The 121,896-nt window shown below is 45.4% G+C and overlaps 1 protein-coding gene across 4 annotated transcripts; it reads right to left on the bottom strand.

The window, feature by feature from the left end:
- Positions 1–49,959: 49,959 nt before the first annotated feature.
- LOC141052853 (serpin B4-like) lies at positions 49,960–108,120 on the bottom strand. 4 transcript variants are annotated; one of them, XM_073550158.1, is made up of 8 exons: positions 108,048–108,111; positions 98,429–98,606; positions 89,579–89,659; positions 89,323–89,442; positions 86,640–86,751; positions 59,823–59,965; positions 56,306–56,461; positions 49,960–50,744 (listed from the first exon to the last, which is right to left on the bottom strand). In XM_073550158.1, exons 2-8 carry the CDS (start codon positions 98,594–98,596, stop codon positions 50,343–50,345), a joined length of 1,182 nt encoding a protein of 393 aa, XP_073406259.1. In that variant the 5' UTR covers positions 98,597–98,606; positions 108,048–108,111; the 3' UTR covers positions 49,960–50,342. The 4 variants fall into 4 exon arrangements, with proteins under 4 accessions (XP_073406259.1, XP_073406260.1, XP_073406261.1 ...); XM_073550159.1 differs by lacking the exon at positions 98,429–98,606 and having other exon boundaries at positions 108,048–108,120; XM_073550160.1 differs by lacking the exon at positions 89,323–89,442.
- Positions 108,121–121,896: the final 13,776 nt, after the last annotated feature.

The following is a 121,896-nucleotide window of genomic DNA, read 5'->3' on the forward strand; positions in this document are numbered from 1 at the left end:
TACCTAGAGTCGGCTAAGCGCTTGAGCCCTAGACAGGCTAGGTGGGCCTTGTTTTTTACACGTTTTGATTTTGTGGTTTCTTTTCTTTCTGGAACTAAGAATATTAAGGCTGATGCCCTCTCTAGGAGCTTCTTTGCTGATTCTCCTGTGGTGACCAACCCTGCTACCATCTTAGGCGAAGGGGTAGTTCTTTCTGCCATCTCGCTCGATTTGAGACGTGCTCTGGAAGAATTCCAGGAGGACAAACCTGAGCGTTGTCCCAGTGGAAAGTTGTATGTTCCTGACCAGTGGAAGAAGAGAGTGATGTCTGAAGTTCATTGCTCTGCTTTGGCTGGTCATCCAGGTATTTTTGGTACTAGAGATCTGGTGAGTCGGTCTTTTTGGTGGCCCTCCTTGTCTCGTGATGTCAGGAATTTTGTGCAGTCCTGTGGGACGTGCTCCCGGTCTAAATCGTGTTCTCGCTCTAGTGGGTTGTTGATGCCTTTGCCTGTCCCCAAGAGGCCATGGACCCATATTTCAATGGATTTCATCTCTGATATGCCTGTCTCTCAAAGGATGACTGTTATTTGGGTGATTTGTGATAGGTTCTCTAAGATGGTTCATCTTGTACCACTCCCCAAGTTGCCGTCTTCCTCTGAATTGGTGCCCCTGTTTTTACAACAGGTGGTTCGCTTGCACGGGATTCCTGAGAACATTGTATCTGACAGAGGAGTCCAGTTTGTGTCTAGATTTTGGAGAACTTTCTATTCCAAGCTGGGAATTCAGTTGTCCTTCTCCTCTGCTTTTCACCCTCAGACCAATGGGCAGACAGAGAGAACAAACCAGACCTTGGAGTCATATTTGAGATGTTTTATTTCTGCTGATCAGGATGATTGGGTTTCATTTTTGCCCTTGGCCGAATTTGCTTTAAATAATAGAGCTAGTTCTGCCACTTTGATGTCTCCTTTTTTTTGTAACTTTGGGTTTCATCCTCGATTTTATTCAGGGCAGGTGGAGCCCTCTGCCTGCCCAGGGGTTGACACTGTGGTGGAGAGAATGCACCAGATCTGGGACCAAGTGGTGGATAAGTTATCTCTCTCCCAGGAAAAGGCCCAGCGGTTTTCCAACCGACATAGGACCATTGGTCCCCAATTTAAGGTTGGTGATATGGTGTGGTTATCATCAAAAAATATTGCTATGAAGGTGGCTTCTCCTAAGTTTAAGCCTAGATTTATTGGACCTTACAAGATTTTGGAGATTATTAATCCGGTCTCTTTTCGTTTGGCTCTTCCTGTCACATTTAAAATCCATAATGTGTTCCATAAATCTTTGTTGAAGAGGTTTGTTGAACCTGTTGTTCCGGGGGTTGCACCTCCAGACCCTGTATTGGTTGAAGGTAACATGGAATATGAGGTAGAGAAAGTACTGGATTCCCGTCTGGCTAGACGGAGACTCCAGTGTTTGGTTAAGTGGAAGGGTTATGGTCAGGAGGATAGTTCCTGGGTCTCTGCCTCTGATATTCATGCCAAAAGATTGGTGCGTGCCTTTCATCGGGCTCACCCTGATCGCCCTGGTGGTGTGGTTGAGGGTTCGGTGACCCCTCCTCAAGGGGGAGGTACTGTTGTGAGTTCATTTTCCCCTTCACTACTGAGGCCCGAGGAACTCCCTCTTCTGGTGAAGAAAGGTAGTGAGCCTGATTGTCAAACACCTGGGGCTGATGATGATGACTGGCTGAGTGGAGTTAATGACTGGATATAAGGCTGCCGACGCCCTTCTGGCCTGCGGGTGATTTCTCTGTGGACTTCTAGGAAACCAGTCTGATTCCTGCTCATCTAAAGCTAAGATTTCTGCTTTGCCTTTTTGCATTAGTGTTTTGTTTTCCTTGCTTTTCTGGATTCTGCCATTCCCTGCTGGGGATAGCTGAATCTCCTTTTGCCTGTTGCTCTGTCTTCAGAATATTCCTGAGTACTGACATAGCTTTTTTGAAGCCTAGCGTCTTCAGGGCCTTTTTTACTGTCAGTTTGTTGGCTCTTATTTTCATAGGGTTTTTCACGGATTGCAGACAGCAGCCTTCATGTCCTTTCCTATCTAAGCTAGCGTGGGCTCCATCTTTGCTCAGTCTATCTTTCTGTCTGTGTTTTGTTCTTTCTTCACCGTCATTATATGTGGGGGGCTGCCTTTTACTTTGGGGTCTGCTCTGGGGCAGTTTAGATTTCCCTTTCTGTCTTTAGGCTATGTAGTCCTCCGACTGTGATTGAGGGGCCTAGGGCATCGTAGGAGCCCCCCACGGCTACTGCTAGTTGTGTTGATAGGTTCAGGGGTCTGCAATCCGATAGCTGCCAACTTCTCTGGTTTTCTGGACTTAGCTAGCATTACTATTTTTGCCTCCTACGGTGACTCAATCATAACACACCACTGTATCTCATTGTGAGTTGACGTCTATAGGAAATGGAAGCAATTGATCATCTGAAGCAAGATCCCGGCCAGCGGGACAGGGCATATCTAAGTCTTAACCATCATCTTCTATCAGTTCATCAAATTTGTAGTGGCAGTCACAGTGAAGGATTTGACAGCCCAGACTACACAGCGGAGGAGCAGGGAGAGGTATACATTGCAAATGCTGGGGCCCTGCCCAAGCAAGGAGGGCCCACTCGTGGGCGTCGGTACTGGCACTGGGCCCCTCATAGTATGGCGGTGTGTCTGACGGCGGGTGTGCACCCCCACCATCAGAGACACTTGATTGCACTATGAGGGACCCTGTGCCAGTGCCCGCGCCCAAGACTCGGCACACCCACCTGTCCAGGGCAACGGCACTCACACGGTTGCGTGCGCTAGGTGGTGACCCCGGTCATGGGGGGAGGAGGCAGCCCAGTTAGGGAGGTTTACAAAATGGCATATGTTGATGTGGGACATTCACCTGCTGCTAAAGGCGAAATTGGTCAAGTCCCAGGAAGAGGCAGACCAAAGAAAGCCATTTTTCTGTCAACCTATGTGTCATCAGGGTAAGGTGTGACAAAATCCTTGGAAACCCATGCATGGTTCATTTTAATGAAGGTTAGATCATCCACATTTTGGATCGACAGACGGGTCCTTTTTTCTGTCAGGATTGATCCAGCAGCACTGAAGACTCTTTCCGATAGCACACTTGCAGCTGGGCAAGCGAGCTCCTGTAAGGCATATTGTGCCAATTCAGGCCAGGTGTCCAGTTTAGCTGCCCAATAGTCAAATGGGAATGACCTGTGAGGGAGAACATCGATATGGGAGGAAAAGTAGTTTGTAACCATAGTTGACAAGTGTGTCTCCTGTCACTCTCAATTGATGCAGTATTACCAGTCGTGTGAGCGGGACTTGAAAAATCAGTCCACAACATGGTCATGAAACCCCTGTCTCCAACACCACTTCTGATGTGTGCACCACCAACACCTCTTCCAAGTTGCCCCCGGCTCCTATGGCTCGTGTGAGAACCATCACCGCTGCTGTGTGCTGGGAATGCCTCAACCAACCGGTTTACCAGAGTTGCTTGTTTGTTAGCCAATATTAGGTCAAGGTTCTCCTGTGGCATGATGTTTTGGAATTTGCCTTTATAGCGTGGATCCAGGATGCTGGCCAACCAGTAGTCATCATCGTTCATCATTTTGGCAATGCGGGGGTCCCTTTTTAGGATCTGCAAGGCATAATCTGACATGTGGGCCAATGTTCCCGGTGTCAATGATGCACTGCGAGTGCTGGGTGGAGGAGGACTTTCAGGCAAATCCACATCCCTCCAGTCACGCACAAACCCTGTACCAGACCTTGCCACGCCAACATTTTCTCTTGCCCCACGAGAAGCATCCTCCTCCCCTAAATCATCATCCCCATCATCATCTTCCTCCTCCTCTTCCTCTTCTTCCTCCACCTCGTCCAGGACAGTTCCCTAACCAGACAATGGCTGACTGTCATCAAGGCTTCCCTCCTCCTCTTCCTCATCATCCTCGGCTGCAGACGCCTGCTCCTTGATGTGCGTCAAAGTTTGCATGAGCACACGCATAAGTGGGATGCTCATGCTTATGATGGTGTCGTCTGAGCTTACCAGCCGTGTGCATTCCTCAAAACACTGAAGGACTTTACAGAGGTCTTTCAGCTTCGACCACTGCACACCTGTCAACTCCATGTCAGCCCTCAAAATGCCTGCCCATGTATCCTCCCACAAATGCATTACGGCCTGCCCCTGTTCGCACAGCCGCTCAACCATGTGCAGGGTGGAGTACCACCTTGTTGCAACGTCGATAATTAAGTGGTGCTTGGGAAGGTGGAGCAATCGCTGCAGCTTCTGCATACGACTGGAGTGTACCGGCAACCGGTGGATGTGCGAGCACAGTCTTCGAACCTTATGGAGCAGGCCTGTTAACTCCGGATAATTAGTGAGGAAGCACTGAACCACCAGGCTCAAGGTGTGAGCCAAGCAAGGTATGTGTCTGAGTTTTGAAAGGGCTATGGCTGCCACAAAATTCCGGCCGTTGTCACTAACTACCTTGCCTGCCTCAAGATGTAGACTGCCCAGCCATGACTCAGTTTGTCGCTGAAAGTAGTCGGCCAGTACCTCCGCCGTGTGTCTGTCGCCCAAACACATCATCTGCAACACAGCCTGCTGACGTTTTCCACTAGCTGATCGATAGTGGGACACCTCGTGTGCAACACTGTCAGCTGCGGATGCAGTGCTCGTGCAACTGTGCTCTGTGGACGAGCTTTTTCTTCTGGAGGAGGAGGAGGGTCAAACGCCTACAGCCAACTGTTTCCTATACCATGGGCTAGGCAGCACTGTGCCACCACCGCTGTCCCCTGTGGACCCTGCATCCACCACATTAACCCAGTGTGCAGTGATGGACACGTAACGGCCCTGGCCATGCCTACTGGACCATGCATCAGTTGTGAGGTGCACCTTTCCACTCACTGATTGCTTGAGTGCATGGACAATGCGGTCTTTCACATGAAGGTGGAGGGCTGGGATGGCTTTGCAAGAAAAGTGGCGACTGGGTAGGTCATAGCGTGGAACTGCGTAGGCCATGAGTTCGCGGAAAGCTGCGCTTTCAACCAACCGGTAAGGCATCATCTCTAACGAGATTAGTTTGACAATGTGCGTGTTCAAACCCAGTGTACGCGGATGAGAGGATGAGTACTTTCTTGTCCTACTCATAGTCTCTGGTAGGGTGAGCTGGACTTGAGAGCTGCATATGGTGGAACTAGCAGTGGACATGGTGGACTGAGAGAGGGTTGATGGTGGTAATGGAGTTTGTGTTCTTTCTGATGGCCTAGATTCAGTCTTTTGTTGCAATAACAGTGTGATTCCCAGACTGATTTGCCTTTGCGACGACAACTCAACATTTGCTGCTGGTGGTGTGCTAACCGGTGGACTTACAGTGGGGGAAACAATGTAGCGTTGCTGGCTACCTTCTTTGGGAGCAGTAGCACATGTGGTACGTGAGTTTTGGTAGTCCGTCCACGGTTGCAAGTGCATGGTGGTTAAATGTCTTAGCATTCAACTGGTATTCAAATTTCTCAGATTTTTCCCTCGGCTAAAGTTCTTTGCGCACTTCTTACAGATAACCTTTGCCTGATCATTAGGATTTTGTTCAAAAAAGTGCCACACTGCACTCTTCCTACTATGGAACACATTTTGAGGCCTTGCACGCTGTGCTATTTTGACCGTCTGGCCAAGCTGTCCTGCAACTCTTTTGGTTTTTGTAACCCGTTTTTGGACTGCTCTGGGCCTGCCAGATAACAGCTGTTGCGATGTCGATGCCCGCTGCGGATGCTCCTCCTCCTCTTCTGAGCTATTGGCAGCGGCACCCTCTACCCCCAATGGATGCCAATCTGGGTCAACAACTGGGTCATCCATCACCTCCTCTTCAATGTCATGTGCACCTTCCTCTGTGTCACCGTGTATGGTGGTATAGTATGCGGGAAGGGGCACCTGAGTTTCATCTGGGTCAGATTCTGGCTCAGTACACTGCGAGGACAATGTAGTGCTCTGAGTGAATGTACCAGCAGAATCATCTATCAGTGGCTGTGCATCAGTGAACTCCATGTCAGATTCATCTTTGCCTGGGTAATTCACGATTTGACTTGATAACCCAGGCATGGTATGTGAAAACAGCTCCATGGAGTAATCTGTAGTGTGGCGTGCCGCATCTTTCAATTTTTGTTGGGGTGAAGGACACAAAGAAATGTGTGGTTCATGACCATGAGCCTCCAATGATGACTCAGTGCTTTTATTTTTTAAAACTTCAGAAGAGGAGGCGATAGAGCTGGAGGCTGAGTCACCAATGTAAGCCTAAACTTGTTCTTGAAGCTCCGGCTTTAAAAGCGGTTTACCTACTCCCAGATAAGGGAGCCTTTGAGCCAGACGATGACACAGGCTTAACACCTCCTGCATTAGGTGCTATTTTGCTTTTGCCACTACCAGCAGATCCACCACCAACACCATCATTACCAGCTGCCAACCCCGCCCACTTCCACGGACTCTTCCATCACACTTCCTTATTTTTGGGGAAAATGTACCCAAAAAACCACCAACTATATGGTACTGTAAAACAAGGTACAAGGTGTGTATAGTAGTGGGGAGAATTGGAATCTCCTTAGACTTCAGGACACAGTTGGATTCTGTCAGGCTGTTTATTTTACACCGCAATGTGACAGGCAGATTCTGGATGGTGTAATAAAGGTGGCTAGAGGACTGTGGAGAATTGGAATCTCTCTAGACTTCAGGACACAGTTGGATTCTGTCAGGCCCTGTTTATTTTACACCGCAATGTGACAGGCAGATTCTGGATGGTGTAAGAAAGGTGTATAGAGGACTGTGGAGAATTGGAATCTCTCTAGACTTCAGGACACAGTTGGATTCTGTCAGGCACTGTTTATTTTACACCGCAATGTGACAGGCAGATTCTGGATGGTGTAAGAAAGGTGTATAGAGGACTGTGGAGAATTGGAATCTCTCTAGACTTCAGGACACAGTTGGATTCTGTCAGGCACTGTTTATTTTACACCGCAATGTGACAGGCAGATTCTGGATGGTGTAAGAAAGGTGTATAGAGGACTGTGGAGAATTGGAATCTCTCTAGACTTCAGGACACAGTTGGATTCTGTCAGGCCCTGTTTATTTTACACCGCAATGTGACAGGCAGATTCTGGATGGTGTAATAAAGGTGGAGAGAGGACTGTGGAGAATTGGAATCTCTCTAAACTTCAGGACACAGTTGGATTCTGTCAGGCCCTGTTTATTTTACACCGCAATGTGACAGGCAGATTCTGGATGGTGTAAGAAAGGTGTATAGAGGACTGTGGAGATTTGGAATCTCTCTAGACTTCAGGACACAGTTGGATTCTGTCAGGCCCTGTTTATTTTACACCGCAATGTGACAGGCAGATTCTGGATGGTGTAAGAAAGGTGTAGAGAGGACTGTGGAGAATTGGAATCTCTCTAGACTTCTGGACACAGTTGGATTCTGTCAGGCTCTGTTTATTTTACACCGCAATGTGACAGGCAGATTTTGGATGGTGTAAGAAAGGTGTATAGATGACTGTGGAGAATTGGAATCTCTCTAGACTTCAGGACACACTTGGATTCTGTCAGGCCCTGTTTATTTTACACCACAATGTGACAGGCAGATTCTGGATGGTGTAAGAAAGGTGTATAGAGGACTGTGGAGAATTGGAATCTCTCTAGACTTCAGGACACAGTTGGATTCTGTAGGGCCCTGTTTATTTTACACCGCAATGTGACAGGCAGATTCTGGATGGTGTAAGAAAGGTGTATAGAGGACTGTGGAGAATTGGAATCTCTCTAGACTTCAGGACACAGTTGGATTCTGTCAGGCCCTGTTTATTTTACATGGCAATGTGACAGGCAGATTCTGGATGGTGTAAGAAGGGTGTATAGAGGACTGTGGAGAATTGGAATCTCTCTAGACTTCAGGACACAGTTGGATTCTGTCAGGCCCTGTTTATTTTACACCGCAATGTGACAAGCAGATTCTGGATGGTGTAAGAAAGGTGTATAGAGGACTGTGGAGAATTGGAATCTCTCTAGACTTCAGGACACAGTTGGATTCTGTCAGGCCCTGTTTATTTTACATGGCAATGTGACAGGCAGATTCTGGATGGTGTAAGAAAGGTGTATAGAGGACTGTGGAGAATTGGAATCTCTCTAGACTTCAGGACACAGTTGGATTCTGTAGGGCCCTGTTTATTTTACACCGCAATGTGACAGGCAGATTCTGGATGGTGTAAGAAAGGTGTATAGAGGACTGTGGAGAATTGGAATCTCTCTAGACTTCAGGACACAGTTGGATTCTGTCAGGCCCTGTTTATTTTACATGGCAATGTGACAGGCAGATTCTGGATGGTGTAAGAAGGGTGTATAGAGGACTGTGGAGAATTGGAATCTCTCTAGACTTCAGGACACAGTTGGATTCTGTCAGGCCCTGTTTATTTTACATGGCAATGTGACAGGCAGATTCTGGATGGTGTAAGAAGGGTGTATAGAGGACTGTGGAGAATTGGAATCTCTCTAGACTTCAGGACACAGTTGGATTCTGTCAGGCCCTGTTTATTTTACACCGCAATGTGACAGGCAGATTCTGGATGGTGTAAGAAAGGTGTATAGAGGACTGTGGAGAATTGGAATCTCTCTAGACTTCAGGACACAGTTGGATTCTGTCAGGCCCTGTTTATTTTACATGGCAATGTGACAGGCAGATTCTGGATGGTGTAAGAAGGGTGTATAGAGGACTGTGGAGAATTGGAATCTCTCTAGACTTCAGGACACAGTTGGATTCTGTCAGGCCCTGTTTATTTTACACCGCAATGTGACAGGCAGATTCTGGATAGTGTAAGAAAGGTGTATAGAGGACTGTGGAGAATTGGAATCTCTCTAGACTTCAGGACACAGTTGGATTCTGTCAGACCCTGTTTATTTTACACCGCAATGTGACAGGCAGATTCTGGATGGTGTAATAAAGGTGGATAGAGGACTGTGGAGAATTGGAATCTCTCTAGACTTCAGGACACAGTTGGATTCTGTCAGGCCCTGTTTATTTTACACCGCAATGTGACAGGCAGATTCTGGATGGTGTAATAAAGGTGGAGAGAGGACTGTGGAGAATTCGAATCTCTCTAGACTTCGGGACACACTTGGATTCTGTCAGGCCCTGTTTATTTTACACGGCAATGTGACAGGCAGATTCTGTATGGTGTAAGAAGGGTGTATAGAGGACTGTGGAGAATTGGAATCTCTCTAGACTTCAGGACACAGATGGATTCTGTCAGGCCCTGTTTATTTTACACCGCAATGTGACAAGCAGATTCTGGATGGTGTAACAAAAATGTAGAGAGGACTGTGGAGATGTTATGAACTCATTTTCTGCTCTACCAGTTGAGAGTTCTCCTTCCGTTCTCCCTCTGGTGGTGACTGGAGGTAGTCAGGTTGGTTTAAGTGGTAGTGATCTGCCACCTGATGAGGAGGATAACGATTGGATCTCTGGAGTATCAGACTGTTATAAGACAGCCGACGCCCTATCCTGGTGCTGGTGATTCAGTCTGCTTCTCAGGTCTTGGACTTCAGCTCTCTTCCAGTCTTCTCAAGTTAAGTTTGTTTTTGCTAATGTTCACTGTTATGAATGAGTCACCGTAGGAGGCAAAAACAGAAATACAGCTAAGTCCAGAAAACCAGAGAAGTTGGCAGCTATCGGATTGCAGACCCCTGAACCTAACAACAACAACTAGCAGTAGCCGTGGGGGGTTCCTACGGTGCCCTAGACCCCTCGATCACAGCCGGAGAACTACATAGCCTAAAGACAGAAAGGGAAATCTAAACTGCCCCAGAGCAGACCCCAAAGCAATAGGCAGCCCCCAACATATAATGACGGTGAAGCAAGATGAAAAAACACTCACACAGATAGAAAGATAGGCTGAGCAAATGATGGGGCCCAAGCTAACTAAATAGGACAGGATAGAAAAGCTGCTGTCTGCAATCCGCCAAAACCCTCTCAAAACAAGAGCCAACAGACTGATAGGGAAAAAGCCCTGAAGACGCTAGGCTTCAAAAAGACTATATCAGTACTCAGGTATTTTCTGAAGACAGAGCAAAAAGGAATTCAGCTCACCCAGCAGGGAAAGGCAGAAATCCAGAAAAACAAGGCAAAACAAAACCAAAACACAAATGCACAAAGCAGAGCAGAAAACTTAGCTTTTGAGGAGCAGGAATGAGACTGGTCTCCTAGAATCCCTCAGAGAAATCACCCGCAAGGCAGAAGGGCGTCGGCTGCCTTATATCCAGTCAGCAATTCCAGTCACCCAGTCATCATCATTCTGCTCAGGTGCTTTGTAATCAGCATCACTACCTTCCTTCACCTGAAGAGGGAGTTCATCAGACCTCAATGGTGAAGGGGAAAATGAACTCACAACAGTACCTCCCCCTTGAGGAGGGGTCACTGAACTCTCATCCACGCCACCAGGGAGATCAGGGTGAGCCTGATGAAAGGCACGCACCAATCTTTTGGCATGAATATCAGAGGCAGAGAAACAGGAATTATCCTCCTGACCATAACCCTTCCACTTAACCAAATACTGGAGTCTCCGTCTAGCCAGACGGGAATCCAGTATTTTCTCTACCTCATATTCCATGTTACCTTCAACCAATACAGGGTCCGGAGGTGCCACCCCAGGAACTACTGGTTCAACAAACCTCTTCAACAAGGACTTATGGAAAACATTATGGATTTTAAATGTGACAGGAAGAGCCAAACGAAAAGAGACCAGATTAATAATCTCCAAAATCTTGTAAGGTCCAATAAATCTAGGCTTAAACTTAGGAGAAGCCACCTTCATAGCAATATTTTTTGATGATAACCACACCATATCACCAATCTTAAACTGGGGACCAATGGTCCTATGTCGATTGGAAAACCGCTGGGCCTTTTCCTGGGAGAGAGATAACTTGTCCACCACTTGGTCCCAGATCTGGTGCATTCTCTCCACCACAGTGTCAACACCTGGGCAGGCAGAAGGCTCCACCTGCCCTGAAGAAAATCGAGGATGAAACCCAAAGTTACAAAAAAAAGGAGACATCAAAGTGGCAGAACTAGCTCTATTATTTAAAGCAAATTCGGCCAAGGGCAAAAATGAAACCCAATCATCCTGATCAGCGGAAATAAAACATCTCAAATACGACTCCAAGGTCTGGTTTGTTCTCTCTGTCTGCCCATTGGTCTGAGGGTGAAAAGCAGAGGAGAAGGACAACTGAATTCCCAGCTTGGAACAGAAAGTCCTCCAAAATCTAGACACAAACTGAACTCCTCTGTCAGATACAATGTTCTCAGGAATCCTGTGCAAGCGAACCATCTGTTGCAAAAACAGGGGCACCAACTCAGAGGAAGACGGCAACTTGGGGAGTGGTACAAGATGAACCATCTTAGAGAACCTATCACAAATCACCCAAATAACAGTCATTCTTTGAGAGACCGGCATATCAGAGATGAAATCCATTGAAATATGGGTCCATGGCCTCCTGGGGACCGGCAAAGGCATCAACAACCCACTAGAGCGAGAACAAGATTTAGACCGGGAGCAAGTCCCACAGGACTGCACAAAATTCCTGACATCATGAGACAAGGTGGGCCACCAAGAAGAGCGACTCACCAGATCTCTAGTACCAAAAATACCTGGATGACCAGCCAATGCAGAGCAATGAACTTCAGACATCATTCTCTTCTTCCACTGGTCAGGAACATACAACTTTCCACTGGGACAACGCTCAGGTTTGTCCTCCTGGAACTCTTGCAGAGCAAGTCTCAAATCGGGCGAGATGGCAGAAAGAACTACCCCTTCGCCTAAGATGGTAGCAGGCTTGGTCACCACAGGAGAATCAGCAAAGAAGCTCCTAGAGAGGGCGTCTGCCTTGACATTCTTAGTTTCAGGAAGAAAAGAGACCACAAAATCAAAACGTGTAAAAAACAAGGCCCACCTAGCCTGTCTAGAGTTCAAGCGTTTAGCCGACTCTAGGTAAATCAAATTCTTGTGGTCAGTGAGGACCACAACTTGATGTTTAGCTCCCTCCAACCAATGTCTCCACTCCTCAAATGCCCATTTCATGGCCAACAGTTCCCGATTCCCCACATCATAGTTACGTTCAGATGGAGAGAACTTTCGGGAAAAGAAAGCACAGGGATTCATTTTAGATGTTACAGGATCCTTTTGGGACAAAACAGCTCCTGCACCAATCTCAGAAGCACCCACCTCTACCTGGAACGGGAGTGAGACATCAGGTTGCCGCAAAACCGGGGCGGAGGTAAATCTTCGCTTCAGCTCCTGAAAGGAAGCAACAGCCTCCGGAGACCAATCCAACACATCAGCACCCTTCTTAGTCAGATCAGTCAATGGCTTGGCAATACTAGAAAATTTTGCTATAAATTTCCGATAAAAATTAGCAAAACCCAAAAACTTCTGGAGGGCCTTCAAAGAAGTGGGCTGAACCCAATCATAAATGGCCTGTACCTTGGCCTGGTCCATTTCAATAGTTGACGGAGACAAAATAAATCCCAAAAATGAAATCCTCTGTACTCCAAAAAGGCATTTCGATCCTTTGACATACAGGGAATTCTCCCTCAAGATCCGGAACACAGTCCGAATATGTTCCACATGAGAATCCCAATCCTTGGAGAAGATCAAAATATCATCCAGATAGATAATCAAAAATTAATCGACAAAGTCTCGGAAAATATCGTTCATGAAGCACTGGAAGACAGAAGGGGCATTAGTGAGCCCAAAAGGCATCACCAGGTACTCAAAATGTCCCTCCAGAGTATTAAACGCCGTCTTCCATGGATAAGATTATACGACCCCCTGAGGTCATGCTTGGTAAAACAGCAAGCACCTCTAACTCTGGAGAATAGATCTGACATCAGGGGTAACGGATACTGATATTTAATAGTAATTTTGTTGAGGGCACGATAATCAATACAAGGCCTTAAAGAACCATCCTTTTTGGCCACAAAAAAATCCCGGCACCTAAGGGTGAAGAGGATGGTCTAATATGACCCTTCTCCAATGCTTCCTTAATATAGGACCGCATAGCCTCGTGCTCGGGTACAGATAAATTGAAGAGCCGACCCTTGGGAAATTTACACCCCGGGCTCAGTTCAATTGCACAGTCATAACTCCTATGAGGAGGCAAGGACGCAGACTCATTCTCACTAAATACATCATAAAAGTCCGCCAAATAGTCAGGAACATCATGCGACTGAGGAGAGGTGGAAAAAAACGGAGCCTCACTAAAGGCACACCGACAACCCCAACTCACCACAGACACAGATTTCCAATCCAAAACTGGATTATGAATTTGCAACCAGGGAAACCCCAGAACAACGGCATCATGCAGACCATGCAACACCAAAAATCTGCAATTTTCTTGATGGTCTGGGGCAACCCCCATGACCACCTGGGTCCAAAACTGAGGTTTATTTTTCGCCAAAGGAGTAGCATCAATCCCCCTCAAAGGGATAGGCGTCTGCAGAGGTGTCATCGGAAATCCACAACGTTTAGCAAAATCCAAGTCCATTAGGTTTAGCGCTGCTCCCGAATCCACAAAAGCCTTGGCGGAAAATGTGGACAGGGAGCAGATCAGAGTAATTGCCAGAAGAAACTTAGGTTGAACACCACCAACAGAAAACGTGTGTGCAAAGCGTTTCTCTCGTTTAGGACAAACAGAAATAATATGCGAGGCATCTCCACAGAAAAAACACAGCTTATTACGCCTTCTGAACTCCTGACATTGCGCCTTAGACAAAACTCTATCACATTGCATAGGTTCAGACCTCTGTTCAACCGGTGGCAACACCTCTCGTGCAATCCTGCGTTCACGTAAACGCCGATCAACCAGAATGGCTAATGACATAGAATCGTCCAGACCAGAGGGAACAGGAAATCCCACCATAGTATCTTTTACGGCTTCTGACAAACCCTTCTGAAAGAGAGCAGCCAAGGCATTATCATTCCAGGTAGTAAGGACCGCCCACTTTCGGAACTTTTAACAGTACAAATCTGCAGAATCTCGACCCTGGTTCAATGCCAACAGGGTCTTTTCAGCCTGATCAATAGCATTAGGTTCGTCATACAACAACCCCAAGGCTTGAAAGAATGCGTTCACATTAGTCAGAATAGGATCATCTGGTTTCAAAGAAAACGCCCAATCCTGGGGATCGCCACGCAGCAAAGAGATGACAATTTTAACCTGCTGCGCGGAGCTCCCTGACGAGTTAGGCTTCAAGGCAAAAAATAATTTACAATTATTTTTGAAACTCAAAAATTTAGATCGATCCCCAAAAAATACATCAGGTGTAGGGATCTTTGGTTCAACAGCATGCGAACGAGCAAGGTAGGCGGAAATTCCCCGCACTTCTGCAGCGAGCTGCTCCACACGATCAGACAATTGCTTTATCTCCATTGAGAGAAAAAAAATTCCCCTTACGGCCTCAGAGATATAGAGGAAAGAATATACACACTCTTTTTTTTTTTTTTTAAACACAATTCTTTCCTGCTATTGAGTACCCTAGGATCTGCGGTATGGCAGGTGATTCTGTTATGATTGAGTCACCGTAGGAGGCAAAAACAGAAATGCTAGCTAAGTCCAGAAAACCAGAGAGGTTGGCAGCTATCGGATTGCAGACCCCTGAACCTATCAACACAACTATCAGTAGCCGTGGGGGGTTCCTACGATGCCCTAGACCCCTCGATCACAGCCGGAGGACTAAATAGCCTAAAGACAGAAAGGGAAATCTAAACTGCCCCAGAGTAGACCCCAAAGCAAAAGGCAGCCCCCCACATATAATGACGGTGAAGCAAGAAGAAAGAACACAACACAGACAGAAAGATAGACTGAGCAAAGACGGGGCCCAAGCTAACTAGATAGGAAAGGACAGGAAGGCTGCTGTCTGCAATCCGTGAAAAACCCTATGAAAATAAGAGCCAACAGACTGACAGTGAAAAAGGCCCTGAAGACGCTAGGCTTCAAAAAGACTATGTCAGTACTCAGGAATATTCTGAAGACAGAGCAACCGGCAAAAGGAGATTCAGCTCACACCAGCAGGGAATGGCAGAATCCAGAAAAGCAAGGCAAACAAAAACAAAATACAAATGCTAAAAGGCAAAGCAGAAAACTTAGCTTTAGAGGAGCAGGAATCAGACTGGTCTCCTAGAAGTCCACAGAGAAATCACCCGCAGGGCAGAAGGGCGTCGGCAGCCTTATATCCAGTCCGTGACTCCACTCAGCCAGTCATCATCATTAGGCTCAGGTGCCTGATAATCAGGCTCATTACCTTCCTTCACCAGAATAGGGAGTTCACCAGACCTCAGTGACGAAGGGGAAAATGAAGTCACAACAGCAGAAGGGCATCGGCTGCCTTATATCCAGTCAGCAATTCCAGTCACCCAGTCATCATCATTCTGCTCAGGTGCTTTGTAATCAGCCTCACTACCTTCCTTCACCAGAAGAGGGAGTTCATCAGACCTCAATGGTGAAGGGGAAAATGAACTCACAACAGTTCACACTTGCACTTGTTGGTCAATTCAGCTTCTTGTGTGGTCAGCCAGCCCCTGCTGGGGCTATGCTGAATTTCCACTTCTATTTAACTGTATTTGCCAATTTGCCTTTTTTGTCCCTTATGAGATTGGCCTATTTTTGCTCTGTCTCAGAATATTTCAGAGTGCTGATATAGTGGAAGAAGTCTAGTGACTTCATGGTTAATTTTGCTATCAGAAGTGTTGGACATTATTTTGGTAGGGTTTTTTGGCAGATTGCAGACAGTGTCTTTCCTTTCCTGTCCTTTCTAGTTAGTCGGGCCCCATCGTTTGCTCAGCCTTTTTTTCCTACCTTTGTTTGTGTTTTCATCTTGTTTCACCGTCAATACATGTGGGGGGCTGTCTTTCCTTTGGGGTCTGCTCTGGGGCAGTTAGTTTTCCTCTTTTCCTGCTTTAGGCTTATGTAGCTCTCCAGTTGTGACGAGGCATCTAGGATCATCGTAGGAACGCTCCACGACTGTTGCTAGTTGTGTGGTTATGATCAGGGATCTGCAATCTGCATAGTTACCAACCTCCCTGGTTTTCTGAGACTTAGCTTGCTGTTTTTTTCCTCCTCGGTGACCCATTCATAACAGGAGAATTGGAATCTCTCTAGACTTCAAGACACAGTTGGATTCTGTCAGACCTTGTTTATTTTACACCGCAATGTGACAGGTAGATTCTGGATGTTGTAAGAAAGGTGTATAGAGGACTGTGGAGAATTGGAATCTCTCTACACTTCAGGACACAGTTGGATTCTGTCAGGCCCTGTGTCTATAACACCGCAATGTGACCGGCAGAAATTGCCTAGTGTATGACAAACTACAAGGTGTATATAGAATTGGGCAGAAATGGAATCTCCCTAGAGTGTAGGTCTGTAAGAACGGACAAACTCCTCGGCTTTTCCTTACAGAGTCACACACTTAGATAGCTTCAATTTGGCTGTGATAACAGCCGTTACACAGTACTGAGAGAGGAGCGTGCACGTACAACGCTGTACGGTGTATGTAAAATTGCCAAGCTCTGTGTTTTTGTATACGGACTGACACATGCTGTCTCTCTCTATTTTTGAATGTAATCAAACAGTAAATATACTAAACTGTTTGAAAAACGGACAAAACTATAAGGTGTAGGTCTGTAAGAATGGACAAACTCCTCGACTCTTCCTTACAGAGTCACACACGTAGATAGCTTCAATTTGGCCGTGATAACAGCCGTTACACGGTACTGAGAGAGGAGTGTGCACGTACACCGCTGTATGGTGTATGTAAAATTGTCAAGCTCCGTGTTTTTGTATACGGACTGACACACACTGTCTCTCTCTCTAGTTTTGAATGTAATCAAACAGCAAATATACTAAACTGTTTGAAAAACGGACAAAACTATAAGGTGTAGGTCTGTAAAAAGCGACAAACTCCTTAACTTTTCCTTACAGAGTCACACACGTAGATAGCTTCAATTTGGCTGTGATAACAGCCGTTACACGGTACTGAGAGAGGAGCATGCACGTACACCGCTGTACGGTGTATGTAAAATTGTTAAGCTCCGTGTTTTTGTATACAGACTGACATACGTTGTCTCTCTCTAGTTTTGAATGTAATCAAACAGCAAATATACTAAACTGTTTGAAAAACGGACAAAACTATAAGGTGTAGGTCTGTAAGAACAGACAAACTCCTCGGCTTTTCCTTACAGAGTCACACACTTAGATAGCTTCAATTTGGCCGTGATAACATCCGTTACACATGTGAGGGGCGTACACCGCTGTACAGTGTGTGAAAAAATGAATGCTCACTACCTCACCAGGACAAAACAATACAATTTGGATTGCTTTTAAAAAAGCAGTTTGAACACCAGTGTGCACACAGCAACGCAGCTAGCCTTAAAAGGCAGGCTAATCACCACCAGCGCTGCTGCACAAAAGCAAAAATCTTCACCTTTCACTGCACAGTAACTACAGTGAAAAGCGCTAGCAGCAGAAGCAGTTTTTTTCCTTTTTGCCTTCCTAACGCTCTCCCTACAGAATCAGCAGCTGCAGCAGCTCTCCCTATTCTGAGATCAGCATGAGTAACATGGCGGTCGGCGTCCCTGCCCTTTTATACCCCCTGTGACGCCACACAAAGCAAGCCAATCACTTGCATGCCCTTCTCCAAGATGGTCGTGACCGCTGCCTATGTCATCACGTTGCCCACAGTGTCCGTTCTTCCTGATTGGCTGAAAAAGGGCGCTAAAGAATCTTTTGAAACGTGACTTTGGCGCTAAAGTTGCCGACCTTGTGGCTGACCTCACGCTAAGGTCGGGTTTCGTTTCATGAAACCCTACTTTGGCGAAAGTCGGCGACTTTTGAATTTTTTCGACCCGTTTCGCTCAACTCTACTGAAGACCCATTCTGAGAGACCGCTGGCTACCAAGCATGATAAAACCTCCGAGGCGTGAGAAACAAGTTCAGGCCACTCATCCATTTTTGACAACCAAAATGTGAAAGGGATCAAAACTTCCCTGATGGCATTGATATTCAGTTCTAGAAACTCCTGCAGTATTCTCTCCATTCGTTCTCCACGTGTCAGACTTGGACTCTGTTGTGCTGGTGCATAAGCTGGTCTAAACAAAGTGTCAAAGGACTCACAGAGCTTGCTTCTTCCACTTACACTACTGCTGCTGCTAATGATTGGCATTGACGAATTGATGTGCCATAGGTTGGAAGTCTACAGCTGCAATGCACACTGTGTGCTTCACTGCTATCTTGGGGAAAACCTCTCTTAAGTTTGTGTAAAAGCGTGTTTCGATACTCCAGCATTTGCGGGTCCCTTTCCAGGGCAGTAAGCATCTGGCAAAATTTGGTCTTATAACGTGAATCTAATAGAGTGGCAACCCAGTAGTCAACACTATTTCTAACTATAATCCTAACTATATAACGCCTAGAAAATGGATACAAAGTATCCAAACACACCACTCAATGAAAGTATATTAAAAGAGTAATTTTATTCAAGAAAATATATAATACACAAGATTAATACAACCTCATGAATAACAAATATTAGACATGTGAAGTATCAGTAAGAGGAAAGAGTTTACTCAAGTAAGATAAGAGTGATAATGTGGGAATAGTAACAGGCTATGGGTTCATAGGTAATAAGTCCATAATATGGACATATCCTGAGGTATAAGAAAAATGCTAGAACAATAAGGTGCATATAAGATTTTAGCCAATAAAGTGCTGGCAGTGCAGAATGTATAATACACAAGATGCCATATAATCAATTCAGTACGTACCCATAAGGCTATGTGCCCATGTAGTTTTTAGGTTGTGCGTATTTTGTTGAAACATCCGCAGGTAAATCCGCAGGACAAAAGTCCTGCGGTTTATCTGCAGATTAGCCTGCGGTTTCACACCTCATAATGATAAACTATGAAACCACAGTGGAAACTGCACAAACAATTGACAAGCTGCGGATTGTAACCCACAGCAAATCCGCGCTGAAAAATCCGCAGCATGTGCACTGCGTTTCTTTTTTTCCATAAGAAATGAAGGTACTGTACAACGTAGCAGAATCTGCTGCGGACCCGCAGGGCCAAATCCGCTGCGGATCCGCAGCAGAATCCGCAACGTGTGCACATACCCTATAGAAGTATACCACCCATCCACAATACCACAAAACACCCCGACTCAAGGGGAGTTTAAGTCCCATCCTACCTCATCCAGTCTTATATACGGTCAATTAAGGAATGGAGCGAATCCTGTGTTGCGTGTGCCACCGCCGCCCCCGGATCTAAGGTGCGTTGAATTCAGGCACTCAGCTCCGGCGTGTGTGGAGGAAATCCTCCGTAATGTGATAAACACAGGCTGATAGCTAAAAGAGGCCATCAATCAACGCAGGGGTCACGGGCACAGTGCGCACGCACATCGCTATTTTCCTGAAGCTAAAAGATCAGCAAATATCCTATAATCCGTGTACTGTGCATGCGCGGATAGAACGCCATTTTTAGAGGCCCATACACAGGCTGGTAATTGAAAACGGCCATCAGGCAATGCTAAGATCACAGGCGTAGTGCGCGCACACACCGCCATTTTCCTGTTCAAGTAACTTATAATAGGCGTATTGTGCGTGCGCAAATAAAGCACAATTTTTTTTAATAAGACCAGGCACCATAGCCATTTGTCAGCATGTAAGTATGAAACCTCAAAGAAGAGAAATAGATGAAATTGATAGTACACTCATCTACTGTTAGGCATCTGGTTTCTGCGTCTGCTCTGCAGGAATCCAGGGCCTTACATTCTGCAATCTCCTGCTGCCCATCTACTGCAGAGAAGATTACTTTGCAGCAGACCGCTCCAGAGACTAAGTTCCTCTGTGCTCCTACTGAGCATGCTCATGAGACGATCTCCCATTGGAGATCGGGAGTCATGTGCTCAGGTCCTGCTCCAGATCTCATTGGTCCATCTCGGAGATCTGAAAGCTTCCAGAAGGTCCTGGCTGCTATAAAAAGCGCTCATGGCCATTCCGCCAAGCGCTACTATAGACTATACTTGCTATGTGTGAATGGTGACAGATGTATGATTCTGGTGACTGACTCATTTGAAACCCCTTCCCTCTGATATTACGCATGGTGATAGGGAATTAGTTTAGCAGTGCCAGTCAGTGGCAAGCCTTAAGCCACTGTGCTCACCACACCGCTACGCTAGCGTCCGACATCGCGCTTGCTATCTGGCATTGTCATCGAGCGGCAGTGTCCTACGCCGCGCTGCAGTTGCAGCCCTTCTTGGCATTTGCAGCAGCGACGCCGCACACATGGTAGGTCTAGATGGACGCAGCTCCTCTGTCTTAGGTCCTGCTCCTGTGACCAGATACCGTGTGTGCATTTCCCTGTGGTCTGTGACACTAACAGGCTCAGTGTTTTTGTATGTTTATGTTGCGGCGCCTCTGTGTGTGAACAGAGCCCGCTCTGCGCACTTCGGGTGAAGTCTAACCCGTGCGCATTATACCGCCATATTGCTCCTCTGTCATTACCTAGCAGCGGTGTAACACCTACTGCACGGTGGACCCTGAGCGGCAAACGCACTTTATTATTTATTTTTATTTAGTGCGTTCCGCCGTTCCTAACATTATACTAGCGCCAGGGTCTGGCTAGGGATGGCAGATCAGCAGCAACTCCTTCAGTGCATTCGACAGCTAGAGGGCCGGTTGGCTACTCTTGAGAGTGTTACCGCAGCGGCGAAGTCTTCGGAGGCTGCTGCACAGGCGATTGCCGAGGCGGTTTCCCATATGTCCACGTCCTCCCACGCGCCGACAGTTACCCGCCTCCTGTTGCCCGATAAATTTTCTGGCGATGGCGCCTCATGTATGGTTTCGTCAGCCAGTGCTCTATCCAGCTGGAGTTACTGGCTGCGCGATTCCCTATGGAATGGGCCAAGGTGGGGTTTATTGTTTCCTTTCTGTCGGGCAGGGCGTTGGAGTGGGCCACGCCACTATGGGAGCGTGGTGACCTTGAGGTTCGGACCGCTGCTCAGTTCTTAACATCTATCAAGCAGGTCTTCCTGGGACCCCGGGTCACGCACGATACCTCTCTCCAGCTCCTTGCATTAACTCAGGGATCCCTCTCAGTCAGCCAGTATGCTGTTCGTTTTCGGACGCTGGCTTCTGAGCTGGAGTGGTCTGATAAAGCCCTTATCCCTGTGTTTTGGAGAGGTTTAGCTGAGCATGTTAAGGATGCTCTATATACCAGAGAGGTTCCTGTAAGTCTGGAGGAGCTGATTGCAATTGCCACCCGCATTGATCTCCGTTTTTCGGAGCATGGGCTGGAGCATGCTCAATCCAGATGGAAGGTTACTCTGGCTCCCAACCTCTTTGAACCTCTGGAATCACCCGAGGCAGAGTGTTCACTCCCAGAGCCCATGGAGATGTCTCGCCCCAGTCTCGAGGCGCGTCCGGCACTAAGCTTCACTTGCGGTTATCACAGTCAGCACTCTGTTCCCCAGGATAACGGGCCCCGCAATGGCCAAACTCTGTGCCGCCTGGCAAGACCTTTGTTCTGCCTCACCTTCGGCCAAAGGCTCTCGCATGGGCAGACGCGTCCAGGGCGGGTGGTCACTGTGGCAACACGCAGACCACAAAACTCCTGGCAGGGTCTTATTGGTGGCCGCACAGGGCTCGGGACATTAAAAAATATATTCAGGCATGCGCCTCATGTGCTCGGGTTAGCCTCCTTAAACAGAGAGTGGAGACGCCCACCGATACACCGCGGCGTTTCACTTCAACTTATGCTCCGGGAGGTTTTGCCACGCCTGTTGTCTCCCACGTGTCCCTTCTTAAACCTGGTGATCTTGCCGCCTCTGATACCTTCCACGTGTCCCGGTTTTCCGTGTCATCTACCAGGACATCAGACTTGCCTTCGGACGAGTCTGAGACCTAAGCCTCTGATGGGCACAAGGTGGTGGATTGGAAGGCTCAGAGGGGAGGGGGCCCTAGGAGGGGGGTTAATGTTAGGCATCTGGTTTCTGCGTCTGCTCTGCAGGAATCCAGGGCCTTACTGTTATGAATGAGTCAACGTAGGAGGCAAAAACAGAAATACTAGCTAAGTCCAGAAAACCAGAGAAGTTGGCAGCTATCAGATTGCAGACCCCTGAACCTAACAACAACAACTAGCAGTAGCTGTGGGGGGTTCCTACGGTGCCCTAGACCCCTCGATCACAGCCGGAGAACTACATAGCCTAAAGACAGAAAGGGAAATCTAAACTGCCCCAGAGCAGACCCCAAAGCAATAGGCAGCCCCCAACATATAATGACGGTGAAGCAAGATGAAAAAACATTCACACAGATAGAAAGATAGGCTGAGCAAATGATGGGGCCCAAGCTAACTAAATAGGACAGAATAGAAAAGCTGCTGTGTGCAATCCGCCAAAACCCTCTCAAAAACAAGAGCCAACAGACTGATAGGGAAAAAGGCCCTGAAGACGCTAGGCTTCATAAAGATTATATCAGTACTCAGGTATTATCTGAAGACTGAGCAAAAAGGAAATCAGCTCACCCAGCAGGGGAAGGCAGAAATCCAGAAAAACAAGGCAAAACAAAACCAAAACACAAATGGAAAAAGTAGAGCAGAAAACTTAGCTTTTGAGGAGCAGGAATCAGACTGGTCTCCAAGAATCTCTCAGAGTAATCACCCGCAAGGCAGAAGGGCGTCGGCTGCCTTATATCCAGTCAGCAATCCCAGTCACCCAGTCATCATCATTCTGCTCAGGTGCTTTGTAATCAGCCTCACTACCTTCCTTCACCAGAAGAGGGAGTTCATCAGACCTCAATGGTGAAGGGGAAAATGAACTCACAACACTTACATTCTGCGGTCTCCTGCTGCCCATCTACTGCAGAGAAGATAACCTTGCAGCAGACCACTCCAGAGACTAAGTTCCTCTGTGCTCCTACTGAGCATGCTCATGAGACGATCTCCCATTGGAGATCGGGAGTCATGTGCTCAGGTCCTGCTCCAGATCTCATTGGTCCATCTCTGAGATCTGAAAGCTTCCGGAAGGTCCCGGCTGCTATAAAAAGCGCGCATAGCCTTTCCGCCATGCGCTAGTATAGACTATACTTGCTATGTGTGAATGGTGACGGATGTATGGTTCTGGTGACTGACTCATTTGAAACCCCTTCCCTCTGATATTATGCATGGTGATAGGGAATTAGTTGTCAGCGCCAGTCAGTGGCAAGCCTTAAGCCACTGTGCTCACCGCACCGCTACGCTAGCGTCCGACATCGCGCTTGCTATCTGGCATTGTCATCGAGCGGCAGTGTCCTACGTCGTGCTGCAGTTGCAGCCCTTCCTGGCGCTCGCAGCAGTGATGCCGCACACACGGTAGGTCTAGATGGACGCAGCTCCTCTGTCTTAGGTCCTGCTCCAGTGACCAGATACCGTGTGTGCATTTCCCTGTGGTCTGTGACACTAACAGGCTCAGCGTTTTTGTATGTTTATGTTGCGGCGCCTCTGTGTGTGAACAGAGCACGCTCTGTGCACTTCGGGTGAAGTCTATCCCGTGTGCATTATACCGCCATATTGCTCCTCTGTCATTACCTAGCAGCGGTTTAACACCTACTGCATGGTGGACCCCGAGCGGCGAACGCACTTTATTATTTATTTTTATTTAGTGCGTTCCGCCGTTCCTAACATCTATAGCAGGGGACTTATAAATGATAATAGAAACACTTATATACAAAAAATTAATAAACAGAATAGTGCAAACAAATATATAACAATTGGTCATATGAGCTGAGTATACAAAAATCAATAATAATAAAGAAAACCATAATGATATGATGAATTATGCAAAAGTTAATATTAATAAAAAAGAAAAAAGGAGAAAAATTCCCATTTCTTGTTCAGGTGAAAGCCAAAAGGTCCCAGGACTTCAAAAAGTTGACCAAACCACACACAAAAGAGAGGATGAGTATGAGTAAATTACTAAAAGAAGAAAAAATAATACAACAAAAGTTATTGGACAAACATACAACAAAAAAATTAAAATATAAAACAAAGCAGAGACAATAAAAATGGAGCAAAGCTCAATTTCTCATTAAGTCCCATCGGGGACATAGTACCCAGGTCAACAATCCACTTAACTTCAGATTGTGCTAGGGTTTGTTTCAAATGACCCCCTCTGATGCCACCATAAACTCTGTCAATGCCTCTAATGTGAAGGCCCCGGGGATCAGAATTGTGATACTGTCTAAAATGTTATGGCAAAGTCTTCAGCAGCGAAGGATCTTCCACCTCTCTCACCGCAAGAATGTCACGAACATGTTCCCTTGTTTTGACACTCAACTCCCTTGATGTCAAGCCAATATAGAGCTTTGAACAAGGGGGCGTCCCCTGAGGAAGGAAGATCATTTCCGAAACATACGTCGGGGTCAGCTGAGCGTGGGATTCAGTGTCTCTCCCCTTTCCCTTCCTGGTATGTTTAGGGTACTGTTACACCTAGCGACTCACCAGCGATCCCGACCAGCGATATGACGCAGTCAGGATCGCTGGTGAATCGCTGGGTGGTCGCTAGTGAGCTGCCACTCAGGCAGATCTCACCAGCGACATCGCAGGGGACGGGGATCGCTACTTACCTGTCAGACGCGGCGATCCTGCGTCCTCCCGCCCGGCTCCACGCGTCGCTCGTCGTCACAGCAGGAAGCGCCGCAGGAAGTGGACGACGAGGAATGGTCCAGGAGCTTCTCGTGCTATCAGCGATAACCAGCGGGGGAGCCGGTCGGAGGTAAGTATCACATGCAGCGATATCGCTAGTAATATCGCTGTAACGTCACAAAATCTGTGACTTTACAGCGATATTGCTAGCGATATCGCAGTGTGTAACGGGGGCTTTACTCTGCTTTTGTGTCTTTGCTATTTTACCCCTGATTATATGGCCGTCCAGCTGGGGATTTTACCCCTTACTACTTTTCACTGGTCTTTCTGCTATATATTTGGTGTTTAAACTCGGACACTGATTCATTGTTATCACCAGGTGTTTACTCATGATAAGGGTCAGAGTGAGGTCTTTGACACTGTATATCCCTTTGCTCTGCTTCTGCTTGTGTCACCCTTTGTTTGTCATTGTTTGTGCTTTTTCACCTGTGCTATTTAATAAAGATTTGTTATTATATTATACCTTGGACATCTATGCACTGATTTCCTTTTGCTGTTTCATAATAAATGACGAAGGAAGTGGTATATGAAATATAATGAGTGATGGCAAATTCACGAGTTCCATCGCCCGAGAAAAAGGTCTTAGCCCATTGGATATTGTTATGGTTACAGGCCAAACATTTCCCACATGGATAGCAACCCCACCTCTGCTTTCTAGCCCCAAAGGGATTCTTTTGAGGGACCACATAGTGACTACTCACTAAGTGGTCTCTCAAATTTTTGCCCCTCCTTGCTGTCATGAGGGGCATCTCTGTGATCTCCCTTTTCAATATGTGGTCTGTTTTGAGGACTGGCCAGTGTCTATTTTAAATTTGACGAATTGTGTCCCATTCACAATTAAAAGTAGTGATAAATCTGGTTTGTGAATCTCCCTTCTTGGTATTAGATGAAGTGAGTAGCTTTTCTCGTGGAATATATTTGGTCCTATGATATCCCTTTTTAATGGTTCTCCGACTGTACCCCCTGTCCAAAAAACGATCTCTCAAATCCTTGGCTTGTGCTTCAAATTTATCCACTGTAGAGCATGTACGTTTGACCCTCAGAAAAAGGCCAGTGGGAATGGCTTTGATAGTCGAGTATGCGTGTGCAGAAGTGGAATGCAAAAGAGAATTGAGTGATGTCTCCTTGCGATGAATGTCAGTCTGGACAGACCTCCAGTCGTCAATTGAAAGCAATGTCCAAAAAAATCAATATTTTTGTCATGCCATTTATAAGTAAGTTTAACATTGTAAAGATTGTGATTTAAATTCAACATGAATGAATGAAGATCAGAAACAGATCCCTGCCAAATAATAAAAAGGTCATCAATATAATGAAGCCAGCACTGCACATGGTCTGCGGCGCATGCCCCATTGCCACAAAAAACCTCCTTCTCCCAAAAACCGAGCAAAAGATTTGAAAAAGCGGGGGCACAAATCACCTCCATGGCAGTGTCACGCCACTGCAGGTAAAATTGATCTTTAAAAGTAAAAAAATTATGATAAAGAACAAATCGTAATAGCTCAAGTATCAAATCAACCAGGGATCTGTCCAGACTGCTGATCTCCAAGAAGTATCGTGCTGCATGTAAACCATCATCGTGTTAAATGCACGTGTAGAGAGATTCAACGTCTGCAATGACAAAGAACATATCCGAATCCAGGGTTAAATCGTCGACTCTCACCAAGACGTCAATAGTCCCTGACATAGGAGGACAGCGTCTCAACCAAAGGTTTAAGATAATGATCAATGAACTTACAAACTGGGTCGCACAACCCCCCCCATGCCAGAAACTATCGGACGCCCCGGGGCTTCACTTTCAGGCCATGCTTACGTAACTGATTCAACACTTGTTCCAGCCATTGCAGGTGCTCCTCAAATGTTGCTGCGTAGACTATGATGTTATCCAAGTAGATGAGGGTAGCCTCGAAGTTTAGGTCCCCTAAACATCTCTCCATTAACCGCTGGAAGGTCCTGGGTGCATTGGTAAGGCCAAAAGACATCCGGTTGAACTCGAATAACGCCATGGGCAGTATGAAGGCTGTCTTCTCCCGGTCATGCTCGGACATGGACACTTGCCAATACCCACTGTCCAGGTCCAATGGCGAAAAGTACTTTGCGTTTCCCAGGGCAGACTGATTCCTCAATTCTCGGTAGTGGGTATGAGTCACGCACGGTGCAGGCGTTCAGTTTCCGATAGTCTATGCAGAAACGCAGGGTCCAGTACTTCTTTCATACTAGGACAATGGATGCAGCCCACGGACTTTGGCTCTCTCAGATAACTCCATTTTGCAACATATATGCCAGCATCTCCTTCGCCTCTTGATACATTTGTGGTGGGATTTGTCGATATCATTCCCTAATGGGTGCAGTGTGTCCTGATGGGATCTCGTGTGTGATAGCTGTGGCACACCTGAATTCATGGTCATGATGAGCAAAAACATCCTGGTATCGTTCTAGTATGGCTTCCACCTGTTGTTCCTGCTGTGATGAGAGTTCTGTTAATTCGGCCTGTATCTGCTCCAGAATTCGATGTCCTTCCTTTAAGTGGTTGGTTTCTGGTTTGGAGGACACTATTATGGCCACTGTCCTTGGATCCCCCTGTTTCACTGTCAATTGCACGGCTTTCGGTGGTATTAGCTCTTTCCACATGCCCATGATCTGTGCTATTTCACTCCTGGGTGGAACTGTGAGATCGCCCTCCCCGAGGGTGATACATCGCAGTAGTACATTTCCATCGTGAATAATGGCTAGCATCCTCGCAATGAGGAGCCCTGGAGGTAGCTACTCCACAGAAGCGAGCTCTATCTGGACTTCGATTCCTTCAAGGGGAGTACAGGCTTGGATAGGCAGAGTGAGCACATTTTGACCTTGTGGTATGGCAAGGTTGGTGGCGGCCGGGGTGATCACACTACCCAATGTTTTTCCTTCACTCTAGGTCTCTTGGGCCTGGGCAACCCAGATCAGCTGCTGGAACACTTTCCTCTGAGGGGTGCGAGGGCTCCACCGATTCAGAAACACATCGGCTGTCTCGCTGACCAGGATGTTTCTAAGTTCTTTCAACACGTTCATCCCTAAAGTCACAGCGGGATAGTAGCGATCAACTTGATCATGGGGCCCCATTTGGGTCGCATCATCTGGGGAAATGACTTCTGAAGTAGGTCTCAGGCATAGTGGTCACTTTATAACCGGTATCAACTAAACAGCGGATGGCCCATCCATCCATTTCAGCCCAAACAAGAGGACTCAGGGAAACTAAACTTGTGGGACTTCTTGCTCTCCTCCTTGACTGCTCAGGCTCCGGGTGGCGTCCCCCAGCCATGGAGCCTCCTAGTTTAACGGACGGCGGTGAAGTGGTCTTCTCCATCGTGCACATCCCAGAGTAAAATGGCCAGTGCCTCTGCAGTTGTAACATGTCGGCTGCTCCTCCATGTGAGGCATTCTCATTTCCTGATGAGGCTCATGGTCAGTTCTGCTTCCAGAGGGGCTCAGGAGTGTCGAAGGTTTCTTCTTCAAATCAGACCATTCTTCTCGCATATCCTGGATCTCTTTACGAAGCTCTCTTGCCCAACTTGGTTCAGTGGCTGGTGAAACGGACACCTCCCCACTCAGTACCTACCCTGTCAGGACTGTCACCCCCTGCTCTTGCTCATGTGCGTGCGCTTCGGCCCCAACTTCTAAAAACGGCATGCACAGATTAACGCGCAAGTGCTCTCGCAAAGCCTGCTACTAACTGGTCTCACAGCACTATATCATGGACTCCCCCACCCTTTGGACATGGCTGTGGGGTCTCTGTGCATTTCCTTTAAGATTTGTAACATTTTGTTGAAGGTGTCTCGCTCATGGGGGAGAACATGACAGAGCTTCTCTCCTTTCCTTCTAGGGCCATTATGGCAATCTCTGCCTCCATTGCGGGGTCTTGGGGTGCATCCTCAACATACGGCTGACCTGTTCAGTCCAGTTCTATAATAGGGTGTTGTTCCCTGTAAATTTTGGGAGGTAACTCAGCATTGTCTCCAGTAAGATGCTGGCACTTGGGGCACCCCCAACTGGTTGGTCTGTCTCTTGGGTGCCTGTGGACTGCATCCTACTGACTACGCTAAGTGAGAAAGTGAGAGTAGGTTGCGGGATGCAGTGACAGACAAGAGACAGAGCAAGGGTTAACTATTTTACTTAACACAGAGATACTCCATGCAGAGAGGTAAACAGTTAAAGGGAGAAAGTAAGCAGTTCAGTTGTGAAGGATATAGTGGTTGAAAGAATCACAAACACAGCGGAAATAAAAATTCAGGTAGAATTGACTTATCCGGTCAGTTGATTCTCAGGCTGTGGAGCTGCAAGGGCAAACGATGGCGCCAACAATAGCTGGCATGGGGTTCGGTCAGATGAAGTCCTGCAGGTAACAATGATCCCACTCCTGGTGGCAGCAGTTAGTCTCTGATATCTTCCGCTGGGCTCCTGGTCCAAATATGGATGCGGTAGAGAGGGTGCGAATCACAGCACTGCTTGAGCCCAACGTGACTCGGCAAATAAAGAGTGGAAGGTCAGCGTGCAGATAATAGTCGCACACCCGGTCGTTCTGAGGCAGCACATGCATGGTACTCACAGGCCCAAAGTATTCTGCTTTTTGCTCTATGAAGGCCAGCGGGCACGATGCACGTTTCTGGGCACAGCCTCTGCGGGTGGTAACGGGGATGCTCATGCGTGGGCCTGTGCTGCTGTAGTGCTTGAGTGCTGGAGCACTCACTTTCCTCTGCTGCGCGTTGTCTGTTCCCGCCAAGTCTGACTGCTTCCGCGTGCGCTGTGGCTTTTTTTAGCTTAGCCACACCCCCTGCTCCCGGATGCAAGTCTAGGTCCAGTCCCCTAAGATTTCCCATAGACAATAGAGGAGACAGCCCCGACAGTTCCGGACCTGGCGCAAAGTAGGTACCCACGGTCTGGTCCTTCCTCTTACACTAGTTCTGTCATGAACTTCTTAGCAGAAGAACCACAAGTCCCAGTATTATCACCTCAACAGCAGTTCTCTTATAGACTCCTTAGTAATAGAGCCAGAAGTGTTAGAAGGATGTACTAACTCCTTGATGCAGGAACTCTATGGTCACACTGGTATCCAGATTGTGGCTGCAGCATTCAAATACCTGGGAATAAATGGAGTGAGGGCAGAATCCTTCTTTGTGGTAGAGCAGGTAGTGGTGGACACTTCCTGGTAACCTGGATGGTCTGAAGACCTGTCACACTGTGCTGAAGGGTTGTCAGCACGCCCTCTGTGCTAATGTCCTGGACCCCTGAGGGTGAAGCTATAGTCTCTCAACAATGGATGATAACCCCTCACATTTTTTCTCCAGGTAGCTTTTTTGTGCTCACCATTACCATAGTAATCCCCAACCCAAGCAGTTAATATTCTGTCTGGCCCATCAGTTAAAATTTGGTCTAGGAGTGCTCTCCTTTCTCTTATTGAGTCCTGCACCAGTTGTGAAAGAGAATTGTCTTTTATTATTGTCAATAATTTGCTGGACCTGAAGAACTCTGCTCCCAAATTTATACGAGTGTAGTTGAAGTCCCCCATAATTATTACTTCTCTCTGATTTTCTGACTCATCTGTTTGCTTTATAAGGATATTGTCTGCTGCTTCCATAACACTTGGAGACTTATAACAAACCTCTGTCTGTATTTTGTTATTCTTTCTTCCTCTTCTTATCTCCACCAACACTACATTTTCATTGGACTCACCTTTATTATCATGTTGATATATTTTAGCATCAATTTTACATATAAACAAACCCCACTTCTCGCTTATTTGTACAATCATTCCTGAACAGACTAACATAGTTTTCTTTCAATAATATTAAATTTAATTTATCCATCTTGTTGGTGAGGCTTCTGGTAATAGTGTGCGCACACTTTATGTATTTCTCTTTATCTCTATTCTTTCTTAGAGTATTGACTCGTCAAACCCCTCCCCCAATGACAACCCTACTTTCATAGCTAAGGCGTAGGTCACTATCTCCCCTCTCTTGTACAATAATTGCTCTCTCCTTGTCTTTATTTTAAATAGTCCTTCAACCCTTTACCCATTCTTTCCCTCAGCACTTCTCAGCCCCTTTTTGCGCTCCAGCAGGCCTGCGGGAGCAGGTTGCCTTCAGAAGGGCATCAGCCTTACTGAAGAGAGTCGCCTGAGGCCTTGTCGTTTCGCCTTGCTGGCACCATTGAGGTGGGTAGGGCTTCGGCAAGCCAGGAACACAGCCCTTATCCACGCTCCTCTATTTGTTTATGTCAGAGCTGGTGGGAATTTTGGCCTTAAAATGTATATGCTTACTGCTAAGTGCAGTGAATTAGCATGTTGGAATGTTTTAGAAGCAGGGCCATAGTTTTAGTTTCATAGATTAAAGGTTGAAGGTAGACTTATGTCCATCGATTGTAACCTATAGCCTAAAATATCCCATGGGGCAGACATTAATTACTCGATATCAGAGGAAAAATTCCTTCCTAACGCTATACAGCAATTAGACTAGTTCCCTGGCTCAACGCCCCGTCATAGAATCTAATACCCATAATTTATAATATTATATTTATCAAGAAAGGCATCCAGACCTTTCTTGAATTTTAGATATGAATCAACCATTACAACATCATGTAGCATAGAGTTCCATAGTCTCACTGCTCTTACAGTAAAGAATCTGCATCAGTGACTATGATGCAACCTTCTTTCCGCTAGATGTAGAGGATGCCCTCTTGTACCTGTTGCAGGTCTAAATATAAGAAGATCTTTAGAAATATCTCCGTACTGTCCCCTCATATATTTGTACATTGTAATAAGATCACCCCCTAATCCTTTGTTTTTCCATACTAAACAACCCTAAGTTTAATAACCTACCTTGATACTGCAGTCCACCCATTCAATTAATAAGCTTGGTTGCTCTCTTTACCCACTCTAGTTGAGCTTTGTCCTTCTTATACACTGCAAACTAAAATTGTAATTAGTAAAACAGTATGCAAAGTGTGGCCATACTAGTAACTTGTATAGAGACAAAACTATTTTCTTTTCATGAGCATCTATGCTTCTTTTAATGCGTCTCTTTATTTAATGTGCCTTGGCAGCAGCTGCCTGACATCTAATATATAAAGCTCAAGTGTATGTATGTATGTATGTCCGGGATTGGCATCCGCACCGTCGCAGCTACAGCCCCAAAATTTGCCACAGTCACACGTCTGGACCCCGAGAGTGTCTTAGGCTATGTTGTGAGGCAAAATTTTAACCCCACGCGTTCTAATTCACCAAACAATTTTGCCCCTATCTACATAATGGGGAAAAAGTGTGTGTGTATCAAGCCCCGCCCCTCATTATGATGTCACAATGGTTGCCATGGCGACACTGATGTCATCATAGGTTGCAATCCCCGCCGCTCATTATGATGTCATAATGGTTGACTATGGGATGGAGGATGTGTGTTGGGTATATGGGCACTGGACTATGGGATGGAGGATGTGTATGATGGGTATATGGGCACGGGACTATGGGATGGAGGATGTGTGATGGGTATATGGGCACTGGACTATGGGATGGAGGATATGTATGACGGGTATATGGGCACGGGACTATGAGATGAAGGATGTGTGATGGGTATATGGGCACGGGACTATGGGATGGCGAATATGTATGATGGGTATATGGGCATGGGACTTTGGGATGTAGGATGTGTGATGGGTATATGGGCACTTGACTACGGGATGGAGGATATGTATGATGGATATATGGGCACGGGCCCATGGGATCGTGGATATGTATGATGGGTATATGGGCACGGGACTATGGGATGGAGGATAATTATAATTTGCTATAACTAACCACAGTTGATTACTATGCCTGGGCAGCGCCGGGCTCTTCAGCTAGTTAATTACTAAAGTGGAGTTTGCCTTTCACCCCTACACCCAAATCTTTTTCAGAGACAGTTTTAAAATGTAGTACATATTCATACATTTTATTTGCTTCGCCCTAGTGCACAACTTTACATTTATCTACATTAAATTTCAATTGCTATTTCTAAGCCCATGCCTCCAGCTTACATAAATCTGTCTGTAATAATAAATAATCCTCCTCTGTCTTGATTATCTTGTAGAGTTTAGTATCAACTGCAAGTATGGTAATTCTACTCTGTATGCCTCCTGCAAGGTCATTAATAAATATGTTAAAAAGAGGGCCCAGTATTGACCCCTGTGGTACCCCAATGTTAACTGTGACCCAATCTGAATGTGTTCCATTGATAACCATCCTTTGTTTCCTATCAGTTGTTAACCCAGTTGCACATATTTTTCCATAGCCCCATTTTATTATCAACCTTTTGTGTGGTACCATATCAAACGCCTTTGAAAAGTCCATATAGACAAAATCCACTTGGTTTCCCTGGACCAGTCTCGAACTTACCTCCTCATAGAAGCTGATAAGATTAGTTTGACAGGACCAATCCCTCATAAAATATGTTGATGCTGGGTCATGAGGTTATTTTTTTTATATACTTCAGGATACCATCTCTAAGGAACCCTCAATGATTTTACGTACTGCTGAGGTTAAACTTACCGGCCTATTATTTCCAGTCTCAGATTTTGTCCCCTTGACAAAAATTGGAAATTTTCCCATGGCGCTCGCGCTGACGTCACATAGGTGAAGTGAGTTCATTGGCTGTGAACTCGCAGGACCCGTCAGACGGCACCGCGAGCAGGAGAACTTTCTCACGCTTGTGGTGCTGTCAGATAAGTAATAGGAGTTCACAGAGAGATGCTGAGCACATGATGCTCGGTGTCTACTGGATGATAGGCTGCATGGTTGCATCATGCAGCCTGCCGTCTAGATATAGCAGAGCTAGACTCGTTGTGTGACAAAAAGATTTAAAACATCTCTGCGGAAAGGTGAGGAATTTTGTTGTTTGTTTTTTTACCAGCCCGCCGCTATCTGCATAGCCTTTGCTGGTTATTAATTATTGGGGACCCCATGTTCTTTTTGGGGGTCCCTCATTTTAATAGCCAGTGAAGGTCAATTATACAGCTGTGAGCTGATATTAATAGCCTGGGAAGCTCCATGGGTATTACCCCTTTCCCAAGCTATAAACATCGGCTATTCTCTCTGCTGGTTACGAAAATTGCGTGGGAGCCCACACCATTTTTTTCCAAACAATAATATTTTATTAATTAACCCCTTCACCACCAAGGGTGGTTTGCACGTTAACTCCCGGGCCAATATTTACAATTCTGACCACTGTCCCTTTAAGATGAGGTAATAACTCTGAAGCGCTTCCATGGATCCCGGCGATTCAGACATTGTTTTGTGGATCCCGGTGATTCAGACATTGTTTTCTCGTGACATATTGTACTTTTTGTTAGTGGTAAAATTTTATTCAAATAACTTGTGTTTGTTTGTGAAAAAAGCAGAAATTTGGCAAAAATTTTGAAAATTTTGCAATTTTCCAACTTTGAATTTTTATGCCCTTAAATCACAGAGATACGGCACATAAACTTAATAAATAACATTTCTCACATGTTTACTTTACATCAGCACAATTTTGGAACCAAAATGTTTTTTTGTTAGGAAGTTATAAGGGTTAAAAGTTGACCAGCGATTTCTCACTTTTGCAACACCATTTTATTTTTACGGACCACATCACATTTGAAGCCACTTTGAGGGGTCTATATGATAGAAAATACGCAAAAGTGACACCATTCTAAAAACTGCACCCCCCAAGGTGCTCAAAACCACATTCAAAAAGTTTATTAATCCTTTAGGTGCTTTACAGGAATTTTTTGAATATTTAAAAAAAATGAACATTTAACTTTTTTTCACAAAAAAAATACTTCAGGTTCAATTTTTTTTATTTTACCAAGGGTAACAGGAGAAATTGGACTGCAAAAGTTATTGTGCAATTTGTCCTGAGTATGCTGATACCTGATATGTGGGGGGAACCACTGTTTCGGTGCATGGCAGAGCTCAGAAGGGAAGGAGCACCGTTTGACTTTTTCAATGCAAAATTGGCTGGAATTCAGATCGGCGCCATGTCACGTTTGGAGAGCCCCTGATGAGTCTAAACAGTGGAAACCTCCCACAAGTGACCCCATTTTGGAAACTAGACCCCCCAAGGAACTTATCTAGATATGTGGTGAGAACTTTGAACCCATAAGGGCTTCACAGACGTTTTTAACGTACAGCAGTACAATTAAAAAATCATATTTTTTCAACAAAGATGATCTTTTCACCCCCAATTTTTAATTTCCCAAAGGTAACAGGACCCTAAAAGTTATTGTGTAATTTTTCCTGAGTACGCTGATACCCCATCTGTGGGTGTAAACGACTATTTGGGTGCATGGCAGAGCTTGGAAGGGAAGCAGCGCCATTTGACTTTTTTGGCTGGAATTGAGATCGGACACCATGTCGCGTTTGGAAAGCCCCTTATGTACCAAAACAGTGGAAACCCCCACAAATGACACCACTTTGGAAACTAGACCCCCCAAGGAACTTATCTAGATGTGTGGCGAGAACTTTGAACCCCCAAGGGCTTCTCAGAAGTTTATAACGTACAGCCATACAATTAAAAAATCATATTTTTTCCACAAAAATGATCTTTTCACCCTCAATTCTTATTTTTCCAAGGGTAACAGGTCCCTAAAAGTTATTGCGCAATTTGTCCTGAGTACGCTGATACCCCATATGTAGGTGTAAACGACTATTTGGGCGCATGGCAGAGCTTGGAAGGGAAGCAGCGCCATTTGACTTTTTTGGCTGGAATTGAGATCGGACACAATGTCGCGCTTGGAAAGCCCCTGATGTACCAAAACAGTGGAAACACCCCACAAATGACACCATTTTGGAAACTAAACCCCCTAAGGAACTTATCTAGATGTGTGATGAGCACTTTGAACCCCCCAGTGCTTCACAGAAGTTTATAATGCCCGGGCGTGAAAATAAAAAAATCGTATTTTTTCCACAAACATGATCATTTAGTCCCCAAATTTTTATTTTCCCAAGGGTACCAGGAGAAATTGGACCCCAAGGTTGTTGTCCAATTTGTCCTGAGTAGGCTGATACCTCATATGTGGGAGAAAACTACTGTATGAGCACACGTCAGGGCTCGGAAGGGAAGTAGTGATGTTTTGGAATGCAGACTTTGATGGAATGGTCTGCGGGTGTCATGTTGCCTTTGGAGAGCCCCTGATGTACCTAAACAGTGGAACCCCCCCAAATGACATCATTTTGGAAACTAGACCCCCTAAGGAACTTATCTAGATGTGTGTTGAGCACTTTGAACCCCCAAGGGCTTCACAGAAGTTTATAATGCCCGGGCGTGAAAATAAAGCAATCGTATTTTTTCCACAAACATGATCATTTAGTCCCCAATTTTTTAATTTTCCCAAGGGTACCAGGAGAAATTGGACCCAAAAGTTGTTGTCCAATTTGTCCTGAGTACGCTGATACCTCATATATGGGAGAAAACTACTGTATGGGCACACGTCAGGGCTCGGAAGGGAAATAGGGACGTTTTGGAATGCAGACTTTGATGGAATGGTCTGCGGGTGTCATGTGTGTTTGGAGAGCCTCTGATGTGCCTAAACTATTCAAACTCCCCACAAGTGACCGAATTTTTGAAACTAGACCCCCTAAGGAACTTATTTAGATGTGTGGTGAGCACTTTGAACCCCCAAGTGCTTCACAGAAGTTTATAACGCCCGGGCGTGAAAATAAAAAAAACATTTTTTCCACAAAAATGATAATTTTGCCCCCAATTTTTTATTTTCTTAAGGGTAACAGGAGAAATTGGACCCCAAAAGTTGTTTTGCAATTTGTCCTGAGTATGCTGATACCCTATATGTGGGGGTAAAACACTGTTTGGGCGCATGGCAGAGCTTGGAAGGGAAGGAGCACCATTTGACTTTTTCAACGCAGAATTGGCTGGAATTGAGATCAGATGCCATGCTGCATTTGGAGAGCACCTGATGTGCACAAACAGTGGAAACCCCCCAATTCTAACTCCTACCCTAACCCCAACACACCCCTAACCCTAATCTCAACCCTAGCCCTAACCCTAGCTCTAACCATAGCCCTAACCCTATCCCTAGCCTTAGCCTTAACCCTAATGGGAAAATGGAAATAAATACATTTTTTTAATTTTATTATTTTTCCCTAACTAAGGGGGTAATAAAGGGTGGTTTGATTTACTATTTATAGCAGGTTTTTATTTTTGGCAGCTGTCACACGCAAAAGGATGCTTTTTATTGTAAAAATAGTTTTTGCATCACTACATATTGAGAGCTATAATTTTTCCATATTTTGACCCACTGAGTCATGTGAGGTCTTTTTCTTTGCGGGACGAGTTGACGTTTTTATTGGTATCATTTTTGGGCACGTGACTTCTTTTGATTGCTTTTTATTCTGATTTTTGGGACGCAAAATGAACAAAAACCAGTGTTTCATGAATTTCTTTTGGGGGGGTGCGTTTACACCATTCCACGTGCGGTAAAATTGATAAAGCGGTTTTATTCTTCGGGTCAGTATGGTTACAGCGATACCTCATTTGTGTCTTTTTTTATGTTTTAGCGCTTTTATGCAATGAAAACCATTTTATGTAAAAAATAATTATTTTTGCATCACTTTATTCTGTGAGCTATAACTTTTTTATTTTTTTGCTGATGATGCTGTGTGGCAGCTCGTTTCTTGCGGGACAAGATGACGTCTTCATCAGTACCATGGATATTTATATTCGTCTTTTTGATCGTGCGTTATTGCACTTTTTGTTCGGTGGTATGATAATAAATCATTATTTTTGCTTTGCTTTTTATTTTTATTTTTAAAGGGGTTCGCTAAAGGGGTTAACTAATGGGACAGTTTTATAGGGCAGGTCATTAAGGACGTGGCGATACCAAATATGTGTACTTTTATTGTTTTTTTTTTATTTCCAAAAAATGAATTTATTAGGGAATATTTTTTTTTTTTAATTTATTTAGCGATTTTTTAAAAATCATTTTTACACTTTTTTTTTTTTAACTTTATTACATTGTCCCAGGTGGGACATCACTGTCCTGTGACAGATCGCTGATCTATCACATCACTGTGACAGATCAGCAATCTGTCACAGACAGTGCTGCAGGCTTCCTCCTTGCCTGCACTTTGCAGGCATGAGGAAGCCAGCTCCCTGCAGGCCCCCGAAGGTCCCCGTCGCCATCTTGGATTCGGGGACCTGCAGGGATGGAGCCCCCCGCATCAGCGCTGCACATTGCGCTGCTGTGGGGGGCTCAGGGAAGCACGGAGGGAGCCCCCTCCCTGCCGATGCTTCCCTTTAACCCCCGGTACACCGCGATCATGTTTGATCGCGGTGTGCAAGGGGTTAATGTGTCGGGGGCGGTCCGTGACCACCCCTGACACATTGTGCCGGGTGTCAGCTGTGATAATCAGCTGACACCCGGCCGCGATCAGCGGCGCTCACCCCCTGGGCGCCCTGATCGCTATGACGTAATATTCCGTCCATGGGACTTAGGTCCCTGGTCACATGGACGGAATATTATGTCCATTGTAGGAAAGGGGTTAAATACATGTACAGTAAGCTGCACACACACTATACGAATTGTATTCGTCACAAACACCTACAGCAGGGAAAAAGAGTATTTAGTAAGCCACCAATTTTATATGTTCTCCCATTTAAAAAGGTCTGTAATTGACATCATTGGTAGACCACAACCATGTGAGTCAAACTGAGAAAACAAATCTAGAAAATCACCTTGTCTGATTTGGCAAGATTTATTTTTCAAATTATGGTGGAAGCTGGGGGGCGTGGCCTAGACTGTCATGGAGTAGGACGTGCAGTCTAAGATCTCCCGGCACATCCACCCTAAATCAACTGAAATCATAGCCCATCCAGGCTAAATCCTCTCAGAAATCCTCTCAGAGTCACTCAGGAGTGACACCCCAGGCCTTTGGAGCCCTATTTGCCAGTTCCTACGGACTTTTGAGGTCTGGTACGTGCGAGGCCTAACACTTACTGCGGGGCCTGTTGAGGCCTACGGGCCATACCCGGACTGTATTACTTGGGCTCAGATCCCACCTGAAGAATTGGGGTAGAATCCCCCTCAGCAATCATCCGAACCATCTTCGGCACGTAAAGAAGCTTATATCAGGCTTATTATAGCCCCCTCTAGGGATAGAGGATCCCGGACCTCAGGCTCCCTCCCTCAGCCCTGATTCGACCCCCCATCTGGGCCACGGCTCTCATAGGAGCTCCTAAAGAAGATTACCGCCTATTTCTGAGGTAACCGGAGACAAAGACGCTCATATAATAGTTCACAGAAAGATTTATTTCTTCAATTGACTATTAATTTTTGCTGACGGGCACTCAGGTGCTTTTATAGAAGAAAGAGAGAAAAAAAAAAAACCCCACTGCGCAGGCGCGACATTCCCTGGCCGCGGCTGACACCGCCGAGCGGCTTGAGGCAATAGCGCGCGCCTGAAATTCAGACTTCGGCCACCCGCGGCTGCATCTTCATTACGGTACGCCTTTCCTTCCCTCCTGCCTCCGCTACCTAACCTCCCGCGGTCAGAACAATTGTCCGGGACCCGCCTGGAAAATCCTGAGGAGCGAATCTGTGGCAGCGGTTCAGAGCCATATTTTCAAGCGCCTCGCGCAGGAGCACCACCCCCCGGCTGATAAACCCGACTGCCGTAGCTACAGCGGCACGGGAAGGCATTGCCACTCACCGTCCCCACTGCAAATAGCTCCTGGGGTCCTTGCCACCCCCACCACCACCAGGATATCCTCCTTCAATTGCGTTCTTAGCCCCCTCAGGGCTTATCGGGAGCCGCTCTCTCCTCTCTCAGAGCGGCTTCCTGATTCACAGCTGCGCACTCCACATACGCAATTTGCGTAAAATCCGGCATATCTTACGTCAAAGGAGCAGCCTTCTAATCCAGCTCCATAGTGCTGCTGGCTTCAACTCCCCACATAAAGTAAATCACTGGTGGACTGCCCAGACGGTTTTTGCCATACATGAAATCAAACTAAAACAAAAGAGAATTAAAATAATAAACAAATAAACAAACAAATAAATAAACAAAATAATAATAATAAAAAAAAAAAAAAGGGTGACGAAAGTCGCTGCCACCACTTCCCAACTCACCCTCATTGTCTCTGCAGCCTAGTTCTATTCATACCGATAAAATGAGTCAAAACAGATCAAACAGCCTCAAACAACCAAAAACTCCCTCCACAACTACTATGTCCGCCAAATCGGATAGAGACAAGAGACAATCATCTCACCCTTCCTCCGATTTGGGGAATACCATCAGTCCTACTAGATCCAGGACGCCCCACAAAATTACTGACTCCATGGATACATCAGCTTCCTCAAAAAGACGGAATCCGGGGACTTGGAGTTAGAAACTTTCTTTTCTAAATGACCCCAAAAACGACATGGACAATGATTCTTGGGCTTCAACACCAAATACCAGCCCAGACAAATCCAGACCAAAACTGGACTCTCATGTTGAAACGAGCCATGACACCATCGAGGCTTATATGGCCTCACTGGCCGACAAAATTAATAATAACCTGAAGCTCACTCTAGAATCCACATTAGAGTCACAAATGAAAATCTTTAAGTCTACGTTTGAAACGTTTAATCAAAAACTGGAAAATCATGAATCCAGAATGGTGTCGTTAGAAAAACAAACAGAGATGTCTACAGACGAAAATCAGCAACTGAAGTCTGAACTCATAAGGCTGGAAAGAAAACTAGCAGATTTAGAAGACAGAAGTAGAAGGAATAACGTGAAAATCAGGGGCATCCCGGAATCTGTCACCCCTGCCAAGCTTGAGGAATATGTTCAAAAAGTCTTCAAGAAAATTGATCCGTCACTTATTCCCCAAGAGACAATTATCGATAGAATCCACAGATTACCAAAGCCGGCCCACCTACCCAAGGATACCCCGAGGGATACCATTCTTAGGATCCACTTCTTTCATATAAAAGAGAGGATTCAAAATACCATCAGGGACAATGGCGGCTTCCCAGAACCATTTTCCCATCTCAAGATATTTACAGATTTATCCAAAGCTACAATCGAAGGTAGGAAATCCTTCCAAGATATTACCATTCCCTTGAGGGATAATAACATACCATACAAGTGGGGATTTCCCCTTAAATTGTTGGTCCACCACAGTGGTAAAACTACTGCTATACTATCTGCGGAAGAAGGCCACAAGTTTCTCAAATCTATGAACATTAAACCTAGAAGCAAGCCTGCGGCGTCTCCGGACTCCAAATCTTCTACTTGATCTTCAGGGACTCATGGGTCTTGTTTAGGCCCAAGGAAATTCAACACAATAACACTTTATATATTATTATTATAATTATAGTTATGATAACTCTTCCTCCAGGCTCGATCCTTTGGAATACTATCTTTCAACAGGCCTATACTTTAGTAACACATCGAAAATGTTTACCTTATATATTGTTTAGTTATCAGTTGGACTCTAGGTTCGTCCACCTTTTACTTCCCTCAACTACTCTTGGATGAGCGTATTTCTCCCTTCAGAAGATGTCGCCGGGAAATCCTCACACGAACTTTCCCCCGAACTGAGCAGAGTTCGCCTTAGAATTCTGCTCCTGTTGGTCCCTATAAGTTTATTCTGACCAAACTTGTTGCTAATTTATCTTGTTTTTCCTTTATTGTGTGTTTCAGTTGCAGCCAATACACCCTTGACCTTATCCATCTGAACCTAAACTTCTCCATCAGCCACAACCTCACCAAGAACAGCAGCATCACAGGTATCTTCTCAGCCACAAAACACCACACTGACAATGAAAATAAACCTGGCCACGTACAACGTCAGGGGCCTGAACAGCCCTAGAAAGCGTCATGTAATATATCATGAGACCAACAGGCTGGGTTCTGATGTTGTGTGTCTTCAGGAAACGAAATTTAAAAGAGGCGCTCACCCTAACTTTTCCCACAAAAACTTCCCCCACATATATGAATCATCGGGATTAAAGAAAAAGGCAGGAGTCCTTACTATGATAAAAAACTCCATCAACTTTAAATTCATTGAAGAACTAAGAGATGAGAAAGGCCATTATCACATCCTAGTTTGTAGCATCAATAACTCAATTTTTACTATTGTAAACGTCTACGTCCCCAACACGGGCCAAATTAGATTCTTAAATAAGCTTCTAAAGAAAATCACCCTAATAAAGAAGGGTTCCTTAATATTCGCAGGAGATTTTAACATGGTCCCAAATGGAAAATTGGATTCCTCAGCCCCCAATAGACATAAAACAGAAACGTTAAACAACTGGATTTATTACAATGAATTCTTTGACACTTTTCGTTGTCTAAACACGACCTCAATCGAGTATAGTCATTATTCGGATGTCCATCACACTGCTTCTCGTATTGACCTAATTTTAAGAGATATTTTCTCACTTCCCAAATTTACTTCCATCTCTATCCACCCTAAAACGGTCTCTGACCACGCTCCAGTAGTAGCTACATTCACTGTTGGCCCTGCCACCAACCAACAGTTCCTATGGAAATGCAACTCCTCATTACTCAATATTCCACACTATAATGCAGAGATTACTACAGCCTTACGAAATTACTTCAAAGAAAATGATACTGAACTTTCCAGCCCTTTCACCTATTGGAATGCTCATAAGGCCGTTCTGCGAGGAATCCTAATCAGGATATCCTCGAGACATAAAAGGGCAAACAGGGAAAAAATAACAGATCTGCAGAATCAAATCAAAATCAAAGAAACCATGATAACCGACAATCCCAATTCAGATATTGACGTACGCTCAGAACTCTCCAGGATAAGACAGGAGCTTAGGGCCTTGATTTTCTCGTTTCATGACTCAGCAGTCAAAAACCACCGCTTTAAACAATACCAGAATCTAAATCGGCCATCTCGCTATATGACTAACATCTTGAAAAATTCTAGACGGAAAAACAGGATTGACACCATTCTCTCCACCAAAAATACCCCCTTGTCCCACCCACAGGACATAGCTAACTCCTTCGCTGCATTCTATGAGAATCTCTACAACATCAATCAAAATTCCTCCCTCCCCTCTCCAAGTCATTCAGATATCACTTCTTTTTTAACCAAAATTAATCTCCCGAAACTAGATGAAGTTGACAAATCTACCCTATCATCTCCTTTCACTGAAAAAGAAACTTTAGATGCAATAAACCACCTTAAAACCTTCAAAGCTCCCGGCCCTGATGGGTTTACGAATAATTACTATAAAACTTTTGCCGAAATCCTTGCACCCCACTTGATGAAAATTTTTAACACAGCTTCTACTTTGGGCTATTTCCCCAAGGAAATGCTCGAGGCCACCCTTATTCTTATCCCCAAACCCAATTCGGACACAACCCTCATGAAAAACTTTCGGCCAATTTCGTTAATAAATACAGACATCAAACTATATGCTAAATTATTATCAAACAGACTGAACTCCATACTCCCTAAGCTAATCAACAAAGATCAAATCGGGTTTATAATCAATAGACAATCTACAGACGGCACCAGAAGATTGATCAACCTTATGAAACTCATTAATACACATAAAACCAAATCCATTATAGTTTCTCTTGACGCCGAAAAGGCCTTCGACAGATTAAATTGGGACTACTTGTTCGCCACTCTAGCCAAATTTGGCTTTCATCATGAACTAATCACTAGAATTAGAGCATTATACACTGCACCATCGGCCAAAGTTTACGTTAACAATCACCTTTCAAAAGTCCTCCAAATATCCAATGGTACAAGGCAGGGTTGCCCGCTTTCCCCTCTACTGTTTGCCCTGGCAATTGAACCCCTAGCTCAGTCTATCAGAGATAACCCGGATATTCATGGCATTAAAGCAGGTGATAAAGAATATAAAATATGCCTCTTCGCAGACGACGTTATTCTCACCCTGTCAGATCCAATCAAATCAATTGTTAAAGTCCAAGAACTTCTGCTGAAGTTTTCGGACATTTCCTGTTTCAAAGTCAACGTTTCAAAATCCAAGATGCTATCCCTTCATCTAGACAGCGACCAAATTAACTCCATCAGCCGCTCTTGTCCTTGGAGCTGGACTTCAGACTACATTACATATTTGGGACTTAAATTTACCAATAATATCCCTTCCCTCATGCCTCTGAACCTAAAATCCCTTACAGAGACCATCTCAAAAGACCTAAAAATATATGGGGAGAAAAACCTCTCTTGGTGGGGTAAAATTATAACATTTAAAGCCTATATCCTCCCCAAAATAGTATATCTTTTTAGATCACTCCCTTTACCCATTTCCACCCCCGCCCTTACCAACCTTCAATCCATGACAAACAACTTTGTTTGGAACGGGAAAAAAGCCAGAGTTGCAAAAAATATTTTATATGGCAACAGGAGATTTGGTGGAGCTGGCCTTCCGAATATCTCAGCTTACTATTCCTCACTCCTTGTCAAAAACAGCCTCCCTTGGTGGTCAACCGAGGACCCTCCGGCATGGGTCAACATTGAAAAGGCGTTAAACAACAATAGGTCTCCTTCCCTTCTCGTCTTGGAGTCTATCCTTCTCAAAAAGGTACATTCCATCACACATCCAATCTTCCGCACAACACTAGAAGCTTGGGGTCTCTTAGCTAAACAACAAAAAGGCCTCACTAATACTGACCCGTTAGGACCTCTATCCCTTAACGTAATTGCGTCTCTTTTTCAGCTAGAACTGCCCTCCATCTGGTCCGACCATGGTGTCAAAAAATTAAAGGATCTTTGTGGACACAATCACATCTCTTCCTTTAGCGATATGAAACACAAGTTCAGTATTCCATCATCAGCATTTTATGACTATATTCAACTAAAAGAATTAGCAACTACACTTAGGAAGAAAGACGCAAAACCCTCTGAATCTTTCTTTAATCTCACTAACAACATAAACCATTGCCTTTTCTGGAGGGTTTCGTACATTTATATGTGGTTCAATAAGAGCCACGAATTCATCAAAACAAATAATATAATTAAGTGGGAGAGGGAACTTGGGATAAGCCCAGGGGCAGCAGACTGGGAGCAGGCTTGTTCCTCCTCTATGTCCGCCACGTTATCTATGTCTCTTCTGGAAACCCATCAGAAAATCATCTCCCGTTGGTACTATACCCCAGCCAGACTAGCCAGGATATATCCAGAGATCTCCCCATTATGCTGGAGAGGATGCGGACAACACGGGAACCTTCTTCATATATTGTGGTTTTGTCCGGTGATCAAATCTCTTTGGAGAGATATCTCTCTCCTAATAAACTCCCTTCTCCAAAAACCCATCACCCTCTCACCTCAACTGGCCTTGCTATCTATCACCCCACAAGAACTAAATCAAACTCTTCCCCCTTTAATATTTCATATCCTTCTTATTACCAAAAGTTCCATAGCTTTTCATTGGAAACGACCGGACATTCCAACCATTGAAGATATAAGAGACAAAATCTCCCTACATAAATCTTTTGAACTAAAACTAGCCACTATTAACAATAATATTGGCCATTTCTCCCGCAAATGGTTCAGATGGATTGCATTATTTCCCTCAAGCTAACTCTACAGCAATTGCTGCACTGATACTTTGTTGTTTGTTCTTTTCTCTGTTCCAGAGATAATATGGCGACTGTTAAACATATAGTTATAGTATTGTTCTGGTTATAAGATAACCCAGTTAATTATACTACACCGCTAATGTCTTGAAAATAAAAACTTGTTCGGACCATTTGGTCCTTCCCCCCCTTTTTCCCTTCCCTCCTCACCCTCCCATCCCCTCCCTGAGACCCCTTTTTCCTCACTATTGTAAAACCCCTTAATAAAATTGGTTTGAATACAAATTATGGTGGAAGCTAAGTATTTGGTCACCTACAAACATGCAATATTTCTGTCTATCACAGACCTGTTACTTCTTCTTTAAGAGGCTCCTCTGTCCTCTACTCAATACCTGTAGTAATGGCACTGGTTTGATCTTGGTATCAGTATAAAAGACACCTGCCCTCAACCTCAAACATTCACACTCCAAACTCCACTATGGTAAAGACCAAAGAGCTGTCAAAGGACACCAGAAACAAAATTGTAGCCCTGCACCAGGCTGGGAAGACTGAATCTGCAATAGGCAAGCAGCTTGGTGTGATGAAATCAACAGTGGGAGCAATAATAAGAAAATAGAAGACATACAAGACCACTGATAATCTCCTTCGATCTGGGGCTCCACGCAAGATCTCACCCCCTGGGGTCAAAATGATCACAAGAAAGGTGAGCAAACATCCTAAAACCACATGGGTGGACCTACTGAATGACCTGCATAGAGCTGGGACCACCATAACAAAGGCTACCATCAGTAACACACTATACTGCCAGGGACTCAGATCCTGCAGTGCCAGACGTGTCCCCCTGCTTAAACCAGTACATGTACGAGCCCGTCTGAAGTTTGCTAGAGAGCATTTGGATTATCCGGAAGAGTATTGGGAGAAAGTCATATGGTCTGATGAAACCAAAGCAGAACTGTTTGGTAGAAACAAAACTCGTCGTGTTTGGAGGAGACAGATTGCTGAGTTGCATCCAAAGAACACCATACCTACTGTGACAACATCATGCTTTGGGGCTGTTTCTCTGCAAAGGGATCAGGACGACTGAAACGATATGAAACAATGAATGGGGCCATGGATCGTGAGATTTTGAGTGCAAACTTCCCTCCATCAGCAAGGGCATTGAAGATGAAACATGGATGGGTCTTTCAGCATGATAATGATCACTAGCACACTGCCAGGGCAATGGAGGAGTGGCTTCGTAAGATAATAGATCTGCATGGAGAGGATTAAGAGAGGTCACCAATTATAAAAGCCACCCCACTATAGTGAACCCCAGCAGAAGTCTGGCAGCAGAGTTAAATGAATTCTACTGCAGATTTGAGGCAAGCTCTACACACAGTGGCTATTCATCTCTAAGCTCCTCAGTCTGTTCATATAAAGATCATTCATTGTGCAACACCCAAGTAGTGATCTCCAAGGCAGAGGTGATACGCATCCTAAAGGGACTTAAGGTCAAAAAGGCACCTGGCCCTGATAGTGTATCTCCAATGTGTCTGAAAGTATGTGCTACCCAGCTTGCCCCTATACTGACAAATATATACAATGTGTCACTGAAAGAGTGCGTTGTACCTCAGTGTTGGAAAAATTCCACAATTATCCCTGTCCCCAAGAAAGTGGGATCCTCTGAGTTGAACGACTATAGACCAGTAGCACTCACATCTGTAACTATGAAAGTCTTCGAAAGAATTATGATGTCCCACCTGATAAAATTCACGCAGAAGCTATGGGACCCGCTTCAGTTTGCCTATAAGGAGAATCGTTCGGCAAACGACACTGTCAATCTGGCACTGAAGTACATTTTGGATCATACAGATGAACTGCACTCATATGTCCGGATTCTTTTCATGGACTTTAGCTCAGCATTCAATACCATTGATCCGAATTTACTTCATAAGAAAATGGTAGCTCTTGGAGTCCCTCTTAACTTATGCTTGTGGATTTATAACTTCCTGACAGCCAGGATACAGAGTGTAAAAGTTGGACCATTCACTTCGGACACCTTGGTCACAAACATCGGGGCACCTCAGGGGTGTGTTTTGTCCCCGTTACTGTTTTCTCTCTATACGAATGATTGCATCTCTTCAGCAGACTCAGTAAAAATCTTGAAATTTGCCGATGATATGACATTGATTGGTCTCATCAGGGGAAATGCTGAAGACTTGTATCGGAGTGAGGTGGAAAGAATATGTGACTGGTGTAAAGCCAATAATCTTGTACTCAACACTAAAAAAACTGCTGAGATGGTTGTGGATTTTAGGAAAGATCAACATGAGATACTTCCAATCTACATCCATGACGAAGTGGTTCTTAGGGTCACAGAGACCAAATTCCTTGGTGTTATCATCTCTCATGATCTTAAATGGGGGAAAAACGTGGATGCTGTTATAAGAAAAGCACAACAGAGGATGTTCTTCCTGCGTCAGCTGAAAAGATATGGTTTGTCTAAGAATCTGCTGATCTTATTCTTTAATGCTGTCATCAGATCTGTGATTTGTTCCTCTCTGATAGTCTGGTATGGGGGAGCCACTGCGCATGACAAACTCCGCTTACAAAGGACTTTCAGAACAGCAGAGAGAATTATAGGTTCCCCCCTGCCTAAAATCCAGGATCTTTATGATAAGAGTATTCGATCCCACGCATTGAAAATTTCATCCGATCCCTCTCACCCGGGACACTCCTCATTCCAACTACTCCCTTCAGGACGTCGCTTCAAAGTCCCCAAATGCAGCACCAACCGCCATATGAACAGCTTCTATCCACTCTCTGTTCAACAATTAAATCGTCATGTGTAGACTATATACTGTATCTGTCTTGTTAGATGTTACTTGTTGTATCTGTTGTTATATATTATGTTGCCTCTTTGCCACAAAGAATTCCTTGTATATATGTAATATGTACTTGGCGATAATAAATTTGATTTGATTTGATATGAATGTCCTGGAGTGGCCTAGCCAGTCTCCAGATCTCATCCCCATAGAAAACCTTTGGAGGGATTGGAAAATCCGTGTTGCCCAGCGACAGGCCCAAAACACCACTGCTCTAGAGGAGATCTGCATGGAGGAATGTGCCAACATACTACCAACAGTGTGTGCCAACCTTGTGAAGACTTACAGAAAACGTTTGACCTCTGTCATTGCAAACAAAGAATATATAACAAAATATTCAGATGAACTTTTGTAATGACCAAATACTTATTTTCCACCATAAGTTGAAGACTAAATCTTGCCAAATCAGACAAGATGATTTTCTGGATTTGGCTTCTCATTTTGACTCTCATAGTTGTGGTCTACCTATGATGTCAATTACAGGACTCTCATCTTTTTAAGTTGGAGAACTTGCACAATTAGTGGATGACTAAATACTTTTTTCCCACTGTATAAATATACCTATTCTAATGGTATTTACTGTACGTAATCCATCTCTTCTATGCTGTTGGCTCCTGCAGTGATTTTACAGTACACGGCACATAAATTGCCGGCTTTTCTACTACCTATCTCTCTATGTAATATATATATATATATATATATACACTCACTGGCCACTTTATTAGGTACACCTGTCCAACTGTGTGTTAAGACTTAATTTCTAATCAGCCAATCACATGGCGGCAACTCAGTGCATTTAGGCATGTAGACATGGTCAAGACAATCTCCTGCAGTTCAAACCGAGCATCAGTATGGGGAAGAAAGGTGATTTGAGTGCCTTTGAACGTGGCAAGATTGTTGGTGCCAGAAGGGCTGGTCTGAGTATTTCAGAAACTGCTGATCTACTGGGATTTTCACGCACAACCATCTCTAGGGTTTACAGAGAATGGTCCGAAAAAGAAAAAAAATCCAGTGAGCGGCAGTTCTGTGGACGGAAATGCCTTGTTGATGCCAGAGGTCAGAGGAGAATGGGCATACTGGTTCGAGCTGATAGAAAGGCAACAGTGACTCAAATTGCCACCCGTTACAACCAAGGTAGGCAGAAGAGCATCTCTGAACGCACAGTGCGTCGAACTTTGAGGCAGATGGGCTACAGCAGCAGAAGACCACACTGGGTACCACTCCTCTCAGCTAAGAACAGGCATCTGATGGCTACTTTCAGCAGGATAATGCGCCATGTCATAAAGCTCGAATCATCTCAGATTGGTTTCTTGAACATGACAATGAGTTCACTGTACTCAAATGGCCTCCTCAGTCACCAGATCTCAATCCAATAGAGCATCTTTGGGATGTGGTGGAACGGGAGATTCGCATCAGGGATGTGCAGCCGACAAATCTGCGCCAACTGTGTGATGCCATCATGTCAATATGGTCCAAAATCTCTGAGGAATGCTTCCAGCACCTTGTTGAATCTCTGCCACGAAGAATTGAGGCAGTTCTGAAGGCAAAAGGGGGTCCAACCCGTTACTAGCATGGTGTACCTAATAAAGTGGCCAGTGAGTGTATATATACACTCTGTTGTCTCTGAATTCATGCAGGGATAGAATGTATTTGTAAGTCATTTGATTAGTACTTATTTAGATCTTCATTTTTCTCTATCACATCCATATTGAGTAAATGTGTTGTATTAGGCTCATGTGACAGTTTAAGGAATCACGATCATTGTAATTAGATGCAAAATACACACTCTTTACCTTTATTGATAGAAATGTGTGCACCAATGTGCATTTCCACAAAGAGTAATATATATTTGAATAAAAAATTCTAGCCATTCAGATAAAATGACAGTAAAACTAAAGCATAACATACATTTTGCACAAGTCAAAAGGAAGATTAAAGATCGAATACAGGATTTAAAAAAAAAAGGTAGCTTTTTTTCCCAAATACAGCACAACACCAGACCGAAGTTTGAGTTGTCAAAGCTCCGTCCCATTTACATCAATAGAGCGGAGCTACACAACCAGACACAACATGTAGCCACAGATGTAATGCTGCTTTGTGGAAGAAAGACAGGTTTTCCTAATTCCATATACAATTTTAAATATGTATCTTTATGGAGATTGCACTTTAACGTGAAAAAGAATGGTGCCTGTAGGATTATCTTTGATAAAGCACAAAAATGGGTGGTCAACTTTAAATGTACTAGGTGGAATTAGAGACTTTCGGACAATGACAGCACCAGTTCCAGCAGCAGCCTTTGTGCCTTCTTCATCAACCTCAATAAAGCATTTATGAAACACTTGGGACACATCTAAACCTACGTCAGATATACCAGATAGATTTGCCTTCTGTTGACTGAAGACATCCACCATTCCCAAATGTTTTAAATATGGAACTAAATCATAGCTTAGCTCTAACTTGAATCGTGGTAGTTGTATGTCTACTGTTGTTAGATGCAAATTTTTGTTGTCTGTCCACTTCATTAAAGATTCAGCTGTGATTTGCTCTTCAATCTAAGGCAAAAATGCAAAAGCAAATTGGTTAAAATAGTATTAATAGAGAGAGTTTAACTAAAAGTGTGAGAGTACGTGGTAGGTAGAGGAAGCTCAGTCACATCTGACCTTATCTAGGGAAACATTGAAATCAATAGGTTAAAATAAATCCTGGTTTGCTACAGTTTTTATGACTATAAGAGTCAGGAAATTGCCTCTTTTATATTTATGTTTATTGCCAGCTTCTGACACTTTAAAAAATTCTGTATCTTGTGTAAAATCATGACCAAAAGTTTTGAAAAAGACAAAAAAATTTCACTTTTACAAAGTTTGCTGCTTCAGTGTTTTTAGATCTTTTAGTCAGATGTTTCTAGAGTTCCTGAAATACAATTATAAACTTTTTATAAGTTTTTAAACTTTTGCTGACAAATGCATCACCTTTATGGAAAGACTCAATATTCACAGTGTAGACTTTTATTTTTCAATACTTCTGCAATTTGTCCTGGAGGTTGGATATCAGCTTCTGGGTCAAATCCTAATTGATGACAACCCATTCTTGTCTAATCAGTGCTTGAAGCTTATCACAATTTCTTTGATTTTGCTTTCCCTCCTTTTTTTGAGGATTGACCACAGGCTCTCGATGTGACTGACATCTAGAGAATTTCATGACTATAGACTCAAAGTTTCAGTGTTTTGTTCACCAAACCACTTAGTGATCACTTTTGCTTTGTGACATTAGTGCTCCATCATGCTGGAAAAACCATTGTTCATTACCAAATTGCTACTGGATCATTAGGAGAAGTTGCTTTTGGAGGGTGTTTACATACCATTCTTATTCATGGCAGTATTTTTAGGCAAATTATGACAGAGCACTAGAATGAAAATATCCCCATACATAAATTTTCTCGGGTTGCTTTACATAGTTATATAGTTACGTAGGATGAACAGAGACCTAGGTCCATCAAGTTCAACCTATCTCCACCAACTGTACATTTCGTCACTAATCTAGCTATAACCCACAATGTTATGTGTATCAAGCAAATCGCCCAGCCCTTTTTTAAAAGCTGTCATAGTGTATGCCATTACTGCCTCTTGTGGTCAGGCATTCCACAGTCTGACTGCTCTAACTATAAAGAACCCTTTCCTGTTTAGCTGTCGGAATCACCTTTCTTCCACCCACAATGAGTGCCCCCTAGTCCTCAGCAAGGTCCTTGGATGGGACAAGTCTTGTGCCAGTGTTTTGTACTGGCCACACATATATTTATACATGTAAATGAGATCCCTTCTGAAGCATCTTTTTTCTAAGCTAAACAAGCCCAACTTTTCCAACCTCTCCTCATATCAGAGGCCTTCCATCCCTTGTAATAATCTAGTTGCCCGTCGTTGAACTGATTCTTCTGAATATCCTTTTTAAAAGGTGGACCCCAAAACTGGATCCCATATTCTAGATGTGGCATCACCAGTGATTTATTATAAAGGGTAATAATATGTTAGGATTGCGGGATTTTATCTCTTTTTATACATCCTAAAATCTTGTTTGCTTTTGCAGCTGCTGCTTGACATTGAGTGATGCTGTTCAGCTTGCTTGTATCCAGAATGCCGAAGTCCTTCTCCTGTTCTGTAGTCCCGAGTATACTCCCATTAATTGTATATGCAGCAATAGGATTACTCAGTCCTAGGTTCATTACGCTACATATATCTACATTAAATTTCATTTGCCAAGTGTTTGCCCATTCAGTCATCTTATTCAGATCATTTTGCAATACTGTAATTTCAAGGTCAGATTTTAATATCTTACATAATTTGGTGTCGTCAGCAAAGACTAACACTTTACTCTCAATCCCATCCACAAGGTCATTAATAAAGAGGTTAAAAAGAATGGGTCCTAGCATAGGTCCCTGTGGTACGGCACTGCTGACTATATCCCATTTAGAGAACGTACCATTTATGGCAATGTAATAACGTGCAGGAGGAATATATGTCACCACGGAGCAGGCAGACCAACAGTAAAAGTGGAGGTTTATTTACAGGGAGAATATCTGGTGAACATATAATATAACAGAGAAAATGCTGTAACAGGTGATATCAGAGACTGAAAAAATAACAGAAGTGCAAAACAGACAGTTATTCTCTTATAGGGATGAAACTTATCAGTTCCTGGACATCTTGCTTGTAGAGATCACTCTTCTCCCACGTAGGCACCCAGGCACCAGGGGTGCTTGATGTCATCTGTCTCTGGGGTCCTAGGTATAGTCCAACTGGAGAATGGGGGGTTAACGTGAGAGCTCAAGGGGTATGCGGATGGCGGTATCCCCCTGTATGCAAGGCTCTTCCCTCTGCTGCAGCAGCGGCGTTCCCTCACCAGGGTCAGGGGCTCTGCCTGGGACAGTCTCTCTTGGCAGGTCGGTGTCACATTACAGTATGTTCCTCAGTCACAGGGAAGCGTCTCAGGATAAAGCAGGGTCTCACTGAAGGGGAGCGTGTTAAGGCGCGCAGTCTGTTGGTGTGACAAAGTCTCTAACAGGAGGTGAGCGACCAGCCCTCCAGGCAGTGCAGTGACAGGCTTCTCGTACTCAGTGCTCACGACCTGTGTCTGCGGTTCCTCAGTGTTCAGTCGCTGCGCCTGTCTCCTGTCATCTCCTCTGTCAGCGTCCTCTCTGCTCCCGTCCCTGCGCTGCTCTGCTGAAAGCGCGCCCAATTCTCCCGCGCTCCGTCCTGCCCTCTTCCTGTTCCTGATGCTCGTGCAGTCCACTAAAACATCCCCCGGGGAACCTAATGCCCTGCTCGATGGTTCCGGGCACGGAGCTAGGAAGGCAACTCCCCCTCGGCTCCTTCGGTGCTTCACCCCCTTAGAGCAACTCTTTGTTTCTGGTCATTTAGCCAATTCCTTACCCATCTGCATATAGTTTCCCCCAGTCCTTGCTTCTGTAGCTTAAGTATAAGTCTGTTATGTGGAACTGTATCAAATGCCTTTAACGTCCAGATAAATCACATCAGCCACATTACTTACATCCAGATTTGCACTCACATCCTCATAGAAACTCAACATGTTAGTTAGACACAACTTATTCTTCATGAATCCGTGCTGGTTGCAAGTTATTATATTATTCTCTGCAATATATCTCTGCAGCTCATCTCTTATAATGCCCTCACAAATTTTGCACACTACTGATGTCAGGCTTACTGGCCAGTTGTTTTTTTTACCTTTCTTAAATATCGGTATCACATCAGCACCCTCCAATGCTGTGGCACCACCCCTGTTACAAGAGAGTCTAAGAATATGAGATACAGTGTTCTGTCAATTATTGAGCTAAATTTCCTCAGTACCCGTGGATGAATGACATCTGTGCCGGGGGATTTGTCAATGTTTAAATTGCTCAGATGTAAATGCACTTCTTTTTGTGTTAAACTAATTATATCAGGTTGTGAACTTTGATTATTGGCTTATTGAATGATTCCTGTAACAGACAGTTCAATGGTGAGCACAGATGAAAAGTGGCTGTTTAATATCTCTGCCTTTTCTTTGTCCTCTGTAATTATCTTGTTATTGTCATCTTTTAAGGGGCAGATAGAATCTATTTTTTTCTTTTTGGCATTGATGTATTTATAAAAAATTTTGGGATTTATTTTAATACTGTTGATATGACACAGGACTCATGGTAGTGGTCACATTTTCTTCTCCAATTATTCTTCCAGATATCCCAAACAATCTAAAGGGGCTTCATCAGTAAAAATAACTTTATATCAGTCATCTGCAGTCCAATATTTATACCTCCTGCAGTTTTAGGAAGCACAGGGATTGGATCATAGAGGCCTGGAAGAATATTTGAAGAATGAAGCAAAATTAGTGAAAAACCTAAATTTGTGTCAGGCTCAAAACTTTTGACTCTATAACATATATATATATATATATATATATATATATATATATATATATATATATATATATATATAACAAAAATGCAAAAGCGCATTACAGTCTTATCCAAGTAGTAAAGGATGATTTATAGATAGTTGTGTTGTGTAAGACGCAACCATTATAAATGGATAGATTGAAAGTTGCTGCAGCTTCCAGGGAGTTGTGGATGCGATTTGTCTAGGACAGTGGAAGTATCTGGCACTGCTGGATAAATGACAAGCTACAATAGGATATGGAATGTCAATGAGTTTCAGAATCACGCTGACTCCTTGTTTACTACAACCACAAAATCGGTTGTCCTGAAGAAGGAGTCAGAGTAATTAAGAAACACATTGACATTAAACCAACAGTCCATATTCTGTCATGGCTTGTCATTTATCCAGCAGCGCAGGATACTTTAATTGCCTGTGATATACCTTATTTATATTTATATTTTTGCAAGAGAAAGCGATTTTCAGTTTTGTAGACTTTGTTCTGTCGACTTTGGGACTAAGTATTTTAGTAGTCTTTGCCGATTTTAGTGCTCCTTAGGTGATTTGAATATTCTAAAGTGTTTTCTGCTTGCCACATAGCATAAAATTATCCCAGGAGTTTCTTAAAGGGAACTCGTCACATCCTTTTTTGATGTTAACCTGGCCCCAATGGCTTGTTAGTCATGCAATTTACATCACTAACATGGTCTTCTCATGCAAAACTGCCCACTATTTCCATAAAAGAAACACTTTTTATCCTTAGGTGATACCTTCTTTTTCTGTCCTAGGGGTGACGCTTTATATTTTTCCAGTCATGGTCCTCTTCAAATTATTCACACCCATCGCAGCTTGATTGATTCCATCGACTTTCCAGATATCACGGCAATTGCCCAGTAAATCCTGGTCTTGCAAACTAAATCTGGGTGTATGTCCTCAGCTTCATTTCATATCTGTGCATGTTCCGGATCTGTGGTGAGTAAGTGGTTAGGTGGTGCATCCATTGTGCGCAGGCACTCTATGCAGGGCACTCTGTTCCTGTGACTCGGGAGCATGCGCAAATATGAAGTCAAGCTGGGATGTACTGTATACCCGGATTCAGTGCGAATGCCTGGGGACTTGATAGTAAGTGCGTAAGTGTGAAATGTATTGGACAATTGCCATGACATCAGGGCAGTCCAGGCAATCAGGCTGCAATGGGAGTCAATAATTTGAAGAGGATCATTAATGGAAGGATAGAGAACACCACCACTATGACTGAAAGACAAGGTTTGTGATGCAATCGCCTAAGGATAAAAAGTGTTTTTATAGATAAGTAGTGGGAAAGTTTTCTTGAGAGGACTATGTAAATGATGCACATTGCATTACCAACAAGACATTGGCGGAAGTATAAAATAAGAAGGGGACGTGACAGATTCCCTTTAAGAATGAGTCTGGGAGCAACTTTATTGACCATTTACAGTAAAGCATAAATGATTTACAGTATATATATATTTTATAATATTCATATGTATTTAATATATTTTGATATTCATATTTAAACATACACTGTAAAAAATGTTCAAAGGAAAAGTAGGTTGAAATATAAATATTATTTTTTTTTTCACATTTTATAAAATAGTAGGAAATTATACATATCTCCCCCCAAAAATAGGGACATGAAATAGATTATTTTCTATAATAAGCCATCTCACCATTTGTAGGCCACCAACTTCATTTGGGAGAAGTATGAACATGGATTGCTCTCCAGACCCATAGGGTATTTCAATAACTTGCGCATCAATCTCTTCGATTGCACCTAAATTAAATCTTTCAATTTGACTCATCATTGGAACTGATATTTCAGACTCCTAAAAATAACAGGAGACATTTGTTACCATATTAAGCTTTCTTTTAATGAAACTTCAGATGGTATGAATATAAAAGGATTAAAGAAAGTCATTAATATCATAACTTTTTACAATAAATCTGATACTGTTTTAATCTGCTGTTTTATTATCATAAGCTAATCAAAAATAAAATATCAAACTAAAAATAACATTGATGTAGTAATCTTCCAAATCTCTGTCGCAAAATAACAGTGAATTGTAGCTATTAAATACAATTCTTATATAAAGGAACCCCATTTTTTAAAGGGAACCTGTAAGGTCAGATAATGTTATTAACCGACATAAAGTAGGGTTATTTGCAGGTTATTAATGTTATGAAGATCCCTGGCCACCATATTGAAATCCAATGAGATTAAGGCTATGTACCCACGTTGCAGAGATGCTGCGGAAATTTCCACAGCATTTCCGCAACTCCCACCGCAAGAAAAACGCATGGAATTCGCATGCGTTTTTCCTGCAAAACAAGCGTTTTTCACGCGATTTTCTCATGCGAAATTCAAGCGCATTCCAAGCGATTTGAAGTATCACTTGGAATGTGATTGACAGGTTGGTCACACTCGTCAAACATAGTGTTTGACAAATGTGACCAACTCTTTACTATTGAGGCTGCCTATACAGCATCAACAGTAAAAGATAGAATGTTAAAAATAATAATAATAAAAAAAAATCGTGATAAACTCACCTTCTGGCATCCCGCGCAGCGTCCCCAGGCCTCAGCGGTGCTCCCGTTCCCAGCGATGCCTTGCGACAATGACCTTTGATGACGTAGAGGTCTCGCGATACTGTAGCGGTCTCGCGAGACTGCTACGTCATCACAGGTACTTGCCGCAAGGCATTACTGGAAACAGGAGTTGGTGGGAGCATCGCTGAGGCCTGGGGACGCTGCGCGGGACGCCGGAAGGTGAGTATAACCCGATTTTTTTATTTTTTTTTCTTTCTTTTACAGGGATATTTTACCCAAGGCCTGGAGGACAGTCTCCTCTCCTCCAGACTGTGGGTACCATCCGCACATGAGCAGCTCACTTTGCACATGGTGGGCATAGCCACATGCGGAAAGAAAGTGGATCTCATGCATTCCTATGTGTGTGGAATCGCCGCGATTCCGCAAAAATAATGAGCCTGATGCATTTTTTTCCGCTATGTGTTCCGCCGCGGAAAAAAATGCAGCATTAGCACAGCAGGTGCGGAATGCCATAGGAATGCATTCTGTATGCATTTTCGTAGTGTTTTCGCAGCGTTTTCACAATGAAAAATGCGTCAAAAACGCATACAATCCGCAACGTGGGTACACAGCCTAAGTCACCACTCATGGCATTGTGAGCGGCGGCTGTAAGCACTTCCTGGAACTTTGTCTGAAATCCGGCTCTGTACTGGCTGTTAGTCAGAGTGCCAGTGAGTGCTTACAGTTGCAACTCACAGTACAGTGAGCAGTGACTGAAGCTTTGCTGTCACACCTATGTGCCTTAAAGCTGGTGGCTCCTGGGAGAAATTAAGTCCATTTTCTCCTGGGTGCTGAACTTTAGTACTGTGGCTGGACACATTCGTAATGCTATTAACATGCAGATTAACCCCTTTATATAATTGATCTAATAGGTTCCCTTTAATATATATCCAAGATTAATATTAAGCAATTGTCTCAACCTTTTTTTTCCTACTAAAGCCTAATTAGCTAAAATGTGGTGATGCCAGGAGCAAAATTTAAAACTGATCTTAATTTAACTTTTATTTGCCTTTTGAACCCATAACAGCATTAAAAGGAATTTGTCAGTAGGATCAATTCTCATAACCTGTCTATATGGGCACGCAGGTCATAGGAAGCTGAATAAAAAGATACCTTGATGTCTGCGATCTGATGCCTAATTCAAGAGAAATCCATGTTTTTCTTATATAGGAATGAGCTGTTAAAGACTATGTGCAGATACTGAACTGCATAAGAATCTACATCCAGAGCTAAGTGTTAAAAAAATTGGGCAATACCAATGTGATATGTAATGGCCGCTCTCTGATCTCCTGATTTCATTACAGAGCTGTGTGCGATTATACCTAACACATCTGCAAGTTCCTCTCAGCTTCAGCTTCCAGCTCACAGTCAGCCAGTGTTTCAATATTGTTGCAACACAGCAGAGCTGTGAGAGCTGCAGCTGCTGACATGTTTGTCGTGCCACAAACTTTAGTTCTACTGTTCTGTGTTAGTGACATGTCTCACACTGGTAACACCTCATTTCTCATGCAGATCAGTGTCTGGTCTATAGCCTGGAACAGCCTTTTACATATAACAAAAACATGGATTTTTCTGGAATAAGACATTGGATTGCAGATATCAAGCTATCATTTTATTCAGCTTCCTATGACCTGCATGCCCATATAGATGGTTCAGGAGGGTTGATCCTACTGACAGATTCCCTTAAAACAATAAAAAGTGGTATAAATTATGTTTCTTAAAGGTGTTATTCACTTTTGAGAAACTTAAGAACAATGCCCTGAATTTCCTTTGTGTACTATTCTGTACTGAGGATTTTACAAATGATATTTTTCTATAAAGTCAAACTTGTACATTGTGAAGAGGGTAATAATGCCAGATTCCTCTTTGTGGGAATAAAGCACTAGGCATGTTGAAATCCAATATTCTTAAAGGGAACTTGCCAGTAAGTTTGACTTTCCTAATTCGTCTATTTACAATTTATTAAATCCCAACTCACTAGTATATTTATATTGTCAATCTGTTTCCTGAATCTTGAAAACAAAACACATATTTAGCTGTATACAAATAAGGTGTAAAACGCTATGGGCTGCAGAATTCTGCCTCATCAGGTCATTAACATTTTTGGCAACTCCCTGTCTCTATTGATCGATAGCTGATGTACATCCGATATCAGGTGCTGCCATGAAATTGTGCGCCTGAGTAGATCAACTGACTCCTCACTTTTGGGCATTAACTTGCCCTTCTGAGGGCCCATATGTGTGTATTCTGTGGTGCATGTGCAGTACAATAATGAAGCCTGTGCCCTTAGAAGGTCAAGTTAGTGCACAAGAATCAGGAGACCACTGATTTGCCCAGGCGCACTATTTCCTAACTAGTGCCTGATCTCAGACATAGATCAGCTATCAATCAGTGTGTTCATTTCTCATTGTTTTAGTTATCTGTTTATTTTTTTTTTTTTTTGGGGGGAGGGTTGCAAACTTGCTGACAAACTCCATTTAAACCTTCTTTCTAGTTTGATGAATTAGTAGTGCCTATACAAGTTAATTAGCCAGTTGATCCACCAAAATCAGTTCAATGGTATTATACTGTATGTAAGGTTAGATAAAGCTGTTTGCTTACCTTTGTTGTATAAAATGGAGCATTTTTTGTATTTTCCTCGTTAAACTTTTTCTTCCACTGACCCTTAAAATAAACAGCATTTGCTAAGACTAATGAGGCTGATTTGTCCAGCGAACCTTCAGGGAAAAAGTCTTTAATTTTGCCTGTAATAAAAAAATAGATGCTATATGTAGCGCATTTGCTCACTAGTTCAAAGAATATTTTCCAAAAAGGATTTTCGTCGGTGATAAGCGAGCATGCTTGGCACTTGCTGCTCGATTGAGAATACGGTTATTCGCTCACCATACTCGATTCCCGTCCTGCATGTTTGATGCCTGATTTTCAGCCACTAAACATCTGGGGATTGCCTGAGAATCATAGTAATGCTATAGCCATATTGGCTTCTGGCATTAATGTGATTGGCTGGCGGCATAGTGTCTTTGGGTCTATATAAGGTGCGGTGCCGCCATTTTCCTAGCACTATTTATATAGCTGATTGGGCATTCTTAAACCAACAACCCTTTTTAGTGCTAATGCAAATAGATTCTATTCTATAATACTGCAGTTAGTGGCATTTTAGGAAGGTTTAGCTGCTGTAGTAGGAAGAGTGTATTACGAGCACTTAGAGCAGGCTTGATTGCATAACAGTCCTTGGTGTTGCTGCGTTAAAGTAAGTGCTCTTTTTAGGGCTAATTCAAATATATTCTGTTTTCTAATACTAGAGCTGATATCTGAAAAAATTGAGGGTAGAGATTAGAGACATTTCCTCAGGTTTGATTGCGTTCCATAGTTTGTTGCTGCCATGTATAAGAAATAATCCTTTCACTGACAATTCAAATAGATTTTATTCTCTCCTAATATCCCTCATATCTGAAAATAATTTTGGGTTCAGTGGCAGAATATGGATTATTGTATTACTGACATTTTTTCATGTTTGATAGCGTTACAGATTTTCTTGCTGCGATCCAAGAAAAAATCCTTTCAGGGACAATTCAAATAGACTCTCTTCTGTAATAATGCTGCATATAGCTGCATAGATAATTTAAAATGTGCAAGGCATGCAGTAAGGGATGGTAAAGTGGACACGCTGCTGACAGTGCACGCAGAGTCCATGGCCGTGGTCAAGGTGCGGAAGCACAACACACCCTCTCATCCACAAGACCTAGCTTCACTCCATAAAGCAGAGTAAAAGTTTGACACCATTGTTCTCAGCAGGGATCTGGGAGTCAGAGATGCTTCTAGGGGTCTTCCACATGCTGTTCTCCTTCCATTTAGCACTTTTTCCATCCATTTGTACATTTTCACTGCCCCTCAGAGCTCTTTGTAGGGTCTGCCAGAAAAAAACAGCTTTTCTATTGACTCCCATTATACTCGTTACTCAACACACTTTAAGGCCTGGGGTAAGGACAGCTGACTGCTGTGCTGGGACAAGGAAGTGGACGTGGTTGCTGATAGTGCTTGTGAATGTGTATCTATAATTGCCGAGCTACACGCATCCGCGCCTGCATCCTGGACAGAGGATTAGCAAGCACGTTGCAACCTGTGTACTTTCTTCCTTCATCTCTGCCTGGTCCACATGCAAAATTTTCTTTTTAATTTTGAGCAGGGAGTTTTTGAGTAGACACAGAAGCAGAAAGTTTACTCTGATTATGCTGACATCACCGCTCACCATTTATGTTGATTCTTCACTGATGTCATACATCCATGGCCACGCACCACTTTTTATGTGCGGAGACTGAGCAGATTGCCAATGAACGTGTTGGAGATGGTAATCAACTTCTGCCTACTACTGCTCACACAGTCTTGCCAAGTACATATTTAATGTTGAGTTCCAGTGCGTGAACCAGTCACAAACCAGTCGGTGAGTGGAAACTATAGCTGACCTGCTGAAAGGGGATCAACAGTTGGCCGCCTTCTTCCTCTAGACACCCCACTGCTTCTGATTAACCTCTAAAAATTTAGTGAGGGCCGCATGGTGATGCTTTGGATATGGTGGTGGAGGAGGAGAAGGGGAAAAAACACATGAACCATAAACCATTTTTTAGGTGGGAATGAGTGCATGGGAATAGGAATATACCAGCAAAAAAGGAACACTTAAACCTTGACAAGGGAAATTTCCACGTGTGGTTGCTCTGGGGAACAGGTGCCTGCCTTCTCCTTCTAGCCATCTCCATTGCCTCTGATAACCCTATAAAAATTATTAACCATGGGAAGGATGACACCACAGCTACAGAAACAACAAAAAACTGACTGGCACATCCAAACTAGTCTGAATAGGTGTGTGGCGCCCCTGAGGCTTCAGTCGCCACAGAGGTACTGCACCTTCTCCTAAGGTGTAGTGCCCCACCATCCAGGTAAGGTGGGAACTCCTAACCACACTCCAACACCTGCATCCCACACACAGGATAGTTCAGTAGGGCCACCTAGCAGCTTCAGGCTGGGGGTAGCAGAGCACCCTTCGTGGAACCCTGCTTCGTAACACGAGATGTGCTGGGAGGTGGGTGGAGTTAGTATAAAAGAAGGGGAAAGTGTAGGATTGAGATCAGATTAGTATCAGATTAGTCTGAGATGAGTCGAAGGTCGAGTCTGCAGAGAGGGCAGGCAGAGTAGGAAGGACAGTCACTCAGTGAGGAGTGAGGATTAGAGTTGAGCGACTTTTGGTTTTTTATGGTCGAGTTTCGTTTCGTGAAACCCGACTTTTCCAAAAGTCGGGTCGAGCAAGATCGGCCGATTATAGGGAAAAGTCGGGGTCGTCCCGAAACACGAAACCCAATGTAAGTCAATGGGGAATAAAAGTCGGCAGTGAGAGGAGGACAGGAAACACACCTACAGTGCTCATTTGAATGCCAAAAGCATCAATTCTTCTTACTTAAGCTGGTCAACCTTAATTAACTTCATAATACAAGTTACGCACTGAAAAATGGGGGTTATTTGGCTAAAGTTGTGGAGGGGTAGGGCTGGCTCCAGGTTTTCATGTGCCCTGGGCGAAAGAGCGCCCCTTTAACACATAATACCACAACTCATCATGCTCCGATACGGCAGAGAAATAGCGGTATAGTACAATGAAAAATACTTCACTTTTTACATCTCATGACGAGGTCCATCTATTTCTCCATACAGAATCATTGGTCCCATATAATGTTTGAAACAGAATATGATGAGCTCCACATAATGCTACAGTATATGTTGGTCCCCATGGATGAAGCTCCACTGTCTTATGGGCCCAAATAATGCTACAAACATTATGGGCCCCATTTCTAATGCTCTAGTGTATAATGGGCCCTGTAAATGCTGCTCCAGTATCTGATGTCCACCTTTGGAATGTTCCAGTGTATGGTGGACCCCATCTATCATTCTCCAGAGTATAGTGCTCCCCAAAAATTGCTGTCCCAACATTGAAAACAATCAAATAAGTCTCCTCGCTAGGGAATCCCTGTACTTGTCTGGACTCCTCGTCGTCCCCATCTTCCATCTCACTGCACAGTATTTCAACCTTGCAAGTGCTGTGATCCTGAGCAAGCAGGGGGGGCCCACTCGTTGGCGACGGCATTGGCACAGGGCCCCTGATAGTACGGTGGTGTGTCTGATGGCAGGTGGGCCGAACCTGCACTTTCATCTGCAGCTTCCTCTTTGTCACCGTGTAAGATGGAACTGTATATGGGAAGGGTAACCTGAGTTTCATCAGGGTCAGATTCAGGCCGGGTAGCGTGCGAGGGGAATGTAGTGGTCTGGGTCAATGTACCAGCAGATTCAACGAGCAGTGGCTGGGCATCAGTGCACTTGTGTCGCCCCCAGGAGTACGGTCGCCACAGTGGCATTACCTTCCTCCTAGGGAGTGTGATGTCATGCTTGGGAGCAACGAAGGATCTCTCTAGCAGGTTAACTGATTGGGTGGCGTTATTCCCACGAGTCATGACCCTCCAAACAGCGTTCATGAAGGCAAAGTGTTTGTTTTACGTGGGCAGTATGGTTGCAAAGCTGAACCTTAAAGGAATGTCCAGAAGGGCACCACCAGGAGTGGAGCCTACGGCGAAATTTGACTCAACACGGGCAACCTCAACCATGCCAGCTACAGAACAGATGCACACATTGCAAGCTTAATTCCATTAACGAACGAGACTCCGTCATGCCCCGTGGTCCGAGTCTGGCTTACTAGAGGGACACGTGAGGCTCTGGCACATGAGATTGGCCAATAACTGGTGTGTCATGCCCTTACATGTCCGTGGCTGCATGTGCGCTACACTGAAAAGGCCAGCGTTTGTCGCTTACAGGTGCAGATAACCCGCTGAACAACGTTAGTGATAGGGATCACTGATTACAATTATTACTCGCGAACGATGATTTTGCAGTAAGTGCAGGTCAACCGCAGTTCCGGAATTAGGCCTAACCGTCATTCCTGAAAAAAATGAAAAACTTACGTGTGCAAACCACAGGTGCTGTAGCTTGCTTAACAGCTCGCCAGCCGTTCTCACGCCCAGTATGGGTTACACGTGATTGCACAAAGGTGAGAAAGGGTACCATATCCCCGGATAACATGTATGGATAGCGTACACATTCAAAATATATGTCTATACATCAGGAGGCAGGCTCAGACGGTGTTAGGCCCAGTATGGCTTGCACGTGATTGCACAAAGGTGAGAAAGGGTACCGTATCCACGGATAACATGTATGGATAGCGTACACATTCAAAATATATGTCTATACATCAGGAGGCAGGCTCAGACGGTGTTAGGCCCAGTATGGCTTGCAAGTGATTGCACAAAGGTGAGAAAGGGTACCGTATCCCCGGATAACATGTATGGATAGCGTACACATTCAAAAGATATGTCTATACATCAGGAGGCAGGCTCAGACGGTGTCAGGCACAGTATGGCTTGCAAGTGATTGCACAAAGGTGAGAAAGGGTACCGTATCCCCGGATAACATGTATGGATAGCGTACACATTCAAAATATATGTCTATACATCAGGAGGCAGGCTCAGACGGTGTTAGGCCCAGTATGGATTGCACGTGATTGCACAAAGGTGAGAAAGGGCACCGTATCCCCGGATAACATGTATGGATAGCGTACACATTCAAAAGATATGTCTATACATCAGGAGGCAGGCTCAGACGGTGTAAGGCCCAGTATGGCTTGCAAGTGATTGCACAAAGGTGAGAAAGGGTACCGTATCCCCGGATAACATGTATGGATAGCGTACACTTTCAAAAGATATGTCTATACATCAGGAGGCAGGCTCAGACGGTGTAAGGTCCAGTATGGCTTGCAAGTGATTGCACAAAGGTGAGAAAGGGTACCGTATCCCTGGATTACATGTATGGATAGCGTACACATTCAAAAGATATGTCTATACATCAGGAGGCAGGCTCAGACGGTGTTAGGCCCAGTATGGCTTGCACGTGATTGCACAAAGGTGAGAAAGGGTACCGTATCCCCGGATAACATGTATGGATAGCGTACACATTCAAAATATATGTCTATACATCAGGAGGCAGGCTCAGACGGTGTTAGGCCCAGTATGGCTTGCACGTGATTGCACAAAGGTGAGAAAGGGTACCGTATCCCCGGATAACATGTATGGATAGCGTACACATTCAAAATATATGTCTATACATCAGGAGGCAGGCTCAGACGGTGTTAGGCCCAGTATGGCTTGCACGTGATTGCACAAAGGTGAGAAAGGGTACCGTATCCCCGGATAACATGTATGGATAGCGTACACATTCAAAAGATATGTCTATACATCAGGAGGCAGGCTCAGACGGTGTCAGGCACAGTATGGCTTGCAAGTGATTGCACAAAGGTGAGAAAGGGTACCGTATCCCCGGATAACATGTATGGATAGCGTACACATTCAAAAGATATGTCTATACATCAGGAGGCAGGCTCAGACGGTGTCAGGCACAGTATGGATTTGACGGCCCAGACTACACAGCGGAGGAGCAGGGAGAGGTAAAGATTGCAAATGCTGGGGCCCTGCCCAAGCAAGGGGGGCCCACTCGTGGGCGTTGGTACTGGCACTGGGCCCCTCATAGTATGGCGGTGTGTCTGACGGCGGGTGTGCACCACCACCGTCAGAGACACTTGATTGCACTATGAGGGACCCTGTGCCAGTGCCCGCGCCCAAGAGTCGGCCTACCCACCTGTCCAGGGCAACGGCACTCGCACGGTGTCGTGCGGTAGGTGGTGACCCCGGCCATGGGGGGGGAGGCAGCACAGTTAGGGAGTTTTAGAAAGTGGCATATGCTGATGTTGGACATTCAGCTGATGCAAAAGGCGAAATAGGTCAAGTCCCAGGAAGAGGTGGATCAAAGCAAGCCATTTTTCTGTCACCCTATGTGTCATCAGGGGAAGGTGGGACAAAATCCTTGGAAACCCATGCATGGTTCATTTTAATGAAGGTTAGATCATCCACATTTTGGGTTGACAGACGGGTCCTTTTTTCTGTCAGGATTGATCCAGCTGCACTGAAGACTCTTTCCGATAGCACACTTGCAGCTGGGCAAGCGAGCTCCTGTAAGGCATATTGTGCCAATTCAGGCCAGGTGTCCAGTTTAGCAGCCCAATAGTCAAAGGGGAATGACCTGTGTGGGAGAACATCGATATGGGAGGAAAAGTAGTTTGTAACCATAGTTGACAACTGCTGTCTCCTGTCACTTTCCGTCGATGCTGTATTACCAGTTGTGTGAGCGGTACTTGAAAAATCAGTCCACAACATTGTCATGAAACCCCTGTCTCCAATGCCACTTCTGCTGTGTGCACCATGAACACCTCTGCCAAGCTGCCCCCAGCCCATACGGCTCGTGTGAGAACCATCACCGCTGCTGTGTGCTGGGAATGCCTCAAGCAACCGATTTACCAGAGTTGCTTGTTTATTAGCCAATATTAGGTCAAGGTTCTCCTGTGGCATGATGTTTTGTAATTTGCCTTTATAGCGTGGATCCAGGATGCTGGCCAACCAGTAGTCGTCATCGTTCATCATTTTGGCAATGCGGGGGTCCCTTTTTAGGATCCGCAAGGCATAATCTGACATGTGGGCCAATGTTCCCGGTGTCAATGATGCACTGCGAGTGCTGGTTGGAGGAGCACTTTCTGGCAAATCCACATCCCTCCAGTCACGCACAAACCCTGTACCAGACCTTGCCACACCAACATTTTCACTTGCCCCACGAGATGCATCCTCCTCCCCTAAGTAATCATCCCCATCATCATCCTCCTCCTCCTCTTCTTTCTCCAACTCGTCCAGGAGAGGTCCCTGAGCAGACAATGGCTGAATGTCATCAAGGATTCCCTCCACCTCTTCCTCCTCGTCAACATTGGCTGCAGACGCCTGCTCCTTAAGGTGCGTCAAAGTTTGCATGAGCAGACGCATAAGTGGGATGCTCATGCTTAGGATGGCGTTGTCTGCGCTTACCAGCCGTGTGCATTCCTCAAAACACTGAAGGACTTTACAGAGGTCTTTCAGCTTCGACCACTGCACACCTGTCAACTCCATGTCTGCTCTCAAAGTGCCTGGCCGTGTATCCTCCCACAAATGCATTATGGCCTGCCTCTGCTCGCACAGCCGCTCCACCATGTGCAGGGTGGAGTTCCACCTTGTTGCAATGTCGATAATGAGGCGGTGGTTGGGAAGGTGGAGCAATCGCTGCAGCTTCTGCATACGAACGGAGTGTACAGGCGACCGGCGGATGTGCGCGCACAGTCTTCGCACCTTATGGAGCAGGGCTGTTAACTCCGGATAATTTTTGAGGAAGCACTGCCCCACCAGGTTCAAGGTGTGAGCCAAGCAAGGTATGTGGCTGAGTTTTGAAAGGGCTATGGCTGCCACAAAATTACGGCCGTTATCATTAACTACCTTGCCTGCCTCAAGATGTACACTGCCCAGCCATGACTCAGTTTGTCGCTTCAAGTACTCGGCCAGCACCTCGGCGGTGTGTCTGTCGCCCAAACACATCATCTGCAACACAGCCTGCTGACACTTTCCACTAGCTGCTCGATAGGGGGACACCTCGTGTGCAACAGTGGCAGCTGCTGATGGAGTGCTCGTACGACTGCGCTCTGTGGACGAGCTTTCGCTTCTGGAGGAGGAGGAGGAGGGTGGAACGCCTACAGCCAACTGTTTCCTATACCGTGGGCTAGGCAGCACTGTCCCAAAACCGCTGTCCCCTGTGGACCCTGCATCCACCACATTAACCCAGTGCGCAGTGATGGACACATAACGGCCCTGGCCATGCCGACTGGACCATGCATCAGTTGTGAGGTGCACCTTTCCACTCACTGACTGCTTGAGTGCATGGACAATGCGGTCTTTCACATGATGGTGGAGGGCTGGGATGGCTTTGCGAGAGAAGAAGTGGCGACTGGGTAGGTCATAGCGTGGTACAGCATAGGCCATGAGTTCGCGGAAAGCTGCGCTTTCCACCAACCGATAGGGCATCATCTCAAACGAGATTAGTTTGGCAATGTGGGCGTTCAAACCCAGTGTACGCGGATGAGAGACTGAGTACTTTTTTGACCTACTCATAGTGTCTGGGAGGGTGAGCTGGACTTGAGAGCTGCATATGGTAGAAGTAGCGGTGGAAAGGGCGGACTGAGAGAGGGTTGATGATGGTGATGGAGTTGGTGTTCTTTCTGATGGCCTAGATTCAGTATTTCGTTGATATAACAGTGGGATTCCCTGACTGCTGTGGCCTTGCAACGACACCTCAACATTTGATGCTGTGCTAACCGGTGGGCTTACAGTGGGGGAAACAATGTAGCGTTGCTGACTACCTTCTTTGTGATCAGTTGCACATGTGGCACTTGAGGTTTGGTGTTGTGTCCACGCTTGCAAGTGCATGCTAGTTAAATGTCTAAGCATGCAACTGGTATTCAAATTTTTCAGATTTTTCCCTCGGCTAAACGTCTTTGCGCACTTCTTACAGATAACCTTGGCCTGATCATGAGGATTTTGTTCAAAAAAGTGCCACACTGCACTCTTCCTACTTTGGCAGACATTTTGCGACCTAGCACGCTGTGATGTTTTGACCCTCTGGACAAGCTGTCCAGCAACTCTTTTGATTTTTGGAACCTGTCTTTGGAGTGCTCCGGGCCTGCCAGATAACAGCTGTTGCGATGTTGATGTCTGCTGTGGATGCTCCTCATCTGAGCTATTGGAAGCAGCACCCTCTTCCCCCAATGGATGCCAATCTGGGTCAACAACTGGGTCATCCATCACCTCCTCTTCAATGTCATGTGCACCTTCCTCTGTGTCACCGTGTATGGTGGTATAGTGTGCGGGAAGGGGCACCTGAGTCTCATCAGGTCCAGAATCTGGCTCTGTACACTGCGAGGACAATGTAGTGCTCTGAGTGAATTTACCAGCAGAATCATCTATCAGCGGCTGTGCATCAGTGCACTCCATGTCAGATTCATCTTGGCCTGGGTAATTCACCATTTCACTTGATAATCCAGGCATGGTATGTGAAAACAGCTCCATGGAGTATTCAGTAGTATGGCCTGCATCATCCTTCAATCTTGGTTGTGGTGAAGGACACAAGGAAAGGTGTGGTTCATGAACATGAGCCTCCAATGACGACTCAGTGCTTTTACTTTTTACAACTTCAGAAGAGGAGGCGATAGAGCTGGAGGCTGAGTCAGCAATGTAAGACAAAACTTTTTCCTGATGCTCTGGCGTTAAAAGCGGTTTGCCAACTCCTAGAAAACTAAGCCTTCGAAGCCTTATGGAGCCAGACGATGACGCAGGCTCAACACCTCCTGCATTCGGTCCTATTTTGCTCTTGCCACTACCATCAGATCCACCACCAACACCATCATTACCAGCTGCCAACCCCCGCCCAATTCCACGGCCTCTTCCACCAGCCTTCCTCATTTTTGGTAGAAATGTAGACAAAAATCCAACAAACTATATAGTAATGTAAAACAAGGTACAAGGTGTCTATAGGACAGGGGAGATTTAGATTTTCTGCACACACTAGTGGACACTGGACACTTTTGGATTGTGTGAGGCCCACTGAATATCAGAGCGCTATGTCACAGGCTCGATGGCACAGGTGTGAAAAAAGTGACTACAGGATAAGGGAGATTTTGAATTTCTGGGAGATTTTGAATTTCTGCAGACACTTGTGGACACTGGACACTTGGATTGTGTGAGGCCCACTGAATATCACAGCGCTATGTCACAGGCTCGATGGCACAGGTGTGAAAAAAGTGACTACAGGATAAGGGAGATTTTGAATTTCTGGGAGATTTTGAATTTCTGCAGACACTTGTGGACACTGGACACTTGGATTGTGTGAGGCCCACTGAATATCACAGCGCTATGTCACAGGCTCGATGGCACAGGTGTGAAAAAAGTGACTACAGGATAAGGGAGATTTAGATTTTCTGCAGACACTTGTGGACACTGGACACTTGGATTGTGTGAGGCCCACTGAATATCACAGCGCTATGTCACAGGCTCGATGCAGCAGGTGTGAAAAAAGTGACTACAGGATAAGGGAGATTTTGAATTTCTGCAGACACTTGTGGACACTGGACACTTGGATTGTGTGAGGCCCACTGAAGATCACAGTGCTATGTCACAGGCTCGATGGCACAGGTGTGAAAAAAGTGACTACAGGATAAGGGAGATTTTGAATTTCTGCAGACACTTGTGGACACTGGACACTTGGATTGTGTGAGGCCCACTGAATATCATAGCGCTATGTCACAGGCTCGATGGCACAGGTGTGAAAAAAGTGACTACAGGATAAGGGAGATTTTGAATTTCTGTGAGATTTTGAATTTCTGCAGACACTTGTGGACACTGGACACTTGGATTGTGTGAGGCCCACTGAATATCACAGCGCTATGTCACAGGCTCGATGGCACAGGTGTGAAAAAAGTGACTACAGGATAAGGGAGATTTAGATTTTCTGCAGACACTTGTGGACACTGGACACTTGGATTGTGTGAGGCCCACTGAATATCACAGCGCTATGTCACAGGCTCGATGCAGCAGGTGTGAAAAAAGTGACTACAGGATAAGGGAGATTTTGAATTTCTGCAGACACTTGTGGACACTGGACACTTGGATTGTGTGAGGCCCACTGAATATCACAGCGCTATGTCACAGGCTCGATGCAGCAGGTGTGAAAAAAGTGACTACAGGATAAGGGAGATTTTGAATTTCTGCAGACACTTGTGGACACTGGACACTTGGATTGTGTGAGGCCCACTGAATATCACAGTGCTATGTCACAGGCTCGATGGCACAGGTGTGAAAAAAGTGACTACAGGATAAGGGAGATTTTGAATTTCTGCAGACACTTGTGGACACTGGACACTTGGATTGTGTGAGGCCCACTGAATATCACAGTGCTATGTCACAGGCTCGATGGCACAGGTGTGAAAAAAGTGACTACAGGATAAGGGAGATTTTGAATTTCTGCAGACACTTGTGGACACTGGACACTTGGATTGTGTGAGGCCCACTGAATATCACAGCGCTATGTTACAGGCTCGATGGCACAGGTGTGAAAAAAGTGACTACAGGATAAGGGAGATTTTGAATTTCTGTGAGATTTTGAATTTCTGCAGACACTTGTGGACACTGGACACTTGGATTGTGTGAGGCCCACTGAATATCACAGTGCTATGTCACAGACTCGATGGCACAGGTGTGAAAAAAGTGACTACAGGATAAGGGAGATTTTGAATTTCTGTGAGATTTTGAATTTCTGCAGACACTTGTGGACACTGGACACTTGGATTGTGTGAAGCCCACTGAATATCACAGTGCTATGTCACAGGCTCGATGGCACAGGTGTGAAAAAGTGACTACAGGATAAGGGAGATTTTGAAATTCTGCAGACACTTGTGGACACTGGACACTTGGATTGTGTGAGGCCCACTGAATATCACAGCGCTATGTCACAGGCTCGATGGCACAGGTGTGAAAAAAGTGACTACAGGATAAGGGAGATTTTGAATTTCTGCAGACACTTGTGGACACTGGACACTTTTGGATTGTGTGAGGCCCAATGAATATCAGAGCGCTATGTCACAGGCTCGATGGCAGCAGGTGTGAAAAAAGTGACTACAGGATAAGGGAGATTTTGAATTTCTGCAGACACTTGTGGACACTGGACACTTTTGGATTGTGTGAGGCCCACTGAATATCAGAGCGCTATGTCACAGGCTCGATGGCACAGGTGTGAAAAAAGTGAATTGTAGAATTGGGTAGAATAGGAATCTCCCTAGAGTGTAGGTCTGTAAGAACGGAACAAGTCCTCCACAGTGACACACTGATACCTTCACTGTGGCTGTGATAACAGCCGTTACACGGTACTGTGTGAGGAGCGTACACCGCTGTATGGTGTGAATAAATGCACGCTCAGTACCTTAGCAGGACAAAAAAAAAATTGGGATTGCTTTTAAAAAAGCAGTTTGCAGAGCAGTGGGGAAACAGCAATGCAGCTGTCAGGAAGCCTTAGAAGGCAGCCTAACAACCAACACCGCTGATCCACCACAATATAGCCTCCCCTTGCACTGCACACACAGTGACTGGTGTGTTGTACAGGCAAAATCGCTAGCAGCAGAAGCAGTTTTTTTCTTCTTCCCTGCCTAACGCTCTCCCTACAGAATCAGCAACCTCTCCCTATGCTAAGATCGGCAGAAGTAAGATGGCGGTCGGCGTGCACGCCCTTTTATAACCCCTGTGACGCCCACCAAAGCAAGCCAATCACTTGCATGCCCTTCTGAAAGATGGTGGCGACCCCTGCCTATGTCATCACGTTGCCCACAGTGTCCGTGGATCCTGATTGGCTGAAAAAGAGAGCTAAACAAACTTTTGAAACTCGACTTTGGCGCGTAAGTTGCCGACCTCGTGGCCGACCTCATCCTAGGGTCGAGTTTCGTTTCATGAAACCCGACTTTGCCAAAAGTCGGCGACTTTTGAAATTGTTCGACCCGTTTCGCTCAACTCTAGTGAGGATCCCTGGAAGAAGGGATGGAGGAAGGAGTGCTGCAGCTGCCCCAGTGATCTGGGCCAGCTGGCACGGAAAGGAAGGAAAGCAGAACAGACGTAGACCTGAAACTACAGCTTCCATAGAAAGACAGAACAGATCGGAACTAAGGAGAACAGAAGGATGGTGGGAAGTGGGTTAGAGAGATAGATAACCCTTCCAGTCCAAAGCGCAAGGCCGGGGCCCGGTCCCCGAGGTTGATAGGATCCATAATATCCAGCAACAGACACTGGTGGAGTAGTGAGCCGCTAACGCCTTACTCCCATCATAGACTTGGGACACAACAGCACTTGGATAGTGAGCCGGGACTCTGGAGATAGAGATCCCTGATCAGGCTACAGCTGTCTGTCATACAAGTAAGGGTCATAGGAACCCGAGATAAGAGGCACCCCAGGGAACCACGGTACTGGGGTACTTCACACTTAAAGGCGCATTAGAGGAGACGTTCAGGAAGGTACATGTTGGCGGAGTGTGGAAGGGAGAAGCCTATCTTGCCTGGAGGTTGGCTGGAGCCCTGACCTGGAGAACACGGCGCGGAGGCAGGCACCTCTGTGAACTGCAGACTGTGAGTAAAGCTTTGGAACCGCACACTCTGGTGTTCTCCAGTTATTCCAGCACCGCTACACCTGGGTACCTGCACCTGCACCACCTGCGCCTCCTCACCATTATTTCACCTACACTGCCCTGGGACTACAGCTCCGCCTGTGGGGAGCTTTACCACCTTTGCTGCGCACACCATCAGTCCCAGAGGATCTGCACGCAGCATTGGCCTAACACCATACTTGCCGAACACCACAGGTGGCGTCACAAACTATTCCATTAAACCACCATTTATTTGGGCGCCCAGGGCCACGGACCGGGTCACCGCCACCGCAGAACATCCCCCTGACACCGGCCCGGTACCGAGTACCCCACAGCCCTGGGATGGGGGCGACCCAGGTGCATACCGGGAGCAGCTACCTCCATATACAATATACAAAAAAAGTTGCATTCTATCGTGCTAAAGCATATCAATGTGAAATATATCAAATATGAAGAGCAATACAGCTTTTCAATATTAGGAAAAAATGAATGAGACGCCTTGCAAAAAATTTGGCTAAATGTCTGCCCATCAACCAACGTCAAGGTGGTCTCATAAGACTTATGGGTCCCTATCCAATGTGAATACCTCTCTTAGGCTAAGAGTGCCAAAAACAGCAGTCATTGGTTCTTCTAAGCAGCTGCCTAGAACTCTGAAAATGAAAATGGTGGAGACAAAAAGCAGGACAAGGCTACAAGAAGATAGCATAGCATTTTCAAGTTGCCCTTTCCTCAGTTCAAAATGTAATTAAGAAATGGCAGTTAACAGGAACAGTGGAGGTCAAGATAAAGTCTGGAAGACCAAGCAAAACTTCATTGAGAGCTGCTTGTAAGATTGCTAGAGAAGAAAATAAAAACCCACGCTTGACTGCAAAAGACCCTCAGAAAAATTGATCAGATTCTGGAGTTGTGGTACATTGTTCGACTGCTCAGAAACACCTGCAAAAATATGTCCTTCATAGAAGAGTAATCAGAAAAAAACCTCTCCTGCATCTTCAGCATAAAATTCAGTGCCAGAAGTTGTCATGATCCATGCTGGATCATGACAGATAAAAGCACATGTAACATTTTTTTTCCTTAAGCTGTGTGCTTAAGTTTGGTTTTGCCCCCGGTGGCCATTAGGATTATTACACAGTGGTGTTTTTGTTCTAGTTTGCCCCAGGTGGTGGTAAGCATCATTGCACTCTGGTTTCTTTAGTTTAGTGCATGAGATTATAAAGCAGGTGCGATTGCTGGCTCTTACCTATAAAAGAGTGTCAGGTGTTGCAATCACTGTTGGTGATAGTGTTCATTTCAACCATCCTTGGTGGAGGAAGGATCTAGAGAGAGGTCCTGGCAGCTCAGTCAGAGCCCTGTTGTGGAAGGAGTCAGAGGGGATTTCCTTGCAGCTCTGACAGAGCTTGGTGGCAGCTATTCAGGAGGAAAGCTGCATTCTGGTGGTGGACTCTGTTGCTGGGAGCAAGAGCAACAGAGCAAAGCTAAGTGGTGTTTCCCTGTCTGTATTTTTCCCTGGTGTGTATTAGTACAGCGGTGGGGCCAGTGCCTGCATCACCCAGCTCCCTCGCAAGGGATAGGTGTAGGGTGTGCTAGGGTGACAGGTATCCTGATCGACACCCAGTGCGGAACCGGCCTAGGGAACATTAGGAGTGTGAGGGACACTGACTCAGGGGAGTGCAGGAGGTCTCCACGTCCCCGCTCCCTATCGCAGGGCCCACCGTTGTAACTGTTTCCCCTTGTGTTGTTGTTTAGTTACCAGCCTGCGGGCCGTGTCACACAGGACAGTTTCACGTGCCGTGTCCTGTTGTTTCAGTTACCGGCCTGCTGGACGCGTCACACAGGACGGGTCCACGTGACATTATCACCAACCTTGACATTTTTTTCTGCTGAGCCATGGACCCAATGCAGACCTTTGCCCAAATGCTGCAGATCTTTTCTGATGAGATTAGGGGGCTGCGCGGTGAGTTGGTGCAGCAGCTGCAGCTGTTGGTGGGCTTTGGAGGTTTGGTTCAGGCTCAGGCTCAGCCAGAACCCAAGATATCCCTTCCTGACAGGTTTTCTGGAGGGTGAGGGTTGCTGCCTAGGGGCTACTGTCTCTGCCGTCTCTCTACAACTGACCCCTTCCTCTCCAGTGAGAGCAGCAGATGTGCTGCAGGAGAGTAGGGGCAAGTCTCAACCCTCGCCATTAGCCAACCCTGGGAGGCGCAGACCTTGTGGTGGAAAGGGTTGGAGGGTGGTGTACCCCTTGGAGAAGTGCGGGGGTGTAAGTGTGGTGACACAGGGGGACGCCTCTGTTGTCAATCCCAGAAAGAGTTCACCGAATTGTGACAAACGAATGTGTGGCAATAAACGTTCAGGTCCGGACCTGTGTATGAACGAGCATTTATGGGTGGCCACCAAAAAACATCCAGTGGAAGTGTGTTGCGGAGTCTTACCAGCTCATACCAAACATACACATACACAACTCGTTACCCAGGTCGGCGCTTCAGAGATGTGTGGTGCCTTCGGAACATACATTGCCAATACCAGCGGTGCTCGTTTGTCACCAACCTGACGTGCAGGTAGTTGCAGGGGTGAACTCTGGATCTGGGCATCCCCTCTGTTAGGTGGTTCCCTGATGAGGAGTGGTCTTGAGGGTCCAGAGGCCCCTCATTAAGGGGAGGGTACTGTCATGATCCATGCTGGATCATGACAGATAAAAGCACATGGTAACCGTTTTTTTTTCGTTAAGCTGTGTGCTTAAGTTTGGTTTTGCCCCCGGTGGCCATTAGGATTCTTACACAGTGGTGTTTTTTGTTCTACTTTGCCCCCGGTGGTGGTGAGCATCATTGCACTCTGGTTTATTTAGTTTAGTGCATTTGATTATAAAGCAGGTGTGATTGATGGCTCTTACCTATAAAAGAGTGTCAGGTGTTGCAATCACTGTTAGTGATAGTGTTCATTTTAACCATCCTTGGTGGAGGAAGGATCTAGAGAGAGGTCCTGGCTAGAGTTGAGCGACTTTTGGTTTTTTAGGGTCGCGTTTCGTTTCGTGAAACCCGACTTTTCCAAAAGTCGGGTCGAGCAAGATCGTCCGATTATAGGGAAAAGTCGGGGTCGTCCCGAAACACGAAACCCAATGTAAGTCAATGGGGAATAAAAGTCGGCAGTGAGAGGAGGACAGGAAACACACCTACAGTGCCCATTTGAATGCCAAAAGCATCAATTCTTCTTACTTAAGCTTGTCAACCTTAATTAACTTCATAATACAAGTTACGCACTGAAAAATGGGTGTTATTTGGCTAAAGTTGTGGGGGGGGGAGGGCTGGCTGCAGGTTTTCATGTGCCCTGGGCGAAAGAGCGCCCCTTTAACACATACCACAACTCATCATGCTCCGATACGGCAGATAAATAGCGGTATAGTACAATGAAAAATACCTCACTTTTTGCATCTCATGACGAGGCCCATCTATTTCTCCATACAGAATCATTGGTCCCATATAATATTTGAAACAGTATATGATGAGCTCCACATAATGCTACAGTATATGTTGGTCCCCATGGATGAAGCTCCACTGTCTTATGGGCCCAAATAATGCTCCAAACATAATGGTCCCCATTTCTAATGCTCTAGTGTATAATGGGCCCTGTAAATGCTGCTCCAGTGTCTGATGTCCACCTTTGGAATGTTCCAGTGTATGGTGGGCCCCATCTATCATTCTCCAGAGTATAGTGCTCCCCAAAAATTGCTGTCCCAACATTGAAAACAATCAAATAAGTCTCCTCGCTAGGGAATCCATGTACTTGTCTGGACAGGTGCTGTAGCTTGCTTAACAGCTCGCCAGCCGTTCTCACGCCCAGTATGGATTGCACGTGATTGCACAAAGGTTAGAAAGGGTACCGTATCCCTGGATAACATGTATGGATAGCGTACACATTCAAAATATATGTCTCAGGAGGCAGGCTCAGACGGTGTCAGGCCCAGTATGGATTGCACGTGATTGCACAAAGGTTAGAAAGGGTACCGTATCCCTGGATAACATGTATGGATAGCGTACACATTCAAAATATATGTCTCAGGAGGCAGGCTCAGACGGTGTCAGGCACAGTATGGATTGCACGTGATTGCACAAAGGTTAGAAAGGGTACCGTATCCCCGGATAACATGTATGGATAGCGTACACATTCAAAATATATGTCTCAGGAGGCAGGCTCAGACGGTGTTAGGCCCAGTATGGATTGCACGTGATTGCACAAAGGTTAGAAAGGGTACCGTATCCCTGGATAACATGTATGGATAGCGTACACATTCAAAATATATGTCTCAGGAGGCAGGCTCAGACGGTGTCAGGCACAGTATGGATTGCACGTGATTGCACAAAGGTTAGAAAGGGTACCGTATCCCCGGATAACATGTATGGATAGCGTACACATTCAAAATATATGTCTCAGGAGGCAGGCTCAGACGGTGTCAGGCACAGTATGGATTTGACGGCCCAGATTACACAGCGGAGGAGCAGGGAGAGGTAAAGATTGCAAATGCTGGGGCCCTGTCCAAGCAAGGGGGCCCACTCGTGGGCGTCGGTACTGGCACTGGGCCCCTCATAGTACAGCGGTGTGTCTGACGGCGGGTGTGCACCACCACCGTCAGAGACACTTGATTGCACTATGAGGGACCCTGTGCCAGTGCCCGCGCCCAAGAGTCAGCCTACCCACCTGTCCAGGGCAACAGCACTCGCACGGTGTCGTGCGGTAGGTGGTGACCCCGGCCATGGGGGGGGAGGCAGCACAGTTAGGGAGTTTTAGAAAGTGGCATATGTTGATGTTGGACATTCAGCTGATGCAAAAGGCGAAATAGGTGAAGTACCAGGAAGAGGTGGACCAAAGCAAGCCATTTTTCTGTCACCCTATGTGTCATCAGGGGAAGGTGGGACAAAATCCTTGGAAACCCATGCGTGGTTCATTTTAATGAAGGTTAGATCATCCACATTTTGGGTTGACAGACGGGTCCTTTTTTCTGTCAGGATTGATCCAGCTGCACTGAAGACTCTTTCCGATAGCACACTTGCAGCTGGGCAAGCGAGCTCCTGTAAGGCATATTGGGCCAATTCAGGCCAGGTGTCCAGTTTAGCGGCCCAATAGTCAAAGGGGAATGACCTGTGTGGGAGAACATCGATATGGGAGGAAAAGTAGTTTGTAACCATAGTTGACAACTGCTGTCTCCTGTCACTTTCCATCGATGCAGTATTACCAGTTGTGTGAGCGGTACTTGAAAAATCAGTCCACAACATTGTCATGAAACACCTGTCTCCAACGCCACGTCTGCTGTGTGCACCACGAACACCTCTGCCAAGCTGCCCCCGGCCCGTACGGCTCGTGTGAGAACCATCACCGCTGCTGTGTGCTGGGAATGCCTCAAGCAACCGATTTACCAGAGTTGCTTGTTTTTTAGCCAATATTAGGTCAAGGTTCTCCTGTGGCATGATGTTTTGTAATTTGCCTTTATAGCGTGGATCCAGGATGCTGGCCAACCAGTAGTCGTCATCGTTCATCATTTTGGCAATGCGGGGGTCCCTTTTTAGGATCCGCAAGGCATAATCTGACATGTGGGCCAATGTTCCCGGTGTCAATGATGCACTGCGAGTGCTGGGTGGAGGAGCACTTTCTGGCAAATCCACATCCCTCCAGTCACGCACAAACCCTGTACCAGACCTTGCCACGCCAACATTTTCACTTTCCCCACGAGATGCATCCTCCTCCCCTAAGTAATCATCCCCATCATCCTCCTCCTCCTCCTCTTCTTCCTCCACCTCGTCCAGGAGAGGTCCCTGAGCAGACAATGGCTGAATGTCATCAAGGATTCCCTCCTCCTCTTCCTCCTCATCAACATTGGCTGCAGACGCCTGCTCCTTAAGGTGCGTCAAAGTTTGCATGAGCAGACGCATAAGTGGGATGCTCATGCTTAGGATGGCATCGTCTGCGCTTACCAGCCGTGTGCATTCCTCAAAACACTGAAGGACTTTACAAAGGTCTTTCAGCTTCGACCACTGCACGCCTGTCAACTCCATATCTGCTCTCAAAGTGCCTGGCCGTGTATCCTCCCACAAATGCATTATGGCCTGCCTCTGTTCGCACAGCCGCTCCACCATGTGCAGGGTGGAGTTCCACCTTGTTGCAATGTCGATAATGAGGCGGTGGTTGGGAAGGTGGAGCAATCGCTGCAGCTTCTGCATACGAACGGAGTGTACAGGCGACCGGCGGATGTGCGCGCACAGTCTTCGCACCTTCTGGAGCAGGGCTGTTAACTCCGGATAATTTTTGAGGAAGCACTGCACCACCAGGTTCAAGGTGTGAGCCAAGCAAGGTATGTGGCTGAGTTTTGAAAGGGCTATGGCTGCCACAAAATTACGGCCGTTATCACTAACTACCTTGCCTGCCTCAAGATGTACACTGCCCAGCCATGACTCAGTTTGTCGCTTCAAGTACTCGGCCAGCACCTCGGCGGTGTGTCTGTCGCCCAAACACATCATCTGCAACACAGCCTGCTGACGCTTTCCACTAGCTGCTCGATAGGGGGACACATCGTGTGCAACAGTGGCAGCTGCAGATGGAGTGCTCATACGACTGCGCTCTGTGGACGAGCTTTCGCTTCTGGAGGAGGAGGAGGGTCGAACGCCTACAGCCAACTGTTTCCTATACCGTGGGCTAGGCAGCACTGTCCCACCACCGCTGTCCCCTGTGGACCCTGCATCCACCACATTAACCCAGTGCGCAGTGATGGACACGTAACGGCCCTGGCCATGCCGACTGGACCATGCATCAGTTGTGAGGTGCACCTTTCCGCTCACTGACTGCTTGAGTGCATGGACAATGCGGTCTTTCACATGATGGTGGAGGGCTGGGATGGCTTTGCGAGAGAAGAAGTGGCGACTGGGTAGGTCATAGCGTGGTACTGCATAGGCCATGAGTTCGCGGAAAGCTGCGCTTTCCACCAACCGAAAGGGCATCATCTCAAACGAGATTAGTTTGGCAATGTGGGCGTTCAAACCCAGTGTACGCGGATGAGAGACTGAGTACTTTCTTGACCTACTCATAGTGTCTGGGAGGGTGAGCTGGACTTGAGAGCTGCATATGGTGGAAGTAGCGGTGGACAGGGCGGACTGAGAGAGGGTTGATGATGGTGATGGAGTTGGTGTTCTTTCTGATGGCCTAGAATCAGTCTTTCGTTGATATAACAGTGGGATTCCCTGACTGCTGTGGTCTTGCAACGACACCTCAACATTTGCTGCTGTTCTAACCGGTGGGCTTACAGTGGGGGAAGCAATGTAGCGTTGCTGACTACCTTCGTTGTGATCAGTTGCACATGTGGCACTTGAGGTTTGGTGTTGTGTCCACGCTTGCAAGTGCATGCTGGTTAAATGTCTAAGCATGCAACTGGTATTCAAATTTTTCAGATTTTTCCCTCGGCTAAAGGTCTTTGCGCACTTCTTACAGATAACCTTGGCCTGATCATGAGGATTTTGTTAAAAAAAGTGCCACACTGCACTCTTCCACCAGCCTTCCTCATTTTTGGTAGAAATGTAGACAAAATCCAACAAACTATGTAGTAATGTAAAACAAGGTACAAGGTGTCTATAGGACAGGGGAGATTTAGAATTTCTGCACACACTTGTGGACAGTGGACACTTTTGGATTGTGTGAGGCCCACTGATATCTGAGCGCTATGTGACAGGCTCGATGGCACAGCTGCCTGTGACCAAAGTGACGAGAGGATAATGGAGATTTTGAATCTCTGCGCACACTTTTGGACACTGGACACTTGTGGATTGTGTGAGGCCCACTGATATCTGAGCGCTATGTGACACACTCGATGGCACAGCTGCCTGTGACCAAAGTGACGAGAGGATAATGGAGATTTTGAATCTCTGCGCACACTTTTGGACACTGGACACTTGTGGATTGTGTGAGGCCCACTGATATCTGAGCGCTATGTGACACGCTCGATGGCACAGCTGCCTGTGACCAAAGTGACGAGAGGATAATGGAGATTTTGAATCTCTGCGCACACTTTTGGACACTGGACACTTGTGGATTGTGTGAGGCCCACTGATATCTGAGCGCTATGTGACACGCTCGATGGCACAGCTGCCTGTGACCAAAGTGACGAGAGGATAATGGAGATTTTGAATCTCTGCGCACACTTTTGGACACTGGACACTTGTGGATTCTGTGAGGCCCACTGATATCTGAGTGCTATGTGACACGCTCGATGGCACAGCTGCCTGTGACCAAAGTGACGAGAGGATAATGGAGATTTTGAATCTCTGCGCACACTTTTGGACACTGGACACTTGTGGATTGTGTGAGGCCCACTGATATCTGAGCGCTATGTGACACGCTCGATGGCACAGCTGCCTGTGACCAAAGTGACGAGAGGATAATGGAGATTTTGAATCTCTGCGCACACTTTTGGACACTGGACACTTGTGGATTGTGTGAGGCACACTGATATCTGAGCGCTATGTGACACGCTCGATGGCACAGCTGCCTGTGACCAAAGTGACGAGAGGATAATGGAGATTTTGAATCTCTGTGCACACTTTTGGACACTGGACACTTGTGGATTGTGTGAGGCCCACTGATATCTGAGCGCTATGTGACAGGCTCGATGGCACAGCTGTGACCAAAGTGACGAGAGGATAATGGAGATTTTGAATCTCTGCGCACACTTTTGGACACTGGACACTTGTGGATTGTGTGAGGCCCACTGATATCTGAGCGCTATGTGACAGGCTCGATGGCACAGCTGCTTGTGACAAAAGTGACGAGAGGATAATGGAGATTTTGAATCTCTGCGCACAATTTTGGACACTGGACACTTGTGGATTGTGTGAGGCCCACTGATATCTGAGCGCTATGTGACAGGCTCGATGGCACAGCTGTGACCAAAGTGACGAGAGGATAATGGAGATTTTGAGTCTCTGCGCACACTTTTGGACACTGGACACTTGTGGATTGTGTGAGGCCCACTGATATCTGAGCGCTATGTGACAGGCTCGATGGCACAGCTGCCTGTGACAAAAGTGACGAGAGGATAATGGAGATTTTGAATCTCTGCGCACACTTTTGGACACTGGACACTTGTGGATTGTGTGAGGCCCACTGATATCTGAGCGCTATGTGACAGGCTCAATGGCACAGCTGTGACCAAAGTGACGAGAGGATAATGGAGATTTTGAATCTCTGCGCACACTTTTGGACACTGGACACTTGTGGATTGTGTGAGGCCCACTGATATCTGAGCGCTATGTGACACGCTCGATGGCACAGCTGCCTGTGACCAAAGTGACGAGAGGATAATGGAGATTTTGAATCTCTGCGCACACTTTTGGACACTGGACACTTGTGGATTGTGTGAGGCCCACTGATATCTGAGCGCTATGTGACACGCTCGATGGCACAGCTGCCTGTGACAAAAGTGACGAGAGGATAATGGAGATTTTGAATCTCTGCGCACACTTTTGGACACTGGACACTTGTGGATTGTGTGAGGCCCACTGATATCTGAGCGCTATGTGACAGGCTCGATGGCACAGCTGTGACCAAAGTGACGAGAGGATAATGGAGATTTTGAATCTCTGCGCACACTTTTGGACACTGGACACTTGTGGATTGTGTGAGGCCCACTGATATCTGAGCGCTATGTGACACGCTCGATGGCACAGCTGCCTGTGACCAAAGTGACGAGAGGATAATGGAGATTTTGAATCTCTGCGCACACTTTTGGACACTGGACACTTGTGGATTGTGTGAGGCCCACTGATATCTGAGTGCTATGTGACACGCTCGATGGCACAGCTGCCTGTGACAAAAGTGACGAGAGGATAACGGAGATTTTGAATCTCTGCGCACACTTTTGGACACTGGACACTTGTGGATTGTGTGAGGCCCACTGATATCTGAGCGCTATGTGACAGGCTCGATGGCACAGCTGTGACCAAAGTGACGAGAGGATAATGGAGATTTAGAATCTCTGCGCACACTTTTGGACACTGGACACTTGTGGATTGTGTGAGGCCCACTGATATCTGAGCGCTATGTGACACGCTCGATGGCACAGCTGCCTGTGACCAAAGTGACGAGAGGATAATGGAGATTTTGAATCTCTGCGCACACTTTTGGACACTGGACACTTGTGGATTGTGTGAGGCCCACTGATATCTGAGCGCTATGTGACACGCTCGATGGCACAGCTGCCTGTGACCAAAGTGACGAGAGGATAATGGAGATTTTGAATCTCTGCGCACACTTTTGGACACTGGACACTTGTGGATTGTGTGAGGCCCACTGATATCTGAGCGCTATGTGACACGCTCGATGGCACAGCTGCCTGTGACCAAAGTGACGAGAGGATAATGGAGATTTTGTATCTCTGTGCACACTTTTGGACACTGGACACTTGTGGATTGTGTGAGGCCCACTGATATCTGAGCGCTATGTGACACGCTCGATGGCACAGCTGCCTGTGACCAAAGTGACGAGAGGATAATGGAGATTTTGAATCTCTGCGCACACTTTTGGACACTGGACACTTGTGGATTGTGTGAGGCCCACTGATATCTGAGCGCTATGTGACACGCTCGATGGCACAGCTGCCTGTGACCAAAGTGACGAGAGGATAATGGAGATTTTGAATCTCTGCGCACACTTTTGGACACTGGACACTTGTGGATTGTGTGAGGCCCACTGATATCTGAGCGCTATGTGACAGGCTCGATGGCACAGCTGTGACAAAAGTGACTAGAGGATTAGGGAGATTGGATTGCTTTTAAAAAAGCAGTTTGCGGAGCAGTGGGTAAACAGCAATGCCAGCGTGTCAGGAAGCCTTAAAAGGCAGCCCAACAACCAACACCACTGATACACCACAATATAGCCTCCCCTTGCACTGCACACACAGTGACTTGTGTGTTGTGCAGGCCAAATCGCTAGCAGCAGAAGCAGTTTTTTTGTCTTCTTCCCTGCCTAACGCTCTCCCTACAGAATCAGCAGCAACCTCTCCCTATACTAAGATCGGCAGAAGTAAGATGGCGGTCGGCGTGCACGCCCTTTTATACCCCCTGTGACGCCCACCAAAGCAAGCCAATCACTTGCATGCCCTTCTGAAAGATGGTGGTGACCCGTGCCTAGGTCATCACGTTGCCCACAGTGTCCGTGGATCCTGATTGGCTGAAAAAGAGAGCAAAACAAACTTTTGAAACGCGACTTTGGCGCCTAAGTCGCCGACCTCGTGGCCGACCTCATCCTAGGGTCGGGTTTCGTTTCATGAAACCCGACTTTGCCAAAAGTCGGCGACTTTTGAATTTTTTCGACCCGTTTCGCTCAACTCTAGTCCTGGCAGCTCAGTCAGAGCCCTGTTGTGGAAGGAGTCAGAGGGGATTTCATTGCAGCTCTGACAGAGCTTGATGGCAGCTATTCAGGAGGAAAGCTGCATTCTAGTGGTGGACTCTGTTGCTGGGAGCAAGAGCAACAGAGCAAAGCTAAGTGGTGTTTCTCTGTCTGTATTTTTCCCTGGTATGTATTAGTACAGCGGTGGGGCCAGTGCCTGCATCACCCAGCTCCCTAGCAAGGGATAGGGGTAGTGTGTGCTAGGGTGACAGGTATCCTGATTGGCGCCCGGTGTGGAACCGGCCTAGGGAACGTTAGGAGTGTGAGGGACACTGACTCAGGGGAGTGCAAGAGGTCTCCACGTCCCCGCTCTCTATCACAGGGCCCACCATTGTAACTGTTTCTCCTTTCCCCGTGTCTTGTTGTTTTAGTTACCGGCCTGCGGGCCATGTCACACAGGACAGTTTCACGTGCCGTGTCCTGTTGTTTCAGTTACCGATCTGCTGGTCGCGTCACACAGGACGGGTCCACGTAACAGAAGTATGCAAAAGAACATCTAAACAAGCCTGATGCATTTTAGAAACAAGTCCTCTGGACAGATGAGGTTAAAATTGAACACTTTGGCCACAATGATCAATAGTATGTGTGGAGTAAAAAGGCACAGGAAAAGAGCATCTCATCAACCATCAAGCATGGGGGTGGATCAATCATGCTGTGGGGTTGTGCTGCAGTCAATGGCATGGTGTTCCCCATGCCACGGGTTTCACGGGTAGGGGGAGGAACGGATTCAATGAAATTTCTACAAATTCTTGATGCAAACATAACACCATCTGTAAAAAAAAGCTGAAGTTGAAAAGAGAATACTTTCTACAAATGGATAATGAATGATCCCAACACATGTCAAACTCTCTAATCTGAAGATCATTGCAAATCTGTGACTAGACCTCAAAATAACAGTGCATGAAAGACGACCTAGGAATCTCACTGAATTCAAAGAATTTTCTGAGGAAGAATGGATGAAAATCCCTCAAAAAAGAATTGAAAGACTCCTGGTTGTCTAAAAAAAGCGTTTGCAAGCTGTGATACTTGCAAAAGGGGGTGCTACTAGGTACTAACTATGCAGGGTACCCAATCTTTTGCATTGACCCATTTTCCTTTTTGTAAATTTTAAAATGTAAAAGATGAAAATATATATTTTTGCCTAAAATATGAAGGAAATGTGTCATTTTTAATTTCAGGCTTTTTAGAGATCATTTCATCTTCAACTTAACTTTCACAATAAAAGTAATTTGACCAGGGTTGTCCAAATTTTACATGCCATGGTATATCTATTTTTTACCATTTTGTTTTCTTTTTACATTTTTTTTCTTATTTACTTATATGGGGAGGGGAGAGAGATGCCTTTTGCAGACTAAGGTTGCTTTTACATTATATTTAGGCACATGTTCGCTTTGTTGGCACCATTATAGTATATGATCCTCTCAGTGCACATGTCCGAATTCCGTTTTGCGAGAGATAAGGATGTAAGTCCCAATGTAGGCCACTGAACGAGTGCCTAAGCACTATAAGGGCCTTTATTAAGTTACCCTCTCCTGTAAAAATCAACAGTGTGATGATACAGAACCAGGTAACCCCTGAGATGTTGAGATTGCTTGTAACTGTGGCTATTAATGTTTTGAATGACATCTCTCTGCTGTTGCTCCTGTGCCTTTGCTAAACACTGGACATGATATTACATCCTACTGCAATAAGAATAAAGAAACAGCTATGTAAAGTATGCCAATTTCTGGAACATGGTAATTATCTGAAACTCAAAGATTATTGCTCCAAATTTTTGTTGAAACAGTTTTGTGTTGGTTTGGAGCTTACAATAGTATGAACATAACTCACCTTCTGTCTTCTCTTCCACCCATGAGTTTATTTTTTGCCTAGTTTTATCATCTTGAAAATCTACTGTTTCAACTTTTGCCTGATAAAGTGTCTCGGCAGATGTCAAATATTCCTGAAGTGAATGATAGAAAAATAAGTTGAAATTATTAACTTTATTCCTCACAGACCTTTGATTTGTTTGGTAAATTATGGGATTTATTTGCTAATATAGAAAATATTTTTATGTCAGATACTTAACCCTTAAAGGACTAGGAGATTTTATCCTTTTGCACTTTTGTATTTTCCATCCATAAAATACGTGAAATTAGTACATACTTCATCTTCACTGTAACTGACTGGGGAATGAATGGAGCAGAGCCAGACTCAGTGATGAGCGGTGACGTCACCGCTAGATACTGAGCAGGCACCGGCTGCTCCATTCATTCCCCAGTCAGTTACAGTCAGCAGCGGCTGTGTTAGCAGCGCTCCGACTGTAAATCTATTAACCCCCGAGATGGATATAAGCCATAGGACATGACTGAGCACCGGACAGGTAATACATAGATCTGTTTTATTATTTTCAACTTTTTTTCAGAAGAACGAGGGCTTCGCTAAGGAATTACCAGTGTAATAAAGATTATAAAAATGTGTGTGTTGTATTCTTTCATTAAAATAATTTATTCTTATTGTGTGAGTGTTTATTTAACTCTTTCTTTACTGTAGGATTAGTAATGGATCTGTGTCTTATTGACATTAACCTCTTATTACCTCACTTGCCACCACTACAGGGCAGTGGGAAGAACCGGGCAAAGCTCCAGATTAGGCGCATCTAATAGATGTGCCTTTTCTGGACAGCTGGGGGCTGCTGTTTTTAGGCTGTGGGGGGCCAAGATCAATGGCCCCTTACCAGCCTGAGAATATTAGCCCTCAGCTGTCGGCTTTAATCAGGTTGGTTGTCAAAAATAGGGGGGACCCCACACCGGTTTTTTAAATGATTTATTTAAATAATTAAAAAAAACAGCGTGGGAACCCCTCTATTCTTCACAACCAACCTGGCTGAAGCTGACAGCTGAGAGATGCAGCCCCCAGCTGTAAGTTTTGTCTGGTTGGTTATGAAAATGAGGGGGACCCCATGTCGGGTTTTAATTCATCCTGCTCTCCTGCCGGCAGAGCAGGAGAGCAGATTGTTAGCCGAGGTCAGCACCAGCCGCCAGGAACAGCGCTTACAGTAGCTGCTTCTTCCCGGAGGCCGTCCGTGAGCACGGAGGACTGTGTGAACAGTTCTCTGTGTGCATGTGTGCAGCACGTGTTGCGGGCCATGTGTCTGTGTTAAAACGGACATAACTCCATGTTTTGCACACAGACACATGGCCCGTGAAAACCCGCTGACATCTGCATAGACTCATTCATTTGAATGGGTCTACGTGTGTCAGTGTCTCCGGTACGTGGGAAAACTGTCACTACATGTACCGGAGACACTGACATGTGAAACCGGCCTAGCAGCATGGCAAACACAGGCTCTGATCAGCGGTAAGATTATTACTGGTGGTCAGAGAGCTGCGGTTCCCACGCTGTTAGATGACAGGCAGTTGGGACTGATGGTAAAAAATTTATTACTGGTCACAGGCGTCGGGTGATGAAAGAGTACTACTCTCTACACCTGCTGCCATTGATAACTGTTAGAGCAGTTGCCGCTGATGGGAGTATTTATTGGCCGATGCATGTGCTATAAATAAATACATTAAAAAAATGATGTGGGGTCTCTTCCATTTTTGATAACCAGTGCAAGCAACACTGACAGCTGCGGGCTGCAACCCCTAGGTGTCAGATTTATCATGGCTGGTTATCAAGAATAGAGGAATCCCCACGCCATTTTTTTAAAATCATTCAAATAAATAATTTTGAAAAATGGCATGGGGACCTCTCCATTTTTACATCCATCCAAGCTAAAGCAGACAGGGGGCTGGTATTCGCAGGCTGCTAAAGAATTTTTCTCATGGTGCTCAGGGTGATATTATTGAGGTCACCACAGTTCATCGTCCCGGCTCATAGTGAAGAGCCGATGGGAATGCAGCCACAGTTACCTGCAGTAACCTCAATGTTGTCATCACTCGTCACTAAAGCTTTGCTCGCAGCACCTCATTCTCCCATGGTTTTCAACCTGAATGGTTGTTTAGGTTGTAAATCGCATATCACAGACATGGATTATGGCGTGGGACCGTATGTCTTATTTTTTCAAATAAAGTATTTTATTTAAGCTGTGTCTTTTTTTTTACAATCTAACTAGGGGGTTGGTAATAGGAGTAGTACTCTCTCATCAGTTGACTTCTGTGACCGCCAGTCACAGCTGCTGGCTCACATTGTCATTTGACAGTGTGGGAATCGTAGCTCTCTGACCGCCGGTAATAATCTTACCACTGATCAGAGCCACAGGTGTTTCTCGCTCTGTCATGCAAATGACAGCATGGGAAACAACCGATGTTCAGGTGCCAAACCCGAACAGTAACATGGACTTCCTGGAAAACTCTGTGTTCAGGGTTCGTGGCTGAACACTAGGTGTTCAGTATGGACCCCGAACTTTACTGTTTGGGTTTGCCCATCTCTATTCATGACAGTAACAATAAATTGCAAAAAGTGAACTTTCCACCTTCACTTTTGTCCAACAGTTCAATATATTAAGCAAACTCTATGATAGAAAGCTTACCTCTGCCAAAGGAAAATTAGTTTGAGTAAATGCTGCATTGGCAATGGTCAGCACTGTGTCACTTTTTTGAGATTTTAACTGGAGTAACAATTGGTGGAACTGGTTATGCACATCAGCGACCTGGTTAATTCCAGTTTTTGGTAGCAAAAAAGGAACATATCAGTTTAGTATAAATATTATCATAATATCAATATTCTATTGTTATTGTAAAAGAAATACAGTGTAAAATTAATCATTTGACTGAATAGTACCATACCTTGTCTGTTTTCATTTCTTTTGCAGATAATTTTCCAAACCCTTCTTTTTCTGCTGTTTGGGCTTCTGAGATGTGCAGAACCTGAAAATTAAACAAACAGTGATGTTTAGAAAGGATTCTGTTAGCAGTTTGGGGCCTGCTAAATTGTTAACGACACAAGATTGTTGTTAGGCGTTGGATTTCTGTCGCTGCACAGCGAGAATCCCGAGCCTAACTTCCAGTGGTCTCCCATTCCTCTACAGCCACAGAGGAGGTTGCTCAGCAAACTCGTTGGTCCAGGAACTCTGCCCAGACCAGCGCCATGGGTTTGCTTGCTGCTGCTGCCACCTCTGGCGCAGCTATGACAATACATGCTGCTCAGCAGCGAGATTCTCCAGGGACTAAGTCCCCATGTCGGACCACTGAGCATGCCCGTGGAGTGATCTCCCATTGGATATCGAAGGTCACGTGCTCAGGTCCTTCTCCTGTTCAGATTGGCCCATCCGAGAAGCAAGGACGGTCCCGGACGCTCGCGGCTATAAAAGGTTAAGGATAAGGCTGTATTTACAGACTATGTGGAGTGAGTGATGTATGCACGCATGAATGTCTCTGGTGAATGACTCATTAAGAAACCCCTACCCTTGGTATGCATGTGTTGTGCAGCCTAGCTTGCTAGCTCACAGGCTTAGGCATAGGTATGACAGAGGTTGAGTCAGGCATCAGTCCTCACCAGGGACTCGGCACACCTCAGTGCATGTGCTCCATAGCCAGCGTCTATAGCGGCAGTCACGGCAGCGACGCCACGCGTTCAGTGTGCCTAGAAGGATTCTAACCCCGTGTCCTTGGGGTAGAGTTCTGTGGCCGTACACTGTGCGCTCTTTTGGCCGGGCTCTGTGAGCTTAACAGGCTCCGGCATCTACGTTCAGCGGTTGTGTGGCTCTGTGCATTAACAGAGTTCGCCCCTGTTCACATTGGGTGACGTAACCCACGTGTGACTGGTTTCACACTGCTTAATTCTTCCGCCATTACTTAGCAGCAGTGTACCACCTCTGCACGGTGGACCCCGGGCTGCGAACGCACCAACTATTTTATAATTTGGTGCGTTCCGCCAGCCCTAACAATTGTAGACCTTCTGAAGTTGAGTGAATTGTTGTTAATCTAAGACTGTGTATCGCCATATCTTGGAGCAACTTGGGACCATTTATTGTCATCTGCATTATATGACAGAGGCACAAACATTTCAGTTGCGGATGGTGGCACAAAACTTGAGAGGAACGTTTCTGCAGAATAATAGGTTAAGTTGAGGACCACCATCTTCCCAGTCAATGGCGGATCTTAATAGGGGCGGATGGGGCGGTCGCCCCGGGCCCAAGGTTTTTTGGGGGCCCAGGGGCAGGGGCGGGCTGGGCCGGGTGGCAGAGAGGCAAATGCCCCCCGGACCGCTCCCCCAGCACCTGTACAGGGCCGGCCGTGCCCTGTGCTGTGACGCCGCCGGCAGCAGACAGCCGCCCGCGTCACATTCTATGAGGGGCCAGGAGCTGTGCACGGCCGTCACCTTGACGGCTGCTCAGCTCCGGCTGTACTTCCGGGTCAGATGTCGGGTGTGCGCGATGACGTCATCGTGCACGCGCCGACATGTCCCGGAGGATGCTGAAAGCAGAGGCACTGCTGGGGAGCGAGCCGGCTGTGAGCTAAGTATGGGGAACTTTTTTTATTTTTTTTTATTTATAAAATGAATTAAATGGGGGAGGGGGTGAGTGGGGGCTGTACACAATGAAGTGGGGGTGACTGGGGCCTGTATATGATGAAGGGGGGGTGACTGGGGCCTGTATATGATGAAGGGGGGGTGACTGGGGGCTGTATATGATGAAGGGGGGGTGACTGAGGGCTGTATATGATGAAGGGGGGTGACTGGGGGCTGTATATGATGAAGGGGGGGTGACTGGGGGCTGTATATGATGAAGGGGGGTGACTGGGGGCTGTATATGATGAAGGGGGGTGACTGGGGGCTGTATATGATGAAGGGGGGTGACTGGGGGCTGTATATGATGAAGGGGGGGTGACTGGGGGCTGTATATGATGAAGGGGGGTGACTGGGGCCTGTATATGATGAAGGGGGGGTGACTGGGGGCTGTATATGATGAAGGGGGGTGACTGGGGGCTGTATATGATGACGGGGGTGACTGGGGGCTGTATATGATGAAGGGGGGTGACTGGGGGCTGTATATGATGACGGGGTGACTGGGGGCTGTATATGATGAAGGAGGGTGACTGGGGTTGTACAGGATGAAGGGGGTGAGTGGGGGCTTCACAGGATGAAGGGAGGATGAGTGGGGGCTTCACATGATGAAGGGGGTGAGTGGGGCTGCACATAATGAAGGGGGGGTGAGTGGGGCTGCATATGATGAAGGGGGGGTGAGTGGGGCTGCACATGATGAAGTGGGGGATAAGTGGGGCTGCACATGATGAAGTGGGGGATAAGGGGGACTGCACATGATGAATTAAGGGGTAAGTGGGACTGCACATGATGAATTAAGGGGTAAGTGGGACTGCACATGATGAATTAAGGGGTAAGTGGGACTGCACATGATGAATTAAGGGGTAAGTGGGACTGCACATGATGAATTGGGGGTAAGGGGAACTGCACATGATGAATTAAGGGGTAAGTGGGACTGAACATGATGAATTGGGGGTAAGAGGGACTGCACATGATGAATTGGGGGTAAGGGGGACTGCACATGATGAATTGGGGGTAAGGGGGACTGCACATGATAAATTGGGGGTAAGGGGGACTGCACATGATGAATTGGGGGTAAGGGGGACTGCACATGATGTGGGGGTAAAATTAACTGCACATGATGATGGGGGAGTGGGGCTGCACATGAAGTTGGGGGGGAAGGGGACTGCACATGATAAAATGGAAGGGGGGATAAGGGGCTGCAAGTGATGAAGCGGCACTGCAGATGAAGTGAGTGGGTGATAGGGGACTGCAATGGATGAAGTAAGGGGACTTCAAATTAAAGTGGGGACATTAAAGTGGATCCCCTATGGCCAGGATCACGTTGGGCGATTTTGTGCATATTGGCCGTAGGCCTACAGCTTATGTGCAATGTCTTTTTAGGCCATGTCCACACGTGGTGGAATGGTGGCGGGTTTTCCGCATGGACCCGCGGCAAACCAAGTGCTGCGGTCCGAACGGCTGTCAATTCCCGCACGGGGACCGCAGCGCTCAGGTGGGAAGGGGGGTACAGGGGCCCAGGTTTTATGAACAGCCCCGGGCCCATAGTCCACTTAATCCGCCACTGTTCCCAGTACTGGGTCACATAGGTCGATGTGTTTTGCTATGACCATTGAACTCTGCACTACACTCTGCGAAGTGTGTAAGGGAGATCTCAATCTGAGCATGCACCGCCCCCGTCAGCCATTTTCCTGGAGGCCACCGCATCGCAGCAGATTGAGATCTTGGCAACGAGATCTCATTCCAAGATCTTGGGACAAGATCTCGTTGCAGAGATCTCAATCTGAGCATGCGCCACCCCCAGCAGCCATTTTCCCGGAGGTCACCACATCACAGCAATGGATGTGCTGGGCCTCCGGGCTTTCACAAAGTGCCAGCGTTGTTAGAATCTGTTCAGTTTGTGACTATCCGCCATTTTCTTGTAGTGTTCTGGCTGCTGGTCTTTTTCCTCTGGTGCTGGGTTTGTCTTGGGTCAGGTGATTGTATCACCTTTTATTAACCTGCACCTATCTCCCATTCCTTACTGGACCACAGTGTTAATTCGCTTGAGTTCCGGCTTGGAGCTTTGCCTTCTGTGTGTTTAGTGCAGTGCTGGGACCTCTGGTTCTGCTAGTCTTAGGCTGGTTTCACATTCGCACATTTTACATGCAGCGTACGGCGCCGCTAAGCCCTGCCCCCTGCCCGCTCCATGCCCGCCCCATCCGGTCATCGCCTCCTACTATCGCACACGGCTGCATGCGATCTGCGCACCCTATCTTTAGCATAGGGTGCGCAGACCATGCGCTGGCCATGTGCTAGTAGGATTTTGGCGTGCGCTGCACACTTTTGAAGGTGCGGCGGTGTGCGCCGAACGCTCCATGTTGCATTTTTTCGCACCTTCAAAAGTGCGCAGCGCATGCCAAAATCCTACTAGCGCACGGCCATCGCACGGTCTGCGCACCCTATGCTAAAGATAGGGTACGCAGATCGCATGCAGCCGTGTGCGATAGTAGGAGGCGATGACCGGATGGAGCGGGCAGGGGGCGGGGCTTAGCGGCGCCGTGCGCTGCATGTAAAATGCGCGAATGTGAAACCAGCCTTAGTCTCTGTTTTCAGTTTGTTTCTGCAGCCTTCTCTTTGTTTTCTTCTAGGAGGTGACTCGTTTTTGTACCCAATCCTTAGATCTTTCAGGGACCCCCTTTTCCCTATCTATAGGTCTTCGCTTGAGCTTAACCTAGGATCGTCGGTGGGTCTATTCGCAGGAATGTGTTGCCCACTCCATCGTAGTGTATTAGCCTAGTCGTAGTGCAGGGTCAGTTTTCCCCCCTCCTACCCTATTCCTGTGATGCAGATCCATAACAGTTTGTCCAGCCCGAGAAAGTATAAAAAATTTAAAAAAAACCTCCCGGATTTCTGCAAAAATCGTTCAGGATCTCGCTCAACGCCTGCAACGGTTAACATTGGAAGTTGCCAGCTTACAACAGCACGTGAGTAATTGCCCAGGAGTCTGCCCTGAAGAGTCTAAGGTGGGTTTGCCTGAATGTTTTTCTGGTAAACGACAGGATTTTTTTTGTATAAAAATGCATGTTTACTTTATTTTCGGCTTAGACCCAGGTCTTCAGGGGCTGAATTACAGCGTGTGGGGATTATTATTATGTCCTTATTGTGAAGGGAGCCGCAAGTATGGGCATTTTCATTGCGTCAAGATGAGACTTGTTTGGTGTCAGTAGAAATGTTTTTTTCTGCTATGGGGTTAATATATGATGATCCGGATCAGGCTGCTACAGCTGAGGCTCAACTCAGACGGCTGAAACAGGATTTTGGTGACGCTGAGGGATATTGTACAAAGTTCAGACGATGGTCTGCAGAAGTCAGCTAGAATGATCCAGCACTCAAGAGTCAGTTTTTAGCAGGTCTGAATTACAGGGTTAAAGACTTACTCATTGCATACCCTGCACCTGCTACACTTGAGGCTGCCATGCAGTTAGCCATCAGGGTGGATAGAAGATTGAGAGACAGGCAGAATGAGGAGAAGGCTTCAATTCTGCTGGGTCCTGTCACTCAAGAGACGCCCGTGGACTATGGGGAACCAATGCAACTTAGGGCGATGTCCTCTCGTTCCCAGGAAAGGGAGAGAAGGTTCTCTGAGGGGCTATGCCTTTATTGTGGTAAGACTGGCCATTTTATCAAGCAATGTGAAGATTGCATAAATCAGGAAAAGAAATTAAAAAAGGGGTCAGAGTAACCCTCCCGTTCGTATTGCATTTTTACGCTCCGCAGTAGTTTCTTTTTCTGGTAGTTCTATCTGTCATGGTCATACTATGGATTTTCAAGTAATGGTGGACTGTGGGTCTGCACTCAATTTGATCGATCAACAATTTCTAGACAAGTATAAGATTGAGTCTGTACCTTCATCCTCCCCTTTTTCTGTAGTGGCGCTTGATAACACTCCGCTAGAGCATGGGTGCGTTTCTCGAAACGTCACCGGTTTTCCACTCACTGTGAATATGGAGCACCAGGAATCTTTAGATTTGCTTGTACTTGATAAATTGCCTTTTCCACTCATCCTGGGGTTACCCTCGTTAAAAATGCACAATCCTGTACTGGACTGGTCATCAAATACTATAAGATCCTGGGGTCAGGGGTGTTATGGGAAATGTTGTGATGTACACATTGCTGCTGTGGTGAAAAATGAGCTACCTGAAGCCATTCAGGAGTTCTGGAAAGTATTTTCTGAAGTTGAGTCACAAGCTCTACCACTGCATAGAGATTATGATTGTGCTATTGAGTTCGTCCCAGGTGCTATTTTCTCTAAGAGTAGTTTATTTAATCTGACAATCCCCGAGAGGGATGCCTTAAAGGAATACCTGCAGACTAGTCTTGCTGCAAGTCATAGAAGACCCTCCAAGTCCCCTGTGGCTGTGGGATTCTTTTTTGTCAAAAAGAAAGATGGGGGTCTTAGGCCGTGTCTGGATTTCAGGGAGATTAAAAAGATCACTGTGCGCAATCCTTACCCCTTGCCGCTAATTCCGGATTTGTTTAACCAATTAGTTGGAGCCAAGTGGTTCTTGATTGATCTCCGTGGGGCATATAATTTGCTGCAGATTAAAGAAGGCGATGAATGGAAGGCAGCCTTTAATACCCAAGAAGGTCATTTTGAGTGTCTAGTAATGCCTTTCAGCCTTACAAATGCTCCGGCGTTCTTTCAAAATTTCATCAACCATATTCTGAGGCCATTGATCGGTAGGAGTGTTATCGTTTATTTGGATGATATATTGATCTACTCGCCCGATCTGGAGTTGTATTGGCAGAGAGTCCACGATGTTCTGCAGATTATGAGAGAAAACACACACTTTGCTAAACAGGAGAAATGCGAGTTTTCGGTACAGAAAATTAGCTTTTTGGGGTACATTGTTTCCAGTGATGCGTTTGAGATAGATCCGGTGAAGGTTCAGGCGGTATTGGAGTGGCCTAGACCTGAATGCTTGAAGTCAATTCAGAGATTCTTGGGGCTAATTATTACAGAAAATTCATAAAGAATTTTTCTGTTATCGCCAAACCCCTTACTGATCTGACTAAGAAGGGTGCCAATACTGCCCAATGGTCCCCTGAGGCTGTTAAGGCCATTGAGCATCTCAAGGAGAAGTTTAGCTCTGCTCCTGTTTTGATCCAGACAGAAGAGGCTAAGCCCTTTCTGGTAGAAGTGGATGCCTCATCAGTAGGAGTGGGGGCTGTTCTGTCACAGGACGGAGAGGATGGGGTACATCCCTGTGCATTCTTTTGTAAGGCTACTTGCACACTTGCGTAATGAGGTGCAGCGCTCGGCCGCTGCTAAGCTCCGCACCCTGCTACGCTCCCTCCAGTCAGCTCCTCCTGTGGGCGCATGAAGCTGCATGTGACCTGCGAACCCTATATTTAGCGTTGGGTACAAAGGCCGTGCGTTGGTATGCTTTCGCAGCTCCAAAAGGGCGTATGCTCCAGCAAAAGCATACCAGCACACGGCCTACGTACCCAGCGTTAAATATAGGGTATGCAGGTCACATGCAGCATCATGCGGCCATAGGAGGAGCTGACCGGAGGGGGCACGGCAGGGGGCAGAGCTTAGCGGCGGCCGAGCGCTGCACCTCATAATGCAAGTGTGCAAGTAGCCTAAGAAATTTTCAGAGGCGGAGCTCAACTGCTGCTGTTGGGAACAGAGAATTGCTGGCTATTAAGCTTGTGATTGAGCATTGCCGATATTTTTCGGCGCTAGACATCCTATACAAGTCTTTACTGATTATAAGAATCTGATCTATCTGGATGCTGCTAAATGTTTGAATGCTAGTCAAGCAAGGTGTGCATTGTTTTTTGCTCGGTTCCATTTCTCTGTGACATATATCCCTAGGACAAAGAATGTTAAAGCTGATGCTTTGTCTCGAAGTTTCTCCCCAGCGGTTAATACTGAAAAGGAGGAATCTATTCTGCAGAAAGGGGTGGTGGTGGCAGCTTTAGGTTCTGAGTTGGAAAATAATATTCTTAAAGCCCAGGATGCGGCATCAACTAACACTCCGTATGGGAAATTATTTGTGCCTAAAGCCCTGAGGAGAACTTTGTTTACGGAATGTCATGAGTCTTCCAGGGACTGCCGAAACTAGAAAGTCAATCGGTCGGAGTTTTTGGTGGCCGGGGTGGCTAAGAGAAATCATCAAGTGGGTGCGTCAGTGTACCGTGTGCGCTAGGTGTACGGCTTCTCATTCTCCAGCGGCAGGGTTTCTGTGCCCGTTAGAGGTTCCTAGTTCCCCGTAGACGTATCTTGCAATGGATTTTATCACCGACCTGCCAGTCTCTGAGGGTTTTTCTGTCATCTGGGTTGTGGTGGGCCGGTTTAGTAAGATGTGTCATCTGGTCCCGTTCAATAAATTAGCCTGCGCTAAGACACTTGCCAGGGCATTTGTGAAAGAGATTGTCAGACTCCATGGTGTTACCACGGACATTGTCTCCGATAGGGGACCACAGTTTGTGGCTCGATTTTGCCGTGCCTTTTGTGACAGACTTAAGGTTCATTTGTCATTTTCGTCGGGTTATCATCCGGAGTCCAATGGACAGACCGAGAAGAAGAACAATGACGTTGAGCAGTTTTTGAGATGTTTTTTAGCAGACAATCAGGAGATGTGGTCGGAAAATCTACCATTAGCTGAGTTTGCTCTCAATAATCATGCGTCCAATAATCCAAAAGTTTGTTTTTACTGTTACACTTCAGAATAAAAATCTTTAAAAAAATTTTTTTTAAGTAAACCGATCTCTCACATTTCACTTTTTTCGGGAGCGCCGGCATCAGACTGGATTTTTTTTTCTTTTGTCTTGTACCTGCGGACGACTGAGGATCGTCCAGTTGACCAGGAGCTGTGCAGCAAACCAATTAATTGGGACCTTGGTTTGGGACATTCCCCCAGGGCCAATACGCTGTTCCTTCAACCTCAACTTGGTGAGTGCATCAGCTTTGTATTTTTATTTGGGACATTTTTAATATTGCACTTAGATCCTGCGCGGTGCTGTCCCTTTTATATTCCCTATCCTCAGGGTACTATATGAAAATTGTTATATATAACTTGTTTTTATTTCTTTTTAATTTTAATAGTAAAAATATAAACTCTAATTTCTAAGGATTGATTTACCTTCTTTATTTGAGCGGATGACTCTCCTCTGGACCCAAGCAGCAATAATGACAACATTGTAGAGATACTTGCTGGTGATATTGCAATGTTTTTATCACTCTCTAAGATCCTCAATTCATTGTTAAGGTCAAGTGAAAGTTGATTGATGCTTTTGCTGATCGAACCCATTGTGTTCTAACTATTCAACATATGAAAATAATGATAGTTATTTTACATTGTATGTACTGTATATTATTATCATTACTATTATTTAGCTTCAAGCATATTCCAAGTTTGGACACATTTAATACAGAGAGGTGTTATGCACTGTGCATCCCAAATTCCAGTTCTCATAAATCTCCCACTATCTCATAATAATTTCTTACATCCTCCACTAGAGGGAATTCAAGGAATAGAGATTTTACAGCTTTTTTTTTTAATCCATGTGTTCTGAACGCCATCTAGTGGTGGCTGCAGGCAACTGATGTTTTATCATTTGCTTTGTGAATGGAAACCGGGTGTTTGCAGTTCTGTTGAATAGATTTATCAATTTATTCTTGCTATAAAATACTTTGAAACATGGTTGTATGTTTCAGTGATGGTAAAAAGACATGGTTAGTCCTTATACCAACTTTATGGAACATATATATCACTCATTTTCTGAAATTTGAATAATTCTGGAAATAGGACATCTGAAATCTGAATAATTATGGAAATAGGGCGGACCTCAGATCTATTTAGAAAAGTGTGTCAAAAGCAACCAAATACACTGTGCTATGAATATATATATATATACACTGTGTATATGTATTCAGACCCCTTTAAATTTTACACTCTGTTTCAATGGAGCCATTTGGTAAATTCAGAAAAATTCATTTTTTCACATTAATGTACTTTTCGGACCATAAGGCTGGTTTCACATTCGCGCATTTTACATGCCGTGCACGACACCGCTAAGCCCCGCCCCCTGCCTGCCCCATCCGGTCATCGCCTCCTACTATCGCACACGGCTGCATGCGATCTGCGCACCCTATCTTTAGCATAGGGTGCGCAGACCCTGCGCTGGCCATGCGCTAGTAGGATTTTGGCATGCGCTGCGCACTTTTGAAGGTGCGCCGGTGTGCGCCGAACGCACCATGTTGCATGTTGGCGCGCTCGGCGCACCTTCAAAAGTAGGAGGCGATGACCAGATGGGGCGGGCAGGGGGCGGGGCTTAGCGGCGCCGTGCGCTGCATGTAAAATGCGCAAATGTGAAACCAGCCTTAGACGCACATTTCCCTACCAAAATTTTGGAGGAAAATTGAGGTGCGTCTTATAGTTGGAATATACTTACAAATACTGTGGCAGCAGCAGGAGTCTGGCAATTCTGCAGCGGCCCTGGTCCAACGCTGCCGGGCGATGATCACACTCCCTTCCTAGGCTCGTGCGGCTGGCGCAGCAGGTGCGGCAGGTACGGTGGTGGTGCCCTGTGGTGCAGGGGGGAACTCCGCCGGAATTTTGTGAAAGCCCGGAGGCCCCGCACATCCATTGCTGCAATGCGGTGGCCTCCGGGAAAATGGCCGCCGGGGCAGCGCATGCTCAGATTGAGATCTTAACAACGACATCTTGCCCCGAGATGTCATCTCCTGACTGAGATCTTGGGACGAGATCTCATCACCGAGATCTCAATCTGAGCATGCACTGCCCCCAGTGGCCATTTTCTCCATGGCCACTGCATCGCATTTGTCTATATAAGACTTCACAGCTCACAGTGCATGTCAGACCAAATGAGAATCATGAGGTCAAAGGAACTGGCCAAAGACAGAATTGTGGTAAGTAGAGTTGAGCGACTTTGGTCGGATCGGGTTTCGTGAAACAAAATTTGAGTCGAATGAAACTGGTCCGACTAGGGCAAAAAAAGTCGGAGTTTCGTCTGAAACCCGACCCAATGCAAGTCAATGGGAAATAAAAGTCGGCATTGAGCGGGTGACATTCATCCACTCAATGCCGACTTTTATTCCCCATTGACAAGAGTGGAGTAAGCATGGGGGCCAAATTTTCACCGTCACTGGCAAACATCGTTATGGCGCATTGGGAAGAATTATTTCTATATAATGACGATAATCCTTATAGTAATAAAATTTTATGGTATGGTCGTTATATAGATATTGCTGGTGTGGGGGGTACACAGGAGGAAGCAAAGGAGTTTGTCAATTATATTAACAACAATGGGTTTAATCTAAAATTCACCTTTTTTCATATGTTTTTTTCCATTAATTTTTTGGATTTAACTTTGTCTGCAGATACTGATAAACATCTGGTAAATATCTCCCCTTTTTACAAACCCACAGCAAGTAATTCTACTCTCATGGCAAGTTCTTGCCATCCTAAGCATGTTGTAAAAAAAATCCCTTATGGGGAAATAATAAGACTAAGACGTAACTGTAGCAATCTCTCTACCTTTTTAGAGGAATCTAATAAAACTTGCAATAAATTAATCAAAAGAGGATATCCAGAAAAGGACTTAATCCGGGCCAAAAACAGAGTTACCAATATGAACAGAGAAAGTCTTTTAAAAAACAAAAAATTAAAGCCAACTAATGCGGCAGGCTTTTCTGGTGTTACTTTTACAACAAATTATAGGTCTCAGAATTTGGTTTAAATGTATTCTAGTCCCTAATGGATTGATTTTATGCACCGAATGTCTGCTCTTTTGGATCCAATTGTTGCTCTATTTCACAATAAGTGTTATTTTCTTAACTAAAAAGTTGCAAAAATGGGTAAAAAAAAAGCATTTTTGATTTTGTGCTAAATTCTTGAACCATGTGTACCATTTTGAAAAATGTGGAGCAAAAAAAGTCAATGAAAGTCCCTAGGCAAAAAAATAAAAGTGACTTAAAGAAATGCGAATGTTGAATCGATCCATTTATATGTGAGTCCAGCACGTTGCAATTCACAACTACACCAGTTATACTGCTGTCTTATCTTTATATTTTATAGATCAAAATGTATTAATTTAATGAGCAATTTCAAAATGCAAAAAAAAAAGTTTTCCTATTGTAATTTTCCCTTCAGACTCAAAGAAGACTATTTTATTCTTTAATTTTGTAATTTCTTTTTCACTTATTGATTTCTGAGAATAGCTGGATTGCTGTTTTCCCAGTATAACAGAAGTACAAAAGAAAACTGGCTTATCCAGTACAGGTGTGTCAGAAATGTGTTCTAACCGTACATCAATGTCTCACCTGTCATGAAATCATCACCTACAAATATAAATGAAGCCTTTTGTTAGGGTGGCGGAAGAATGTATAAAAATAAAACATATAGAAACATGTGAACACTTCAGATATAATATATTAACTAGCTATGAACCCGTTCTTCTCCCATCCTGGTATGTGCTGCCACCCTCCTATAGTGGTACGCATAGCACCCCTCAGTCCTATCCTGGTATGCATTGTACCCTCACCCCCCAATCCTAGTATGCATGGTACCCTTCATCCCCTAATCCTGGTATGCATGGTACCCCTTTTCCCCCAATCCTGGTATGCATGGTACTCCCTCATCCCTATCCTGGTATGTATGACCCCCTATCCTGGTATGCATGGTACCCCTCATCCCCCAATCCTGGTATGCATGGTCCCCTCTCCCCCAATCCTGGTATGCATGGCCCCCTCACCCCCTATCCTGGTATGCATAGTCCTCCCATCCCCCAATCCTGGTATGCATGGTACCCCTCATCCCCCAATTCTGGTATGCATGGTCCTCTCACCCCCCAATCCTGGTATGCATGGTACTCCCTCATCCCTACCCTGGAATGCATGGTCCCCTCACCCTCTACCCTGGTATGCATGGTACCCCTCATCCCTCAATCCTGGTATGCATGATACTTCCTCATCCCTATCCTGGAATGTATGGTCCCCTCACCCCCTATCCTGGTATGCATAGTCCTCTCATCCCCCAATCCTGGTATGCATGGTACCCCTCATTCCCCAATCCTGGTATGCATGGTCCTCTCACCCCCCAATCCTGGTATGCATGGTACTCCCTCATCCCTACCCTGGAATGCATGGTCCCCTCACCCCCTATCCTGGTATGCATGGTACCCCTCATCCCTCAATCCTGGTATGGATGGTACTCCCTCATCCCTATCCTGGTATGTATGGTCCCCTCATCCCCTATCCTGGTATGCATGATACCTCTCATCCCCTAATCCTGGTATGCATGGTACCCCTCATCCCCCAATCCTGGTATGCATGGTCCTCTCACCTCCCCAATCCTGGTATGCATGGCACCCCATTCTTCATCCTGGTATGCATGGTCCCCTCACCCCCCAATCCTGGTATGCATGGCACCCCATTCTTCATCCTGGTATGCATGGTCCCCTCACCTCCCTTTTCGTGGTATGCATGGTCCCCTCACCCCCCTTTCGTGGTATGCATAGTCCCCTCACCTCCCCTATCCTGGTATGCATGGCCCCCTCACCCCTATCCTGGTATGCATGGTTCTCTCACCCCCCGATCCTGGTATGCATGGTCCCCTCACCCCCTATCCAGGTATACATGTCCTCTCACCCCCCAATCCTGGTATGCATGGCACTCCCTCACCCCCAATCCTGGTATGCATGGTCCCCTCACCCCCAATCCTGGTATGCATGGTACCCTTCATCCCCCAATCCTGGTATGCATGGTACCCTTCATCCCCCAATCCTGGTATGCATGGTACCCCTAATCCCCCAATCCTGGTATGCATGGTACCCCTCATCCCCAATACTGGTATGCATGGTCCTCTCACCCCCCTATCCTGGTATGCATGGTCCCCTCACCCCCTATCCTGGTATGCATGGTACCCCTCATCCCCCAATCCTGGTATGCATGGTACCCCTCATCCCCCAATCCTGGTATGCATGGTACCCCTCATCCCCCAATCCTGGTATGCTAGGTCCTCTCACCCCCCTATCCTGGTATGCATGGTCCTGTCATCCCCCAATCCTGGTGAGCATGGTCCTTTCACCTATCCTGGTATGCATGGTACCCTCATCCCCCAATCCTGGTATGCATGGTCCTCTCACCCCCCAATCCTGGTAAGCATGGTCCCCTCACCCCCTATCCAGGTATGCATGGTACCCCTCATCCCCCAATCCTGGTATGCATGGTACCCTTCATCCCCTAATCCTGGTATGCATGGTACCCCTTTTCCCCCAGTCCTGGTATGCATGGTACTCCCTCATCCCTATCCTGGTATGTATGACCCCCAATCCTGGTATGCATGGTACCCCTCATCCCCCAATCCTGGTATGCATGGTACCCCTCATCCCCCAATCCTGGTATGCATGGTACCCCTCATCCCCCTATCCTGGTATGCATGGTACCCTTCATCCCCCATTTCTGGTATGCATGGTCCTCTCACCCCCCCCATCCTGGTATGCATGGTCCTGTCATCCCCCAATCCTGGTAAGCATGGTCCTTTTACCTATCCTGGTATGCATGGTACTCCCTCATCCCTATTCTGGTATGTATGACCCCCTATCCTGGTATGCATGGTACCCCTCATCCCCCAATCCTGGTATGCATGGTCCTCTCACCCCCCTATCCTGGTAAGCATGGTCCTCTCACCTCCCCTATCCTGGTATGCATGGTCCCCTCACTCCTATTAAAATTACACACATACAAAAAAAAAAAAATCATTTATACTCACCCTTCTTTCCTGTGCTCCAGCGCTGTCACCACATTCTGCTGGAGGCTGGGGGAGGAGTCTGGCGCCGGAGTACACGCATGCCCATAGCGCTGTCCGGCGTCATATTGCTGAAGACACACTGCAAGTGTGTGTTCAGTAAAATGGCGCCAGATCGCGCTATGCGCATGCGCGATTCCGGCCGTACTCCTGCCCCAGTCTCCGGCCAAAGAGAAGCGCCGCGGCAACGCTCCTCCCGGTCAGGTAAGTAAGTATGGCGTCGGAGATGGCGGTATGCAGTGTGTATGGTACCGCCATCTCCGGCGCCATACACACTCCTCACCACTGGCTGCCTCATTCTGTCTGGAGCTAGACTGCGCAGGCGCGTCGCACTTGCGCAGTCTATAAAGACTTCGGACAGAGTGACGCTTACAGCGTTATTATAGATAACTGGTATACAAGAGAAACAATACAGATATTCATGGACATTATTACTCTTTATTTGGCTCATCAATAAGTGCATAACAAAGCATACAAATAAAAGCTATAAAGGCTTATACATCGAAGCAAAGGTATACAAGTACTTTTCTGCTTTCCTTCAAGTGATTATCCAAAAATAATATACCAGTGATTTAGTAACAAAAAGTACACATCTTGTACACAAGAAAGTCTTTGAAGGGAATCTGCCAGCATTTTTTTGCTAATTAATCTGAGAGCAGTATAATATAGGAGCAGAAAGCATGATTCAAGTGATGTCATTCAGTAGGTTGTTTGCTGTAGTTTCAACACAATGAGTGTTTTATCAGCAGGAGATTATCACTGCAATACTAGGTGAAATGAGGATGATTGACCTCATGGAGATCAACATCCAACACTGCGGAGACACCATCACGTGTTTCTCAACGCAGTGATTCTAGAGCACTGCCCCCATCCTTTATGGGAAATATGCAAAATATGCAAAACAGAAGCCGCGGAGACACCATCACATGTTTCTCAACGCAAGCAATGACTAGCCAGGTCTTTCCCCGGGAAGGAACAACCACGGGAAGGGCAGTCTCCAATGAAGGAAACCACCTATGCCAAAACATGGTATCCATCCACAGACAGCTGGTTTCCTACTCCACACTGAAGAGGGTCAAATACCCCGAAACAGCTGTCTGTGGATGGATACCATGTTTTGGCATAGGTGGTTTCCTTCATTGGAGACTGCCCTTCCTGTGGTTGTTCCTTCCCGGGGAAAGACCTGGCTAGTCATTGCTTGCGTTGAGAAACATGTGATGGTGTCTCCGTGGCTTCTGTTTTGCATATTTTGCATATTTCCCATAAGGGATGGGGGCAGTGCTCTAGAATCACTGCGTTGAGAAACACATGATGGTGTCTCCGCAGTGTTGGATGTTGATCTCCATGAGGTCAATCATCCTCATTTTACACAGTCTTCTACTAGGCATTGCTCCTACTAGCCAGTTTCCTACTCCACACTGATGAGGGGCAAATACCCCGAAACAGCTGTCTGTGGATGGATACCATGTTTTGGCATAGGTGGTTTACTTCATTGGAGACTGCCCTTCCCGTGGTTGTTCCTTCCCGGGGAAAGACCTGGCTAGTCATTGCTTGCTTTGAGAAACATGTGATGGTGTCTCCGCGGCTTCTGTTTTGCATATTTTGCAGTACTAGGTGATCTCATGCAAGCTACTCCAGCTAATCTGGTAACACAGCCATAACCACTGGTTAGCAGCTTTCGACGTTGTACAGAGAGAGCTGACAATCAGGGATGTGGGCGGAGTTATACAGGGCTCAACATTCATAGCACTGCCGCGGCTTCTGTTTTGCATATTTTGCAGTACTAGGTGATCTCATGCAAGCTACTCCAGCTAATCTGGTAACACAGCCATAACCACTGGTTAGCAGCTTTCGACGTTGTACAGAGAGAGCTGACAATCAGGGATGTGGGCGGAGTTATACAGGGCTCAACATTCATAGCACTGCTGCATCTACAGCAGAAAATATATGGATTTTATCAAAGCTGCACAAAGCAGTCTAGTAAGTGTCACATTCCTGGAATCAGGGTCTCTGCCCTTACATCATGCAGCTCCCAGATGAGATTACATAGCAAAATCCTGCTGACAGATTATTTTTAATAAAAACTTGAAGTAACAAGTTTTAATGGTACTTTATGGTATTTTCTTTTTCGCCAACTTTGTTTTCTTTCCCTCATTGATTTTAAACAAAACATTTTCATTTTTCATGCAATGTTATAGGTTGTGCTTTTGATTTCACATTGTTTTCCTGTGCAAAGTTGGAACTGGATCAAAAAATCCAACTAGTTACCAAAACTATAAGGCCCTGATTCATCACGACTGGGCCTTTTCATTACACTTATTCTTTTTTTTTTTAGAAATTAAAACTGCATCAAGCTTTGTTGTTTGAATCTGACTCAAGCACGGTTTATAAACCAATAAAAAAGTAGGTGAAGCAGAAGTCCAGCGATTAAGGTGGCACGACCGCTGAAACGCTTATGATTTTAAATGCACTTTAAGTCTATGACTGTCACTGGTAGGAATTACCCTTTTTTGTGTCTCTGGATATAAAGATGGATTTTGGACTTATGTGCTTTTAATGAAAATGGAATAAAAGTTATTTTTTATGGATATCACCCTCGCTGGACTTCTGCTTCACCTTCATACTACTTGCAGCACTGCATGATCTGCACGGGGGGACTGGAGAGGAGGTGAGCTGATCTTTATTGCTTCTATTTTAATAAAAAAGTAGCTCTTTGTCTTATTAACACATGCTGGGCAGATTTTACATTATTATTTTTATGATTATTAGATGACATGAGCAAATAAGAACAATTATTGCTCACAACCGCATCATATTGATTCTTGTGGATTTTCAAATTGATACAATTGTGTATTCGGTTAAAATTAAATGTGTGCTTGCATGGCACGAAATACTGCAGATGATACTACTGTTTTGACATTTGCTCACACATTTTATATACCAAATTATTCTCAACTGGATTTTATTGGCTTATATGGAACTAAGGGCTCGTTTATACAATTGCAATATATGGATGTGTCCTGTTCGGACAGCACACTGACCAGGTTTCCAGGTGACGGTCTTCTCTCGTGGACTAAGTGGCCATGTGAAAAAAAATAGATCTGCACTGTATATTGGATGAGACTTGCCCATTTAGTCTACGAGTGCGTAAAAAAAAATCAGATCCCACAGAGAACCTTCGTACTCCATCCATTTTTTATAGATACATTGCTATTATTCATTTGTAAATTATACATGAAGATATATTTAATTATGTACGTTTAAAAATTTTGATGTATAAATACGGATGGCGCATGGACATAAAATATGGATACACATAGATGAAAATCAGCCGAGTTTTCTGGACGAAAATTGGACAATATTTCATATGCTTGTCTGACCCCTGGCCTAAGGGGTCGATCAGATGTGCAAATTACACGGACATGTGCTGTCCTTGTGCTCTGCAGACTACACATGAAGAGCAGACATACCCATTATAATTCATGCTTCACAGCATCATGCTGCTCCAAAGACATGACTGTGCAGCAACGATGATGTGCATAGCAAGATATTCTTTGGTCAGTATTTTGCATCAGTTTTTGTAAGCCAAAATTTGCAGTGGAAGAATCAGAGGAAAAGTATAATAGAAACACGTCACCACTTCTGTATTTATCACCCACTCCTGGTTTTGACTTAAAAGTACTGAGGGAAAATACTGACCAAATACTAAACGTGTGAATGTGGCCTTAGAATGCATTGCATAAATAACTTATAGTTTAGTAAAATGAATAAAGAAATAACATTTTTTTTTTCAGTGGTAAGGGTAGTCTTAAATTAATATTTATCTAAATTACATTTACATATTGACAAAACTTAGCCAAAGTTTGACTGTTTTTAGATCCACACACAATATACATTTGGTTACATTGAAAGAAATGAAAATTATATTTACCTTCCCACAAAATGCTGAATATAGAATGATCCAGTTGTGCAAGACAGCACAAGCTGCCCAATATATAGCCATCTTTACCACACCCAGAGAATGTGTTTTATGCCAGTTTAAACACAATTAAAATGTAAGAACCCTTAAGCTGATGACATGTCAGTACTTTCCAAATTCTGAATTCTTTAATTTTCCAGAGTATAAAAATTGTAAAGGGTTTTTGCCAAGTTTTTAAATTTAACTTTCTGTTTACTGAGAGAGAGCCTTACTACTGAGGCCCCTACTAATTCCAAGAACGAGGCTCTGCAATACCTCTTATGAATAAAGTGTTGAATGTGCATGTACATCTCTGCTTTATCCATCAGTGTGGGACTGCTGGAGACAGCAGAGCAGATAATAGACATTAAATTGAGTGGTGGTGCACATGCTTGATCCATCTTAATTATTTTATAAAAATATATTTTTTATGTTATCTGTCACAATTAATTTTTTAGTCGTGAAAGCTCTGGTAATGCTTTAATTCAAAGGTTGTTTCTACTTTTGGGCTAGCGTAGGTTGATGTCAGTTTTCTTGCTGGCAGCTGCTTTGTTGCTGGTGTAATACCATGGCCGCCAGGGGGGGTACTCACTGTGCTGGAGGCTGTTTCATCTCCGGTATGCTGATCACTTTGGGGACCCAAATGACTGCAGACAGAGGCTGGAAACAATTTAACAACTCTGTTTTATTCTCTTCAGGGCACAGCATGTCCACAAGGCTACAGGACTCTTTACTCGGTAACAGCAATACATCTTCATCTACAGCAGTACGTTACTTCTTCCTTCACTTCACACGTATGAACCACACAGACAAGCTGACACATCACATGGAGCACGATGAACATGGAACACTTCCCTTCTTCCAGAGCCTGACTTCAGCCCACGAAGGTACCTGACTTATCCATTACAGCTCACCCCTTTACGGCACTGTTGCTCCTGTATGTTTCCTAGGTTCGCAGCTCACTAGACTCTCCACAAAGCCACCGTACTCCAGCTGCTACTTCCACAGGGGGCTCACCCATGGATCTCCCTGGCTTGCACTTCTCCATACACGGGCTGGAATCAATAGACTGGCTTGGGTTGCCATTTCAACTCTTCCCTTACTAGCTGACTGGACCGATGAGACTCCTTCTTCCATCTCTCTAGCCTAACAGTCCCCAGTCTCTGACTGCAAGGCTTCCAGTACCACTACGTACTGGCTACTGCTGTAGGCACTCCGCTGTTCTTCACTTCTGTCCTGTGTCACTAACCCAGGCTCAACTGACTTATTGGATGGAAAACTATCTCCTTTCCTCCTGTCTAGCCACTCCTCTAAGTTAACTCTCAGCAGTCTTCTCACTAGTTGAGCTCAGTGTCCCCATCTCGTGGCCCTTTTCTAATACTACACATAACTATCTAACTAATGTTGTGTGGATGCAAACACACACACACAACATGCATACTGCACACAGAATATATAACAACATCAACATTTTCAGGGTGAAGCCCTTGACCGCCTTACACTGGTCAGCTGATGTGGGTGGTGACCACTCCCACCATCCTTTTAATAGTCACATGATGCATCAGCTGACTGTGTTAGGAATGGCGGAACGCACTAAATAAAAATAAATAATAAAGTGCGTTCGCCGCTCGGGGTCCACCGTGCAGTAGGTGTTACACTGCTGCTAGGTAATGACAGAGGAGCAATATGGCAGTATAATGCGCACGGGTTCAACTTCACCCGAAGTGCGCAGAGTGGGCTCTGTTCACACACAGAGGCGCCGCAATATAAATATACAAAAACGCTGAGCCTGTTAGTGTCACAGGCCTCAGGAAAATGCACACACGGTATCTGGCCACAGGAGCATGACCTAAGACAGAGGAGCTGCGTGCATCTAGACCTACAGTGTGTGCGTCATCGCTGCTGTGAGCGCCAAGAAGGGCTGCAACTGCAGCGCGGCGTAGGACACAAAGCTAGAAAGCACGCGCAATGTCGGACGCTAGCGTAGAGGTGCGGTGTGCACAGTGGCCTAAGGCTTGCCACTGACTGGCGCTGACTGCTAAACTAATTCCCTATCCACATACGTAATATCAGAGGGAAGGGGTTTTATAATGAGTCAGTCACCAGAATCATACATCCGTAACCATTCACACATAGCAAGTATAGTCTATACTAGCGCATGGCAGAACTACATCATCCACACAGTCTCCCTGGGATTGCCCTCCTGGGCAGGCGTATTTCTCTGCTCTGACCAGAACAGAAGTACTGCAGTGCACATGCACAGGAAAGACCAAAGAGCCCTGGCGCATGCACACTACAGTACTTTACTATGTCCTATTCAGGGCAGAGAAGTATGCCTGTGCAGGAGCGCAATGCAGGGACACTGTGTGGATGATGCATCCTACGTCATCCACACAGTGTGCCTGCATTGCGCTCCTGTGCAGACATACTTCTCTGCCCTGACCAGAACAGAAGAAAGTATGGCAGTGTGCAAATGCAGGAAAAAACAAAGAGCCCTGGCGCATGCACACTGCAGTACTTTACTCTGCCCTATTCAGGGCAGAGTGTTGTGAATTCTCTTACTTCTGGGTCAGGGCTCCCTCTGGTTACTGTGGGTAGTGGAGCTGGCCAGATTGATAGAGGTCTGCCACCTGATGATGATGATTGGAGATCTGGGGTTACTGATTGGAGTATTTAAGTCAGCAGGCTTCCTTCAATCCCTGCTGGTGATTAGTTTTCCTTTGCATTCTGAGGTCTGATGTCTCCTGCCCTGATTCTGCATTTTTCAGTTAAGTTGTTTATTTGCTAATCCTTTGCATCTGATCTGGTTTTGCCTCTTTCTGCTTGTTGTGAGGGTTCAGCGTGCTCCCTGCTGGGGGCTGTGCTGGACCCCACTCCATATGTTACAGCTTGTGTCAGTTTGTTCAGTCCCCTGTTATATTAGTCTCTTTTGCTTTGCTTCCAGTTCATACCAGAATGCTGGTATAGTGGGGGTGAGGTCGTAAGACCTCAGTGTTTTTTGGTACATCAGTCGTGTTGGATTTTTCAGGGTTTTTGCATGATTGCAGACAGTGTCATTCCTTTCCTATCCTATCTAGTCAGTTCGGGCCTCATCATTTGCTCAGTCTATTTTCTGCCTGCGTTTGTGTTTCATCTTGTCTTTCCGACAATATATGTTTGGGGGCTATCTATTTCTTTGGGGTTCTACTCTGGGGCAGTTTAGATATCACCTTTCTTGCTTTAGGCCTAGTTAGTTCTCTGGCTGTGTCGAGGTGTCTAGGGCATCGTAGGTACGCTCCACGGCTACTGTTAGATGTGTTGTTAGGATTAGGGGTCTTCAATCTGTTAAGTTACCAACCTTTCTGGTTTCCTGGAGGCCTAGCCTATTCCTGCCATCCTCCTCGGTGACCTGTTAATAACAGTAGAGAAGTACACCTGCGCAGGAGTGCAATGCAGGGACACTGTGTGGATGATGTAGGATGCATTATCCACACAAAGCCCAGAAGGAAGATGGCATCGCAAGAAGAGAGGAGGCATTGGATCAAGACAGGGATGACCATCAGACCCGACTGCACTATAGGTGAGTATTATAAAATGTCTTTCTTGTCCTGCAGGCCAGATTGAGAGCATATACACAGCATATTAGAATGCTGTTTATCAGGACTGAGAGGTGGTGGCCTACCTCATATGGGACAAATTTTGTAATGTAAAGTAAAGACATGGCTGTGATGGGCTATAAAACTGATTAAATTGATACTTTTGGGGAAGAAATCTGCTTTCTGGTTCTTTTTTAATTTTTAATAACCATTTGAAGTTTACTCATGATTAGATTTTGGGGCACAGGGGCTGGACTGTGCACTGGGTCTTCTCCTCACTGTCTGCGATTCCCCAGCCCCTCCGCCTGCCCCTGTCTGTGAATGACAGGTCATTGCTGAGATTTCAAACAGAGGAGGCAGGTCATTCATAGACTGGAGGCTGACGGAGGGGCCAGGGAATCACAGACAGTGAGAAGACCCAGGGCACAATCTAGCACCTGTGCACTGAAATTTAATTATCAAAAAATTTCAAGCGGTGATTAAATATTTTGATGATTCAGGATCTATATGTACATATAATGACTGCAAGTAAGTAAGGCTAGTTTCTGTGCATCCTATCTTTAGCATCCTACTAGCGCACGGCCAGCGCACGATCTGCGCACCCTATGCTAAAGATGGGGTGCGCAGATCGCAAGCGTCCATGTGCGATAGTAGGTGGCAATGGCCGGATGGGGCGGGCAGTGAGTCGGCAGGGGGAGGGGCTTAGTGGCGCCGTGCGCTGCGTGGAATAAACGCTAGTGTGAAACTAGCCTTACAGAAGAAAACAATGTCCTATTTATATTTAATGGAACAAATACACTAGTAGAATAAGAAAACCTGTGGTGCCCCTGAGGCTCAGTCGCCACAGAGGTACTGCACCTTCTCCTAAGGGGTAGTGCCCCACCGTCTAGGTAATTTGGGAACTCCTTTCCACACTCCAACACCTGCATCCCACATGCAGGATAGTTAAGCACTGATCACATTGCGGCTCATGCTTAGAGGGTAGCAGAGCACCTCTGGTGATTCCTTGCTTCGTAACACGAGATGTGCTGGGAGGTGGGTGGAGTGGAGATCCATATAAAAGAGTGGGAAGGTTTAGAATTGCAGGTCAGTCTCGGGTGAGTCCCAGAGAAGGAGGTCAGTCTGACAGGAGGTCAGGCGAGAGGAGTTCAGTTCTGAAGTTAGTTTTGAGTTCAGCTTGAGTTCAGTTTAGAAAGAGTGCTGCAGCTGCCTCAGTGATCTGAGCCAGCTGGCACGGGAAAGAGAAGAGAAGGAGAAAGACGTAGAACTGCAACCTAAGCTTCCATAAGAGAGAGAAGGAACAGCGTGGAACAAAGGAGTAGGAGAACAGAGAGGAGTTGTGGGTTGGAAGAGGAACCCTGCCTATAGGTTCTCAGCGTAAGGCCGGGGCCCAGTCCCCGAGGTTGTATGGACACTTATGATTCTGCAGCAGACACCGGTGGAGTAGTTGGCTGTAAATGCACTACTCCCATCTAAGACTTGGGACACAACAGCAACACAGATAGAGAGCCGGGATCCAGGAGGTCCCTGATCGGGCTACAGCTGTCTGTCATACAAGTAAGGTTCTAGGAACATCTGACAGGAGGAACTTCAGAGTAACCACGGAACTGGAGTTCTTCTCACTAAAAGGTGCAATAGAGGAGTCGTTCAGGAAAGGCACATGTTGGCGGAGTGTTGGAGAGGAGAACCCTGACTTGCCCGGGAGGTTGATTGAGTCTCTACCCCGGAGGACACAGCACGGAGGCAGGCACCAGTGGGTACCACGAACTGTGAGTAAAGCTTTGAAACTACAAGCCCTGGTGTCCTCCATTCATTCGTCGCTAACACCTCCAGCACAGCAGCTATACCATTCTGCGCCTCTCCTCGTCCATTGCACCTACACTGCCCAGGGGCTACAGCTCCACCTGTGGGGAGCTACACCATCTTTGCCGCAACATATCATCAGTCCCAGCGGATCTGCATGCAGCGTTGGCTTAACATCTCCCATGCCAAACACCACGGGTGGCGTCACGAACTATACGAATAAACTATTACACTATTAACATCACCGCCATCGATATTGGGTGCCCAGGGCCACGGACCGGGTCACTGCTGCTGTGACACATCCCCCTGACACCGGCCCGGTACCGGGTACCCCACAGCCCTGGGAGGGAGACCCAAACCAATGAGTCCAAATCGATAGACTTGGGATCTGAGGAAGGACCCAGCAGAGAAAAGAAGGACCATGTGATATCAACACCCAGATTTGTGGCCTAGTCAGGATAAAGAAGTCCAAATGTTTGAAAATCCTGTGTTTAAATTTGTGGCAACCGCTAGGGCTGGGGGGTACTCAATACTGGGCCGGTCAGTTCTTCAGGGGATGTCACGGCAGCAGTGTCCCAGTCTGTGGCCCTGGACGTACAATTAAATAAAGATGAGGAACGTTTATAGGGGATTAAGCTGTGACATCACTCGTGGTGTTCGGCAATGATAATATGGCTGATGCTGAAGTTCAAACCCACTGGGGCAGTTGGTGATGCAGGAAAGTTGGTACAGCTCTCCACGGGTAGAGCTAGGCCCCAGGACAGTTATGGTGTAAAATGTGATGGTGGTGGTTATAGTGCAAGGCAGATGACGCTGTAAAATAAATAGGAGGACACAGTGGAGTGCAGTGTTCACACTTTTACTCACAGTTCTTCCAGTTACAATCCCCAGCTGGGGTGCTTTGTCCAGGTCGGTGGCCCAGCCAGCTCTCAGGTAATTTGGGGTACACTGTACCAGAACCCCCTTCTGATGTTCCTTCTCTGGCCGTCTCACTGCGCTGGCTCCTGCCTCTCCTGCCCTGTGCCTCACACACAGTGTCCCAAGCCAGTAGCCTCAGATCCTGTCGAGCGAAGTCCTCTTGGTCCCCTTGATCCTATCTGGCTGCCTTTTCAGCGAATGTGTGTGGATTTGGCTGTTGCACATACAGCTACTACAGTCTCCGGTTTTATAGCTGAGTCCTACAGTCTCTCCACTAGTCTGGGGCCGGTCCCCTACTGCGACCTGGTCCCTCCACCCGACTACAGTCGGCTTGGATTCTTCACTTCCCTTGCCCCTAGGACCCATTCTTTCTCTTCTCACTCTTCTCTAGTCTTGGGACGAGCTCCTCACACCTCCAGTCCCCTTTTCCAACTCACTACACAACTCTAACTGTCACTCCCTTAAGCTCATCCCCTTCTCCACTTTCTCCACCCACACCTTCTACCTAGTCCCTCCCTGGCCTGGAGAGGTCTAGTGTTGGGTGCTAGTGTGTGGGTACTGGGTAGTGTCCCCTCCATACCTGAGATGGGAGTACCCCACCTCTGGATGAGGTGCCATACCTCTGTGGCAACTGGACCCCCAGGAGCGCCACATATATAGTAGGGAAAATAAATATTTTATACACTGCTGATTTTGCAAGTTTTCCCACCTGCAGGAATGGAGAGGTCTGTAATTTTAATTATAGGTACACTTCACCTGTGAGAGACAGAATCTTTAAAAAAATCCAGAAAATCACTTTGTATGATTTTGAATTAAATTGCATTTTATTACATGAAATAAGTATTTGATCACCTACCAACCAGCAAGAGTTCTGTCTCTCACAGACCTCTTAGAGTTTATTTAAAAGGTCAGGAATCGGCCCAGAACTACATAGGATGACCTGGTCAATGACTTGAAGATTGGTGGGACCACAGTCTCAAACCCTACCGTTAGTAACAAACTACGTCGTCATGGATTAAAGTCCTGCAGGGAACGCAAGGTCCCCCTGCTCATGCCAGCACATGTCCAGGCCTGTTTGAAGTTCAATGGTGACCATCTGGATGAACCATAAGAGACATGCGTGAAGGTCATGTGGTCAGATAAGGTGTAAATAGAACTTTTTTGTATCAATATTCCACTCACCATGTTTGGAGGAAGAATAAGGATGAGTGCAACCCTCAGAACATCATCCCAGCTGTGAAGCATGGTGGGGGAAACATCATACTTTGGAGGTGCTTTTCTGCATAGTGGACAGGACAACTGCACTGTATTGAAGGGAGGATGGATTTTGGCCAACAGCCTCCTTCCCTCAGTAAGAGCATTGAAGATGGGTGTTGGTTGGGTCTTCCAGTATGACAAAGACCCAAAACACACAGCCAGGGCAACTAAAAAGTGGCTCCTTAAAAAGCATTTCAATGTCCTGGAGTGACCTAGCCAGTCTACATACCTAAACCTTATAGAAAATCTTTAGAGGGAAATGAAACTCAGTACTTCCCAGTGTGTGCAAACTTGGTCAAGAACTACAGGAAACGTCTGACCTCTGTAATTGCAAACAAAGGAAGGTTTCTGTACCAAATATTAAGTTATTTTTTCTATTGTATCAAATACTTATTTCATGCAATAAAATGCTAATTAATTATTTTAAAAAATCATACAATGTGATTTCTGTTTTTCTTTTTTTTAGATTCTGTCTTTCACATTTGAAGTGTACCTACAAAAAAATTACAGACCTCTCCATTCCTGCAGGTGGGAAAATTAGCAAAATCGTCAGTGTATTGAATACTTATTTTCCCCACTGCAATAGCAAAATAATGGGAATAGGGAATGAGAAGGGGACATTTGAAAGACCGAGCAACCGAACGCTGTTGAATGTCAATAGTGCATGAGCTTTAAAAAGGGTAGCTCTGCAGCTCATGTGTAAGTGTATGATTGCACGCAGCGGAAAATCCATATTCATAAAGCAGTACAAAGAACAGACGAGGAAGAAATATTTAATGAACCAAAGTCCTCTGACTTGTTGAAATGTAAGGGTATTTAGAGCTCATGAATGCAAGCCACAACAAATGACTAGATACAGCATGCATGAGTGCACAAAGGTGCGCAGATGCATGTAACAATTATTATCCATAGTTGTCTTTATGGACCAGGTTCTCCATTGGAATTTTCTGTCCAGCATCTGTGGGTGTGTGTTTGGGGGGTGGCATTGACCATTGTTTCTCTCTGCAGTGGGCCTGACTTATACACAACTTTCTTGAAAACTTTTAGTTAAATGTGACAATTGTTTAAGGGATGAATTGAGAGCACCTCTATCCAACTAAAGGGCTGATCCCAAGAGGGAGGTAAAAGTGTTAATGTTGTTTCTTATAACTTAGGGCTAGGATTTTCTGCTGCAGCCAAATCTTGGTACCAGTGCATAGACTATTATATAATGGAGACCATATGCCGCTTCTTGTTGGACACCTGCCTTGTCTTCCCTGCTGGATTTTGGGAGTTCTTTTAAGGATCACTATGTGTTATTTTTTTTAAGGATTCTTTATTTTATTAAAGAATAAGTAACATACATCAAGTAAAGAATATATTATGAGGCAATAAACATTGACTTCAAGTATAAATGAGGTCTAACAGACGAACAAGGCAGTAAGATCAAACTATGTAAACAATTAATTACAGAGTAGGGCATGTCCAAAACAAATGAGGATGGATGATAGAAGACAAAATTATGTGAAGGTTGCATGACTAGAGGGACTCTGCAAAGAATCCAAAAGAGAGCATCAAGTGAAAGATTAAAAGTATGTTGGGTGGAGTATGGAATGTTTTAACTGGGTGTGGTGTTGAAAGTATGGCTTTGGTTAGCAAGCTTGGTGATTTATTGGTCCAAGGTGTACGCAATTTAAGGAAAAGTCAATGTGTATGTGATTCCTAACCAGAAAATTCCACGAGACGATGTATCAAATGTATTTTAGCTTACCATTCTGAAATGACGTGATAGCAAACTTCTGCAGGTTTCAAGGTGTGCTTGATTAACCCCTTCACGCCGCAGCTCTTTTTTGTTTTTGCGTTTCTGTTTTTCGATCCCCTTCTTCCCTGAGCCATGACTTTTTTATTTTTCCATCAACATGGCGATATGAGGGCTTGTTTTTTTGCAGGACAAGTTGTAATTTTGACAAACACCTTTGGTTTTACTGGTTTTACCATATTGTGTACTGGAAAATTTGAAAAAAAATGCCATGTGCAGTAAAATTGCAAAAAAAGTGCAATTCAGCAACTGTTTTTAGGACTTTTTTCCCATGTTCACCAAATACTAAAACTGACCTGCCATTATAATTCTCCAGGTCATTACGAGTTCACAGATATTAAACATGTATAGGTTCTTTTTCATTTAAGTGGTGAAAAAAAAGTCCAACGTTTGTTTTAAAAAAAAAAAAAGTTGCGTCATTTTCCGAGACCCATAGCGTTTCTATTTTTCATGATCTGGGGCTGGGTTAGGGCTTATTTTTTTGCATGCCGAGCTGACGTTTTTATTGATACCATTTTGCTGTGGATACGTTCTGATCAGATCACCTGTGTGTAGCAGAAATGCTCACTTGTTATGAGCGGCGACCGCTGGGCGACACGCTGCAGACCCCGGGTTGTCATACCAACCCATCCACGACCCGCAGTTATGTGACACGGGCATCAATGGGCGGGATTAGTGATGTGCTTTAGGCGCAATCACATTAAATGCCACTGTCAGAGATTGAAGTGGGCTGAACGCCGGAGTCCAAAACAAAAGGAGAGAAACGACGTGCGCTGTACGGCGCATGTCGTAGAGGGGTTAAGCCTATTCCATGCAATGACAGCTCTATTTCAGTCCAAAAGGGTATTATATTGTGGAAAAAAAACAAAATATATGAGAGAGCGTAACTTTGGGAGCACTGCATCTCCAGCATAGGTCTGAATCTGCCAGTCCAATGTGATAATAACAAAAAACAAAGGAAATAACATGTATCTCTGTGGCAATAAATATAAAGGATAAACCTGCTGCTGTGTAGAATAAATTGTAAATCTATGTGTGTAATTATATAGGACTACAGTAGCAAAAACTCGGTGTTGTATGTATTGGCCTTCTGACTGAGCACTCCGCCCCTTAGCCTCAGGCGTTTTTATTTGCAACAGGATCATACCCCTCCATTGAAATATAGACTTCAGTCTAAGAGAGGATTCACTTTAGGTTCCCAGAAGAAATGTAGACTGTCATTTCTCTTTCTTAGACATTCTCCCAAGTGCATAAGATAGGACAAGCAGATAGTGAGTCCCCCCTAGGCACAAGGAGTGGTGCAGGACCATGAGTGATGTCTGTCTGTGCCAGCACAAAAGACAACACAAGGTTTCTTTCGTATTGTGATAGGGAAGATACGTTGTTTTTCTGAGCTGTAGGTAAACATCCTCTGCTCTGCTTAAAGACCCCTTCTCACATAGTCAGATCGCTAGTGAGATCGCTGATGCGTTACCGATTTTGTGATGCAACAGCGATCTCGCCAGCGATCTCGCTACATGTGACACATAGCGACGACCAGACCCCCCGCTGGATATCGCTGATCATGCTCGAATCTCCTGGGCCATTTTTTCATCGTCGGCGTCCCGCTGGTCAGCATGCATTGCTGTGTTTGACGCCGACAAATGACCTCGTTGGCGACGCAGAACTCAGGGACGCAGGATGGAATCGTTCAGAATAGCTGCTGTGTGACAACGCACCAGCGATCCTTAACAGGTCTTATCATTGTCGGGATCGCTGGTGTGTCACTATGTGAAACGGGACCCTTAGGAACAATTGGAATAAATAATGTGGGAAAAAACAAGAGGCAACAACGAATGAAATAAGTCCATATAGTCAGGGGTAAAAAATGCTTTATTAAAGATCAAAACAGGTAACAGGTGGATAAAAATAAAATACGAAAAGGGCGCATATCTAGAAATATATAGATCAGGGTGCATGAATAGGGAGTAATTATTACATATAATAAAATAGCAACAGTCAATGCATGATACTGTTGGTGCCATGAAAGAATATGTAAATGAAAATGTACAAAATGGTCATATCCCTCCTTCCTCCTTACCAGTAGCTGCTGGATTTTTCTTTCTTAAAGCGAAAGATGGGGATCTATGACTGTCCTTGCCTTCATTTTTGTGAATTACACAAAATTATGGTTAAAAACACCTAACCAGATCCACTTATCCCTGAGGGGCTTATAATTTTTATATGCATCCAGGAGGGTGATGAGTGGAAGATGGCGCTATTAGCATTTGAAGACCCACTTGAGAATCTTGTCCTGCCTTTAGGGTCAATCAATGCCCCAGCAGTATTTCAAAATTTTATGAACAATATCTTTTCTGATTGTATTGTAAGGTTTATTGTGGTATACCTTGACGATATTGTAATTTTTTCGCCCGATCTGGATTTGCATGTAACATAGTAACATAGTTATTAAGGTTGAAGAGGAAGACTTTTAGTCCATCTTGTTCAACCCATATCCTATCCTAACTTGCCCTAACATGTTGATCCAGAGGAAGGCAAAAAAAACCCATGTGGCAAACAGTAAAGCTTCACATTGGAGAAAAAAAATCCTTCCCGACTCCACATACGGCAATCAGACTAGCTCCCTGGATCATCGCATATTTTCCCCTATCCCCATTGTTCTCATTTTAAGTATCAACCATTTGTGTGGCACCGTATCAAAAGCTTTTGAAAAGTCCATGTATACCATGTCCACTGCATTCCCTTGGTCCAGTCCGGAACTTACCTCTTCATAAAAGCTTATCAGATTAGTCTGACAGGAACGGTTCCTCATAAACCCATGTTGATATTGGGTCATGAGGTTATTCGTCTCCAGATACTCCAGTATAGTATCTCTTAGAAAACCCTCCAGGATTTTACCAACAGTTGAGGTTGAGCTCACTGGCCTATAATTTCCAAGTTCAGTTTTTGTCCCCTTTTTGAATATTGGCACCACATTTGCTATACGCCAGTCCTGTGGTACAGACCCTGTTATTATGGAATCGTTAAAGATTAAAAATAATGGTCTATCTATGACGGTGCTTAATTCCTGCAGTACTTGGAGGTGTATCCCATCCGGGCCAGGGGATTTGTCAATTTTAGTGATTTTTAGACGCCGCCGTACCTCCTGCTGGGTTAAGCAGGTGACATTTAATGGAGAATTTTTATCCCTGATCATGTTATCAGTCATGGGATTTTCTTGTGTAAATACTGTTGAAAAATAGTCATTTAGCATATTGGCTTTTTCCTCATCCACCATTTCACCCAGACTATTTTTAAGGGGACCAACACTATCATTTTTTAGTTTCTTACTATTTATGTAGTTAAAGAATATTTTGGGATTATTTTTACTTTTTCTGGCAATGATTCTGTCTCAATCTTTGCTGTCTTGATTTGCTTTTTACAGAATTTATTTAATTTTCTGTATTGATTTAATGCCTCATCATTACCTACTTGCTTTAATTCTCTAAATGCTTTCTTGTTGTCACTTATCGCTCCCCTTACAGCTCTATTTAACCATAGTGGTCTCCTCCTATTACTAACATGTTTATTGCCATACGGTATATATTGTGCACAGGTCCTATTCAGGATGCTAATAAATGTCTCCCATTTTCTTTGTGTATTTTTATGTCTCAGGATATCGTCCCAGTTAATTGCACCAAGATCATCTCTCATCCGTTGGAAATTTGCTTTCCTGAAGTTTAGTGTCCTTGTAACCCCTCTACTACACATCTTATTAAAGGATACATGAAAACTTATTATTTTGTGGTCACTATTACCCAAGTGACCCCCAACCCTTACATTTGATATGCGGTCTGGCCTGTTGGTTAATATTAGGTCTAGCAGTGCCCCCCTCTTGTTGGGTCCTGAACCAGTTGTGAAAGGTAATTGTCTCTCATAGTTGTCAAAAACCTATTACCTTTGCTGCAACTGCAGGTTTCGGTTCCCCAATGTATTTCAGGGTAGTTGAAGTCCCCCATAATAAAGACTTCTCCTTGAGTCGCCGCTTCATCTATTTGCTTTATGAGGATATTCTCTGTTGCTTCCATTATTTTTGGAGACTTATAACAAACCCTTATCAGTAATTTATTATCCCCCCCCCCCTTATTTCTACCCACAGGGACTCTACATTTTCATTAGATTCATATATATTATCACGCAGGATGAGTTTTAAGGATGATTTTACATATAAACACATGCCTCCCCCTCGCTTATTTGTACGGTCATTTCTGAACAGACTATAGCCCTGTAAATTAACCGCCCAGTCATGGCTCTCGTCCAGCCATGTCTCAGATATCCCCACCATGTCATAATTATGTTCCAACAACATTAACTCCAATTCCTCCATTTTCCTGGCGAGGCTTCTGGCATTAGTATACATGCACTTTAAGTATCTCTCTGTACCTCTATTCTTTCTTAAATTATTAACTGTTCCACCCCCACCCCCAATTTC

Source organism: Dendrobates tinctorius, unplaced genomic scaffold (assembly GCF_039654945.1).
Source record: "Dendrobates tinctorius isolate UK_male_01 unplaced genomic scaffold, ASM3965494v1 ptg000163l, whole genome shotgun sequence".
Lineage (NCBI taxonomy): Eukaryota > Metazoa > Chordata > Amphibia > Anura > Dendrobatidae > Dendrobates > Dendrobates tinctorius.

Bases quoted from the DNA above. Each gene is read 5' to 3' on its own strand.
- LOC141052853 (XM_073550158.1), bottom strand. From the start codon at position 98,596: ATGGGTTCGATCAGCAAAAGCATCAATCAACTTTCACTTGACCTTAAC. The intron at 89,660-98,428 runs GTAAATCAATCC...TTTAATTTTCAG, and splicing joins CATCCGCTCAAATAAAGAAG to GTTCTGCACATCTCAGAAGC. The intron at 86,752-89,322 runs GTAAGCTTTCTA...CATTCACTTCAG, and splicing joins CTAATTTTCCTTTGGCAGAG to GAATATTTGACATCTGCCGA.